Source organism: Solea senegalensis, linkage group LG16 (assembly GCF_019176455.1).
Source record: "Solea senegalensis isolate Sse05_10M linkage group LG16, IFAPA_SoseM_1, whole genome shotgun sequence".
Classification (NCBI taxonomy): domain Eukaryota; kingdom Metazoa; phylum Chordata; class Actinopteri; order Pleuronectiformes; family Soleidae; genus Solea; species Solea senegalensis.
Window position 1 is genome coordinate 4,149,532 of NC_058036.1, and position 142,594 is coordinate 4,292,125.

General features: G+C 41.0%; 9 protein-coding genes across 19 annotated transcripts in view; 4 read left to right on the top strand and 5 right to left on the bottom strand.

Moving 5' to 3' along the window:
* Positions 1–2,761, bottom strand: part of mboat2a (membrane bound O-acyltransferase domain containing 2a) — a 32,951-nt gene extending 30,190 nt beyond the window's left edge. The window contains exon 1 of the mRNA XM_044047759.1: positions 2,529–2,761. Coding sequence (XP_043903694.1) covers positions 2,529–2,612 — 84 coding nt within the window. The 5' untranslated portion in view covers positions 2,613–2,761. The remainder of the gene's footprint in view (positions 1–2,528) is intronic.
* Positions 2,762–17,674: 14,913 nt separating this feature from the next.
* On the top strand, positions 17,675–65,696 carry asap2a (ArfGAP with SH3 domain, ankyrin repeat and PH domain 2a). 7 transcript variants are annotated; one of them, XM_044046922.1, is made up of 31 exons: positions 17,675–18,040; positions 18,134–18,279; positions 35,215–35,287; positions 41,790–41,935; positions 43,410–43,484; positions 47,487–47,536; positions 47,878–47,904; positions 49,881–50,010; positions 50,283–50,368; positions 50,478–50,553; positions 50,644–50,730; positions 51,063–51,071; positions 51,834–51,937; positions 52,553–52,622; positions 53,391–53,478; positions 53,850–53,898; positions 54,209–54,375; positions 54,924–55,057; positions 55,527–55,621; positions 56,749–56,938; positions 57,030–57,115; positions 57,573–57,688; positions 58,045–58,112; positions 58,208–58,315; positions 58,546–58,750; positions 59,504–59,656; positions 59,981–60,083; positions 60,820–60,860; positions 61,040–61,119; positions 62,406–62,525; positions 63,752–65,696. In XM_044046922.1, exons 2-31 carry the CDS (start codon positions 18,154–18,156, stop codon positions 63,824–63,826), a joined length of 2,937 nt encoding a protein of 978 aa, XP_043902857.1. In that variant the 5' UTR covers positions 17,675–18,040; positions 18,134–18,153; the 3' UTR covers positions 63,827–65,696. The 7 variants fall into 7 exon arrangements, with proteins under 7 accessions (XP_043902857.1, XP_043902854.1, XP_043902858.1 ...); XM_044046919.1 differs by having other exon boundaries at positions 17,675–18,279; XM_044046923.1 differs by having other exon boundaries at positions 17,675–18,279; positions 60,823–60,860.
* A 204-nt stretch (positions 65,697–65,900) lies between these two features.
* Positions 65,901–69,025, bottom strand: itgb1bp1 (integrin beta 1 binding protein 1). 2 transcript variants are annotated; one of them, XM_044046929.1, is made up of 7 exons: positions 68,952–69,025; positions 67,651–67,785; positions 67,474–67,552; positions 67,216–67,346; positions 67,044–67,136; positions 66,716–66,865; positions 65,901–66,605 (listed from the first exon to the last, which is right to left on the bottom strand). In XM_044046929.1, exons 2-7 carry the CDS (start codon positions 67,720–67,722, stop codon positions 66,534–66,536), a joined length of 597 nt encoding a protein of 198 aa, XP_043902864.1. In that variant the 5' UTR covers positions 67,723–67,785; positions 68,952–69,025; the 3' UTR covers positions 65,901–66,533. The 2 variants fall into 2 exon arrangements, with proteins under 2 accessions (XP_043902864.1, XP_043902865.1); XM_044046930.1 differs by lacking the exon at positions 68,952–69,025 and adding an exon at positions 68,663–68,815.
* A 375-nt stretch (positions 69,026–69,400) lies between these two features.
* On the top strand, positions 69,401–76,615 carry LOC122782545 (cleavage and polyadenylation specificity factor subunit 3). Its single transcript, XM_044046928.1, has 18 exons — positions 69,401–69,583; positions 70,196–70,259; positions 70,583–70,680; positions 70,820–70,948; positions 71,054–71,231; positions 71,324–71,413; positions 71,504–71,654; positions 71,794–71,969; positions 72,369–72,527; positions 72,624–72,770; positions 72,861–73,013; positions 73,606–73,714; positions 73,793–73,891; positions 73,975–74,069; positions 75,293–75,380; positions 75,514–75,580; positions 75,691–75,787; positions 75,910–76,615. The coding sequence occupies exons 1-18, from the start codon at positions 69,513–69,515 to the stop codon at positions 76,009–76,011; spliced, it is 2,073 nt and encodes a 690-aa protein (XP_043902863.1). The 5' UTR covers positions 69,401–69,512; the 3' UTR covers positions 76,012–76,615.
* A 1,997-nt stretch (positions 76,616–78,612) lies between these two features.
* On the bottom strand, positions 78,613–79,788 carry LOC122782508 (dnaJ homolog subfamily C member 30, mitochondrial-like). The gene has a single exon (XM_044046845.1). It carries the CDS (start codon positions 79,774–79,776, stop codon positions 78,763–78,765), a length of 1,014 nt encoding a protein of 337 aa, XP_043902780.1. The 5' UTR covers positions 79,777–79,788; the 3' UTR covers positions 78,613–78,762.
* Positions 79,789–84,384: 4,596 nt separating this feature from the next.
* iah1 (isoamyl acetate hydrolyzing esterase 1 (putative)) lies at positions 84,385–88,522 on the top strand. The gene is made up of 6 exons (XM_044047393.1): positions 84,385–84,591; positions 84,675–84,727; positions 85,667–85,821; positions 86,773–86,934; positions 87,021–87,142; positions 87,590–88,522. Exons 1-6 carry the CDS (start codon positions 84,529–84,531, stop codon positions 87,764–87,766), a joined length of 732 nt encoding a protein of 243 aa, XP_043903328.1. The 5' UTR covers positions 84,385–84,528; the 3' UTR covers positions 87,767–88,522.
* A 253-nt stretch (positions 88,523–88,775) lies between these two features.
* Positions 88,776–101,423, bottom strand: adam17a (ADAM metallopeptidase domain 17a). 2 transcript variants are annotated; one of them, XM_044047391.1, is made up of 20 exons: positions 101,203–101,423; positions 100,803–100,935; positions 99,403–99,536; positions 99,176–99,264; positions 98,754–98,931; positions 97,106–97,236; positions 96,915–97,001; positions 96,335–96,460; positions 95,885–96,029; positions 95,363–95,454; positions 95,032–95,184; positions 93,263–93,462; positions 93,046–93,149; positions 92,828–92,962; positions 92,511–92,641; positions 92,315–92,393; positions 92,150–92,238; positions 92,000–92,056; positions 90,940–90,976; positions 88,776–89,987 (listed from the first exon to the last, which is right to left on the bottom strand). In XM_044047391.1, exons 1-20 carry the CDS (start codon positions 101,306–101,308, stop codon positions 89,593–89,595), a joined length of 2,601 nt encoding a protein of 866 aa, XP_043903326.1. In that variant the 5' UTR covers positions 101,309–101,423; the 3' UTR covers positions 88,776–89,592. The 2 variants fall into 2 exon arrangements, with proteins under 2 accessions (XP_043903326.1, XP_043903327.1); XM_044047392.1 differs by lacking the exon at positions 90,940–90,976.
* A 1,227-nt stretch (positions 101,424–102,650) lies between these two features.
* On the bottom strand, positions 102,651–111,857 carry LOC122782968 (14-3-3 protein zeta-like). 2 transcript variants are annotated; one of them, XM_044047584.1, is made up of 6 exons: positions 111,680–111,857; positions 110,775–111,177; positions 106,002–106,125; positions 104,543–104,706; positions 104,356–104,451; positions 102,651–103,298 (listed from the first exon to the last, which is right to left on the bottom strand). In XM_044047584.1, exons 2-6 carry the CDS (start codon positions 111,054–111,056, stop codon positions 103,203–103,205), a joined length of 762 nt encoding a protein of 253 aa, XP_043903519.1. In that variant the 5' UTR covers positions 111,057–111,177; positions 111,680–111,857; the 3' UTR covers positions 102,651–103,202. The 2 variants fall into 2 exon arrangements, with proteins under 2 accessions (XP_043903519.1, XP_043903520.1); XM_044047585.1 differs by lacking the exon at positions 111,680–111,857 and adding an exon at positions 111,308–111,572.
* A 24,815-nt stretch (positions 111,858–136,672) lies between these two features.
* Positions 136,673–142,594, top strand: part of grhl1 (grainyhead-like transcription factor 1) — a 20,937-nt gene continuing 15,015 nt past the window's right edge. The window contains exons 1-5 of one of the 2 annotated variants that reach the window (XM_044048099.1): positions 136,673–136,872; positions 140,066–140,255; positions 140,518–140,591; positions 142,060–142,193; positions 142,291–142,526. In XM_044048099.1, the coding sequence (XP_043904034.1) occupies positions 136,853–136,872; positions 140,066–140,255; positions 140,518–140,591; positions 142,060–142,193; positions 142,291–142,526 (654 nt within the window). In that variant the 5' untranslated portion in view covers positions 136,673–136,852. The remainder of the gene's footprint in view (positions 136,873–140,065; positions 140,256–140,517; positions 140,592–142,059; positions 142,194–142,290; positions 142,527–142,594) is intronic. The other variant, XM_044048100.1, reaches the window with a different exon arrangement.

Consider the following 142,594-nt stretch of genomic DNA (forward strand, 5'->3'; position numbering starts at 1 on the left):
GCAAAAAGGCATGGAAACTATAAAAATAGAAGCGGAAACTGTAAAAAAAAAAAAAAAATGGGTTATGATTAATGACTGCTGTCCCAGAGGCAAGCAAATGGTTAGATTTAGCAATGTAGATAATAACTAAACTGTAGCAATCTTAATAATGTAAGGGAATGGTGTAAACAAAAACCACAAGGCATATTCAGGTCCCAGTAGGGAATTGTTGCTTATTTGGAAACTAGATCAAAAGAGAGATCTTGCCATGCACCACTCCTACCACAGGTGTGAATGTTTTTAGTAGGACAGACATGATGGGACTCTCCAGTGTGGATATGCAGGTGGGGGTGGACCTAGTGTTGTGTTTGATTCACAATAAAAACTGCTATCACGTGGCGTGGTAGCAGTGGAAATGACCGCGACGACGAAACAAGATGTGAAACGGTTCTATTCTCTCAAACACAAAATCATTTCAACATCACAGCAGAGGATACAGGGTTGCCTCTTATGATGTAACCTTGTACAACCACAAGCAGGCTTTGCTTGGGCCTGATCAGAAAATAAATTGAGTCATGAGTGTGTGGCTTGCATGTAAATGTAGTTGGCTGTGGATAAGAAAAGAAAAATAACAACAAATAATTGCTAGAATGAAGAATGAAGATATTCTTTGACTCTTAACAAGAACAGGTTATTCAGACATATTTTAGACAGCAAGAGATTCAAGATAATAATAAACAAACAACAATAACAGCAACTAGGTTATGATTTGACCCGTAACTCCATGGAATTTCCGTGTGAAAACAACGCAATCACAATGTAGTTTGGAGAAAACCAATGTGGTTAGCAAGGGGTCTTTCACACTTTCGTCAGACAAGCCACAGCCTACTTCCACAAATCATACTTTCAACAGCTGAGGCGATGGCAGAAAAGTGAAGCAGCTGTTGTTGTGGCGGTGGTGTGGCTCTGAGGAAGTCTGTCCAACACACCCTGATTCACTCGGGCACGTCTTTATTGTTTTGCATGTTACTCGTGAAATTACACTTTGCGTGTGCATGTGTGCCGTGTTGGGCGTGGTTATACATTAGTGACCCAACACCTTTCATGCTGCTTCAAAACACAACAGGGAAGTTGTGGTGCTCTGTCATTACAGACAAACACGTGGTTTATTTGTCCTGACTTTGATTTCTACGTGTAAAACCTCAATCGGCTGTGACTTATAACAGAAATGACTTAAGAGTACCAGTGTGTTGAATCGATGTATATATTTATATCAGGAGCCAGGTCAGCTCTACAGGACCTGCCATTTTGGACCGTCATGTTTTTACAATAGCCCACAAGGGACAAACTTAACATAGTTTGAGTTTTGACCCTAACTGAAGGCTACACAGGTTCTCCAACACACTTAGAATGGAAGGGTGGGATAGCTGTAACATTGCCATAATAAAAGGCACACTTCCACTATTACTATTACTAGTACTAGCAAAGCAGCTGTTTTTGGTGTACTGAATCATTAGAATCAGTGAATTAAAAGGATTAGTTTTACCTGCTCTACAGTTCGCCATTGTTCAGTTCGATATCCGTGTCGGACGTCGTGCTCATAACTCTGACCAATCAGTGGCTGACAGTCACTGATTGGGTAAAAACATCAGGTAATATCCCTAATGGAAAAGCAAAAGTAGAGTCGAGCCATGCCAATACTGTATAGTGGAAAAGTGCCATAAATGTACACACTGTACCTTTAATAATAAGGGATTCTAGAAACTATTTCATGCCCAATATAGATACAGATATCCCAACCTTGAGTATCAAATTATACTGATTTCATTCTGATACAGACGATTAGACTACTAAAAATATATAAAGCTACAACTATCGAAATAAGACAAAATAATCCCATATAGGGTCATTTCCGTTAGTGGTTTTGACCAGTTTCAGGCCAATACTGACACTGGTTATCTTTCATATCTATTATAAACACATGGTTTGCTTGGCTTTCTCTAGAGTTGCAGTGGCTATGAATTTATAACCTGATAACCAGACATTTACCTGGAACTAGACCAATATAAAATGTCCCATTAAGCATGCTGCAACTAGATTCTCATCCTTGTCAACAATACAGCTTTTGTCATGGTAGCCCAGAAACACAGGTCTGGGGGGGCTAACTGGATGAAGTGAACGTTAAATTAAATTTAAGTGGTTAATCCAGATTAAACTGGCGGAGAGCAGATCTAATGATGTCACTGTTTGGTCACCTCTGGATGTGGCTTTGAGCTTTGATGAGACAAGAGCCATTAGCTGTGGTGTAGCATGCCAGGGTGCGAGACAACGACACTGATTGTGTGCACTCGTTTTCAGCGAATCCGCAACGTACACAGACGGAGATAGCGCAGAGGTGCGCATCATCATCATCATCGTCGTCGTCGTCGTCATGGGCCAATACTAACATGATGTGCTAGCTAACAGCGGTGGATGTGCTGTTTAAAGTGCATCTCCGGCTCGGGTGGGTCACGGATCAGTGTTATACATCCATCCAAAAAAAAACATACCTGATCGAGAGGGAGGTTGATAATGTCGCTGATGGGCTGCAGCAGAGTGGATCCAGTGCATGATGCTGTCGTTTGGGTAGCCATGCTGGGTCGGGATCCGTAAATCCTTTTCTCTCGCTCCTTCCTCCGTTTCACTTCAATACCCTTGGCTGCTGCGATAATAAATTCACTGCTGCTGCTGTTGCTGCTGCTGCTGCCTCTTCTTCTTCTTCTGCCGCCGCCACCGCTGCTGCCGCTGCCGCCGCCGCTGCTGCTGCTGATGCGACGCACTGAACGGTTGTAACACACAGTGCACAACCAAACAAAGAGTACAGAAAAAAAACCAGGGTGAGATGTCACTACGAAACACTTCCTCTTTCGTCTACCGCCCTGAGGGCCGCAAAACGTCCATTCTGGGAGTTAGCGAGAAGAATAACCTCACACATGTCACGGCACAGATACGTTTGAATTATTAGCTCAAAAATTAAAGATATGGAAAGGTATTAGGTGAAACATTAACAGCCTGGCCAACCTTGTATGTACCTACACGCCCGGTTGTATGCTAGAGAAGCTAAATGACTCAGCAAAACAAATTGGAAAAGGAAAATCAGAGTAATGGAAATTGTACTATAAATGCCTGATTAAAAAGTTGTACACATAATTCAGCCAGGTATGGTTATTCCAGTGAATTAATAATTAATTAAAAACAATAAAAAGACAAATAAATTAAGTACTTATTTTAAGTAAATTCCTTTACAATGTGAACAATTTATTGATGAACTAATTATTAGCGGGCTTTAGGCAAGACCTACCAACATGACTAACGACTGAGACAGTAGGCTAAATAAGTTGCTAGCTCATTGACTTTTATGCTAGTGCTCTCTACATTATTTTTTTATCTTATTTGTGAAGACATTTTATATCTTCATCTGATTATGATTATGAAAATAAACAAATGAAAATATGTTTAATTTGTGGCATCGTTTCATAATTGCTCTTTTAAAGGTCCAGTATGTAACATTTAGGAGGTTTATTTATTGGCAGAAATTGAATATATGTCCAATGAATATGTTTGAAATGCAATTTTTTTTTTTTGGAAAAATTAGCCAGAGTCTTCTGTTTGTTACAGTCTGGAGTCACAATTTCTTTCACACTAAGCCCTAAATTGTCCATTATGTATGTATTTTAGTTTTCAGTCTGTATACATGATTTTTGTGTGTGTATAGGTCTGTATAATATGTTGTTTGTGTTTTTTTTATATCTGGACCTTAAGTCTGTAAATAAAGTTCAATTAATAAATGAAATTATGGATTATTGAGTGTAATTTGTGTATGTGTCAGTCATCCAGTTTGTTTCCAGTGTATTAATAACTATTTGTATTTTATTGCAGGCTTCACTATTTACCCCTGGCCCTCTGTAATGCAGCCCCAATAGTTGTTCTGTTAGAGTAGGGGGGGTGAATTATCTTGGCAGCAGAGTCTCTTTGGCGACATTAAAAAATGGTGTTGGTGTGGGAGGAGAGATGGCGGCCCACCCCACTGTAACAACCATCTGTTTTTGGGCCTATCGTGTAGAGAAAGTGAAAGCTGTCAGACAGAAACGCCTTGGAAATGACAGTGTGTGGCACCAGTCTGACTTGGAGGTACTCTTAAGTCGAAACAGAGGAACGTGCGCTCCCTCACATACATCTGTAGCATTCCACACAAGAAAGAGAAAAGGGCTGTGACGTAAGAGGGGAGGCAGGGGAACAGACAGCCACGGCGGGGCCAGTGCAGCTGCACTTTCTGCACTGCTCCTTTTTCCTGCACAAAGGAGGAGAGGGAGAGCACATGAGCACACACACACATACACACACACTGTTCCTGTCACCTGCAATAAGGCTGAACAACACATCACAGAACACTCACATAAAATCCCTGCACCTCTGCACCTAACATGTCCATACACACACACACACACACACTGCAATCTTTGTCAATGTAACTAGCAGTGTTGCTAGATTATTCCTTATTCAAGTCATCCATTCATCTTCTACCCCATGGGGATCGATCCCAGCTGACATAGGGCAAAAGGCCGGGGTCACACCCTGGACACGTCATCAGTCCAAACAGGGTCACATATAGTGACAAACAACCATCAACTCTCACACCAAGGTTATAATAGTTTTTAGAGCGGGTTTGCTAGATTTTATTTTCTGTAAAAGCTTAGGTAAAAGATGCCATTTTAAAAATGCATTAGCATAAATGAAGAACCTACAAGAAAATGTGCATAATACTGCTGAGGTTGGATATAGTTAGTGTGCAGTTAGATAATAAAAAAATATAGCCAACACTACTAAAGACACACATGAACATAACAACATAAATAATAAGTTAATTTACAATTCGTGCAAATCGCAACGATGGACGCCAAATTCAAAATGGCTTACCTTTTGAGTTGAGGCCTTGGTGCAAGAAGTTTTGGTGCAATTTGGTGCAACTCAATATTGGCTTGCTCCACCCACGATTCACCATAGGAGGACCCTATAGAGATGTGGTGCAACACACGGGTCAGAGCCCTATGACAATATTGTATTTTTAAACAAATATTGTCATAGGGCAAAACTAAACAAAACAAAAAACCCAATGAAAGACTAGAGGTTTGATTCACTTAGATGAACCAACTCAACCCAATTAACTACGTAACAAATGTATAACTGACAAGTTTGTATTAGTACAATGTCATTTATACACACAGTAGCATAAATTGTTGAGAAAAGAAGTAAACTGATATCAATTGTAATCAGAGAATAATAATGATGGCTATACTGCTAGTGCTAAACATAAATATAAGGACGAAGAACAGCAGTTTAATCAAAGACGGTGATGGAAATGGTCGCATTTAAAGCCAGACATACTCTTGTTTTGTACTGAGAACATGAAGAACATTGTATAAAACACTGTAAATGTGTAAATATTTAGTGATGAGATAAAGTAGTATAAATTTAGTTTGAGTTGTGTGTAATAGGAATAGGGTAAGTACACATATGCTTATACTTCTGCCTACTCCTATATCTATCTATATCTAGCTAGCTACCCTAGCTGGCTTTCTAGCTACCCGGCTATCTTAGCTGGCTAGCTAGCTAGAGAAAGAGAGATAGCTGCGGTGTAGGGTGATATGTTTTGTTCTAATATTTATCTTGTAAATGACACATGTTTTCCCCTTTTTCTTGAATACCGAATAAACTTGTGTTTTCGTATTCAAACACCAATTAAATACTCAGAGAACGTCATGTGCAGTAATGTGACTCCTGATAACAATAATAGTAAAATGTCATGACACAGTGAGCTCTACAATGAAATAGACCTGAATTGTGGAATCAGTGAGGCAGATGGTGACGGTGTTGAGTTATGTAATAACTTCTGAAAGTGTAACTTCCTCTTTTCTTCTTGTCCACACTGTGTTTTAGCACCACCTACTGGTTCGAGCTATTTCACCACAGGCCATTTAAAAAATGGCCAATAGAAAGAGACAAAAAACCATTAGACACATAAGAATCACCAGTGACCAAACACAATCCATTGTGTTATATCGTCATACACATTAGCCGTGTACTCTCAATACATTAAAATACAAATATTCTGAGCAAAATAAATGATCTGCACCTACTCACTGTAGCCAGCAGAGGGCAGCCCATGTTAACCATCAGTATCTCATGTGGCTTGACTGTGCTGTGCTTTTTTTTTTTCTGTGGTCAGAAGACAGTTTGCTTCAGATTAGACTAGATTACATTGGATTAGATTAGATAAACTTTCCCATGGGGCAAATTTAAGTGTCCCATAGCTTTGTTGTGGTATTAAAAAGCCTGATGGGCGAGAGAGGGTGAGTAGGTGTCAATGAACAAGTGAAACACAGTTACAGATGCAATCTCTTTATTGGACTTAGTGCCTTGGACAGATGTCCCTACATTGTCCTCTTGGGGATTAATTATTGCCCTTTTTTATAGCTGCTTTTGTTTTACAGTGCTTAACAAATGTATTAGACCACCACCCAATGTAAGATTTATGCCACAGCTGCTCTAAATGAATGGCAATTGTAATCATCAAAATAATCTTTTTTACGTTTGTGTAATGGTTAATATACCAGTATGTAAAAGCTCTTTAATTGAAATGATGCTAAAATATGTTTTTATTATTGTTATCATGTTTTTCAAAAAAAACTGAAAAAAATAGTCAATGACATTATTATTTCTTGATTAAGACGTCAAATTATATAAGATATATAGTTACAATTGTTTTAGTGGTTGAATGTTTTCTCAGAGTCTTAAATCTTTGTATTTACTCTCTGTCGGTGTGTGTTTCTGTTCTTTCTACACTGTAGTTTTTCAGTATCTCTCGCCTGTTTTTGCCTCCTCCTGTTTATTTACTTGGTTTCTCTGTCCTCGTCATTGCTTTCCCTGTCGTGTTTGTCCTTGCCTGCTTCCGCCTGTCAAGCCTTCTTATTAAACTCTTGTGACGTGCTGTTGAGTCCATCTATACCCGAGTCATTTGACACATTTTAATTCAGTGTGATAATTAAAACTTCCACGGCAGTGTGGCGTCCTCTCTCAGTCCACAGACATGTAGATTAAGCTTCAGTTAATTGGTGACTCTTAATTGTCCGGAAGGCGTGAATGTGAGAGTGAATGCTTGTTTGTGTCTGTACAGTAAGTTGACCCTGCGATGGTTTGGCAGTCTGCCCGGGATGAACCCTGCCTCTCCACCAGTGTCAGCAGCTGGGATTGATGCCAACTTTACCCCCAACAGAAAAGATGGTTACAGAACCCTAAAGGGACATGGTCAGATTTTTCTTGAGGGGTGGGGTTACCTCGCAATATGTTTTGCGCTACCTTGTAGTAAGTTTTGTGTTACTTTGCAGTATTTTGCGTTGTATTTTGTGTTACCTCGCAATATGTTTTGTGTTACTTTGCGGTATTTTGCGTTATATTTTGTGTTACCTTGCAGTAAATTTTGTGTTACCTCACAATATTTTGTTTTACCTCACAATAAGTTTTGCAATACTTTGAAATGAGTTTTGCTTTCCCTCGCAATAAGTTTTGCGTTACCTCACAGTAAGTTTTGTGTTACCTTGCAATAAGTTTTGTGTTACCTTGCAATAACTTTAGCATTACCTCGCAATAAGTTTTGCGTTACCTCACAATATTTTGCCTTACCTCACAATATTTTGCGTTACCTCGCAATAAGTTTTGCGTTACTTCGCAATAAGTTTTGTGTTACCTTGCAATATTTTGCATTACCTCGCAACAGGTTTTGCGTTACCTTGTAACAAATTTTACGTTACCTCACAATAAGTTTTGCATTACCTCGCAACAAATTTTATGTTACCTCACAATAAGTTTTGCGTTACTTCGCAATAAGTTTTGTGTTATCTCACAATATGTTTTGCATTACCTTGCAATATTTTGCATTACCTCGCAATAGGTTTTGCGTTACCTCGCAACAAATTTTACGTTACCTCACAATAAATTTTGCGTTCCCTCGCAATAAGTTTTGTGTTACCTCGCAGTAAGTATTGTGTTACCTCACAATACTTTGCGTTATATTTTGCGTTACCTCGCAGTAAGTTTTGTGTGTCCTTGCAGTAAGTTTTGTGTTACCTCGCAATATTTTGCATTACCTTGCATTACCTTGTAATAGATTTTGCGTTACCTCGCAATATTTTGCATTACCTCGCTGGGTCGAAATAAAACTCAATCATCTCCATTGTTGTGTTTGTTGGGTTTCGTGAGCCGAACTGACGCAAAAATACTTCCCCTCCAAAGAAGAATTCTCACCATGTCCCTTTAGGGGCTCCGTAGTAAATGCATGGACGATTGGATGGTTTTAAATCCCGAGCGTGAGCCTGTATGTCACAGAATCACACGCAGTATAGTGTGTGTATCTACCTGTGAAGGCTGACAATATTATAGTGTTTAACCATTCTCGTATATATATATCGTAAAAAAGTAATGTTATACGTGTGTGTGTGTGCTGCTCTAAATGCACTTCACATACTACAGCTCGTATGTAATCCCCATTAATCATTCATGACCACACTTAGAAGTTACACAGTATGACATTTAGTCAGGGAGCCAGACAGAAACCCACTGCACTTATGTCCCTCTCTCTTATGTGTGTGGGGTTTTTTTTGTTCTAAGTTGGCGTTGCCATGGCAACACGTACCATGCACCATCTTTTTGAGTATGGATTTAAAGGACAGAGAAGAGACAGTGAGAAATGAAAGTGAACAAATGAATCTGGTCTGTGTAAATGGTGGCAGGGTTACTGGACGTTACTGGGAGCTTACAAGTGAACACATAATGTGTCATAATCTTAATTTTCTTTTCCTTTAGAAAGCAAAACCATGTGACTGACATTTGTTTACAAGCCCAGCTGTATCTGTGTTGTGGTGACAAAGTCCATAAGCTCCTTATATAGTCAGAAGTTCATGTATTGCACTCAGGCCTGCTCCTCCAGGGACGTGCAGCCTTAGACAGGAAGTGTCTTTGTGCTGACGGTCAGAGCAGAAACCCCCCAACTGGATGATGCTAGTACTCAGAGATGGAGACGAAGTCCAGTTTATGACCTCTCGTTGCACTCTGTGTTTCCTCATCTGCTCGTTCTCTTTTCCGTCTTGGCGCAGACTGTGCCCGCAGACAAAGAAAGACCCACTTAAAAATATCGTCTGTTTGTTCAACGGTGCTGTGATCCCAGGGGAAGTTGTCAGGGAGAACATTATCACATCACTGAAAAACATGCAGGAATGACTGGGAGCCATATTCTCCTGTCGATACGCTGTGTGAGCCCGATCAATAAGCTCTTGCTCAAAGACAAAATCCTTGCTTTGGGAGTCTGGGAACATGAGTGTTAAAGTATCATGTGAATAAGTGTAGTATTATATTCAAAACACCCAGAATAGGAAAGGAAATACACCATAAAAACTGTTTCTTCTTTCTGCTAATGTGAAACGACTAAACCGAATGACGGATAGCAGCTTTTCTGCAAGGTGACTTTTAGCAATACATCAATAATAGTCCAATAAGGCAGTGAGAGAACAGCTGATGTGAGTCATGTAGCTTAATCTCCCAGTTAACCTCATAAAATAAATGAAGCGATCCATCACGGATACTTTTAATAACCAAAATTGTGACACGTGAAAAATGAGTATTGATCTGATGCAGAAAAGAGAAGCGTCCAGTGTTTTCATTTACAGCCAAACTGTCTGTCTGTCTGTCTGTCTGTCTGTCTGCTGCAGGACAGATTCCTTTTTTCTCCAATCTCCGTCCTGTCAAGAGGACAGATGGACATGATGGATGAGATGACTCCGCTCTGTTCATTCAGGAGTGGGACAGATGCAATCATCAGGTTACACGGACGTCCTTAAGCATTCACTAGATTCTAGATTCACTACAAACACACACAAGGCTCACTCCATGTTCCTCTTTCCCTTGGCTCGTTGCTCTGAAACCTCATTTCCTTAGATTCAGAAAAATGTACAGTGTCCATCGTCCATTTCCTCCTCCCTCTGGATCCTCAGTCAAGATAGAGCTCAAATGTCTGGAAGGGATTCAACTGATTGGCTGTAGTGTCAGAGGAGCTGAAACACTACAGTCTAAGGTAGGGGTGCCAAACTGGCGGCCCGTGGGCCACATGCGGCCCTCCCACTTAATATTAGGTTGTAATAATATGTTGGCCCAATACCTCGTCTTCCTTAAATGCAGGGTTTCTCAATCCTGGTCCTGGGGATCCACTTCCTTACGTTAGTTTTAGATGTTTCCCTGTTTCTTCGTTATCAGGCTCCTGCAGTGTTTGCTGATGAGCTATTTATTTGAATCAGGTGTGACATGCAGGGCATCTGGAATCATGTGGAGGATAAAGTGGTAGAAGGAGATGGATGGATATGAACGTTTAAAAAGATGCCGCTGCTCTGAATAAGATGTCTAGTCACTTTATATCCACTTTATCTGGAGTGCGGTTTGACATTTCATGAGCAGATACTGACGTATTCTGCTCAAGGCTTTGAATTTTTACATTAGATCAAGCTGTTTGCTCTGGATAAAAGCATGGGCAAAATAAACACAAGGCTATATATTCTTTAATCGACCAAAACAGGCTTGAACAGCAATGTTATGGCCACCACTTATTTATTCATATCTGTGTGTTTGTACTGTGGCTTAACAATTAATATCCTGTGGTCTAACGCTGCTCGGGGACCAGAGGAGATAATAGGAAATATACACACACAGGGAAAATGCATATAGCCACTGACATTTTATTGGTCCAGGAGCCAGTGAGAGTGCACTGCAGGTGTCCTCATCCTCACACTTACCCTGGGCAACAACACAGAATAACATCATATATTCTGCTGCAGTATATGTAAGGTGAAAAGTACTCTCCTGCAGTCACATTATGTTATTCATTACTTGTACCATATTTGAGTCAACGTGTAGAGATGTGGGGAAACACGTACAAAAGCAAATATTCAACCTATATATATATACATATATATATGTATAGGGAGATGTAATTTGCAGTGTGCTAGGAGAACTTTAAGAAGTATGTGTGTTTCAATCTTAGGGGTTAAATTATAAAAACAGTCAGACAGCTGAGTAAAAACATAAATCAGTTTAAAAGACTATACAAAACCTACAAATCTTAAATGAATATGAAGAGTAGCAGTTTAATCCAGGACGGTGATGGAAATAGTCGTATTTAAAGTCAAATGTATTCTTGTGTTGTACTGAGGACATTTACCCTTCCATTACTATGTTTAAACGTACAGTATCTACAGTGGCTGTAAAAATGTGCAATATAGAGTGTCTTATAGCCCTTTTTTTAGCACAAACTAGGCAATCTGATAAAAAATATATATTTTCATCAACTATATAAACACACCTGAGCAAATATTACACAAAATGTTTAAAATCGAGATTGAATTAGTGAAATTTGCAAATACGTTGCAGCTTGGATTGTTATTATGAACAAAAATAAAAGAAAAAGACGCTGTAATTTTGTGACTTCTGCACAATTATTGCTACTTTATATCACTACAAAAATTTTTATGTAAAATTAATATCTATCTAGTTAGCTAGCTGGCTAGAGAAAGAGAGAAAGGGAGCGATAGAACAAGGTTAATGACATGTAATAAAGTCATCTATCTACCGAGAGCCTCTCGAGGGGCCGAGAAATGGATAAGTATGGAAAGGAAAATTCTTGATCAAAAACCTCTAATTATGATAAGGAGGAGACAAAAAATAATAATAATAAAGGATGGGACAGACTGACAAGCAACGTGTCAGGATATAATGAAGCACAGGGATACTCGATATGCTCGGGCTCCCAGGGCCAAATCCAAAGAGGAGGAATAATTACAGTAAAAGCCACTTGAACCTAATGATGATAGTCAAACAGCTGCAAACCCCCAGCTCTTAGCAATCACCACTTAGATATATATATGTGTGTCTGCGTGTGTGTGTGGTGGCCGGCTAAAAATGTCAGGCAATTATTTTAACGGACATTATTTCTTGGGCGTCCTTCAGTGTGGCAAGGTTAAAGGAAAACCCAGGATCCAAATCATTCCTGTGGTTGTCGTGTTAGGGTGTTAATGGAAAACCCTGTGACCAACAATGGGGCAAAAATGATAAAAATCAAATTACACATTGCCGTGTGTACAGATAATAAACTGTCATCAGGAGAATGTTTAAACTCCACCATGAGTGTCCTTTACGACTAGAGGTGGAAAGAGTTCTACTCAAGTAAAAGTACCACTATTTTAGATTTTACTTAAGTACAAGTAAAAGTACTGGTTCAAAAAATTTACTCAAGTTAAAGTAAAAAAAAGTAGCTTGTTTAAAAAGTACTCAGAGTAAAAGTTACTTACTTTTTTTAAAGGTTGGGGTTCTTTCTTGTGTCGTGCAAAAAGGACAAGGAAACACAAATCTCATATGTATTGTTTTTAATTAAAGGCAAAACTCGTCAAAGGTCAAAAATGGTTTAACTTCCTCACTCACTCAGGGACCCTAATTAACCTGTCCTCATCATTCACCTGTCCTCATCATTCATTCACCTGTCATCATTGTTCAGCGTTCTCATCGTTCACCTGTCCTCATCATTCATTCGCCTGTCCTCATCATTCATTCACCTGTCCACATCTTTCACCTGTCCTCAACATTCACCTGTCCTCAAATCTGGAAATCCAGATTGTTTTTGGAAAAATAACTAATATATTTAGAACAACAAAACCAAGCCAAAGGAAAAAAACACAACTCAGGGGGCAGAGGCTGGCTGGCTTGCAGGCAGAGCTCCGATTCCAAGGCACTGAAAAAAAGGGGGAAAAACCGGCAATTAGAAAAGTGTCAAAGGAACAAAAATACAAGAATCCCACCTGTTCCACAATCATGATGTCATGGCAGAGTCATTTGGAAAAAATGACATGTCGCTGGTTCCTGCTAACACTTTTTTTTGGCCGTTGGCGGCTCCTTCTGACCAAAGAATGGCTGGACAAACACACCCTGCGCCTTCCTCTCACACTGAAATAAAAAGAAAAATGACAAACAGCTTTTCCAGCCGGCTCTCCGTGTACAGTGCGACATCTGCTTTGGCCATTGTTCTGTCCGCAGCTGTCTGGTTTGGTTTTTGTTTTGTTTTTTCAGCTTTTCTTTAAAAGGAAAGTGACAAGAACACAATGTGCACTGAAGCACAGTTTCAGTTTTGCGGCTCCTAAGATGCTTGAGGGTTCAGTTTAAACACAGAAGCCATAAGCGACGCGGAGCCAACAGGTCTCCGACTCTGACTTGTTAGTGTGCAGTTTGCATGCAAACGAGGTCTGTAGTGAGGATGAGCTCACTGGTGAATGAGGCCTCTGTTCACTTTAATAAAGAAGCAAATAGAGAGCCTCCTTCCAAACTTGATATACACGTATATGATAATGTATATAGAATATACTGCCTTTAAAGGCGTGCGTTCCTCATACCGTACATGTAACTGTGACACTGTTTCTTTGTTATAATTCCTCATTGAAATGCATTTTCCAGATCCTGTACCTGATGCATGATCCCCATTCACCTTGCTTTACAGTGAAGCTCTTCACCGAGTGGAAAGTCTGGAGAGTTTCCTGTTTTTTCCTGTTTAAAACCCCCACTATAATCCAGTGTGAAAGTGAATGAATGAATGAGTGAATGAATGAATTTCTTTATTTCGGTTACATTCATGTAAAAAGTAAACATAGAGTGAGATCACTTAACACAATTATGCCTTTACCCGAAAAAGGAATAGGCTTATTTTTGCCTATCCTGTACAATACAAGAAACACAGCATAAAAGCCCTGGTATACCTGCTATACCAGATTTTGTATTTTGTGCATGGACAGACTATCTGATGCTCCGCCCCACTGGTAGGTGGAGTATTAAGCCCCGCTCACCAAGCAGAAAAACACTGTGACAACAGAAGAAGTAGCTGTCAAGGACAGTCATCCCTGCCTCGACCTGGCGACCCTTGACCCGGCTGACACCCCAACTCCCCTGCTGACGGGCCTTTCAGCTGTGAGCCGCTCAAAGCAGACGTGTCCGAGGGAGCTGTAGCATCATTCTTCTTCGTCTTTGGTAGGAATGCGTCCTATTCCTTGCGCCCAGACTTGTACCGCCGCCCGATGGTGAAGTGAGATACTACACGAGTATACCAGGGTCCGCGATATGCGACGCGCACTTCGCTGTGTGCAGCATGTGCAAGGAAGTATACCAGTATACCAAAACCAAAAAAAAATAATTCTTCATACTCTTATAGACACAACCTAAATCCTAAAACCCTCCTAAATCTTACATAGTAGACCTTTAAGGAACAGAGACAGTATGAAAGCATGACTCCATGTCAGTGATGGAGAGTGTGGCTGGTGTTGTTTGATCCCGCTGACCTCACTGACTGAGCTGCTGTTCCTCTGGGCAGCAGATGTTCACTGGAATTGTGTGTGTGTGTGTGTGTGTGTGTGTTCATTTCATATGGGAGATGAAGCCTGAGAAGCCAGTGAGGGTCAGTCTGGGTCTCATTCTCTTCATTTAGCAGCTTGCCAGGAGACGCTGCCGAGCTGAAAAAATGTGTGAACACTGCCCAGATTCTGATTTAAAGGCTGCCCATGGTTTTTTCGCCTTCCGCCGCTGCGATACTATTTATACTGGTCGCTGTGTTGCCAGAGCTGAAGAAGCTGGGAAACATCAGCGGATTTTTTTAATCCAAACCACCGGAAAAACACAAGAGTCTTGGGAGGAGAGGTTGCTTTTTATATAAAGAAAAAACTCCTATTGACAAAAATTCATGCATGGGAGAGTTTTCACAAGTTTCCTGCAGTGCCCAACAATAGAATGTTTTCATTCTCCTCCATTCCCCGTTCCATTCCTTTCCCCATGCAGCAGGACTTCAGGAGACGCTGTATGTTTTTGTTATTATATTTGTATTCTTGTTTCTGGCCTATATCAAATAACATTGACATTTGTAATCCACGAGCTACAGAGCACACAACGATTGGTATACTTAGACTTTTTATCTGGTATACTGTAATATCCAGAGGTGGAAAGTAATGAAATACATTTACTTGCGTAACTGTAATTGTAGGGTTTTGTGTACTTGTAGTTTTTTCAGTAATTTTTGAAAACCTGTAATTTTACTTTTACTAAATTAAAAAATAATTCTGTCAAACTTTGGCAGTGAATGATGAGGACAGGTAAATGATGAGGACAGAGGACAGGTGAATGATGAGGACAGGTAAATGATGAGGACAGAGGACAGGTGAATGATGACAACTGAGGACACAGGACAGGTGAATGATGAGGACAGAGGACAGATGAATGATGAGGACAGGTGAATGGTGAGGACAGGTGAATAATGAGGACAGGTGAATGAGGAGGACAGGTGAGTGATGAGGACAGGTAAATGAATGGTGATTACAGGTGAATTGGCGCTAATTAAGGTCCCTGAGTGAGTGAGAAAGTTAAAGCATTTGTGACCTTTGACCCATTTTGACTGATACATTATGTGTTTATTTTGTCAGCACTTTAATTTGTAAGGTTTGCCTTTAATGAAAAACAATTCATGTGAGATTTGTGTCCCCTACCCCAACCTTGTTAAAAAAGTTTTTTAGACCAGTACTTTTACCTGTACTTAAGTAAAATCTTATCAAAATAGTGGTATTTCTTTTTTTTTTGGTAATAGCACAGTGTCAGGTCTCATCACTGTCAGTGCTGCCTCTGTCTGGATCCCTCATCACATAGACGGCTACATAATGTGCCTATTTTTTATATCTCGATGAGGTAATCTGTTCCATCAAGGCCCTTTTAACTGATTAATTGAATTTCTATAAAATGAACTTTCAGGCAAATATAGCCCCGTGGCCTTACTGTCAGAGGTCCAGGAAGAGGATAATACATAATAAAGTACTTAAAGTATATGTAATTTCAGGGCATGCATGGATTTTTTTTCTCTCACAAACTTGTGACTGAAAATCCATATGAAAATGTTTGGTAATGTCAGAGGACAGCTGCCTTTAAACAAATGTCTTGCTACAATCAGACATAATAATAATACGAAAATCATTGCTTGATTCAAAACATAACATACTAGCCCACGACTGTATCTAAGCAACCTTCCTCCTATTCCTTCTGCTGCAATCAGTCGTTTGTCAAGTGCAGTTTTATTTTAGATTTCATTCATTAAAGTTAATTAAAGGGTTCTTGAGGTTAGAGGTATTATATACAGTACATTTAGCTAAATCTTACACATGGCATCTTTAATTAAATGCAAGTAAAATGGTTTGTTATTTCCTGTTGTTGCAGAATTGGTTGTGCCGTTACAGGGGGGTTTACAATTAATCCTCACAGCTCAGCAGCTCAGGCAAAGTACGTGTGAACATTAACTCTAGAAATCTGCACAGAAACATATATAGTTCAAAGTAACACTGCAACACCTTATAAACTGCTTTACCTTAAGAAACAAACTTCAGTTTAGTGGCGCTGTAGTCAAGGTGTTGCTTTCAGGTGCTGTAGGAAATATGTAGATCACACGCTACAGCCTGAACTGCAGCGATTCATAGTGACCAGTAAGTGAAAAATAATAGGTACAATATATTTTGACTCTTGGAAAATGCAGTGCTGTAATAACTGTGTCATACATGGTACTCTATTTATGAAAATGTTTTTATTATGTATATGTATTAGTTCTTTCTCTCAATTACCACAGAAAAAAGTTGAATCTTTCTGGTGCACATATACTTATTTTTGCACACAGACCAAATAGTGATAGTGAATTTGACCTCTGCGTTTAACCCCCGAGGTCAGGGGCATCCCAGCCCTTTACCTATTTGAACCGGCAACTTTCCGGTTACAAGCCTCACTTGTTTCCTAAATAACAATACAAATAGCAATACATACTAAATGCTACCATTAATACGGACTATATTTTGTTGTTAATTCCACCTGTAAGTGCTTAATTGTTCAGTGTATGTTTAGTGTGAATGTATGACTACCACTTGATGGTGAAGACATCTTACCTTACCTAACACAGCTAAGATGAATTTAAAATTAGAGGTCAACCAATCGAATGACCAGTCAACTAATGGGTACAATATTAAAATAATATTTAAAGGTCCATTGTGCATGAATTAGACTACAGATAGTAATGAATGAAGGATTCCTGAAGGATTCCTCTGTTCACCCATTCCTTTCCCAAGCATGTCAAGGAACTAATGTGGCCTTAACTTAAATATAAATAAATAAAAAATTATAAAACTCTTTTACAACTCTCTCCTACTCTCTGCTGTTTCCTCCTGCTTCTTCGTTGGCTCATGTCTCAGGTTTCTGTGGGCGAAGCTGTTCTTTATTTTATTATTTATTTATTTTTTTAATTCACGCCAACATTTTTTTTTACTCAGTAACGGATGTGATCTAAAATAATGCCTGTAATCTATTCTAAAAAAGATAGAAACACGTTTATAGTGTCAATGCCACATGGAACTGGCCTTTACGAGGAGCAAGTGAAGGCAACATGAGCTCACGCCTTCCGCGAATCCTGATTGGCTGCCAATTACCAGCCGGCGCCTCTGATTGGCTGCTGCGGGTCCATTGAATCCCCTCCTCTACCTTTGTCAATTTCTTGCGCTCCCGTTGAAACGCCTGTTTGTTGTTTCTCCTCGGGCTCGGGAGGAAGAAGTTACTCGTCCTCGGCTCTGTCGTGTCTCCGTCTCTCGGGCGTTAAGGGAAACGGAGAGAGTTACAGAGAAACCTCCGCTGTCCCCCCCCTGACCACAGGACGAGACAAGTGTGGACCTGAAAGACGGAACGGATAAAGAAACGTGAACATCACCTTGTGAGCACCGCGCGGTGCTGCTGCTGCTGCTGCTGCTCCTCCTCGAGCCAACGTGCGACACTGGGAGTGAGTGTGGAGCAAAACCGGGGAATGACTTAAACATACCCGGAGATGGTTGACTACACGCGGGGGCCTTCACAGACACTACTACCGCTGCTACTGTGAACTGTATGTCCTAAAACTGAACATACCAGAGAGAGAGAGAGAGAGAGAGAGAGAGAGAGAGAGAGATTAAACAAAGTGCTCCTTCTTCTTCTTCAGCAGCAGCAAACGGATTAATCATGCCGGACCAAATCACAGTTTCAGAGTTTGTGGCGGAGACGAATGAAGACTATAAATCACCCACTGCTTCCAACTTCACCACCAGAATGTCCCATTGCAGGAACACAGTGGCTTCTCTGGAGGAGGTGAGTGACAATAACTCTTTTAAGCTGTTTAAAATGCATCAAAAACGTCTTGCAGATGAAGAATATTTATATGCAAAGTGGGAATTGACATTTAAGTCCTAACGTTGTCCTATCTTCACAAGTGGCATTAATGGGTCACCTCAAAGTGTCCTCCACTAACACTTCAACCCCATCCCTTATGCTCCATCCTCCATGTATATTATTCCAATAAGATCAGCTCATCATTCATCAGAGGGTTTGTATTGCCTTGTGCAGCCAGCCAGAACACTCTATTCACTAGATGTAAATCCACATTTGCCTTAAAGGATTTTTAAAGAGTTTATATGACCTTGAATCTGGACAAAGGAAAACTGTCAAAGCAAATGCAAAGGATAATTTTTTTATAGGATGCTGGATAGGGTTGCAACTGATATCAATTTCATAAACATCATCTATCGATTATTTCTTATTATTGTAATAGTTAAATGTAGGAAATAGTGAAAAGCATAGAAAAGTCTAGAAAGTAGTTTGTCCACAAACCAGATTTTCAGTTTACTCTCATAGAGACAACAATAAACCAGAAGTTCTTACTCAAAAAGATCAGCTGAAAAATCAACTAATAAACGATATTTGATTAAATCAAATGCCGCTAATGATGTAATTATACAAAAAAACAACAACAGGCGAAGCCCGGAGCACATTTCTATTTAATATATGCACTGGACACAGTCGTCTACATACAGTAAACACAACTTTCCACCAGTAATCAGTGAGTTAATCTTAAGTAAACAATTTTTTATGTTGCATTGCATGAGGATAGATGATATGCGTTTGCTTCAGTGTACTTCAGCAGTGCACTGTGTGCCCACAGAGAGCACTTTGTGTTCCTCCTTTAACTTGCAGGTCATCAGGAGGAAGGACACTTCCGCTTTGTTCCCTGACAGCGCTGCCTCCCTCCCTTGTTGTAGTTTCCCCACTTTGTGTAGCAGTGCCTCGCCCTTGCTTGATAGTAAAAATAGAATTTCCCACATGAGCCACACACGGTGTTTTTAAGTGTGTTAGTGTGCCCCTGCTCTCCTGAGTTAGTGAGTAAGGTGACAAGTGAGGAAAGTGTCCTTCTTGTTCCCTAGGAGGAAAAGTTTTGAGTCATCGTTTTGTGGCTTTTATGGTAAAAACAGATGCCCGCCTCTGAAGGCTTGATGCTACGTGCAGAGACGAGATAAGTTGTTGCCATCTAATGTCAGTTTGGCCCAGTTAATCCACATCTGGGCTCAGTGACAACTTCACCTTAAGCTTCTCTGATCCTCTGCATCGAGGCGAGGGAAGTGGCGTCATATTTAAACTGTATTTGTGGCAGACTGAGCCAGGAAGCTACAACCTACACCTGCTCCGGCTGACAGGTGCTACTAGGTGTAACTTCTGCGTCGCTGCTTTGTGATTCATTAAAATCTCTGCTGTCGCTGGTTGTTCTTCAAATAGAGTGTCATCTGCCAACTCTAATCCAACTTTATTTATTTATGAAGCACTTTAAACAGTGGAAACAAAATGCTGTACATCAGAGATAAATAAAATATAAAAAAATACTACCTAAAAGACCAAAAAAAACAAACAACATACAATAAAAACAGGTAAAATCAACATCTCACACTGGGTCGAAAGCCAAAGAGTAAGGGACAGAGGGGAGGGAAATGTGCTTTTCTGTGGAAGTAAACAAATAAGTGTGTGGATTTTACTCCCTTTTTAAATAGTAGCTCAGCAGTAATTGGCGGTCTTTGTGGATGAATTGTTGGGCTGAGGATCCAATTCAGTGGCTTTGTTGTAGTTTTCCTGCTGCTGCTGCTGCTGCTGCTGAATTGTAGTTGTGCAGACGTGGATCAGTGTGTTGTTGTTGTTGTTGTTTCACATTGACCTACCCACGTTCAGGCTCGGGGAATACAGGCCCTCATTGTTCCTGACAACAAGACGGACACTTTGGTCTGTTTGACCAATTAAACAGTGCAGTGTGGCAGGAGAACACTTCCACGTATTGTCTGCCCGGTGCCTCGAATACGCAAAAACACATTTACATACGTACACACGGGCAGGATTTGACTAACTGCCGGGAGGTGAACTCTTTCACCCTTCACTTTTATGATGATATTGTGAATTTGTGAAGAGTAAATGGGGAAAAATAGAAATATCCAACTGCTGATTCTCCAAAAATTTGTACTCACTTGTTTTTTTTACCCTCGAGCTGTCGGTTAAGGACGGGCTGATTGGAGGAGCACACTGTTGTGTGTGTGTGTGCTACGGTGAGCTGGTGTATTATTTTTGAGGATGCTCTGTGTTTTGGGAATTGGCACCTTTGCATCTCTAAAATAGTCTGTCTGTCTTTTTGCTGACTCAAAGCTTCGTTGATTTGAGGTGTCGATTTGTGGTCATGTTTGCCTTGTGAGAATATACTTGATTACTGAAGCTTGGTGGCTACAATTCATGCGTGGCAAAATATTTGACAGTCACTGTTATGAAGGCAAACACTGAGCATAACTGGTTTCCACTCCATATTGCGGTTTTAATCTTGCAAAGCAATTATTTTCTATGTTGAAACTTCCCTAAAAAGGGAAGAATTTCCTGTCACATTATTTCTGCCCTGTGTTATAACACAATATGATCACTTCAAATTTGCCTTTAAAGTTATAGTGTAACTTAGCATCTGCAGCTTTTCTCTTAACTCAAATGTAATGCAATGAGCTGCATTGAATGGGTGTTTTCCATGACACACATGTTGGTCCCATGAGGAAAAGCACAGGTGTTAATAATCAAGGGACTGATTGCTACGCTCCATTTAGCGTAGTAATGTTTCGAGAATTAGTTATTTTTGCACACGTGCAACTTTGACCTCTGCATTTAACCCATATTAGTAACACCTGTCCATGTTATGCTAAACAACATGACAACATGGTGGAAAATGTCCAGTTTCTGTTGTTTTTTAAGTAGCTGGTGCAATAACAGTCTCACCTACTCTCAGGACTTTTTAAATGGACCTCTGGGTCTGGTTGTTTATTGGAAGGCTTTAAACACATTAACAGGAGAGGGGACTGGAGCACTCACTCAGCGAGAAGGGTGCACAATGCAGTGCAATTATTTCTTTCTAAATTTTACTGCATCTGACATGATCTTAATTAGGCTAGTAGTTTTAAACTGCTGGCTATTAAGAAGCTATTCACAGAGCACACGTGTGTGTGTGTGTGTTGGTAAAACCACACCAATAAAAACCTGTTTATCCAGTAAGAGGATGTTGGGCTTTGCGTCATGATGCAACAACTCCTTTTTTTTTTTTTTCTCCTTTTTTAGAGCGAAGAATCAGGGTGTCCGGTTTCTCCCCTAAGTGTCCAATATGACCTAAATGGTAAATAGAGAGTGTAGCAGGTCACCAAGAATGCTATGACCTTATCTCAATAGCAACAACAAATTAGTCTGTTTCTGTTTGATTGACCCATTGTTTGTAAAGAGCAATTTCCTTACAGCTCTTACTTCACTGACTTATGATTCAGCTGGTTGTTGTCGTTGAAAATGTGGTGGCTTGTTAAATCCATTGGCATTTATTGTTGTCACATTTGTAGAGCTGCCACTTGTTTGACAGCAGCTAGTACAGGTATATAACACATTTAAAATACACATTAACACGTTGGTCTGACTGAATTTGTACTAATTCAGTGTCTGTGAGTTGGACTAATGCATTCAGAAAACGTGACTGGGAGGTCAGCTATTACTGCATGTATATCGGGGCTATTTAATTACTCAGCTGGGCCACATTTTCAAACAGTACAGAATCTGAGGTAGTAATAGTAATGTTTTTCACTTTGAAATAAAAATATTTAGCTCATTCTGTCCGCATAAAAACAAAAAATGTGCACTGTAGTAGCTGTCACGAGTTTGTCGTATTTAACCAAGGTGCAAACACGTGCACAAAATTAGCAACAGCATTAGTTTTCCTGAATTAATATAAACATTTGTCACACATGACTCACGCATGGTCAGTGCTACAGTAGGAATTCATGTAGGAATATTTGAGGGACAGTTAAAAGTGGTTGTGTAGTTTTCATCATTGTTTCTGCACATGTGGCCCACGGACCACCATTTCAATAGGCTGGATGTATACCATTGGTCTGAGTTGGCCTGGACACAAGATTAAGACAGTCCCGACCAAAACATAGTGAAATTCAGTCATTTTTATGCTCTGTCATCTTAAATAATTTGATATTTTTTGGTTGTTTGATGTAGGAAGGCGGCATTTTGAACCAAAATCTGCCTAATACAACAAGTGGAGCGGAGGTGGACACACTTTATTCCCCTCTTGAGCTTGTATACTGGGACAAGAGCAGTAGTCCGGTTGAATAGCGTCAAGCTACGACTTGACTGTGCATGGAAACGTACTGTTATCATGAGCAAAATCCCTTTTTTTCACACAAAGCTAATTGTCTGCTCAACTATACGTGTCCAAAACCTCACCTTAGTGACCCCACAGGTTTGATTGAAAGGCAGCATTAGCCCTGAGGGCAGAGCTGACCTCAGGGTTAAGCACTGATGTTGGTTAAAATTCCCTTGTGCTTTTGTTTCAGCCAAGCAAAATCTCATGCGTATGTCTACACGCTGTCTGACTGAGAGCAGAAACTGGCACACATTGCAGTCGTCAGGTCTATTTTTGCACCTTTTTTAATGCCCCAGTTACTGGCTCTAGCCAGCCAAAGAGAAACCTCTGAACGACACAATCAATAAAGTTGTCTCCTTGAACAAATCTCGAGTGCATCCACTTCTCGCTCAGGTATGAATGTCTGTCTAAAACTCTGTTGCAATTTAAACATCACGGAGCGGCTGTGACAGTGCTTTAATGGTGTGGCTATTCTCTGCTAGAGTGGGTCAGTTATCGGTGTCACCGTGTTTTACATCAAATGCAAAGTGTCAAAGTGTCGACTGACTGAATACAATGGGCATGAAAACGGATCTGACTCATACAGCCGGCTGCAGAAGACTGCCGAGTGTTAAAGCCCGTGGCTGCACATCAGCCACCACGACTTGACATTCAAGACAAGCTTTTGAATTGTCAGCAGTGCAGCCCTTTGATCAGACTGTCAGTTGCATGTTGTTGCACAGACGGACACACAATACGCTTCATGACACAACAGCCGCTTTGTAATTAAAGGGGTTTGATGGATAGAGCCTTTGATGGCAATAAACTCTTGAACATTACTTGGTATTGTTGCTTAAATACGAGTATCCACACGAAGTTCTGTATCTTGCGGTTTTTTGAATCCAATAATATTTGGGTTTATAACTGGGATTTGTGAACGCAGGTTAACCCACTAAAAAAGGCGACGGATAGCATTCCAGGTTCAAGACCCGCTCGGATGGATGTTGCATGTTCTCCCTGTGTGTGCATGGGTTTCCTCTGGGTTTGCTCCCACAGTCCAAAAGATTTGGGGATTAGGCAAATTGGGCACTCTAAATTGAGTGTGAGAGCGTGAGTGGATGGTTATTTGTCACTATGTGGCCCTGTGATGGGTGTACCCCGCCTATCACCCTATGTCAGCTTGGCACAGCACCCCCTCATGTGGAAGACGGTAGAAAATGGTTGGATGGATCTAATTGTGATTGTTTTGGCTTTGGGAGGTAATGATAATTAGAGCTGAAATATTATTAATATAAACTATTTTGATAATCGATTAATCGGTTTGATTAAAACAAGATTTTTCGATTGCTTAAGCTTGTTAAATGTGAGTATTTTCTTCATTTCTTTGCTCTGGATAATAAATCATTATGTGAATCATTTTTGTTTGTGGACAAAACAAGAGTTTTAAGAACAACCTTTTGTAAGGTTTTTTGATATTTTATGGACCAAACAATTAATTGAGAAAAGAATCAACAGATTTCCATTATGAAAATAATCGTTAATTGCAGCTCTAATGGTAATCTTTACATCATTATTCTCATTTTCATCTGTGATATTTGTGCAGATCCACACATTTTGGCTTGAAGACATATTGCACCTCCTGAAAATTGCAGTAGACCGTATTGCGATTTTGATAAAATTTCAATTAATTGTTCACCCAGGTTTTGCATTCTGACCAAAACTGATGTATATCTGCAAAGTCATTATAGCTGGGAGTGAACGCTGACTACACACATTCCCACTGGTCAAAAACCACTTGGGTTTAAATAGGAGCAACATTTGTAACTTAAGTACGCTCGTCAGTTTGTAACACAACACAAGGTACCATGAAATCTTCTTGAAAGTCAACAGATTACCTGTGCTTAAAAATGGTTTAAGATTATGTTTCAAATGGCCCTGGTCATGGCTTCCTTTGAGTTCCCTGACCTTTTGAGATCAAACAGGGAGCGATGTGTCTCCAAAGGGTGTTTTCTTTTAGATAAAGCTCCTAAAGGTGTAAAGTTATTTATTCAAGGTGTAGTTCAACAATACTTTAAAGTCAAACAATTTTATCTGAAAACCACAACAAAGATTTTAGTAAAATTTTAGAGATACAACTGTTCAATCTTTTTCTTGATGCAAACAAATTTGAAGCATTGTAGTCTTTACCTTTTTGTTGTTTATCAGTTTAAGTTTTAAACCCTTTCACCCTTTCGCCTCTGGCTAATCTACCTCTTCAACTTGGCTTTTAATCAGAATGTTTTACAATTATTATTTAGAGTTTCATGTGCCTGTACAAATAGTACTATACAAATAATAAAGTCATTATTATTGGAAAAATTAAGTTTTTGTACCGTTTCCTTTTATTATTGTGTGAGCTAAATCTTTACACTAAATACTTGCCTAAAACCCCACAGAGGACATAGAGCTGCTGCACAGTTAAGGACTATCTCAGTAGCAGAAACTCATCCACACACGAGGCCGCTCCCACGATCACACATCCCTTTTGTCCAGTTTATTCATTTTTGGCCCATGAATAATGGCTATTTATAGTCACGTCTGCTTTTCATGGGCCAGTGCTGGTGTCTTGGGGAGTTTGGGGCGGCTGAGTCAGTCCTGAAGGCTTGCATCATTACTCTTCCATCTGGCTATTATTTAATCTAACAGAGGTCCATCACACTGGTATGCCAGCTATGCACGGGTAAGGCAGGTTGCCTGGTTTGCGTGACGTTGTTGAGAGACTATTGGGGAGTACCTCTGGGAACGGCAATGGCATTTACAGCATGCACAGGTGGTTTCCACAGTCTGGTTCTTACAGACTGTCGTGGGGCCTCCTGATGTCGGTGTCTAACAAAGTAATGTGGCTTGTGAAACATTAAGTAGATTTTCATTGAGCTAATGAGTGTTAAAACTTGATAACTGCCCGCTGTGAGAGGCTTTATAGCTCCTTTATCTCAAGCCACTCGTCGTTAGCGTTATGTTGTCTTTTGTTGACACAAAATAAATACTCCTCCAGTATCTTCACTGCTATGTAGTTGTTGCGTAACTAAACACTTGTTCTTCTCTACTACCGCCTTGTGTTGGCCCATTTCATTTATAGCTTATTGGTTTACGGCCGATATGTTAACATCTGAAGGCAAGTGGGCTCTCATAACTCTTCTCCAAGTGTTGGTCTGTCGGCTTGTGTTGATGCTGGAGTTGTTCCCGGGGCCAGCGGAAGGCCTCCTCCTGTGCTGATTCCTCGGCCGAGGCCTGGCTGAGAACGGCAGCTGCCCCTGGTGGAACAGGTGGCCTGAGGGAAAGTTTTGACATGACTTGAGACAGTTGGATTATCAATGCTGGGGGCAATCCACGTCCTAATGGCTTTAGAGGCACACAGATGGATCTATGAACTCTCATACACGTATGACACAAATGTGCAGTCCAGCTCAAGTGAGTAGCCACTCTGGCTAGTCTTGAATGTACCACCTAATGCCTCTTACAAATGAAATGTGAATTTCTGGCAGACTGAATTCCTGTCACCTTCACTCTACATCTGCTGCCAACACTGTTCGTTGGCTTTGCCATAGTGTATTTAATGCAGGCCACGTATATTCAAGCAAAGCCAAATACGTTAAGTATTAAAAAACCTTCTTGTTGTCGTTATTTTGGTCATTTTGGGCGAGCACCAAAGCATTACTGCACCAACAAGCAGTTTAAATCCATGTTTTAATGTTGAGTATTCAACAGGAGTGTAATTTCAGTAACTGTATTGATTCCTTTTAGGAGACATGAGAGCTCACACACTTGTTTTTCCTTTGCGCCGGTAATGCAGACTGTTATGATCCGGGCTAGTGTGAGATTTATTGGCGCAATAATACTAACTTAAGTAAAAGGAGATCTAATTTTCATAATTTGTGTCCGACTTCTTCCTCGGTTTGGAAAGAGAGAGAGTTTGTCTGTATCCTCTAGGGCCTGGTATTTCTGTGTTTGTGTTATAATTCAGAAACAGACTCCGACGGGCCTTCATTATGATGCAGCAGACGTCCCAATGGATCATCTCGGGGCAAAGGTCATGGGTCCGTTATGTGAAATGATTTTACTTCCTTTTTCACACATTTTTTCCCGTGTTAATAAGCATGTGTTGGGACCCGATGATTCTGTTTTGTTTGAAGATCTTTCACCAGAATGAAAATGTTGAAGGTTCGATCCAGTGCGGTGAAGGGGATCGAGGTGAAAGGGGAGACTGCCGCTCTCTGTCCTACACAGAGGTTGGGGGGGGGGCTGGACACTGGGGACACTTAGGATAAATGGGAACATAAAGCTCATCTCATCCATCAGAGTGTTCGCGCCCAGACTGCCTGAGACGGCTCATGTTGATGGCCATTGTTCGCTCTCTTCATTAATGAACTCTCACTATCACTGATTTGTAGTCCCAGCCACTCACCTCTGTTGAGTCCACAGTGGGAGAATTCTCACATACTTTCACTCTGAAAACAGACTGCATGCCTTCTCTATTTAGAATTTAACTCCTCTGAGTTTCTTTGTCATTTTAGTCTGATTGTTTTTAACTCTGTTGCGCACCATACACATTAGTTGCATGAAAACTGCTGGAGATCTCCTAAAGATTTAGCTTGTCCTTCAGTTTGAAGGCAAACTTTCTTCATTCTACAAGTTTCCAACAGAGATCAAACAAAACCTTCTGCTCTCAAGCCCCCAATGGCACACACACACACACACACACACACACACACACACACACACGTTTATGCTCTCTGAAGTGTTTTATTGCAGTCTTTTCCAGGAGAGAGCAAATCATCTCCTTGCTGCCTCTCTTAGGCATCATTGTACTCCTTTTTGAATTTTAGGAAAACGTTTTGGCACATTGCCTCTGGCACTACTGCTTTGACGGCACATGTTTACGTGTAAACGGGCAAAGAGAAACCCCAAATCTGTCCAGAGTTCTCTCTCAAATTGCAGCACATTTGTTCCTTATTTCCCTGCCACCCCTTCAAACATGTTTTTTATCAGCCTCCTGCTAGTTTATTAACTTTACTGAAGGCTCTCCTTATAGTGCCGTTAAAATTTGCATCCTTATCGTCTGACACGTTAGAAGTTTGAAGGAGAACAGTGACAAACAATGCAGTAAATTTCCAAGTCAGATTGGGATTCTTCCAATGACGCACAACAAACATCGCCACTGAAGTATTATGACCATGAGGCACTGCGGCTGTCTGGGAGAACCAAATGCCCAGGTCTGTCACATTGTAAAATGTGAATAAAAAAAGCCCAAGCGGTCAACATGAAAGTTTGTTTTCTCTAACACATAAATTATTGCAGTTGATGTTGTCATTGCAGTGTGATTTTTGGCAGCTGGCAGTCAAGGCTCTGTTCCAACAGTGGTCTTTGTTGTGCTCCCTGTGGAGCTGTAAAGTGTCCCGGTGCTAAACCAGACGGCTTGCTGGGAGATGAAACGTTTGAATAACTCAAATCGTCTCTAGCATTGAAGAATGGTCTACGTCTCCACTTTTTCTTTAGTTTTAGTGTGCAGTGTCAACTCTGTGACCGCAGTGCTTGTGTAAAAATTAGCCATTCATTTTCTCCGTGTTCCACACTTCCAGTGAACTTTCAGGCTGGAGTTTTCCATGCTGCCTTCGGGCAGACTGACTACACACATCTCAGCTGTGTGAGTGCACAGAGAAACCCTGCAACCGTGGCCTGTTAGTGGTGGCCTGAATGCAACCCACTTCTATCCAAATATTGACTTTACTCACTCAGCATGGAGAGAAGTTGTGAATGAAACACTTGAAACCCTTGAGAAGATTATTTTTAGGCCAATTTTTTTTTTTGCACTTTTGGCTCCTTTTCACTGCATTTTAACATAAATGACAGCTTGATTTCATATCCTCAGGGATTTATCTTCTCTCTCATGCCTGCAGAGCTGAACTGACAGGAGTTTTGACATATATTTTGAATGAATCACAGCTTTTTTCTTCATGGATGTTGAGGCAAAGTGCTGCTTGTGTTGACCATGACTCTGCCACATGTCGGCAGAGACTCTGTGTCTGGTGCAGCAGTCGGCTACGCTGATGCTACACCTGCAAGAAAGGCTGACGTGTCTCATTCTGCAATGTAGCTTCCTACTATACTAATACTGTGATGTTTATTTTATTCTCCTTCAGGGACAGTCTCCACAGATTGCTTACAGGTGACCTAACATTACAGTTGGCAGTCATGTAGGAGGGAAAAAAAAAAACTGTGGTCCATTATATCAACATTTCCCACTGGGCACGTCATTACACAATTTTATGCGGGTAATCTGTGTCCAACCTGTTAACACCTTCAAATGATGCCATGTGCTGATGTGTTGAGGGGGAGGCAGGAATAGAACGGGGAAACAAATCCGGTGTGCCCCAGAAATACCGTCATTATGGCCCGCACGTTGATCGCGAGGGCTTCAAAAGTTGCTGCACCCCTGAATTTTTATAACTAGGTGCGTGCCAAAAGTGGTAGAACAGATTCGTGTTTTATGAGCAGCTGCATGAATCTTGGAGACGATCAGGTGCTTCTGGATTCTTGGTGAGGAGTTTTTATGGAAGAAAACAAAGTAAAACGGGGGAAGAAATAACATGTAAGCTGTATCAAACCCTCTTTTTGCTTTTTTGTAGCCAGTTATAAGTCAAAAACAGTTCTAGTGTTTGAAAAAAGTGATTCACTCTATGTATTTTAATGTAAATGCTATACTATCGGCAGGGATCTACCGATTGTGCGCAGACAATGTGTCAGAGGAGCTGTTTTGACATCGTGGGAAAGGTGTTGAAGGATGGGAATTAAGGCCACATCAGATGTGTAGTGTGGATAGGAGGTACATTACTGGTTTAGTCTTTTCGAGCAATGAAGTGGTATGAAAACACTGCTTGCTCCATTTCGAGTCTGGACTGGTAATAAACCTGAGACCTGGGACCTTTGGAAACAAAGACACAGTTACCTGCGTTCACTCGCTTGTGAACATAACATTCTAATAACACTTGCAGTCTAATTAAAGAAATCTTGCTCTCACGTTTTACCAGTGTTGTTTTCCATTAGCAGTACTCTCTTAAACTAAATAAGCAACTGCTGAGGAGCGACTCCTTTTTCCTGTTTTCAGTGATTAGTGGACAGAGTAGAGTGGATGCAATGACCCCACAAACACTAGTGATGCCTCCACAGTACCCTAACCATTGTTGAAAATAACCCTCACCATGTAACGATACACTGCCAGTTGTCATTTAGTTATCTTTCCCATGATGTGTCCTTAAAAACAGGGCTTTTTATTCATAATATTTGTGTGAGTCAAGTCTTAGTCGCTAGCTATCGTTTGTAACACCGTGTAACATCTGGTGCCCCAATTAAACATGGACTACACCAGCACAGATACCGAACCCACACATGGATCAAATAAACGGGGTTGATTACATCCACGCCTGCTGCCGTTGTATGTGGCAGACTTGTTTGCTCCCATGACTGTCGCAGACAGAGGACGTGATGTCAGACCACGTTAGTAGTATGTTGTATGTGTTTATGTGTGGGGGGGGGGCTTCAAAGAAGTTGTGTGGTGATGACATTAACGCTGCTGCTGCAGAGAGTTTATTGGATCTTCTTTGTAAAAAATGTGTAATTGTGTGTAGATGGGGCGCCTCTGAGAAAAGCAGGAAAGCTTCTTGCTCGGCAGACATGCTGTCATCAGCAGATAGTTTGTCAGCAGGGACAATGGGGCTGGGTCTCTGTCTTGTCTGTCAGTCATTCCAGCGTGCAATCATTCAGGAATGTCTTTCTTCTTCACGCAGCAGAGGAAGATGTGGAGAGTGTTAGCTGGATTTACTTTTGTTGTCCTCCCTCCCTGGTGTCTCGCTGTCCCCCCGCCGTCCCTCTCTCGCCACATGTCTGTGAAGTGAGCTATTTTCTGCCCTCGCACCAGCACTGTAACGTTTGGTCTTTTCGTCATGTGTCATTTTAATGGACAAATAACAAAAGTTACACTCTCACTTTCGCCAGAATGAGTTGTATATTTTCAGAATGAAATGGGCGCTCGCTAGTCTCAAAACTTCAGTTCATGCCGTAATCTCCTTGACCACCTTTAACATCGGCAAGGCTTAGCGTATCTGCTCTCCCTCTGTCCGTTCTGGCACACATACTTAAGATATTATCTGTCCACCGAGTTCAGTAACCTGACACACGCTACTCTCATTTTTTGTTTTAAAAGTGAATGGATCGCCTTGGCAACAAAGTCTCTGAAGACTTGCTGCAGCAGATGGTGACCGATTGTAATCACCATGATGGTGAAGATGATGATGTCATGCATTAAGAGGACTAATTCAATATAGTTTGTGGGTTTTTGTGCCCCCCCGTTTAGGCGACTATGATCAGCAGCAGAGAGAGAGCGAGCAGCCACTGTGGCTCTGGGAAATTGGGAGCTCCTGTTTGGAGCAGAAGAAAAATGCTGACATTGCAATAATATCGCATGTGGGTTTTTGAAGCAGCTCCAAGCTCAGAGACTGAGGCTGCGTCTATTGTCTGAGGATTCAGCTCTGATCGTGCGACCGCTGGAAAACGCGGCACAGCAGTGGAACTGCCCCCCCCTCTTGCTGTGAAGAAATTTTTTTTTGGGTTAAAAGTGTCCATACTTAAAGAGGGCGCACACAATAGGTGGCCTGGCGCTGAGTGAAGAGTCGTTCTGCCCGCGCTTTGAGAGCACGTCACAGTGGAAATGTGTTAAAGTGATTGAAGAGTCCTGTGTGCGCGTGAGAGTGATTTAGGGCTTGGAGTTTGTTGTGTTCATCTGGTTTATTACCTCGTCTGGCTGTTCCCCTCACTTGTCTTCCTCTTTCCCCATCACACTGCCCTCTGCAGATTGAAAGGGTCTGCTGGAGCGTGATACTGCCAGATTGTGTGTGTGTGTGTGTGTGTGTCGTCGGTGAGAGCAAGACTTGGGTTTTGGTCGGAGCCGTGATGTCCAGTGTGTTTGGCTCGTAGCCACACAAGCTTGTTGCAGATAAACGTGTTTGGTCCTCTGATGAATCAAAAGAAATGTTTCCTGTAGTGTGTCCACCACAGACGTGACTAATGTTTTCCAACTTTAAGGTTAACCTGTTGGCTGCAGTTGTTATTTGCATTTTATGGCGAAACAACTAAGCTGTGTGAGCGGTGCGAGTGAAGTCTGCTCTCGAAGTTGAAATCTGCTCGCTCCAGTCGACCACATTTTTGACAGTTTGGGGGTGGAGACCGGGGAAGGGCACCGGCCCTGTTATGATTGGTCACTTTCAGTGCGATCACACCCACAAGGAACGTCGAAAGTGACCTAACGCGATGGTAATATTATTTGCTCGTCAGCACGCTTTACTGCTCTCACTACTTTTGACATAAATGTACATAGTACATGTAAAAGTCTTATTATTCAAAGGCTGCAAAAACCAAACAATATATCATTATTATTTTATTAAAATACCCTTAAGTGTCGAAAAAATCCATCAGTTTCATATTTCTTGACATCCCTCTGATTGTGATATTCACACGTTAACTTAGAACCAAGCATATGTAAGTATATATACTTAGAATCTAAATATTAGTGCCAAAAAGTAAAGCTGTTGTTGATACTGTTAATTCTACAGCATGGACACATACGGTAACTGCCAGTGCCATCTGACAGAATTCTAAAAGCTCTTATCTGTTTGGCTTCTCTTCCTCCACAGTCGCTCTCTCAGGCCACTGCCAAGGAGCTCAGCTGCGATGTCAGAATGTTTTCTATTTTTTCAGTGTTGTTGAAAGAAATAAGGTAATTATTATAATCATCTAATCAAAAAGAAATATTGGTTCTGCTTTGCGGTAGTGGGCAAATGTAGTAGATGACTCATGAGTTGAAGGATTAAATCCAAAAGCATTGAAAGGAACAAGTCTGGTCGCCATTTAATGATGAATAATACCAGATTTTTGTAATAAAAAAATCCACTTGTGAATCTACATAAAGGGACTAATTATGATCAACTATTTTGATACTTGATTTGGTTTGAGTTTGTTGTTTTCAGATTTTCCAGCTTCTTAAAATGTGACTATTTGCTGGTTTCTTTGCTCGATATAACAAAACAGTTAATCAGTAGAATAATGCAGGTGCTGCTGGCTGTCTCACATAGGTCACTGTGAGGTCATTGCAGCGTTGTTAGCGTGACTGCACTTTACTCTGCCTTCATTTTTCAGTTCAACAAAGTGTGCCGTCGTTGTCAAGTCAGAGGTACTCACATTTTACAAGTACTTATGTATGCTGTGCCAGTGGGTAGTGGAGTATCATGCATTGATGATGTAACAGCCTTGAAACCTCACTCCCTCCATGTGAATGTGGTTTTAGCTCAACCTAAAGTATGCATCATTTCATTTGGATGAGTTTTTTTCCCCCTCACTGCATCTGGTCAGTCAGTGCGACAGTTTGTGCCACAACAAGCTTTTTGCGATTCATGAGTGGCTCCCATGAGCCACCGCTGATGGTGGGAGTTTCCTCCGTGTTTTCTTTTGCCGCTTTGACAATAAAATTAGTGAGTGGGACTGGGATTTTTTTAAACCCAAATGAAGCTGCCAAAAAAAGGGCGATAAACGCCAGCATTCCTGTGTTTGGTCTGCGCTGTGGTGTGAATTGTGACGTCGCGGCTTTGTTCAGACTATTTACACCACTGCATTTTACCGTTGGTGGTAATGGTGTTACTGTGAGAGCTCAGTATTTTCTCAGCCGTTGATATAAAAAGTTTGAGAACCACTGATTTTAAACGGTCCGATTGATGAAATATAAGACTCCCGAGTTTTATGTAGGTGAATGCACAGTGCACCGTAAATGGGGCATCTGTGGCAAAAGTGGAACAGAAGAAGAAGAAATTAGCTTTGTCTTGTGTTCCCTCTGATGATGAACTGATAAAAAAACCTGCATGCAGAGCCATTTGACCTGGGAGTGAATGCTTATAAAATAATCCTATTCCTAACAAAAAAAAACCCCAGGATTAAGTGAGTTTATTGACAAGTGGGAACGGTGTATTTAATTCTGGCTGTCCCTTCACCAGTGTCAATTTATTTGTCACTCTCACCTCAAATTGTGTGTGTGAGAGAGAAATATAACCCTGGGGAGAGGTAAGTGCTGAGCAGCAGTTCCTACCTCTCAAAGTCTGGATGTGAATGCAGCACCGATTTATGGATTTAATAAGTTTTGTCATTGCGTTGAGTATTATAGCAGAGAGACCAAGAGACTATGAGTGTGTCCTTGTGTGTGTATGTTGTAGCTGAATGGCAGCCATTGTGTGTTTTTGTTTCCAGAGGGGTCTTGGTGATCTGATATGTGTCAGTGAGATGGCGAGCAGGGAAACATGGCGCCGCCGACTCTGACCCGGTTTGGGACGGACATACTTAACATAGTCCCTAGAAGCTAATATCCTACAAAATCCCCCCTCTCTTCTCCTGACATTCCCTCCCTCATCACTGATACAGTGGTGCATTGTCTGTGCTGGACTTTTTGTGTTTGTTCTGGTTACTGTGAGAGTCTGACATTCATAGGTGTGTGTGTATGTGTTTGCAAGTGTACGTATATACAACTCGGCTAAATTGTCCTTTGCATAATTGACCTCAGATGGTTACTGCCCTCGACTCGTCCTACAGGCGTTTACTGTGGGACACACACACACACACACGCATACATTTGTGTCAATGGAGATGCCCAAAAACACTAACACAATAATTGACAGGGGAGCTGTGGTCTATTCTTAGATTTGTGTTGAATAATGCATTACTTGCAGACAGCGTGGTGATGTCCTAGAGAAAAACATCCACAGACTTCCCTCCACGTGCATCCACATGTTCAAGGCTTGAATAAAACCTTTATATTTAAATGAAATTCAGCAACAACGGGTCAGTTCACGGACAATTCAATGGGCCACTGCAGAGCTCGTGTCGAGGCCTGTTGTGTTTTGTTTCCTCTGTTGTTCAAAGCTCTCAGTTTTGATTGATTCATAACTACAGCCAAAAATGCCTCCATTGTGATTTCAAACAAGAAACAACAGAATATAAAACTGAATTAGTGGAAAATAAATGAAGAATAATTGAATGGGAAAAGAAAAACAAAACAAAACAAATATGCTTACTCACTGGCCCAGGTTGATATAAACCACTGCTGTATTATACAAAACACATTCATCATGATGTACTTTATTATTTAGGGCTGAACAATTAATCATTTCCCAATCGAAAAATTACAATTAGCAAATTGCAAAGGCTGCAATTTAGTCTAGTTTATGTAGTACAGCTGACCTGGGGTTTATACTTAACTCTTAATGGTTTCAGTAATGGCAATTCATGTATTTACATTCTTTCATCCCTATGTGGACTGTTTTATCCTCCACATGAGGGTCACGGGGAGCTGGAGCCAATCCCAGCGGACACCTCTAAATTCCTCACTAGTAATAAATATGTTAAGTTTTTTTTTTTTTTTTACCTGTTACTGTCATTTAACTTGAAGTGTTACTTGAACGGTTTCACATTGTATGCACTGTCTCGTTGATCAGGCTCTGGACGTGGACCGCAGCGTTCTGTACAAGATGAAGAAGTCTGTGAAATCCATCTACACCTCGGGTCTGGGTGAGTCGTCAGGATTTAACATTTCCTCGTCTTAACAAAAATGTCTTTAAAGGTTAAAAGTGAGAATGTTGAGAATGTGAGAGTGTTTGGTGAGTTCTGCTTTTAGATATCTACAAACAATACAAGTGTACGAACATTTTCTGATCTTTCAAACACTCTTTAAAGCCATAGAGGCGTAATAAAGGCGTATTTCTGTTTTAAGGTAATTGGCTGTTTTCATTTTGGTTGCTGATGTCACCGACTTTACCCATTAAATCTATAAATGCTCTAACTTTTTATGAAACATCAGAGTGAGGAAGGAAATATTCTATAGCTACTGCTGTTGTCTTTTGTTCATTTTATAGTGTGTATATGGCATTAATAGATCATTGTTGATTCATTATTATTTGCTCTGTGTTCTGTGTCAACAAAACAATATTTCCCATGATCCTAAGCTTCTTTCCAACATTTAATACTAAACTGTTATGTATTTCTCTCTTTAGTGTTTAACGATTAAAGATTTGTATGCGTAAGTGTTTGTTGTTGATAGTTTGATGCACAATTGATTTGAAAGCATTAATTGCATCTGCAGGGCCTTTGTTCCTTTGTCTTTGAGGCGGGAATAAAGGGAGAAGTTTTTCCCTCTGTGTGTGTGTGTGTGTGTTATTACCATGCTCATTGCTCATTGTTGCTGGCTCTGCCAGTGTTGGCTGTTTCCAGTGTCTTTTGTTTGGCCTGCCTGACAGAACCCCACTGAGAGGCAGAGAGCGAGAGAGGGAGAGCGGGAGACCTCTGACAATGTGCTGAGCATGTCTTTTTCAGAACAGTGTGGGCTCTGTTCAGGCCGGAGAGACAGCTGTCTGATCCAGACCCTCGGAGCAACAGCTGGGGAGGGGGCACTCACCGTGTTTGTGGTGCCGCTGTATGTTTTGCCGCTCAGCGGCCCCGAGTCCATGGACACTAAAGTTTGACACTTGTTTGTGTGTCAGGTGGAGACATAGTGGACCAACCAGTTTGGTTTTCTCACACTGTTCAGCCGCCATAATGAATGCCCCCATTGTCGTCAAATAGCCATCATTTGAATGTGTGTGTTTATCGCAGCAGGTTACACATGCCTGAGAGATAAGGAGGCAGCTGAATTTTGTTTTCATTATGAACAAGGTGATCTGTTGGCGGAAAGAACTACAGCATGAAGCCTTGTTGAAACGTGCTTGTGCTTGATTTCTGTCAATGTTAACAGTATAAACAGTTTTGTCTGTGGTAATGTCACTGGAAAAAGCAACAATGAAATGTTTAACCCTAACTAAAAAGTTTGTAGCTTTTTAATACTCCTCATCATTTTCAGCCTCATTGTTTGACTTGTTCTTTCACTGTAATCATATTTCATTGTTTCATACAGTTGTCGAGCACACAAGTGCTACACAGTCAAAGTAAACAACTTAGGTGAAATTCGTCACATCTAAAAATGTATTTCAAACAGGAAATGGTGGCGACCAAAACAGGGCTACACGATACAGTTAACATACCTATGGCCTGGTAGAAACCAAACAATTAATTTATGTATTATCAGAGTTGCAAGTATTCTGTACATCAATTTGCAGGCTTCAACTTAAATGAATTAAATCAGCACTAAATACCTGTATTAAATATGTAGATGCTGATTGCGGGAGTTGTACTGCCTTTTTTCGAGAGTAAATCTCTCATCTGTGTGAGAGGATGCTGAGGTGAAGCCTGAATAATGAGGCTCACAACGGGGAGCTGTGTTGAGAATACGCTTGTGGTGACACTGGCTGTCATTCTTCAAACCCCACTGGGTATTTTCGGATATGACACCAGGAAATGATGACGAGGAGGAAGAAGATAGGGAGGGAGAGGGTGATATTGGAGGTTTCATTACAAGGGTGAGGATGATTATGGGGAACCTGAGATGAAAGCAATGAAAGCTTGTTCCTGTTTCTTTATGTACAGTCTGTGGCCATAACGGTGTAAACCACAGAGAAAGACAAAGACAGGTTAGTGAGAGAGAAGCAGGTGAGAAACGGTAGACAGACACAGGGCAAAGCTTACAGATGAGTAGGAAAGTCACTGCAGGGACTTGTCAGGTTGTCAGCTTAAAGGGTTTTGATGAATAAACCAGCAGCAGAATCTCAAACCCCCTGAAGAGGCGGGAGCTGATCAAGCAGAGCTGCTCGGGCAGACCTGCCAAAGTTGACGACTCAGCACAGGAGGCAACCTTACTGTTTCTGCTATTGCAAACATGCGGCAATTCTTCGGGGGCTTTCTGTTGGCTGTCAGAGAACCAAGAAAGTAAGTGTTAATGTAATAAAGCTGGATGGGTGTCTCAGGGAAAAACAACCCCAGTACAGTGAGATAAATAAGTTATATACCTCGATTCATTCAAGTTAGAAATTAAAAGGAATGCTTCGCATTTACAGTTATTGTGTAGTCTCATCCTATGTGAGGAAGTGGGACATTGACACTTACTTTCAGAGATGATACCTAGTTACATATGAATCTACCACCTAGAGACGATCAGCTTAGCATAAAGCAGGTGGAAATGGTGAACTGATATGTCTCCATCTTGGATAATATAAAATCTGGCTGGTGCAGTGCCTTCCCACTGAGCTTAAGTGTGCCGACAGAATTATGAGAGAGTCGGGCACCGGTTTCCCCCTGTTGAAGTGGCTTCACTTCTATGTGTCATTGATACTGTGTTCCCTGTGTGTTAGTAGCCGTATTGTCGGGAGTTCAGCGTTGTTTTCGTAGAGTGTGTACAGAGTTACGAAACTGAACTGAGGTCAGCTGCGTATTGTTGGTGAGTGTCAGCTGACCAGGGCTGATGGAGCTGCGCGTGAGGGAATGAATGTGAGAAAGGCACTGAGAGGAAGCAGAGGTTGGCCTGCTACCTGGTGATTAAAACTCTGTGAGTGTGTGTGTGTGTGTGCTTGTATATGTTGCCTCTTTGGCAGCTTTTCAGGCATAAACACTGACCTTGTCAGGGCCAGTAGTCCTCATGGGGACCAAAACCTGGTCCTCATTTCTGAGGTTTAGTTTAGGGCTAATATTTGAGAATTGTGGTTCGGTTTTGATTAGGTTCAAGCATTATTGGTTATGGTTAAGGGTCGGGATAAGGGCTTGTAGGATGTTAAATTGTCCTCAGCAGACACTTGGAAGTTCTATTTTAAATGTTGTTCTTTACATGTGTGTTTGAGAAACGTGGTGCAGTAAATGTCATACACAACTATAGTATATTAGTATTGGCAGATGGCATCATGACTGTGGTCAAGAATCCTTTTTTTTTCTTTCTGTTAAAAGTGAAACTATGATGTTTCTCCCTGCTATATGACCTAAAGTGGTCAATTGTAACACCAGTTAAATACAAATAATAAATACTGGCATTGGTGTGTTTGGAGTGACTTGATTCAAATGCTGCAGGTTAAGAAATAAAAGTACAATATGTGTGTATATGTATATATATGTGTGTGTGTGTGTATGTATATATATATATATATATATACACACGTGTGTGTATGTGTATATATATATATATGTGTATGTATATATATATAGTGTATATATATATATACTGTGTGTGTGTATATATATATGTGTGTGTGTGTGTGTGTGTGTGTATATATGTATATGTATATACATATTGTACTTTTAGTTCTTTTTTTATATACAGGTAAAGCCTGTCAGAAAGTATTGAAATGTTAAAAATGTCAGTGTTTTTATTTTGAGAGTTGGCCATGCTCTGCTGTTGGCTGTTGGCTGGATGTTGGTGCGTCTGTTTCTTGCATTTAAAGGCCACATAGACCGGAAGCTCCAATTAACGCTGCGTTTGTGTGTGTGTATCTGCGTCATTACCTCGTTTATGAAACCCACAGTCCACGTTCTGGGGGTGTGGTTTTGGTCTGAAACAGCGCGGCTGAGGAGAGCGTCAGTGAGGAGATATTTTGATCGGCTCGTTTGCAGCGATTAGGAGGTTTTCAACCATGAAAACAAGTTAATATATGTAAGTAGACCTGTGTGATACAAGCACTCGATGTCACCTTTAAGCACCAGTTAACTTGAAAAGCATGGCTCACTGAGCAGTTAAAGTAACGACATTTGTAAAATGATCTGTTTCATGTTTTATGCTCTGGGTTAGGGTTATCTGAGATCATGGCTTTGCTTCAAGGTTATCAGAATTGTAACAGAGGATGTTGTGTGTTAATAAAAGCCATGTTTGAACAATGTAATGTTGCTCTAACAATGTCCATGAACGCATATTGTAAATATTTAGACAACATGTGATATGGGACAGACTTGAGTTGGCTGATAATATGACCTCAGTTCTCCTTGGGACTCACTTTTTAAGTTCCTTGACCCCTTAATGTGCAGCACAGCCCTTTGAGGTTCAAAGCTGCTCTTAACTGTAGACGTGCACGTGAGGATGCGTTTCAGTCATGTTGCAACAAATACACATGTACTCACTCGGCAGCCCTGAGGGGGGATTGGGCCTCTGGAAAGTCCTGAAAAGTAGTGTTCTCATGTGCCACTTCAAAAACAACAGCAGGCTCCGAGCCGGGCACAGCCACAACCAAACAGCCGGAGCTGATGTGTAAACAGTCGACTGTGGGTGTACTGTATGTGTGGTGAGGGTCAGCGACTGACACTTGAAAGTGATTCAGGCTTATTATATCTCTCACAGCAAATCTCACTGCTTTGAGCCAGAAACAGGTTGGACAGAGCTGTATTTTATTTGTAAATTATGGAATATTAAGGTCAGAAAAAGTCTATTTGCTCTCTCAAAAGTCTCTATTTTTGATGTTTAATATAATATAATGTCAGTGTGTTATCTGTTTTGGGGCTGATGGTTAATTGTTCATTTGTTGACAGATTTATTCACCAACCCAAGGCTCTGTCAAGCAATACTATCACAAGTGATGGTTGTTTGTGGGTACACACGGGCAGCACTGCCCCTATGCTGCCCGTGTGTACCCACAAACACTCGGCAAGAAGTAAAGCAAGAAGCCTTTTTCCAGTCAAACTGCCAAATTACCAGGATTTTACAGCAGCAGAATTCCCCTCTGAAACTTCCCGCAGGAGAGTTGAGTGGAGATGATTCACTTAATTGTATGAACTAATTTGACAGTGGTTTGTATTTAAAAGTTAAGTACTATTTTACTGAACTGAAAAAATGGCTTGGTTTTAAATGTCATTTGTCTCCTTGGCGGTGAGAAAATAAAAACAACTCTGCCCTCCTTACCAGAATCTGTCCGACCATCTCACCCTGCTCAGGCCGTTTCATAGGAGCCTTATCCATTCAGCTCCCACTATCGCATCAGTTCATATTTCAGGGTTTAAATTAGATTTGTCTGATGCGAGGAGGTCCACAGGTACTCACTCAGGCGCTCAGGCTTTCCATTTTAATAACATGATGGATATCTGTGCTGCTGAGACGTGAGCTTATCCAGCTTTGTAAAAAAATCTGTGAACCAGTGTTTGCCGGTGTTCTATCTGCACCTCAATGCATGCACGTGTGTGTGTGTGGCAGGAAAAGAGCTGACTCATGATGTGGCAGTGAGTGTACATCCTCACATTTTTACACCCCCCTCCCTCTCTTTTTCCTTTTCTTCCCTCATGTCCCTCACCATATGACAAGCCCCCCCCCTCCGCCTTGGTCACGTTCGTCAGTGTCGTCATAGCAACAGTCCCCGAGTTGGGTCCCTCGCTCCACTACCGTCCCAGTGGCATTAGCTGTTATCAGCTGCCTAGTCTGGCGTGAAGTGTATTAAGTGGAATCATCTTGGTTCGAACCCTTTAGACACGCTGTGAGACTTCAGTCACGGTTGGTTTATGGGTGTCCCCCGTGCGGCGCTCTCGACTTGCAGTGTGTTTAGTTTTGGGGTCAACCCGGTGTGTTTTTTTTTTTTACTTCCTGTTTATATTTGATGGAACGGTTCCTCTGGTGTCCCTCCGTTGTTCACAATGTTAATTTATAACTTGTTTTTTAAATAGGGTTTCCATTGAATAATTACAGTGTCAATCATTTTTAATTATGGAGTTATTTTCCAGGAGTAATGGTGATGTCACCTTCTTGGCTTCTATAATCTGTCCACTTTCCCCATTTTTCATTAAATAGCTCTTTTTTGTCACGTCTTGTGATAAGTTTCCCCAAGTAGAGTGTCTTACACATCATACATTTAGGTATCTCATATCCAAATATTAATTTAAATGTAAATATGAAGGTAATAGAGGTTATTATACCTTTTTACAGGAGCATTTTCTATCAATTTTGTTCATTCATTTTCTATAAAACTGCTTCCGCAAAGCACATTACATTAGGATCGATCAAAAGAGGATTGATCAGACTAAAAGGTGGATCTTTGTTCACTTGGGAGGCTTCCATTTATTATTCATTTACAGTGATTGATTTTTGACCTGTAATGATCGGAGAGTGCGAGACCTTGGTTTGATTCATATTTAGTGTCCAGTCTGAGCTGACCTGTGTGTGTGTGTGTGTGTGTGTTTTTTCCAGCTCATGTGGAGAACGAGGAGCAGTACACTCAGTCCCTGGAGAAGTTTGGAGAAAACTGTGTGTACAGAGATGACCCTGATCTCGGCTCAGCCTTCCTCAAGTTTTCTGTATTTACCAAGGAACTCACTGCACTTTTTAAAAACCTGGTGAGTGCACCGTGTGTTTGCACATCGATAGTCGGAAAAAAGGGAGGTATGAAATCCAGGGGGACATCCTGTTCCATCCTGTCTGTAATTGTCCCAGTCCCCCTGAGTCGCTGCTTGTGTTCTCTAACAAACACATACCGCGATCAGACCTCAGGAGGAAGCTCCACGTTTCCATAGAGGTAGTCAGACCCTCTGAAACATCAAATATCCCCCTGGACCACATTCAGCCTCATCCAGCCAAAGCTTTATTAGAAGAATTTGACACCATCGTGTGAGGTCCCTTATTCCCAGTGGATGCTGTTCACTTCAGCCCAGGAGCTCCGTATTAGTTTTATCTCAACATCTTAATATTAAAGAAATATGATCAGCCAGGTAAAAAATATTTACAGTTTGTAAAATCGGGTTAAAAACAATATACAATATACTCTTTCTTCATTTCTGATGATGGTTAGAGTCTGCGGTGCCTGACCTAATTACCTAGACTTTATTAGATAAACCAAACCTCTGTAGCCACTGCAACTTTTCACCACAATGGCTGTCATTTCATTAAAGAAAAACTACTTATGCCGCAATAATTACAGCCCACTATTTATGTTACATAAACTTCACATTAAGCCACAACACACGTGCGTCACAGGTGCACTCTGGTACTTAATCGAACAGCAATGAACCTCTGGATGTAATCTCTAACAGTCTTAGCAAGGCTTTAATATCGGCAGCTTTGCTCACAGAGGCCGGGCTCAACAGAAACTTACACTGGGGACCTGTGCAAGTCTCATAATAGATCTTCTGTTACATTTGTGCTCATTGATGTGAATTAAATTCTCTCTGTGATGCAGATGGTGGAAGAAGAGTTATAGAGTGTAATAAACATTGTTTTATTAGTGTGGCTTTTCCAGACATTGTTTTTTGTTGTCAGTGCCTCATTTCCTTCACACTGATGCTACATCGCCGTGCTATGTTTTTGTTTAAGAGAGATTTGCATCCAGATGAGTGTTTCTGCTGTGGATCAGCATCCATATTAACACACTTAATAATCTGTGTCATGTGACCATACACTGGGTATGTACTGCTGTACAGTACAGACCAAGCCACTTAACTTATTGTCCGTTTATTATTGTTGTCGTGTGTAGTGTAATTACACAGTGAGTGAAAAAAAAACAGTCAAATTCCCTGTATGTGCACTCTTATTTGTAAACAGCTTAGTTTCTGAATGTATTACGGACAATTAACGATAATTGTCAAAAGTAAGAACAGGGATTTGTGTAACGAGATGAAACTTAAATTGAAAGCAAGCGTTAACGGAGCTGTTGTTCTTTCTCAGCTGATTGTCAATTTGTTGCCGAAAAACAACCAACGAGGAAGTAAATTACAAGTAATTACATCATTGTCATTGTTTTAAAAGGTTTCGTTTTCAATGTGAAGAATGTGCACAATTGTTGAGAAACAACTATTAAAAGGAACTCTCCTCTAGTTCCAGAACATGAACAACATCATCACCTTCCCTCTGGACAGTCTGCTGAAAGGAGATCTGAAGGGAGTCAAGGGGGTAAGGGAAAAAAACAAAAAACACCCAGCAACACATCTTCAACTGAAAGAGACACGTTTTATGGATTCATGGCCTTGTGCTGACTCATCAATGACTTTAAAGAAATACTACTACACAGTCAGTGGACTGTATGTTAATTTAGTTAGTGCAAGCATGGAAGATATTGGGCCGTATTTAAACATATTTCTTCATTATTAATTGCTCTGTTTTCTATGCAAAGATAATGCATTGCATATACAGGACATGGTGGACATGATTAATATCGTTATGTTCTCACATTTGCATTGGACTATTGAGGAGGTCATATTTTTTTTCATTGTGAATAAACCGGAAACTTTACTTTTGTGATATTACTTATTTATATTACCATTTTTTTAGGAGTCTTTGTCTCAGTGTTTGAAAACCGGGCTTCGTGCAACAGCTCGAGTGAAATTACCATAATAACCACACATTGACTTTGACTTGCAACTTCTCAGCTTTCAGAAACCGTTGTGTAATTACGGTAATGCAAAGTGCACTCGCGCAAACGTGCCGTCTTCGATACGCTCGGTTTTAAAGGGTTAAAATGTAGGTGATTTGAGCGCAGCGCCACAACGCATGAGTGGCAACAGCAGGGATAACATTAGGTTTATTGGTGGAGACGATGACAAATGTTTCTGTCTGTATTTTACTATTATTTGGTGACTTATTTCAGGAGCCTCATTGAGCAGAAAGTCAAAGGCTCAAAGTAGTTTCAGGGGAGCTTGTGTCCGAGCTGCCCTCCGCTCCCCCAGAATTCAAACCATGACCAAGCGATCATATGTATTGACCGACTGGACTAAACCCAGACAGACACTCATCAACAGTCTGTGCCAGTGTGTAATATAATCAGTACTCATTACAGTCTGTGGCGGCCTGTGACCTCTCGCTCTCCAGGCTCTAGAATTGCCCGTTGTTTTCCCTGAGGTATGATGCGATTAAGTTGGCCGTCTAATGAGGCTGCATGCCGTAGAAAAGGCGAGTTGTCCCGATGACCTTTGGCCACTTGGCTGCGTCTCGACCTCTGAACTGTTGATCCTCTTTTGTCCTTTTCTCGTCTCCTCTGTTGCTCTTTTGTTAATCGCTCGTGTGCAGTGTTTTCTTTTCAGCCTTTTGGTTGGGTTTTTTTCTCTTCCGTGACTTCCTGTCTTTGTCTTCTTCACGCCACGACTATCTGTTTCCCACTTTCCCATGCATATTTCCGTCTATACTCTGTCTGCAGCCTGTAATACTCTCCCACTCACTGCTCATTACCCCTTGGATGATTCTCATTACCCCATTGACATGGGTCTAATGAGCTGTTTGGTGTTTTGTACCTCAGGACGCGTACACATTTGCACACTCCCATAAATGTCACCCCACTTACACTGTCCATAAACCTCAGCATCAGGAATAGTGAGTACAATTAGGACAGATTAGGTTAAGTGATTGATTGTTGTTGATCTCATGTAGCAGCTGCCCAACTTGTTGCTCATCTCCGCTGCCCAAGGCGTTTTCCCTCGTCCCTCCCTTGCCCTTGATCATTTTCCTCCTCCTCTATTATTATCCTCCTCCTTCTCTCAGGGAAGTACCTGTTAAGAGGGAGGGAAAGCAGGAAGAATCCCAGACCTTCACAACTGCACTGTTTAGACTGCGAGAAGAGGAGGAAGGAGACTGGGATGAAGTTATAATTTGAAATATGAACGTCAACATCTAAGAGAGAGAGAAAAAGTGTATAACATTGGTTTAAATTAATACTATATAATTCACATTATCCTAACATGCAGGAATTTAGCCATAAGGAAAACCCACATGACCTGACAATATTTCATGCATGATATGAATTAAAAATGAATTAAATGAATTGTACATTTTTTGTAAAGATTCCACATAAATGTGCTTAAAAGCTTATGTCAGAGTTGTTCACTAAACCACAACAGAGACAAATCTAAATGTGACAGATTTAGAGGGTGGTTAGAGGGCTACTAGCAAGCAACCTGTCACCGCTGTTAATAGCACAATTTTCCACCTCACCTACCTCCATTTCACTGCAGAGCCTGACTGGGTATTCATGTGTGCACAGAAAGTGGTTGTGCCATTTTTAATTCGCCATCCCCCGTTGCCTTTTAATTTCCTTACTTAGAACAGTGTTGATGCAGTGCGGGACACATTTTTTTGAGAGGGAGAGAAATACTTGTTCCCTAGTTCAGGATACGGCTACACTCACTCCTCTGGGAGCTGCTGTGCGGTTCATTGAAGACACAGGAGTTATTATTGTTGAAGATAAACATTTGCTTTCAGTGGGAAAATGGAAAGTGCTGAGTCCACGAGACGTTGTGCTAACAGGATTTTCATAGCGGACCCTGGCATGATGTCATGCCTGCAGCGGACCGTCCCATTCGCTGCTTATTGACCAGTCTTGTGTGTCATGAGTCACTTATCTGTCCCGCCTGTTTGTGGTTCAGCCGCTGGGTCGTGAGCATTCAAACCTACAGTAGCCATGTGTTTTCTCCGTTTTGAGGATGGATCGCGGAGGTTTTTCATCATGTGGTTCAATACGATCGACCGAAACATCTGCAGCATCTGTGCTTGTTGAACTTCAGAAACAGCAGGAGTTATAGATTAAAGACTTGGTTGGTTTGCCCATTTTTTTTACATATGTCTGGTGTTTTATCAATGCAGATGCACATACACTTACAGCTATGCAGTGTCTTTTCACTTTTATTGAGCTTTCGATGCATCCATTGTGCAAGAGAACGGGCCGGGTGAAGTGGTCGTCTTCCTGCTATAGAACAAAAAAAACGACATTCAAAGAAACTAGAGGACTTCTGGTCCAAACTTGTAGTAGAGTGGGAGAAGGTGTGAGGTATGTGTAACAGGAAACTGCTGTTCCTGGACATGTGTGGTCGTTAATAGTAAGAAGTGATAAGTTTGCGAACGGAGGCTGTTGTCAAGGGCATGCCGTTCCTCCTTCGTCCTTTAGATTTTATCCAGACAGGACGCTGGAGTGTTTTGCCCCGTGCTTTGGCTCATTCTGCTCTGCCCTTCCCTGCCCAGCGATGCCTGTGTCAGGTATTTTTAGCCATTGTTACCATTTTTCGCCTCTTTCCTCTTCCGCTCCCTGTCTCTTTTCTTTTCTGGCCCTCTGTTGACCTGCAGCACACTTTTTAAGCCCTTTCTTCCATTTTTTTCACTTATGTTTTCATTTTTTTGCGGTCTTGACTTTCCTCTGACAGTTTTTTTTTTGTCCTTGAGCCGGCTGAGTGAAAGGCCGAGAGCTCCTTGACTCGGGCCTAATGAACCAGTAATGCTGAGGGCTCACAGGCTGAGCTTGCCACTCGTCTGCTCTTCAAGTGGAGGTCAACAATAGGATCACAGTCCTCTCTGCAGCTCCAACAATGGCATTAGAGTTTCTATCATGGCTCTCCATTTAGTGTTACAACTTATTTCAACAACAACTATTTCCCCAGCTTCTTTGCTCTGTTAGTAGGCAACATTTATTGTCACTGAATCGAGCCCTTACGGATTGACGCAGTAATGCCTGCTTTGTTTGTCCTAATCACGGTTTAATCAACACAGTAGAAGCAGGGATGTTGTCTAATCAAGCGTTGTACTCGAGCAGCTGTTGAAAGCACCCGTCGACTGTGACGAGAGGATTTTGTGTGTAAAGAAAAAAAAAGAAAAAAGAAATGCCCCAAATTACCTCGCCCAGGTCTCAGCTGAGACAGCTGACGGTGATTCAGCGTAATGATTCATACTGTGGTGAAACACACACCTGCAAACACACACAGATGGCAAATTTGTTCACTCGTGAAGGAGAAATTAAAGTAGCGACGTCTTTGGGATTCTCTTATGTCTGTAAGCGATACCAATAGCAGCCACGGCTCGTTTAGTTTTTTGCCCCGTCTAACTACTGTAAGCCAAGATCCATGTATTTGATGTTGTGGAGCTGCTCTTCTTTGTACAACTCAAAAATGATTTCTGTTTGTTTTTTCTTTTCTGCAGGATCTTAAAAAGCCCTTTGACAAAGCCTGGAAGGACTACGAAACAAAAGTGTAAGAAGCTGTACTGTGTCTAATCAGCAGCTCTTTCATGTAGGCACCCTAGACATTTGTTTTGTCTCACTAGATTGTGTTTTGGTTTTCGATTATTCTTAGTTTTCTAAAGCTAACCTTTTATGTGTTAAATTGAAACGTGTGTCATGTCTCTGTCCTGCTCGTCTCGACTAACTCTCCCTCTCTAACCGCCACCTGTGAGAATCTGTCAGCACCACCCCTGATAACGTGAATAACCCGCCCTCACTGTCACCTCTCCGCCTCCACCCTGACTCACCACGGTGATTGTGCATGGAACGAACACATGAATCTTTATAGCACTTTTTCGTATATTTTACAAGCTGCAAAGGACATTCTTTACTGAAAGGGTAATGCTTCTTCCCTCCAGACTGTTTTGATCAGACAGTGCAGACTTTGTACTGACATCACAAATCCAGCCGTGACTGCTCCTCTCTGCCCTGAATTTTTCTTATGATTTGACTCTATTGATGCCAAACTGACGGCATCAATAGAGTCTAGTTGTCTGCCTGATTTGCGGGGGAAACCATGCAAACCTTCCTCGCTGCTCTACTTTGTCATTGATCCTCTGATCTCTCTGCTGTCGGCGGTCACAACAACAGTCTCTTTTTCACATCACAGACACAGAGAGATGAAATTGTCTAGTTTTGACGCAGCATCGATTTCTCATTGCCTATTTTGGTTTGTGAGCTGTTTGCATCCAATATTCAAGTCTGATTTTAGCCTCCAGATTGGAGACCATCTCACGTTGAATGCTGTTAAATCAGGGAGGGAGTCTCTTAAGGTTTATTCTGAAGTCTAAAACAAGACCATATTTACTCTATCCAAACAAATCAAGAAAAAAAAAAAGAGGAAAGTTTAATCCCTTCCTGAAGTAACGGCACTGAAAGTAAAACTTCAGTTCTTCGGCGTCTTCATTGGCCAAACAACTGTCACATTGGCAGGCAGCCATTCAGCCTGGCTAACACGTGTCTCTCTGTTAGCCGCAGCCCTGATGATGCTGTAAACGCTGTCAGCGCTGAAGATTCACGCGCTGACAAAGGTCAAAGTGTCCTCTCAGCAAAATCTAATTTAACACACATAACAGTTTGAAATATATTGTTGCCGTTTGTCAGTTTTGGGGATATTTTGTGTGGACAAAAAAGAACTTAGGTTTTCTTAACGCAAAGCTCCAAAGTTTGAGAAATTTGAGAAAGTGCAGAGCTCTATTCTTTAGTTTATTGTAGACTGCCGTACATAATGAACATTAACGGTAAAACTGCACCTAAACTGGTGGTTTAGGTTTGAACCTCAGATGAGTCAAATCACAGCACATAGAGTGAATTGGGGATTTCCTGAAGGATTAACTCTCTGAATCCTTTATTGTTGTCACCACTGAGGTTAAGCCAGGCACACAACTGGCAAGAATCTGACAAAGCCAACTAAAGGTATTTATTGAGCTTCCTCCAAGTTCCTCCAGGAATAGTTTTACACTCTTGCAGTTACAACACTTAATTGAAATGATGGCCAGTGGATAAAGTCTCGCGTAGATGCACGTGAATCAGGCTGAAGAGAGCTCTCAAACAGTTAGTCATCATCGGCACCAACGCCAACACACTCCTCCCATCTTTGTTGGAGAGAACGGAATGCTGCATTCATTCTGCAGGTGATGAAAAAGGAATGCCCTTTTGCATGGACTGGTGCTTCCCCTCCTCTGTGTGGTCTGATTGCCCCGTAGGAGATCTTTGTGAAATATCAGCCCTGACCACTGACCTGAACATGACCTTATACCTACATTCATTTAAGGTTTCCATTCTCGGATTTGCATTTAAAATTACAGCAGATTTATACTAATGAGAGAAAACATATTTTTATTTTTTCTTATTTGTATTCATTGAATTTCCTTGAAAAATGTAACATTTTTTATTTATAACTTGTTTATCACTTTATTTATTCTCCAGTAGTTGTTATTTCATTTCAGGGCACAGTTGCTGTTGACGTGCAGGTGATTTAATGGCAGAAAACAAACGGTGTTTTTTCTTTTTTATGTCTTAAATGACATTCCTTGTGTCGCAACAGAACTAAAAAAGAAAAACTGTAAAACGTCTTTACTTTACCATCATAATGACAATTATACACTGACATAACCATAACATTAACCAACAGTCCCCGTTATTTTATCCTTATTGAAAGTTTAACCTTCTCCAACCATTTGACTTATGAAAATTTCATTGCCAGACAATAAATGGGGCTGATTTTACACAAAAACGGCACTTTTTGTGCGTTGGTGTTGCTGTCGTGCATGTGCACAGTGAGCTCTGACTGATGTGATGTCATTTCCTGGCAGCACCAAGATAGAGAAGGAGAAGAAGGAGCACGCGAGGCAGCACGGGATGATCAGGACGGAAATTAGCGGGGCGGAAATCGCAGAAGAGATGGAGAAAGAGAGGAGATTCTTCCAGCTGCAGATGTGTGAGGTCGGTTTGAATGATGGGTGTTTGTTTTTCCATGTAAACGGTTAATGGAAAATGATTGCACAGTTTAAGGTTGATGAGATGCAGAGAACAAAAACATTTCATGAATATCGGGATTTACAAAAGACTTAATAATGGGAAGTTGAAGTTTCTCTTTGATGAAGACTTTGACGTGTTGAAGATATGAGATGAAAGGGGTTGTATATGTTTTAACATGAAGCCCGAACTCCTGTTCCCTCTGAGTGAACCTGGATCTGTATTCACTGTGTTCACAGTATCTCCTCAAAGTGAACGAGATCAAAATCAAGAAGGGGGTGGACCTGCTGCAGAACCTCATCAAGTACTTCCACGCACAGTGCAAGTGAGACGTAGAACATTTCTCACTTTTGTTTTACACAAACCTGGAAACTGTGGTTTTAGTTTAGTGCTCGTAAGAAGTGACATCAAACATCGTCGTCTTTGTTGTTCAGTTTCTTTCAGGATGGTCTGAAAGCTGTGGACAACCTGAAGCCTTCCATTGAGAAACTGGCCACGGATCTGCACACGGTGAGAACCAACACAGCAGCCGTCATTTCATCACTCTCACGTTAATACTCTTTGATTTCCACGTCTCATTCGTCTGCTCTGTTGTTCCAGATAAAACAGGTGCAGGATGAGGAGAGAAAGCAGCTCACACAGTTGCGAGAGGTCCTCAAGTCGGCGCTGCAGGTGGAGCAGAAAGAGGTAACCGCTGCACAGACGCAAAGTCTTTTTTTAACCTTTCATTGTCAAAGATTACACCAGTGGGTTATATGAGATTATATGTGATACCAACAACCTAGTTTTTCAGGGATAACGTTGTCACTGAGCATCATAAACCGTCACCACTGTACATTTAATGTGGGACTCACTCCACATTAGCTCCAAGAGTGCTGTTGTTGTTTTCCCATTTTAATTAATGAAACATATTTTTAACTCAGCCCAGACTTGTGTTAAATGAGCTGCAGCAGCTCCTTGTCTTACCTGAAGATTGTTTTCTTTCTCTTCTCTGCTGCCTCCATCTTTTGTGAAACAAGTCTAGGAGAGTAAGTAGATATCTGTGGTTGTTTTTTCTTTTTTTTTTAATACATATATGTATGTTGTTTTCTTTCACACTAGCAGAATATTCTACATTTTGCTATACCGTGACTGTGCCGTGTTTCGTGGCTTTTCTGAGCGTATGTTGGGCTGTTTTTCTGATTTTAAATGACTTTTTCCTGCTCCTGCTCCTCCACGATTATGGAGACACAGACTCTGTGTGTCTGTGTGTTTGCTGATAACGGCACACGCCAGTAAAATCATTAAAGCCATGTCAACGGCGACCTTCAGAAGTCATCCTTTCTGTTTTCCGCAGTGTTTCCAAACAGGAAATGACATATTTTGTACAAAAACAGTCCTGACCCATTTGTTTGGTCCTTTTTGTGAGGTAGTAGTTTCAATTCACTGCAGTTAAATGTGTTCAGGCCTTTTGATTAAAATGTTCACTTTTATCTCTTCAGAATTACTAATGAGACTAAGATACTAATTGTAGCTTTCAGCTGCCTCCTTTTTGCAGACGCTTATTTCAGAGTCATTAAAGCTTCTTATTTTGTCCTCGTGTTGAAAATCACTCAGGCTCACAGCAGCAATTTTCCCATTGTTGAAATTCTCAGAGGAGCACAGGAAGCGGAGCGTAAATCAGCCATTAAACACTTCACCGACTCCCATATGTGAATTTATGAATCCTATGTACAGCAACTGCTTTTTTTAATTTGTGTAACAGCCCTAATTTGTGTTGTCTATTCATGCGCGTGTGTGTGTTTTCCCAGGATTCACAGGTGCGGCAGAGCACCACCTACAGCCTGCATCAGCCACAGGGCAACAAGGAGCATGGCACAGAGCGCAGCGGATACCTCTACAAGAAAAGTGACGGGTGGGTGGTTTTTAAATACACGAACATCAGAGCATATCAGTTTTAAATGGGTAATGAATGTATTGAGATAAAGACTCAAATTAGGCTGCCACTGATGATTCTTTTAATCACTAATTAGTAAATGAATGTCACAAATTAGTGAGAGAGTCTTATTTTCTCTGAGCTGAAAATAACAAATTCAATCAAATTTGTTTTTACAACAGACTTAAAATACAATATTCATGCATGAAGTTTTTGGTTAAAAACTATTGAAAAGAAATTAGCAATAATATAATAAAATCAACAGCCACTGTGTCGACAGCGTGTGAACGGGTATTTTAGAGGAAGTCCTGCACATGCATTGTGTGAATGTGTGAGTGAATGGGTGTGATTGGACTAATGGCAAAACTATAGTGTAAAGCGGTTTGAGTGTGGAACCAGTGGGTTATATTATGTACTGAATGCATCTCCAGACTGTATATCATAACTAATGCATGTGAATACGACTCATAACACGATCATTTTAAATATTTAATAAAATGTGTCTGTTCAGAGTTCACTGTGCCCACTGTGTGTGTAAGGTATTAATATGTGACCGACTGATGACTGGACTGTGTGTGTGTGTGTGTGTTGCAGTTTGAGGAAAGTTTGGCAGAAGAGAAAGTGCACGGCGAAGAACGGATACCTCACCATCTCACACGGCACTGTAAGCAAAAAGACAACCTCTCATTCCCTTGTCTCTATGAATACGTAGCTGAGTAGAAAGAAGTCGTCAGTCAGTGCGTTTACATGCATGTTAAAATCAGATTTTAGTCGGACTAAGACAGTAATTCAGTTCTCTTAATGTATTGTTAACATGTTAGTCTGACTAAAATAGAGCTAGTCTTAGTCGGACTAAGGTCATTTTCACACCTAATAGTCCGCTAGACTCTGTACGGTTGTGTTTACCCAACCAAAACTGCTTCCTGCATTTGGTTCATAAAACGATTTTCTCCTCCGCACTTACACTCGGCAGGTTGTCTGATTAAACTGTGCATGTAAACGTACTGAGTGATGTCATTTGCTGGGATTTAACTTGTACGCACTCTTCGCCACCTTACCCGCATTAGTTTCAGTGCCCTGGACACAGGCCAAGTCGCCCCGCTGGTAATTATAAGCTTGATAAACAGCGAGCAGCAGAGATCACTGGAGTTCACAAGTTAACATTCTTCTCACGTCGCTGCCTCAGCGGAGTCTCACGAGCTCTTGTTCGTTCCCATATAAAGATTTAACTCCGGCCCAGTTGACTCCTTCTGCCAGCGCAGCTCATCTCTCACAGTGCAGCTTATCAAATGTTTCATTTGGCGCCGGCTTCAGTCAGATACGGTTAAACACAACACTCTCACTCATTCATGTTATTGTTTTCCTATACTCTCTTTTCCCCTCTCTCTCTCTCCCTCTGTGTGTGTGTGCGTCATCTATTTGTCTCTGGCAGGCTAACAGACCACCAGCTAAACTCAACCTGCTCACCTGCCAGGTAAAACACAACCCTGAAGAGAAGAGGAGCTTTGACCTCATATCGCGTAAGTTCATCCTCGTCCTCGTCTCGCTGGTTATCTTCTTTTTATATTATTGTTACAATTCTGTGTTGATATTCTAATACAGTTACTGGATGTGGCGGTTCTGTTCATATATCTCAAGAGCAAGAGTGATTCCTGATGGAATTCAAACACTTTTAGAAAGCAGGAAATGCATGTACAAGTCAGGTCGGACTATGAGATGTAACTAAATAACCTTTACTTTAAGGAAGCTTGTTTTTAAGATGGAGAGATGAGTCTTTGAGACACCGAGATTTGTTTTTATCTGGGAGTAGTTTCTTACCTGAACTGAACAGCTGACTCTCAGGCAGAAGGACACTTTCACCCCTTTCCCACTTCTCTCTTCTCGTTTTTAGACGACAGAACATATCACTTTCAGGCCGAAGACGACCAGGACTGTCAGATGTAAGTGCGCGGTCCTTCCTCCCTTCCCTTCTTTTTGCGTGTGTGCATCCTGTTTACCACCTCCACCACTTTCCACACACTTCCTACCTCACACCCGGCCAGATGTGCGGCCTTGCCTTTACCTTGCCCCTCCTGCCCATTAACTGCCTTCTACTCCGGTCTCACTTATCTCTCCTTCTAGTCCAACTCATCTCAAATCATTTCTGCTTGAGCTCCTTCTGACTCCCACCTCGCCGTCTGCTTTTCCTCCTTCTCTTTCATTATGGTCATTTTCATGGTCATCTCCTGTCTCCTCCCTCGCCTCCTCCAGTTGGATCTCAGTGCTGCAGAACAGTAAGGAGGAGGCGTTGAATCAGGCCTTCAAAGGAGACCAGCATGTTGGCGAGAACAACATCGTGCAGGAGCTGACCAAGGCGATCCTCGCAGAAGTGAAGCGGATGACGGGGAACGACGTGTGCTGTGACTGCGGCGCGCCCAGTGAGTGGAGACACTGTCGACTGGGGGGGAAAAAACCATCATCTCACACAAAACAGACTCAATGTACAGAATCCAAACTAATGACTTTTAAATGATTCTTGCAACCAAAAGTTAGACTGTGGTTTGAGAGTCTAATTGCACACACATAATATTGTTTTAAATGTATAATCATTAAAGCGACCACTTCATTATAGCCACTGCTTTGTTATTAGCGCCATAATTCCACAGTTTCATACAGTGGTCTCTTATTTGGGAAAACTGTTACAAACTCACATCTGCTGTTCCCAAATCCATGAAGCTCCCAGTATTGTGTATGCTAGTGTGTATATGCCCAGACCAGAAAGCGTATCAAGGCCAGATGTAGTTAGACATTGGCAGACTTTCCTCTGACATCATTTGCCATGAGATATCAACAGCGTTCCTCCAGGACACAGCACATTTGGCTCAGGACAGCGTGTCCCTTACATTGCTCTGCTTCTCCTGGTTTTTTCACATTTTGATTTATTGATTTATTTTTCTGTCAATTTCTCTCCTCCTCCATGTCTTAGACCCAACTTGGCTCTCAACCAACCTGGGCATCCTCACCTGTATTGAATGCTCGGGAATCCACAGGGAGCTGGGCGTCCATTACTCCAGGATCCAGTCACTCACTTTGGACGTGCTCAGCACCTCAGAGCTCTTGGTACGTCGTGTTTGGCATCAGTCTTCTCTCTGAAGTTCCTCGCTCCTCTCGCCGCAGTTTGAGTCATTTAATTGTAGTGTGTGTGTGTGTGTGGAGAAGGAAGGTGTATCGCATCACCCTCGGCCTCGCTCTCGTCCTCTCCGAGACCTCTGGAAGTCTCCGTGCCCAGAATAGCTGAGATTGCGTTTGGCTTTTCTAATCACAGTTTGGTGAAGAGATTTACTGTCTGTGGGGTGGCCAGGATTAAATGCTTCTCGGCTTGATTGCTTGGTGTTAAGACGCCAGTCATGTTGTCCCCACTCGGAAATGGGTGTAGTGCGCCGTGTATAAGGCTCTCCACATACACAGCGCAGAGTTGTGACAGAGGTGTCCAATAAGTGGATGTCTTTCAAATGAGATGTGGTGTGAGAAAATGTTTGGTTTTTTTTTCTTTTTTAATTTGCGCCTGTGCGTCTTATGTGTTCCACAGCTGGCCAAGAATGTGGGGAACGCTGGCTTTAATGAAATCATGGAGGCTTGTTTAAGTGCTGAAAATGTGGTGAAACCCAACCCAGCCAGTGACATGTAAGTCACCCCATCAACTCCCTCTTCCACACTCTTCCACATCTTTCCCCATCTCCTCTCCTCTCCACGCCGTCTCACAAAACACTCAGTCAACAACTGGTGACACTTTAACTCCACTCTCATGACACGATAAGCCTGCTGGGCATATGTTTGCAGTCAAAACACAATGATTACGTGTTTGTACTTGAAATAAATGGAATGAAATAATGTACAGTCTTATTTTAGGTTTACATTTGCAGAGATTACGTTACATTTTTTTTTTCAGAGATTACAGGTTTTTTTTGTACAATTCACATTTCATTTCCATGTGTCACGTCTCAAAGTGAGGCAGACGAAACACATTTAGCAGTTGTCCCACGCGCAGCTCTGAGTAGGACAATATTGACACACAAGAACAACTTTAAGAGGATTTTTGAAACAATTGCTCGACGACTTAGTTATTAAGCGACACTTCAACATTTTGTGGACCAAACAATTACTCCGATTAATCGATTATGAAAATAATCGCTAGTTGCAGCTCTAGTCATAGCTCCACCTTTTTTAACCTAACCACACTAGACATCACATGCACATCACGCAAGCTGTAGGCGCATGTCTTCTCCATTTTACATGTGTATGAAGACATGTTTTGAAACGATGCCGTGTTTAAATCTTTTAAGGTCTTTTTTCTATGCATTATATGATTTTATATATATATATATATATATATATATATATATATATATATATATATATATATATATATATATATATATGTGTGTGTGTGTGTGTGTGTATATATGTATATATGTGTGTGTGTGTGTATATGTATATATATATAAATATGTGTATTATATATATGTATGTGTATTATATATATATATACACATATATATATATATATATATATGTGTGTGTATATATATATATGTGTGTGTGTATGTGTATATACAAAGCATATGTCGCCATTATCTACCTTATAAAGTTAAAGATATGATATTTTGTGTTGCCATGTTATTCACTTTAAAAACAATCTACGCTTTATGCCCATAAAACTTTTAAATGTAACTCGTGTAGGTCTCAAATCATGAACCCTTGTTTGCATTATTGCACGGTCTGAGGCCTCCCTCTATGTTCTCCTCCACCAGGCTGGTGAGGAAAGACTTCATCACAGCCAAATACACCGAGAAGCGCTTTGCCAGGAAGAAGTGTCCCGACGCGACGTCCCGGCTCCACACGCTATGCGACGCGGTGAAGGCGCGCGACATTTTCTCCCTCGTCCAGATGTATGCCGAGGGCGTCGACCTCATGGAGCCCATACCTCTGGCCAACGGACACGTCAGTACACAAAATGCTTTGTCTGCGTTTGAAACACCGAGCGTCTCGTATCCTGGGGGCTTCCATGGACTAATATTTATCTTTCTTTCAGGAACATGGGGAGACGGCCCTGCACCTTGCAGTGAGACTAGTGGATAGAACGTCTCTGCACATCGTCGATTTCCTCACTCAGAACAGGTAAATGACAAGAAAACCATGGCAACCATGCATTTCAGAGTCTGACTGTGAAAAGTCAGCTGTAAAAAGTGTATTTTTTTTGTCCAATTTTGATATAAACTGGACAAAAATGTAAGTTGAATGTAAATTCAGTTATTATTTTAATTTTGACACTTGGAACTCTTTGAAATCACCCTTCTCTGTTTCTTTATGGAAAAACGTTTACCTAAGCCGTGCTTTGTTGTATGTTTTCCTCAAAATAAGATGAGAATTTACAAAAATGTATGTCAAATGTGAAGTATAGAAGCTCATTTTCTAATTCCATTCAAATTTTCAAATTTTACACAGTCTGTGGTAGATTTTCCATATTAGTGTATCATCAGTGTATCATAGGCGCTGCATAGGAAGGTTTTTTTTTTTTTATGCCTGGAGGTTTACGATTCAAACTTCACCTGTCTGTGTTTGTGTCTCCTGACAGCTTGAATTTAGATAAACAGACAGCCAAAGGCAGCACGGCACTGCACTACTGCTGCCTGACCGACAACAGCGAGTGTCTGAAGCTGCTGCTGCGAGGGAAGGCCTCCATAGAGATTGGTGAGGGGAAGCACACCAGCATCCACCTCCCTCCACAAATGTTTTTCCCTCATATTCCCTGATCCACATCCTTCACATGCGTTCCCCGGAGATACGAGCGTTGCCAAAAGACCTTGGCAACTTTCTCCTCACAACACCAATTTATCTGCTGTGCTCTGACACCCAACAACACGACCAGATAATAGATACACGGAGTAGGAGGACGGAAAGTTTGTGCCGCGTGGGAAACGTCGTAATTGCACATTTCTCATGTCACAGTGGAAAAGGGAGGAAAGAAAAATGGGGCGTTGTCTTTGTGCTAATGTAGCATGTGGATACAACAGTGATTACATGTCTCTGCTGTTTTCTGCTTCCAGCTAACGAGGCCGGCGAGACGCCGCTGGATATCGCCCGTCGGCTCAAACACGTACAGTGTGAGGAGCTGGTGAGTTTACGGTGTTTGGATTCTCCTTCTTCCAGCGAACACTTCTGTTACCCGTGTCATTTATCTGTACGTGTTGATATGATTCGTGTATGTAGTTGCACCAAGCGCTGTCGGGGAAGTTCAACGCTCACGTCCACGTTGAGTACGAGTGGTGTTTGCAGCATGAGGACCTGGATGAGAGTGATGAAGATCTGGATGAAAAGGTAAGGGACATTTCTTCAAGTGTTGGTAATAAAAGAAGAATTTGACATCAAACTTTTCTCAATGTTTTGATTGACAACAAGTTTTTACCTACATTGTTTGCAACTAAATTATCAAAATGTTGATAGAACCTGAAAACCTGAAAAAACACCCCTTCTTTTAAATGATACAGTGAAGGATTGCAGTAATTTGACAGTAAACATCAATTCTGATACCGTGTGCATTCTTCCAGCCCAGCCCTCACCGCCGTGACGAGCGCCCGGTCAGCTGTTACACCCCCAACACGACGAACTCCAACCACGGCCACGGCGGCCGCGACAAGCAGCGCGCTTACATGCCCAACCTGGTGAACAACGAGACTTACGGCACCATCCTCAACGCCAACGCGCCGCAGCCCGTCAACAACTCTGCGCCGCCCCTGCCGCCGAGAAACCTGGGTACAGTTTCTCATTGCACATCAGATTTCACAACAAGTCTGAACAAATCTGATTGAGAAATGCTTTTGCGTTTTTAGTCATTCGGCAGATACACATGCGCCATCAACAATATAAAATGTGATCTTTAGTGAAACCACTTTGATTTAAAGTGGACAGATGGGTAAGATGAGATATACATTTATTGATCCACCGCAGGGGGAAATTCAGGAGGAAACTATCGCAGTGAATTTGTGCCACGCCTCTATGAGCCACATGGATTCGTTCATGCTCCATGGCCACATGTCAGATAGATATCTGATCTTAGACTACTAAAGTGATACAGATCATCATCTTCTTTTAGGGGTGGCCACAGCAGATCGTCTTCCTCCATCTTGTCCTATCGCTGTGTCCTTGAAGTGACACAGGAATGATTTTTTTTTTTACAGCCCTGACGAAAACAGGGCAGGAATTCTGGGATTCCAAAGACGTGTGCTTTAAAAAGGTCTGATAAAGCCTTGTTCGCGTGCGTCTAAAATATACATCGTTGCACTTCTGAAGACTTGTGACACAGTCCCACACAGTCCAACACAGTCCGTCTTTAATAACATTAGTGTTTGACTGGAGTGCTGCCAGGAGAACAGAGAAGAAACGGCCACCGCACCTCGTCACAGCACCCAGCCTGGACATCGTTGCTCTTAATTACACTCAAGTGTAGATGGTGTTTCTTTGACCTTCTAAATAACCTTCTCTTGTTTCTTTCTCTCTCACTCTCAGTCCAGTTACCTGGTCTGGGAGGGATCGGTCAGTCCTCCATGTCCAGCAGCTGGAAGCCCGGTTCTTTGGATCTGGTCGGGCGACAAAGATCGTCGTCGGATCCCCCCAACATGCACCCTCCCGTTCCCCCCCTGAGACTCACTTCTACTGGAGGTATGGGGGTTATTCTTCCCTCTCAAACTAAAGTGGAACAGGGATTCAAAGTTGTTCCTCTTGTTAATGTCATGTACACTTGCACACTCTCAGGAAGTATGTAAATGTGTGTAAAAAAATATACACTTAAACTTAATATATTATATTACATGTCTGTTATTAAATATTACACACTAAACATTCAAGTCCTTGAAAAGCAAATAAAAAATCTTGTTTATGTTGTTTTTACACTCTTTAGATGTAAATGTGTGTTTATTTGTACAGGATCATATACATGACGCACAAATGACTTCCAAAACAGTGATGAAGTTTCATTGATTCCAGGTCTTGGTCCTCCCATGGCAAAGATGGAAGCTATGAACATACAGTCCAAGTCCGGCCAGGGATCAGTGGGGTCCAGAGCAGCACCACCTAAATCTCCTGCAGGGTAAGAGAATTAAACACAACACAACACAAACACAGCCAGAATGAGTTAAGTGGTTTTTCCCCCTCGTCCCTCGCTTCATTAGCTCACACAGCAGGAGGAAGGTTTCATGCACAGTCGGGATCATAATGCATTCCTCTCACGGTTGTGTATCTCGTTTGTTTCTCCCCTCCTGCCTCCTGTCTCCTGTTCAGCCTCTTCATCAGCCGTCACAGTTGTTGTGTCTGAGCCAGACGACGAGTAACTCTCCTCCGCAGATGCCTTTGTATGTGCTCACAGGGCTGATAGCGCTGCAGTTATTCTGCCGTGATGTGTTCATGTGCATCTTTTTCATGCTCAAAACATTAGACAAAATGTCACATCCGCAGTTGTGAAAGTCTAAATTCTCAAACGCGGGTAGTCGAACTTACTCCAGGAGATTTTTAAACACTGAAAAGCATCCAAGCAAAACCCATCAAAATAAGTATTTAATAAATAATAATCGAATAATTGTTTCAGCTCTTTATTCAAAATTTAGTGGAGGATTAATTGTGAACAAACCTTTTTTTTCTCTGAAAAGGGCACTTTAAACTGATAATTATTTTGTTTTTAATTTATTTTTATTTCCAAATTGTTCAAGGGAGATTAAGATAGAAATAAGTGACCTCCAACCTCCACTTCAGCCACTTCAGTCATAGATGTGTGTCTTCATTTGATATACGTCTGTTGCTTTTGTTTAAAAACATGCTTTTATTTTCAGCAGAGGACCGCTGCATCGGACGCATTCTATCGAAAGACCAGGTGAGAAACGAGTCAAACGTCTTATCTGTGTGTGTGTGTGTGTCTGCGTGTGTGTGTGTGTGTCCGCTGTGGAAGGAAGCCGAGCACAAGTTGTCTCGCCGTCTCTTAAACCCTGCGTCTTCTATGGAAAGTCTCTTAGTTTGTTGCTGTTGTGATGTCATTTCCTCTTCCTGTTCCAGCTAAGGAAGTGCCAGGATGCCCCCAGAACTCCATAGGTCAGTCTCTGCCTCCAGCCCCCATGCCCAGGAAGGCCTATCCAGTGAGTTCCTCTCATTATCGTCCAGATAGTGAAGAAGTCTAAAGTGCTTATTCATTGATGGAGTTTCACATGCTGTTATTCTCGCGGTGCCGTTCCCTCCTGTGTGGCGTCGACCCCATTGTCTCAGTGTTTCCAGAGTCGACTTTGGCAGTGAATTCCCTTCCCGTTACTCTCACTCACTCTGTGCTCGTGCAAAGAGCCTCGCTCACAGGGTTTTAGGTGGAATCGGAGATTAATGTGTGAGAAAACCAGTGTCTTAAGAATGTGGCAGCTTTTGTCTGTCTTCGACTCTTTTCTTTTCCTCAATTGAGAACTTTCAAAGTTGCAGCATCTGTAGAACAGAGTGATCATAGGTTACCAAGTTTTTATGGTTTTATTGCGTGTTAACAAATGTCTTTTTTTTGTTGTTATTAAACTTTTTATTTGAAGATAAATTAGATTATTCACGTTGCGCTTAGTTTTCTCTACATGTCTTTTTCATCAGACCCGGTGAGGAGAAAAAAGAAAGAAAGAAAGAATTTACAAAAGCACCTTCACTTTTCAGGATTTAGTAATAATAATTAGTAACATAAGGTAACGTGAAAAAAAACAACATAGTAAAAATGTAGTTGTAGATGAATTCAAATAATACATTTTAAAGTTTAAATTGTGGGTAGAATTTGCAGCTATAAAGTAAACTGTGTTTTCAAACTGTTGTCTGTCATACATAATGAATGAGTCACTGTTCTTTTTAACAATGTTGCCGAATGATGACACTCCACAAGAAGAAGTTACTTTATTGACACATATACAATCTGTCCAGGTGGTGGCGCACTCGAGCACCAAACAAGCTTGTCTTCTTTCAGTGAAATTTGTCCTGAACCATTAGTGCTCACACGTGAAAGGCCGTGGTAATAATAATACACAACTCCGTATATGGACATCCTGGGGGTGTGTGTGTTTGTAGGTCACACATTCAGGCTTTAAAAGAAAAAGTGTTATCATGTAGTAATAATTGTGCAGACGTTTATTTCTTTTATTTTTGTGCATAAAAACGAGCCAAGCGAACTTTTAACTGTGACATTTCACTAATTCAATATGATTTTAAACACTTTTTTGGTACTTTTTTGGTTATATCCTCTGTATAAACTGTATGTTTAAACCTAGTGATGGGGAAAAAAGCAGCTTAATGCGTTACAATACAATACAAAACAATATATAAATGTTAGAGGGAGACAGAATGCACCAAGCCTGTGTTGTTGATAGTTTCACACACGCGACTAAAAGCCTTTTGCATCGTCTCTCAGAAACAGCGGCCGAAGCGAGTGAAGGCCATCTACAACTGCGTCGCCGACAACCCAGACGAGCTGACCTTCTCTGAGGGCGAGGTGATCGTGGTGGACGGCGAGGAGGACCAGGAGTGGTGGGTCGGTATCTCGCTCTCTCTCACTCTCTTTCTTTTGTGCCAGTGAAACGTGTTTGCTCTGCATTCTGGGATTCTTAGCGTGCGATCCGAGATTGAAGCACAAAGCGGCCACAGTTCAGACCCCCGCGTCCCGCTGCGGCCCATGTGGATGTGCTCGGTAACCATGGTGACTAAAAACAAACAAAAAAAAAGCCATGATCTCATTCAGACCGTTATTCTCCCCCCCTCACCCTCATGCCGCCTCCTGGCCCTCCCTGCTCCCCCTGCCTGCTGTCGCTTCCTCTGTGGAGCCCTTGTGTGAACGTGGACCAGCTGCGATGTGTTGTCCTCGCAGCCGCTCGTGCAGATATGACCGTATCTAGTCAACATCTCCGTCTCCGTCTGTCCCCCCGCGTGGACTCGATGTCCCCTCCTCTCAATCCTTTTTGTGCCTTTTTGTGTCTCGTGTGCTGAAATGGAAACGCACAGCAATGAGGCTGCACAAACACTTTTTTTTGTCCTCAGGTATAGAAGATGTTTAAGATTCAATTCAAAGTGTTTATTGTCATATGCACAGTAAAGAAACACGTTTCCCTGTACAATGAAATTCTTACTTTGCTGTCCACTCACAAAACACCAGCATAAAGTAGAAAAAGAGATGCTTTTGTAGAAAAAAAAAGTATAAATATACATAAGAAAAATATAAATATTACAAATAACTAAAATAACATATATGCATAAAATAAGTGTAAACATATGCATATATACAAGGAATAAGAGTATTACAAAAAAAAACTAACATAACATATATGCATAAAATAAGTGTAGACATATGCATATAAACAAGAAATAAGAACTGTACATAAAGTGAACACTGGTTGTGCAATTTAACAGATTTAAAGTGACATGTTTCAGGGTTTAAAGTGACGGTAACAGATTAAAGTGACACCAAATTGTCTTCTTCTTCTTTAAGACAATTGTCTTAAATTGTCTTCTTTTAAGGTTATATAATAATATAGGGACAGTTTTAAATGTAACAAGGTGGTGGTCATGATATAGATTTACATGTTTTGGTGAAAACATCCTCATACATGTGTAATATACGGAGCCCCAGACATGACGTAATATTCATAAAAATCCGCTGCGCAAGTAAAGGGAGCTTGATAATCCAGTGTTTGGGGTTGTAGCCACCGCCTGACCTCTCATGACCTCTCATGACCTCTCGGCTCTGTCGTCTTTTCTCCACAGCTGGGCCACATCGAAGGCGACCCAGTGCGACGAGGAGCGTTCCCGGTGACGTTTGTGCACTTCATCGCCGACTGAGAGGTCGTCCGGGTGCTTCCGAGTCCCCACCTTCACTCGCCCATGTCCCGTCAGCCCTCCATCGTCCCAGCCACTTTTGTCGCTGACATCATCATCATCATCATCCTCAGCACGGTCATCGTCGGCGCGCTCGTGGAAGCGTGTTGTGGTTGTCGTCGTCAAGGCAACCGGCGGATGCCTAGCTGCCATCGATGACTCTTGGGGGACTTGTATGTGATTTTGAATGCTTGCTGTTAATGTCTCTGACACAGACGACACTTTGAGATTTAAAAAAAAAACCAACAACTATGTTTGTAGTGAGCATCCTCTTGCAATAAATACACTGTCTTTGTCTTATCCTTGTTACAACGTTAGGGCGACGTGACATCATGAAGGTTCAGTGTCTCTCGACATTCTTACACTCCACCGCTGTGCATGGTCAACTTTTCATTGTTGTAATACCTTCCATTATAGTACAGTAACAACATGGTAATAGTAATATTATGGTCATAGCTCATATAATTTCCTTGGTAATAACAATGTAACAGTGTGATAATGAGAGTAATACTGTGTTATTTCCAGAAAAGTAACAAGACTTACTGTAGCTACCATCACTGTAACACTTCCACACTCATTTCCATTGTTATTATTGGTGATTACTTCACAAATAAGATGGCTGTAATATTACTTCCTTATTACAAATTATCCACCATATTGTCACTGTACTGTATCGTTTTGAGCTTCTAGGTGCGACTCTTCAGACTGTGGCCCTCCTGTGGGGAGAGGTTTCTCACGGTGCTAATTTAACCACCAGAATATGCTCCAAGCTGCACCTAAGCGAGCAATTCTCTGTCCTCTGTCCTCGTCTCAAGGACAAGACTAGCTCTGACAGGAGGGGGGGGCGACGCTGCATGTGAACACAGCCTTCCCCTCTGCTCACCTGGAAGAAAACCTTCTTCTTTCTGCCTGTAGCTAATGTGTTGGGATCAACACTCAGCAGTTCTTCTTCCTCTTCTTCCTCTTCTTCCTCCTCCTCCTCCTGCACCGTTTTAGGTCAAATGACGACACAGCCTGGAACAGCAGCAGCAGCAGCCAGTTATTACTTTAGCGTCGAGTCTTGACACCTCAGCCACTTTTCACCTGTCATCTGCCTTATTAGTGGGAAAACGAAGAGACTCTTCTGCACAGTAAAAGCTGAGAATGATAAAAGTTAAAGAAAAAGCAGGAGTCGTGTTTTCCCTTCTTTTCGTCTCCATCGAGTGAAACTAAGTCTCTAACTGGAGACGGCGAGAAATGAATGTCCTTCCTCCAGCTCTTACGTTCTTGTTTGTACATTTCTGGGATCCTGTTCATGTTGAAGGATTAGTTTATCTAGAGTGTGACGAGATGAATATAAAACGTACAATGTTGGTTGCAGAGCAACTTTCTTTCTCTTCATAATGTCATATAAATATATATGTAAGGCATTTAGCCAGAGACCGCAGGCTCCCATGGGTTTGTGAACGAGGAGATAAAGCATGTGACTCACAGCTGACGCTCTTCTTCTTCATCATTGTGTTTAATATTATTTCACTGGAAAACAGGAAAAACCTAATAACCTATTCATGTAAATACATTTGTTTTCTGTTTTTGTTGATATTTAAATGTGTAAAAAAAATCGAGAGTAAAAAAAAAGCTGGGAAGTAAATGTGACAGTGACAGATTTGACCTCAGCTTGACCTGTGTGTGTGTGTGTGTGTGTGTGTGTGTATTCAACACATGCACTCGCTACTGGGAAGTTACACTGGGTTCATTCTCATTAACTGTTTGTGGATCACTGCGGTAGCTCTCGACTCTCTGTTGTGCAAGAAAATGGGGAAATTAAACTGGAATAATAAAATATGAAATAATGCAACGTGTCAGGCAGTTTTTTATTTTTAAGGCTAGTGAGTGAATTAATGGTGCATCTATGCAAATAAAGCACATTTTCATAATGCACAAAACTACTATTTTAACTGTATACCTACATTTAACATAAATCCACAGCTCCCCCTAGTGGTTTTTATGTCTTTTCCTCAAAATGACAATAATTAAAGGAGAAAAACATGGTCAAATGTAGGTGAAATGACATTTTAATCATCAGTAAAATACTTGTTTATCAAACTCACACATTGTTGTACCGGTTTCATGACTCAAGCTTAACTGGAACAAGGTGATGAGGACATGGTGAGTAATGCAGCAATTCAGTTAGTACCACAAATGTAAACAAACAGTGGAATAGGATTTTTCTTGTCTAAATACACTTACTACGTATCTACTCTTTGTGACCTTTGTACCTTCTTGTCAGATAGTGACCGCTACTGTACCAATACTTTTGTTCACAAAAACACACAAAGATCTGAGTGGTTTCCACGTGAAGAGAGAACAAAATTGTGAACCACTGAGCATGTTAATGTCTCCCATGAGTTTGCACAGGCTGACGTATACCTGTACCATTTTACCATGTATAATAAATAGGATTTCATTGACTTTAAAAAGCTCTTAAAAACAAAAATCTTGTGTTTTCTCGCCTGTCTACGATTTACTTTTGGCTCCTAAATTTATTTTGAGAGGTGACGAGACTTTGACTAAAAAAAAAAACAACACTCAGATTTGCACTGCACTTAAAACTTGGGTAAAAAAACAGAAATGGTTACATTTTTTATCAGCTGTTACTGACTCTGCAGTTCTCCTGACAGGATCTCTGTCCTCAGGGCTTGTCTGATGTCAGCACGCAGTCAAAAGAGGTCGACAGCACCTTGCAGATGGACTGAGCCTGCTCCTGTTCACAAACGGAAGGAAAGGGGGGGGAATATACAAATGAAACAGCCCAAATCTTAATCATTTTTAACATTTTATACCCCCCCAAAAGAACCACTGTGTCATACTCACTGAGCTGCTACACTGGTAAACCCAAATACTGCATTCTCTTTGACTTGGTTCAGTGGTTTTGAGAGCCAGCAGGTTCTTCCCCGCGCCGAGTCCGTCGTCGTAACACAGCATACGCACGATCAGGTACAGAGGGTGACGATGCAGCACGTCCTGGTCGAGCGGAAACAAACACTTTATTACTCAGTCGTCAGATGAAGCAAAGGTTTGGGAAAGTGCCAAGGGTTTTTTGTCAGCAGTTTAGTACACAATAGAGACAACAATATCAATTCATACTTGATGAAATGTCAGAATTTCATGCCAATCCTACAGTTTTTAATCCACTACTCACACACTGGTCCACTGAGGCCACTTTGACGCCGTACTTGGACACGCCCAGGACCATGTCCTCGTCTCCGGGGACGAAGGGCAGCTTTCCATCTTGCTGAGAAAAGCAGCGAAGAGCGTTTATAGATTGTTGACATCACTAACATTAACACTCGCGCGTCTCTCCAGCCTCTCACCTGAGCAGCGTCGATGTAATTGATGAGGTCCAGCGGCTCCTGGAGGATCCTGCTCATGTCGAACTGGAGCTTCTCGATGGCTCCCACATACTTCACCCGGAACTCGGCACACGTGTCAGATGCACTGTTACCTGGGGGGGGGGGCATGAAATAAACGGACCGAGTCTGATTATATAAAGCTCCTTTTATGAAGAAAAGGAAATAAAGAAAGAAAGAAAGGAGAAGAAACGATGCAGGTTCATGTGTTTGTTGACCGACCTGAGCTCTTAGTGGAGTCGGTGTCGAGGCTGGCGACCGTGCTCGATCTGGAGAGGCCTCCCAAACTGGAGTCCACAGACTGACGGAGCCGACACAAAAACAGTATGAGCTCATTTCAATATGCACACACAGAATATCTGTCTCTGCGTGCGTGTGTGTGTGTGTGTGTGACAGTACCTTGCTTTTGGTGCTGATCTCACTGCTCTGCGAGCTGCTGCTGCTGTGGCGCTTTTTGACTTTCCGGAACATCGTTCACCATGACGACAGCATCAGGAGCCCTGCAGTCCCCCCACCACCACCACCATCACCGATCTGCATCATCATGTTAAACAATGTTAAACACAGGACGGGAAGACTGCCTTCTCAGGTCACATGGATGAATAATTCAACACAGAGCACAGAGGTTAAATTTTTAATAACGTGCTAAATGACTGTGGGTAGACCAGGGTTTTCCCAATCCTGGTCCAGGGTTTACCCACTGTCCTGCATGTTTTACATGTTTCCCTGCACACCTGTCAGCAAGCCTGATAACGACCCATTTATTTGAATCAGGTGTGTGAGAGGAAGGACATTTCTAAACCATGCAGAGCAGAGGGTCCCCAGGACCAGGATTGAGAAACACTGGTGTAGACTGTAGTCCATGTCAAGTTTAAAAGAGAGAAATAGAGAAAGAGATCCTTAAGTATCAAAGCATAAATGATGAGGATGAGGACAGGTGAGTTGGCATCTGACCTCTGACCCCTGACCCATTTTGACTTGACACATTATGTGTTTCCATATTTTATTTTGTCAGCACTTTAATTTGTAAAGGTTTGCCTTTTAATTGGAAAACAATTAATGTGAGATCTGTGTCCCCTTAAGCTACTTTTTATGTTTACTGTAACTTGAGTACATTTTTAGAACAGTACTTTTACTTGTACTTGAGTAAAATGTTATATAAATAGTGGTACTTTTAGTTGAGTAGAACATTTCAGTACTCTTGAGTGATTCACCAAACACCACAAATTCACACTTGCTCAAAAGCTCATCGGAAAATCCATTTACTGGATATGCTTTTCTGTAACACTCACACACACACGAGTCCAACTCCACCTTAAATGTGTCACTTTCATTTCCACTCAAATGTAATGGCGAAGACTTTCACTTCTTCTCAAACACAAACACGGAGCACGCTAAATTGTCGACTCACAGCAGAGCACAAATGTGTTTGGACCGAAGTCTCAATGTCCCATTCACAGTTTGTCTCCTTCAAAGTTTCCCGTCTGTTTTAATATCTTCAGTTTTAGTTTCACAGCCTACACCCAACACCACTTAAAGGCGACGCAGCCGAACAACAAGAGGCGATAAAACCTTACTACCTTAAACCATAGCCCAGTAACGTGTTACATTCATATATATATGTAGTTTCATATATAAATGTAATCAAGTTGTTGAGAATAACATGTATTATTATTGTGTGTCAGTGACAGCCACATTACCTTCTAAATGCAGTTGATTTATTCGTGTGTGCTCGTTACCACAAAAGCAGACAGACCACCGCTATGAAGCTCGTTTCAGGTTGGTACACATTCATTCCAAAGTAAGGGCTTGCGGCCCTCTGGTGGTCTATAAAGTTATTGCAGGTGGACCTCAGACATGGATATAAACATTATTCCATTTATTTACCACAGTCACTGAAACTAACATCCTTTTTTTCTCTCCCCCGTGGAAAATACATAAAATAAAATAAAAATATGTCCTGTTTGCTTGAATGTTGGTTATTTAACCGTAGCATTTTCTAACAATAACATGCCAAAGTATGCCTCTTATTGGCGTTTTGATATCACTGTATGTCCAACATGAAACTAGCTTCACTGCAGTAAACACGGAACGATGTCGGGTCGGATTGTTTTGTGTCCTCACACTCGATTCCCGTCGGCGATGTTTTGGTGCGCCACCGGAAGTGTTCCCGTTTTCGCTCTCATTCATTCACCAGACAGATTAATCGTGGATGCATTTATGCGTCTTATTTTCACAATACGCCGCTAAAATTAGCGCACATGGCTACAAAACGCAAAGTAGAGGTGGTTGTCCCCGCGGAGGAGAGCGACCAGCTTATAATTCGTCCTCTGTGAGTTCTAACGTTTATAACGGTTCTATTCTGTTACAAAACTCAGTTGGGCCGTATTTTTCAAACTGAGAAATTTAGCTGGTCCAGACATTTTCTGCAGCCAATAAGAAGCAGGTGATGCCATATTTAAAACCAGCACTAATGGATGTAAAGCACAGTAAAAAGTGCAGAAAAAAATTTAATTAAACTAAAGAACTATGCCTCAAGAGAATCTGAGGTACTAGCAATAACGCTTTCCACTTTAAAATAAAAAAACAAAACATTGTTCAAACGAGTCCTTCAGTATTAACTGTAACTATTGTTTTTTTTTTTTAAAGTCAAACAAATTATTTTTGCCATATTTGACCCAGGTGTAATTCAAAGGGCATGAAATCAAAAAGGTGCACAATATTAGCAGCAGCTTTTGTTTCTCTTTGAAATAAGATAAATATTTGTTATATACAAAAGAAATATTGCCAGTTCTACTGTAGGTGAAGCTGGAGCGACTACTGGCTGGTTCTCTAAGACCTTTGGGCCACCATTTGAATAAGCTGGGTTGATAATGTGTTAGCATATTATTCATGTGTTTTTATAGTTAATGAGTAGAATACAAGCTTTCTTTCTTATGTGCAGAGGTGCTGGTCAGGAGGTCGGGAGGTCATGCATCATCCTGGAGTTTAAAGGAAGGAAAATTATGGTAATTATGTTTTATTATTGACTCTTTATTATTGATTAGTCAAAAACACTTCCAAAGACATAATTTTCCAACTGCATATCAAATATTGTTCTCCCAAAACGAAGAAATAAACAGCCCCCAAACAGCGACATCTATGATTTTTTGGATTTCGCTATTGACCAATACCGATTCTCATCCCTTATTGTTGTCTAGTACTGACTGTAGAAATGGAGGACACAGTTGTTATAGTTTCCTTATGTTACATGTTGATTTCTTGAGCACAACACAGGAGGATTTTCTAAGTAAAATAAAGTGATATTTGTGTGTTCTTTTTGTTTTCATAGCTGGACTGTGGCATCCATCCTGGTCTGGAGGGAATGGATGCTCTTCCCTACATTGACTTGATCGACCCCGCTGAGATAGATCTGCTTCTCATCAGCCAGTGAGTCTTTCTCTTCACCTCTTCTGCGCATTGTCACACAAACACATCCTTGTGCCTTCACCACTGTGTGCTAGTAAACTATCCATACTGTAATTAATGTCATAATATTTTTACCTTCTTCTATGTGATATGTTTTTAGTTTCCATCTGGATCATTGTGGAGCTCTGCCCTGGTTCCTCCAGAAGACCAGCTTTAAAGGCAGAACATTCATGACCCACGCCACCAAAGCCATTTACCGATGGCTGCTGTCGGACTACGTCAAAGTCAGGTCAGAGCAGAAATGTTCATCTCTTCAGGAAAAACACTCCCGTTGGCTGCTGTATTGTTGAGTAACTTCTTTGTTTTTGTTGTTTTGTTTTTTTTTGTACTGCAGCAACATCTCTGCAGACGACATGCTGTACACCGAGTCTGACCTGGAGGAGAGCATGGATAAAATTGAGACCATTAACTTCCACGAGGTCAAAGAGGTTGCTGGAATTAAGTTCTGGTGTTACCACGCCGGTCATGTGCTGGGAGCTGCCATGTTCATGATCGAAATAGCCGGGGTCAAGGTAAAAACCTCAACAGTCACAGGTTTCTGCATTCTCTCCAGTGTTGTTGTAAAAATACTGTAGATTGTTGACTCTAATGTTTGCCTCTAAAGCTGCTGTACACGGGTGATTTCTCCCGACAAGAAGACAGGCATCTGATGGCAGCTGAGATCCCCAGTGTCAAACCTGACATCTTAATCATAGTATGTATTAAATGCATTTTATTTCACATTTACTTTTTAATGTGTCTTTAGGTAATCAACTGCTAAGTCCTGTATTTTTTCTGTCTGCAGGAATCAACTTATGGCACCCACATCCATGAAAAGAGGGAAGAGCGTGAAGCTCGGTTCTGTAACACAGTCCATGACATTGTCAACAGAGAGGGTCGCTGTTTAATTCCCGTGTTTGCACTGGGACGGGCCCAAGAACTGCTGCTCATCCTGGGTGAGAAACCATGCTCAGAGCCACACAAGCCTTTATGTAGTTGACTTATTTATAAAGTTGAGTTTTGCATCTTTATGATTTATCTGTCAGCTTGAAAGTTTGTGTGTTTTTTTTGTTTATTTTTTTGTTCCCCTCCTAGATGAATATTGGCAGAACCATCCAGAACTCCATGACATTCCCATATACTACGCTTCATCCCTGGCCAAGAAGTGCATGGCCGTGTACCAGACCTACGTCAATGCGATGAACGACAAGATCCGCAAGGCCATAAACATCAACAACCCTTTTGTTTTCAAGCACATCAGCAACCTGAAGGTAGAGTGCTCCACAGACAGGACGTGTCTTTTTAGCGACAGTGTATACAGTGTACAGCATTTAGCATTTGTCTGAAAGGCCAAAATCAGAGGTGGAAAGAGTACTGAAATATTTTACTCTAGTGCCACTATTTTGATAACATTTTATAAGTAAAAAGTATTGATCTAAAAATGTACTCAAGTTAAAGTAAAAAAAAAAAAAAAGTGTTTAATATGTTCTCAGAGTAAAAGTTACTTTGTTGGGGTTCTTTCTTGTGTCGTGCAAAAAGAACAAAATACCTACTCAATTACAGTAATGCAGGTAAATGTAAGTCATTACTAACCAAAATGTACAGATAAAGCTAAGTTTTCCAAAGTACTAGTTATGTGTTTACTGGACCTGTAACTGTGTTTTTTACAGAGCATGGATCATTTCGATGACATCGGTCCGAGCGTGGTGATGGCGTCTCCAGGTATGATGCAGAGCGGCCTCTCCAGAGAGCTCTTTGAAAGCTGGTGCACTGACAAGAGGAACGGCGTCATCATCGCTGGATACTGTGTGGAGGGAACTCTGGCCAAGGTCAGAGCAGAGCAGTCGCCTGTGCGCTACTGTACGACAGACAAATTCATCTTGGTCCTCGGAGAAACATTTCATTCTGTTGTGTCTCTTCTGCAGCACATCATGTCCGAGCCCGAGGAGATCACCACCATGTCGGGACAGAAGCTGCAGCTGAAGATGTCGGTGGACTACATTTCCTTCTCGGCGCACACGGACTACCAGCAGACCAGCGAGTTCATCAGGGCTCTCAAGCCACCACATGTGGTAGGAGGAGGAGGAGGAGGAGGAGGAGGAAAAGAAAAATCTATTTTTTTAAGCTGCCCATTTACAAAAACTCTGCGTGTGTGTCCTCAGATCCTTGTTCACGGGGAGCAGAATGAAATGGCCCGTCTGAAGGCTGCACTGATCAGGGAGTACGAGGATAACGACCAGGTTCACATCGAAGTCCACAACCCTCGCAACACGGAGGCTGTCACCCTCAACTTCAGAGGAGAGAAACTGGCCAAGGTCGACAAACTTCTTGTCCTGTTTTTTTTTTCTCTCTATTAAGGTTGTTTTTAATAATAGGTCGAAGTCACTTTGTGCACATTCTGTGTCCAATGTGCTTTAGATCGTTGTTTCCCAAACGTTTTAAATGGGGACCCTCTATTTAAAGGTCAACATTTTGGAGGTTTTACAGGCAGATATTAAACATACTACCCATAAATCTGTTTATAAATGATAAAAGCTTTTAAAAGTTTACATAGCCTTAGAATGAGCCTTTTTAATGTACCTTTGTGAGGAGGCCACCGTCTTACACCACCGTGTTTCTACAGCAGCCTGAATGGACAAACCCACACTAGACCTTTTAAGGATGACAAACCATGATGGGACTTGATTCACAATATGAATAGTGAACTGCCATTTCATTCATTCATTGATTCATTCTGAATAGGTAAAGCAACTACTTCATTTCATACACAATGTTCCTGAAAACAAATATTCAATCTTTAAGAAGCCTCCCATGTGTGGCTCAGTCTCTGGGGATGACATGACACACACTTGCAGTGAATCCAGCTCTGAAAATGACACGGATGTTAATCTTTGCCTCTTCCCTCAGGTGATGGGCTCCCTGGCGGATAACAAATGCGCTCAGGGCCAGAGGGTGTCGGGGATCCTGGTGAAGAAGAACTTCAACTATCACATCCTCAATCCCTCTGACCTGTCCAGTGAGTAGCACATGAGAAGCAGCAGCCTTAATGATGGTTGTGTGCCTTCTTGTTACACTTACTGGGTGTTTTTTACAGTGTACACCGAGCTGTCCATGAGCACAGTGAAACAGACGCAGGCGATCCCGTTCACTGGGCCGTACTCGCTGCTCGTCTGCCATCTGAGGAACCTCACGAGTAAGAGCAGCCATATAAGGATAAGATATTCTATTTTTTGTTAGCCATGTTTTCCTGTGTAAGGCTTTGTTTCCTGGTCTCAGGTGACGTAGAGGAGCTGGACGGCACGGAGAAGAACACTTTGAAGCTTTTTAAAAACGTCATTCTGACCCATGAAGTTGGCATGGTGCTGCTGGAGGTGAGGGAAGTTTTGGTTCAGTTCACGTCATTGTGTCAAGAAGCAAACAGCAACACACTGTTTGACTGAGATCTAACATTGAGCGGGGCAGGAAGTTACGACCACAGACACACCTCGGTAACGTGTGTGTGGTGGAGACGTAACTCTGTTTACACAGTCACATATATAACATAAATGACTACGTTTTAAGGTGAAAACATGTTTTAATGTTACGCTGATGTCAGGGTTAGGATTAGGCCACTAGTAATAATGGTTAAGGTCTCCAGGAAATGAATGTAAGTCAATACAACGTTCTCTGAAGTCATGGAAACCAGCACGTGTATGTGTTATAAGAGGTTGGTGCTTAAATAAGTGATGACACATTTAATTTAACACTTGATAGAATATGGATCACATGTGACATCAGTTGGTTAACTGATGAGGAATGAGCTCGTTTCCATCTAGAGATGAGGATTATTTTCTTTGCTGCAGTTAAGCCAGCAAAGACAACTGAAGACAAAGACTTCCAGTCCTGATCAGATAGTATGTCAATCACTGAGGTACATTCATGAACATATGCTCCATGTTTGACTGTGGGCCGACTTACATTGATACCATATTGACCCTTTTTATTCAATATTCAGCCTCACATTTACCAGAGTTTAGAAGGCCTCAATTGCTGCTTTTCCACTACACGGTCCTGGCACGACTCGATTCACCTCGGCACGGCACAGCACATTTTTTTTGCTTTTCCATTAGGGATATAGTACCTGGTACCTGTAGGGGTTCCAAGCGAGCTGCGCCGATTCTATGCCTGACGTCATCAGACTGCCGGCCACTGATTGGTCACTGAGTGTCGTCACCGGAAGAGTCATGAATGAGCAAGAATCAAAGTTAAAAAGACTTAAAAATCCTGAAAACTTTACGTTAATCTCCAACATTTAGCAAAGGAAATATCATTTAACAGAGGAGTCTGGTGTGTTTAGCGACAGCACTCACAAACCTGTGACCTCCTCCGGTCATTGAGGAAGTACTGAACGATTCTTTTTAATTGATTCTAATGATTCAGTTACACTGAAAACACCTGATTTACAAGTTGCTAGTTCGTGTGTCGCCTGTAAAACGTGCTGTGATGACTCGTTGACGAGGTGCTATATTGTTATGGAAAAACCAACCAAGCTGTGTAGCATGGAGGCGTGACCGTGTCGTGGAAAAGCGGCTAAACACTCTGTCTCCTGTTGAAGTGGACCGCAAACCCTCTGAACGACATGTACGCCGACGTCGTCACCACCGTGATACTGGAGGTCCAGTCAAACCCAAAGGCTCAGAAAGGTTACTTCATGACATTTACCAATTGACTGTAACCGCAGCAAGTTTTATAAACTCTCCAGATTATATATAACTCTCCAGTTTTTTTCAAATGATTTTAATAAATGTATTGGCTCACTTAGTTTTTCTTTATCAGTCATGGAGACGCAGGGTGTCACCATGGACATGGACGTCTTCCAAACCCGGCTTGCAGTCATGCTGCAGTGAGTGCTACAGTACACATGATGTTCATGTACTGCATAGACAGTTAAAGAGAAATTGAAATACTGTATCTCGGGTATTAATGTCCTTTTTTTCTGTCCTCTGTCTTCAGGGACATGTTTGGAGAGGAGTGTGTGGATTTCAGTGACGGTAAAACCATCTCAGTGACGATAGATGAGAAAACGGTTCACATTTGCTTGGAAACGAGGGTGAGTTGCATTAAAGGGATGATTTTCTTGATTTATTTTGATGTATTTAAGTGTGGTTGTACAGTATGTGGTGCAGCATCCATACAGCTCGCTCACTTTTCAGCTTACTTTTGCCTCCTCAGGCGGTTTGCTATGAGGACGAAGGCACTGAGGATGATTCCCTGAGAGAGATGGTGGAGCTTGCGGTGCAGCGACTCTATGACGCTCTCAACCCCGTCATCTGAGGACAGAAGACTGACGTAAGACCGTTTCTAACTCTGTTGAAAGCGAACAAGCAGCTTGTATGCGTTTCCTCAACAATGTGATTTCCTGCTGATCAGTGACTTGTCCGTGTGATCGTTATGTCTGACGTCCATGTTTCCTCACGCGAACTACGCGCTCCAGTAACACTTCCACCTTTTGAATTCAAACAGAAGAGACTCAAATTGGGCTTTTCTTTATGGAGCACTTATGGAAGTAATGGAGCATTTACAAACTGTGAACATAGAGCTACTACCTTAGTGCAGAAACGGAATAAGCTACTGTATACTGTCTTTATTTTGTTTGATTTTTTATTATTTATTTAATACGTAAGATGTATTTGGACGTAGATCCACTGCAGCAATGTGCAATTTCTTTGTAACTTGAGTTTCCTCATGCACAGAGGTGAAAAGTAATGAATTACACTTACTTAGATTACTGTGATTAAGTAGGATTTTTTGTGTACTTCTATTTTTTAGTGTCATTTATGTCATGTTTGTAATGTAATTTTACCTTTACTTAAGTTATGTTGACATGTGGAAAGAGTACTGACATTATTAATGTCAGTACTCTTTCCACATCTGCTCATGTCATGTGATTTGAATTTGAAATTTCCTAATGCACTAAATTTCATGTGTTCACTGTTATTTATGTTTTAACAAAAATGTTTTACCACAAATGTGATTTCTGAGTCTGAATTTTTTTGTCAGTTTGAATAAGTGTTGGTCTCAGTGACAGGATGGTGGATGGTGACAGCAATAATGACCCAAGCGACACAATTTAACTGTGGTCAGAATCCATTTATTTGTTGAATATCTGCACAGTAAAACCAACATTTACAATAAATATGATCGTATACTATACTTTAATTTGGACGACATACTTTACTATGACGTTTTTGTCTCATTTTGGACGACATACTATACTATGATTTTTGATTTTTGACATACTATACTACATCATACTATTGACTTTTTGAGATTTTGGACATACTATACATACATACTATACTGTTTTGTCTCATTTTGGACGGACTCTACTATACTGTGACTTTTGTCTTTTTTGACGTATACATACTATACTGTGACTTTTTGTCTCATTTTGGACGACATACTATACTGTGACTTTTATGACTGATTTTGACATACTACTATTATACTATACTGTGACTTTTGTCTCATTTTGGGCGACATACTATACTGTGACTTTTGTCTCATTTTGGGCGACATACTATACTTTTACTGATTTTTTACTATACTGTGACCTCATTTTGGACGACATACTATACTGTGACGTTTTTGTCTCATTTTGGACGACATACTATACTGTGACGTTTTTGTCTCATTTTGGACGACATACTATACTATGACTTATGTTTTACCACAAATGTGAGTTCTGAGTTATTTAGTCAGCCTGAATCAGTGTTGGTCACAGTGATAGGTGGATGGTGATAGTGTCAGCAATAATGAAAGACCCAAGCGACACAGTTAACTGTGATCATAATCCATTTATTTGTTAAATATCTGCACAATAAAACCAACAGTATTTACAATAAATATGATCCAAGGCACATTCTTCACTTCACTTTCTGAGAATGAACGTACAGTCCCTCATTTAATCGCCTCTCCCTGACACTGCTATGAATATTTAAACAGCAGTAAACCCAAGTGAATACTTAAATTACATAAAACCATTGTCATGACGGATAACTTAACATAGGTTAGTTGGATAAGTTGAATTATAATCATAACGGGTTGCAAATCAACCATTTAAAAGCTTTTAATCACATTGACAGCGTGAAGGAGGAAAACAGAAAGAAACAGATGATGGTGTGTTTGCTTCTATGCCCATTTTAGTTCCGCAATTTAGATGATTTCTTTCAATCAACAAATCGTATCCCAACAATATCCACTTTAATGACGTCACTTTTTCTATTCATGTGTGAGGTTTGACATGGCAGATTACTTTAATTCAGTTATACTTAATGACTATCCACAGTTTGCGAGATCAACAATTTAATTCTGACCAGTCAGTATTAAGTTGTAGATATCTCAATTTGGATCTATGAATAGTCAATTAGTATTTTGAGTGGGCCCTTTACACATCAGCCATTTTGACATGTTTTAGCAGGAAAAGCACAGTTGTTGGTGATCACATAATCAATGGCCATGCTCACTTCATGTGAACCCACATTACCCCAAAAAAACTGAGGAAACTAAATGGAACTCAACCATCAGTGATTTGATGGCTGCTGTGCAAACGGGCCAAAGTGACGCCATTGCAGATCTGAGTCACAGCTCTCTATAAAATAGGGGTGGATTTTGGTGATATATGGTCGTCCTTCCTCGTTCAATACGGCAGGGCAAACATCATTTTTTAAATTTTAAGTCATAAATTAAGGTGCTCTAAAGTGAACAGTCCCTCTCGGTTTCACTCGCCAGGCGTCGCTACGTCATGTCTCCTCACGATGGCGCTGCTCAAATGAATGAGTGAAACTTGGGTGGAAGCTCCCTGGCCGAAGAAGAGTGAGTTTACAGCAGGATAATGATGGATAAAGCCACGTTAAGAGATGCTCCATCCAAGTTCAATACATAGACTTTATGCACTTTGTTCCCTATGGTGTGAATAAATAGAGAAATTTGAAGTTTTGTTTTCTTCAGTTGTTGTATCGCTATATTTATGTCTTGTGAACCATGTATTGATTCCCACCCCGACTAGAACTACACACTTTCTCCTCATTTCAAGCAGAATATAAACAGAGCGGCCATCGCCAGCATCAGCCCGGCCCACACCTCCATCTTATCAAACGTATTCTCGCTCGCCTCGCTTTTCTCCTTCAGTCGCTTCTCTCTGCGGGCTTGCAGTTCTCTCTCTCTCTGCAGCTGCTCGCTGTAGTACGACTTGAAGAACTTGTCGAAGTCGAAGACGCTTTCGCGTGTGTCCGTGCCCACCACAGACCGCCGTGTCACGGTGTGCTCTTTGGCGGAGCTCCCGGCGCCGCCGTCCCGGGAGGAGGAGCGCTTGCCTGGTGCGACGAGGTCTGCCAGGCCGAGCAGTCCCCGATCATACTTCCTCCTCAGCGCCTTGTTGCCCAGCACAGTGTAAGCCTCGTTTATCTCAGAGAAGCGCACGGTGGCCCCCTCGCTCCCGGCGTTTCTATCCGGGTGGTAGGCGAAGGACTGTTTGTAGTAGGCGGTTTTGATCTGGGTTTGAGTTGCGGACGGTAAAACCTCCAGGATGTCATAATAGCCCGTTTTGGTTTTATGCAGCGGCTCAGCTCGGGTGTTGTTGTTACTGTATTCTCTGATAAACACACAATGCCTGTGTCCATAACTCACACGTTGACGGTAGGGACTGAAGGTGCGCCAAGTCCTCCGACACTTTGCGGTACGCCAGCACTGAGGCGGGTTTACTCCTGCAGTCGGAACCCTGGTGTTTTTATCAAGTGAGTACACTTTAAGTCCCCGATAAACGTCATAGTTGGCGATATTTTCCTTGTCCCATGCATCGTCACCAGCGTCAGGAACCGGTGTTACACTTACGTAACCGGGGGTCACTCTGTGCGCAGCATTTGCGACTTCACTCCGTTCGCAGTTTTTAGAATAACCCGTCAGAAGGCCGACTGAGAGAGGCGAATTGTTTATTGCACTTTTACCGTGTTCGTTCACACGTCTTAGGAGGTCGCGCTTGAATAATTTATGTGCAAATCCGTGCGCTCCCCTTCCAAAACAGAACCTGACCTCCGCCATGTTTGCCAGGGAGCGCAGGAGAAACGTCACATCCGTGTAGCTGTGTAGTTGTACCGCCCTACAGCGCTCCTAGTGGTGAAACTGTATTTCTACGGTTTCTTCTTCTAATAAATAATAATAAATAAACATTTTTTGTTGACTCCCTAAGTTCAAAAACAGTGTACAACATTTTACAGATGCGATTGAGCATATTTTTGTAAGATATTTTCTTGTTGTAAAGAGGTTTGGACCCGAAGTTGTTGTGGCCGAAGCCAAGGGCTCTTATTTTTAAGGCCAGAGAGAAGGGAAGTGAGGTATGTTAGGGCAAAAAGTTGCTTGACTGAATAAAAAGTCAACCAACTTTCTGCCCAAAATAAGAGCCCTTGGTTTAGGCCACAACAACATCCGGTCCGGTCCAAACCTCTTAACAACACAGCTTACATCACATAAATGAAGGGGCAAATAACCACCACAAATAATAGGAAGAAACACCAATAAATAACAAAACACCACCACAAAAGCAGAAAACAACGAGTAAAATTGGACTCCTCCTGGTTTAGTTCGGTCCGCGCCCTCCCCTCTCGATAAATCTAATTGGAATCATCCACTCCCTGTTTGCCAGTCGGACATTCCATACACACGGAGCCAGCAGGAGGAGGAGATACCTAGGAGGACGAGGAGCATCGGTGGTGTTGTTTTCTGATTGTTACAGACATCCACGAAATGTTATTTTCTCCATTAATCGAGTATTTGTTTGGGCCAGAAAATGTTTGAAAAATGTTGATCAGTATTTCTCAAACCTGGAAATGATTCCGTTTTAATTATTTCTTTGTTATCATAATAATAATAATAATAATAATATGCCCATATATCAGAGTGCAGTCGTTAGTCATAGTCGGCAGACCTCGCACATATCCCATAATACTTTTCAAAGCCAATATCTGCCCATAACGATAATATCGTGCATCCCAACATGTTTCTATGTCAGGTGTAAACTAACAACAAACTGTTGTTTTTTTAAATAATTAAATCAAGCTTTCTGATTTTACAGTTTCTTAAATTTTATTTTGTGGACAAAAACAACACATTTGACAACATCATCGTTTCCGCCTTTCAAAAACACTCAACATTTTAGCACATTTTATGGAGCAAACCATCACTCTTTCACCTGTGATTTCATCCCCTCACACGGACATTAACAGCACTTGTCAACAGAGCCCCTCTGTTTAATGTGTTCACATCATTTTTACATTGTCAACAGGTGAAAACTGTGGACGAGTCAAAGTGGCAACATTCAATCAATAAATACACCATTAAATAAAGATTCAAATGTCTTTATAAATAAAAGACAAGATCCTAAACCTTACTGAGTTGAAGAACCATGAGGAAGTGAGTCTGACACCTTGAGGACTTGAACAACACAACTTCATGTGATGATGATTCTAATATTTGAAAGACTCAGAGAATGTTAAAAACTCAAGAACACCAAGAAATGCCCTCTGATCATCTGCAGAAATAGCTCTGTCCATCAGAACATGACTTCAGTGTCTGAGGTTGTGAGTTCAACTCTTGCAATCAACTGAACTTCTTCCAACTTCAGACCAACATAAGAGTTTAAAAATACCAGCAATGTATTGTTCTGCAGCTCAGCAAGAAAAGCTCCTGCTGGAAGAACTAGACTTGTATGTCTGAGGTTATGAGTTCAAGTCTTATGGTCAACTGTTTGAGTGCGATGTTCAAAGTGTTCAAACAGTCAAAAGCTCTAAGAGAACCTGAAGATGAGAAGCTGCAGGTAGCTCAGTGGACAAGAATGCTGCTGTGAAGTCCAGAGCTCATGGGTTCAATTCTTGTGAGGAGCAGGATATTTTAAAGGTCAACATCCAAAGTGAAGATTGAAAGGAGACCAAAAGTCCCAAGTAGGGAGTAGGAATTGGTGGTGCACTGGTTTTGTTCACAACCATGAGAATGTGTGAGTTATGAGGTGACTGGTTCAATCCCAGAGCCTTGCAGGTTACATTCCGCAGCCTTGCAGGGATAGGGCAGGGCAGGTTGCGAGAGGTGAGGTTGGAGCAGGGGCAGGTCAGGTAGTGAGGCAGGTAGTGTGAGGAGAGGAGGGGCAGGTAGTGAGAGGAGGGGGGGCAGGGCAGGGAAGGGTCAAAGGTCAAATACTTTATATTACACTGTGCAGCAAAAGGTAACCGCATTAAGACACTTAGGTGGTGGAGGCCGCCTCCACCACCCAAGTGTCTTAATGGATTTAAGACAGTTGGGGCCTCGCCCCCCACCACACTTCTAGTTGTTTTGCTTGCTGGACTCTACCAGGTGCGGCCGTTTGCTGTGCTTGGGACAGTCCAGGGCGCTTGACACTTCACGACTCACTCGTGCTCTGCTGGCCACCGGGGGGTACGACGCACTCATCCAGGCTGCTGGCCACTGGGGGGTACGACGCACTCGGGGTTGGTCAGGTGGTGTCAGTCAGCAAGAGGTTAGGTTTGGTTCTGTTCCAGGGAACAACTGCCAGGTTGGGAACTGAACCTGCCACCTCACTGTTGAGACACAAGCTTATGGTGTGGAACAAAGCCACCACACCACAAAGGCCGCCTTCGTCTATGATTTTTGCCTGCTTTTAATCTTGAGTTTGGATGTGGAGCTTTAAAAGCACCTGCTCCTCACAAGAACTGAACCTATGACTTAAGGACTTCTAAGCAGCGTTCTTGTCCACTGAGCTATCTGCTCTTCACAGTTCTTCAGGTTCTCTTAGAGCTTTTGACTGTTTACTTTGAACACTGAACTCAAACACTTGAGTTCTTCATAAGACTTGAACTGACAACCTCAGTCATACAAGTCCTGTCCTTCCAGCAGGAGCTATTCTTACTGAGCTGCAGAATAATACGTTGCTGGTATTTTTAACTTCTTATTTTGGTCTGAAGTTTGAAAGTAGTGCAGAAGTTCAGTTGACCTCACAACCTCAGAGACACAAGCCATCTTCTGATGATCTTGAAGTTAATTTCTTGGTGTTTCTTAAGTTTCTCATCCATTATTATTTTAAATTCGGGAATTGTTAGAACCTGCAAGATGGCAAGGTAGGTTCCACAACAGCGGGGTTAATTTCAGGTGGAGCTGCTCCTGCACAAAGCGACACTGATGTGAAGGCCATTGTATGCTTTCCGTGACTGGTACATTACACTGTTCCGCTCTGTTTCGATATATTTGGAATGTTCCACTTTGTGTTTATCAGTCGGAGCTTCTTCTTCCACAGAAGCAGGACAAGGACAGCGGAGACAAACATGTGGTCACTGCTGCCTAAATGATCCGCACATTTCTTAGATGTTCTGTGGACGCTCTGTTCACACCTGCTGTTAACATCCGACCTGAGGGATCCGATCACAGGTGTTCAGATTACACCTGCTAATGCTCATGTGACATCACTGCTCTACATGTAAACACACACACCTTTCTTTTCTCTTCACATACAAATGATGTTGTTTTCTGTTTGTTACGTTATTGTTATGTTTCTCCATGTTGAAATGTTTGAAAAATGTTGATCAGTGTTTCTCAAACCTGGAAATGAAGATTCTCAAATGTCTTTTTTTTATCCACAAACCAAAAAAGACAGACAGACGACTTTATTGAAAAATATTCAGTTTTAATTATTTCTTTATATAATAATAATGATACGCCCATATATCAGTCATATCGGCAGACCTCGCACATATCCCATCAAACTTTTCAAAGCCAATATCTGCCCATAACAATAATAAAACAATAAAAACAATATTTTCTGTTTTCTTTGCTCCATAAAAACAAAGAAATCATTCAAACTCAAATCATTTTTGCTTTGTGAACAAAAACAACACGGTTTGGACCGGACTGGACGTTGTTGTGGGCTCTTATTTTGGTTTAATATGTTTCGCTTAGTGCTGTCTCTATGTGATCTGATCACATGGGACAGACATTTATAAATATTTCATCAGTCGCAGGCCGTATTATAAAGTGTTACCAAAAGGTCTTTGTCATTGTACAGAGACAATATGATTTGCTTGTACAGCACAGCACCTAATTTAAACAGTTTATTTTGTTTAAATTGATAAAGGTTAATAAAGATGTGCAATCTGTCAGAAATTAAAGGCTAGCCTAGGCAGCTTTTATAAGATGAGGGGGAAAGGAAATCCAGTCCAGCAGATGGCAGCATTTCCTACAGTTGGTGTTTTTTTTTCTCTGTTTTATCAAAAATGTTTTTAAATAACAACAATTTCAGCTGCCATTTTTCTTTTATTTGTCCAGCGAAGACTTGAACATTGAACAGGTGGAGCTGCCCCTGCACAAAGGCACACGGATTTAAACCTCTTGACAACAAGAAAATACCTATATATGCACATATATTTATATACATATATACATATGTACATATATGTATATATATATGTATAACAACTACGAACAGTCAATCAAGGCTTGCTTACTTTTAACAGTATACTGTTAACAGTAACAGTATACGCAATACATTTTTATACATCAATAAACTATCGGCTTTATGTTATAATAATAAAGATTTGCAGGGTGACATTTAATATCTCTTATTTCCTATATTTGATTTAACAAAACATCTCCAAATTAAATATCACTATATTCTAAATTTGCAAATGGTCCAATGAAATTAATCTTGTCAGAATATTAAGTCTTTTATTGTGAAGTACACCCACGTACAACAACCCGGAAGTTCGGTTTAAACTGCAGTCAGTCAACCACTCGGCGGCGTGTTGTAGCTTCGTGATGTCTAAGTTCAAAACAGTTATTTGGCCTACAGTCATTTTATTTGGCGACTCCATCACACAGGTTAGTTTTTTATTATCTGCCCAGAGCTGCTAGTTTGTTTAGCTTCAGACCGGAAATGACTAACGAGCTGTCGTTTCTGTCAGTTTTCCTTTCAAGTGAATGGCTGGGGAGCAGATATTGCTGACAAGTTAGCAAGGTTAGTTTCTGTTTCTTATTAGTTGTTATCATAGCTTGTGCTTTATGTCAGCATAGTTGTTATAATCACAGTAGTTGCTGCCGTTCAAGTTGCTAAAAACGGCTTGTTTTGGACAAATATCTGCTGCGAATAGGGTATATTATGCCAGGTTTACTTACATACTACAAAATAAAAACCCTCGGAAATAACATAATTAAAATACATCACACCTAAATCCAGACGGTTATACCAGTTTCCACAAGCAAATTCCACTTCATACTGTTAGTAGACCACCTCAGTGTGGTCCTCACGAAATATCAGACCGTTCTGATGTGGCATTTCAAAATAAAAGCCTTCTGAAATAGCATAATTGAACTTTTTCCCACCAAAGGAAACTAGCAGTTTTTTATTTTGAAATGCCAAATTGCCATACATTATTTAAATTTGACAATAAGGCCTTAGTGTGGTACACTGCAAACACATGATGGACATTATATCAGTCATTGACACCATGTAGACAAAATGTGAAATGGGAATTTCAAAAATAAATTTTTGAAATTTTTGAAAAGAGTTATCATGACTTAAAACCAATGATCCTAGACTTAACTAGACAAGTCAAAGAAATTGCACACACATCTAATAATAATACATCACATTTAGAGAGAAAAAAAGATTGAATCGAATTGTGACCTTAAAATTGAAAATCAAATCAATCTCGAACTGAAGAAAACTAAACATTAATGTGAAAACTTCAGCGTTGTCTATTTTTCACAACATGGAGAACAAAATGCATAAAGTCTATGTATTGAATGTGGATGAAACATCTCTAAAGTCCCTGAGTGCCTTCATTTATTAATTAAAATATTGATATTTGCCCCGGTGTGCGAGGAAAGACGACAATATATCACCAAATCGATATTTTGACCCACTCCTACTGTGTGTGTGTGATTTCCTCTTCAGAAAGTGTGATGTTGTGAACAGAGGACTGTCTGGCTACAACTCCAGATGGGCCAAGATTGTTCTTCCTCGCCTCATCAGCAGCCAGAGTTCAGCAGAAAACAACAACATAGCGGCTGTCACCGTCTTCTTTGGAGCCAATGACTGCGCACTCGAAGGTAAAGCCCCACTAGCAAGAGTCTATGGCAAAGCGGTTTTACAACCCTAATAGTCAAACAATGAAATGTTAAAAAGGCTTGTCATGAGAGCCTGCACTGTGTATATAGACGTGTGTAAATAATTCAACTGCAGCCCTTCTTAAAGCACACACATCTCCAGGGCTGTTTCTTGTGCATGGTGGCAGATCTGCACAGGAAGATCAGGTTACATGTCACTGGAGGTTGTGAACCAAAACAAAGTGTTTGTTGTCATTGCACCAAATAGTGCAACGCCAAAAAACCCTACTCTAATTACATTACAGATGCCTCATAAAGTATTGCACATAATGTCCCGAGGTGATTGCATATATAAGATAAACAGATGTTTGGTTTAGTTTAGTGTTAATTCATGTGAGATCTTTGTGGAGCAATCTCACCTGTCTCGTGTTGTTTGTGCTTTGCCTTGTGGGTAAATGCAAATTAAAAAAGAACCCAAAAACAAATATAAGTCACTTATATTGACTTTTCTATTAGGGTGGACTCTTAAAACCAGCCGTAGTTCAAAAGATGGCCATTAGGACATCCGTTCAACCCGTCTACAGAGACATGCAGGAGTCATCTTCAGAAGGGCTGCAAAATTCTGGGGATTTTCAATGTTGGAAAATTTTCATGGGAATAAACTGGACATTTTTAAAGTTAAAGGTGTGGAACATAAATATAGTTGGCCTCATGCAGACTGAACCATTCGAGCACGGCCAAACAAACAGAGAAATTGTGTCTTTCCCTGGGCAGATGTTGACTGCCTGCAGAAGCTTAAGCTCTAGCACCTTTCATGGATTTAAATAATGGACTTCCCCCTCATGTATTCTTATTTGTAATTGCATTTGAGTGATTTTAAATTAGTGTTGAAGGGTTTTTAAGCTACTGTCTGGATTTTTTTTTACCTCCCTCCATCTGTTTCCTGTCATGCAGATAAAAACCCACAGCAGCATGTACCTCTGCACGAGTATTCAGAGAACCTGAAGGAGATCACCGGGCTTCTGGCCGCGGCCGGAGTGTCGGCAGACAGAGTCATCTTCATCACCCCACCGCCTATTTATGAGCCGGCCTGGGAGAAGGAGTGCATTTTGAAAGGTGACATCTCTGCCATCACAAAATACTTTTTATTCCTTTACTGTAACATGGTAAAGTTTAGTTTCTTACCTGTATGTCTCTTTCAGGATGTCCTCTCAACCGCCACAACTCTGTAGTGGGACAATATGCTCAGGCCTGTGTCCAGGCAGCTGCTCAGTGCAGTACAGACGTCCTGGACCTTTGGACACTCATGCAGAAAGATGGACAGGTGAGCACCTCAGTGTTTGCTGCCTCTGCTTCTTCAATTACAGGCCATTCAGTTTCATGAAGGCATCAGAATCAGCAAATATTTTAACTTTGATGATTGTTTTTATTCATTTTTGTAGACTTAATATTTCAGATAGTTAACCCTTAGAACACAGAGCATTTGGGCTGCTTTCCCCCCTCATTACTATTTTTTTGAACCAACTATAGAAACACATCCGAGCATAAGGTACTTGTGAAATTTGAAAATATGACACAGTTCAAAGTTCGCTTGGCTCGTTTTTATGAACAAAAATAAACAAAAAAATTGTCTTTTTTTCCAAAATAACATTAGTTTCAGTTGGAAACAAATATTTTATAAATAGTATATATAGTATTTTTGACTGGAACAAAAGAAATTAACAATATGCGGAAGAAATAAAGGGAGATCTTAATTTCGTGTGATCCACAGGATTACTCGGTCTACTTGTCTGATGGTCTGCACCTCTCTGAGAAGGGAAACCAGTTTGTGGCCCAGCACCTGTGGAGGCTGCTCCAGAGCAGAGTGGCCGACCTGCCCTTCATCCTGCCGTACTGGGGAGACGTGGACGCCAAGAGCCCCGAGAGCAGTCTGCTCTGTGACCAGTGAACGAGTGAATGTCGGGGACAGTAGTCGAAGGGAAAATGATCTGGACTGTCTGCTCTGTTCTGCCAATCCTGCAACCAAACACTTGATCATTTGTTAATGTTAAAACATTAAAAGGGTTTTATTTAGAGAAGTGCGTAGGTGATACAAGCAAGATACTTAAAAAAAAAGAACATTGTGAGTGAAGAAACATTACATATAAACATGACTTAAACAGGAAACGGCAAGACGGCGCTAAACAAGAGAAGAAGATGCTATAATTCACATTGGCACGAGAACAGTTCAAATTCGACGTTGCCTCAGTTCTGTTCCGTCAACCTTCTTGTTTATTTTTCACAGAAACACTGTAATAGGCCAGAAACAGCAATAGTAAGAGGCACTATGTTCTTTCATACAGGAATCAATCAATCACAATAAAATAACAAGCAACAGTAACATTTGCTTTACGTGTTCATGCTAAACAGACTACGACTTTGTAGTAGAAAGCGGTCAAATAGACAAAAATAATACACATACACGTTTAAAACTTAAAAAGCCAACTTTCTGGTAATGTGAAAAAACAAACAAAAAAACTTCAAGTGCTGTTGTGACTCAGATTTCATTATTAAAAAAAAGGAGAAAAAGATTTTTGAGTCAAGTATCCATTTGCTTAACATCCCTCTGAAATGTGTCCCTTTATGGGGGAAAATAACCACGACGACAACATTATTAATATCATAACATGTTTGACCTGTTAGAAGTGTTAGTAGAGCAAAGCTGTGAAGAGACATCATGTTAAGACAGTACTTTGTGCACATTTTCTCCTTGTGGTCCACAATGAAGGCTCACTTTATTTAGGGCCCGTCCACACCGAAACAGGTTTAGGTGAACGCACATACTTTAGTCAGAGATGGCGTTTCAGTGGACCTGAAATGGTATTTTTGTTTCTGTGTAGACGGTGAATACGCTCCTATAGGAAAATGATGACGTTATATTCCCAGCTCTCTCTTGCACTGTCATTCATTGTCTGTCAATCAAAAGTAACTAAAGTCAGCCTGACACACGGACGGTGGTGAATTGTAAAATGAAGAGAGGGGAAAACAAACTAGTTTTAAACACAGTCTGCTGCACTGAACATCCACAACTGGATCTCACTCGTTTTGAGTCGTTTTGTGTGCCGTCTTCACGGGGGAACCTTTTTGAAAACGGCAAAGAAAAAGACCGTTCACGTTTCTGTATGGACGTGGCCTTAAACACCACACTAGTGAAAGCGGGTTGATCAGTGTTATCAGTTTGATCGTTTTTGATCTTTGGGGAATAAAAAAAAAACAACAACTTTTCAGAAACTCACTTAGCCAATGGGTTATATGACACAAACACAATTAAACTAGTTATGTGATGTAGTCAAGGAACCAGCCCAGTGTGGATTTTTCCCCAAAAACCTTCTCAGACCTTCCTCTGGTCGAGGATATCATTATCATCATCATCATCATGTGGTTAACTGAAAAAGGCACATCATTATTTTACACAGGCACACAAAAACATTTAGTCATCCAATAACTGCTTTTAATGCAGTCTGTGATTGGGGACGACTCGTGCATTATTTGTACAGTGATTGACTAAGACTGAGGAATATCCAGTGTCTGAAATCTTATCCTTTGCTCCGTTAAACACCAAGTCTGACCTAAAGAAAACCTGCGTCTATGATGTGTGATGAGGAAAAACAAAAAGCCTATTAGCGCTGCATTGACCTGCATGTTCCCTAAACCACTCATCAGGTTGTGTTTAATTGTCGTTGCTTTAGCACAAAACAGTGTTGTTTATTTACTCAGCACTCAGTCTCTTTAGTGTCAATGCAGTCCTGCCTCTGGAGGCGCCACCGCTCCCTGACCGGCTGGCTCTGCTCTGTCAGATCCTCGTAGGAGGATTTCGTAGCCGACGAGCAGGCTCCTGCGGTTGTGAAATCTTCCGTTGCCCCCTCCTCTCCCGGGTGAGAGTCGCTGCTGGTGTCCTCCTGGATGGTGGCCATCCGCAGCCCCCCTGCGCTGTCCGGGGTGGGGCCGCAACTCGGCCCTGGGGCCGGGATACTGCAGCTGGCCGCGGGAGGGGCCGCCACTTGGCTTACCTGATGAGGCTGCTGGGGCAGGGAGGAGGGCGCGGTCCGGCCGCCGAAGGAGGAGGGATGCTGAGGATGCTTGACGATGTGCACGGACGCCGACTCGAGGTTGCTCAGCATTTCTTGACTCTGGAAAGGTAAAAACAACCGGTGAGTCCGAGGAACGTCAAAGCTGAGGTGGACTTCATTCCCTTTTTACCACGTTCTGTTGAAATGACAACTTCTGATATTTCTAATGATCATACATAGTGTCACTTTCATTTAGAAAGTAGCCAGTCTACTAAAGAGAAATCAAATAACAATTTGGTATCTCTACCCTCAGTAAAAGTGGGAAAAACTTTTCTCACACTGGACAGTTTGTGCCTTCAAACATGGGTATTAACTAATACTAATCATGGCTGCAATCCACTTCAGGGCAACAGGGCCCCAGTTGTGCCAACTGGTTCATGTACAGGATTAACTAGCACACCAACAATAAGCCATTAAAGATATTTGCAGTTGTGCCTTTTCATTTTCAACCATTACAATCCAAACTGTCTGCTGTGAGAAAAACATCTGGAGGAATCTGTTTCCTCAGTCTCCAACATTTCCTTATCAACAGCCAGTACAAAAAGGGTGATTTACAAAAATCAAAATAGACAATCACCTAAAGGACAGTACCCTCGTCTCGCTGCAGCTCTGAACGACAGCAGATGCAAACGTAAAACGATGACAAACACTGAATCCAAATTTCACAAATGACAACAAGGTGCAACCTTGCGGGTCCTCTCTCTGTTTGAATACTCCTGAACTGCAATCTTGCTTTCTTGGGGTAATTTCTGATCAGACGATGACCCTGCACTGATGTCGGACATCTTGCAGAGATCTCGCAAGTCACTGACTTTGGATTCTCAAGTGTCCACAATCGAAAGACAATAGATGGATTTTGGCTGATGGAAATGCGCAGCCTGATCAGTGATTACACCAAGGAGTAAGTGACCGCAGGAGTATCCCAAACGTAGGCCACTGACCGTCGTGCATCATCATGGAATTCACTGGCAACGCATCGCAACACCAAGCCATGGCACACACACACACTCACCTATAGGGGGAGCTCTACTACAGACCTCCACCATCTGCTGCAGTCCAAATGAGAATGGAAAGAGCCAAGGCAAAGAGTGATGGAACAGGTCATTTGCAGCCCTGAACTCAGCAGAGACAGCGTGAGGCCATTACACACGGACAACCTGACCATGGCATGACGCCACGTACGTCCCGCTGTACGTTTTCTGACTTGATTGTGTAGAAGAACTTACACATGTGCAGAGTTTGACACTCACTCTGTGTTTTAATATCTATCCACTACAGACAAAGATAGTTTACATTCATATCAGGACTGAAGAAGTGTGATTTTTTTGTTATTGAACTTTTCATGGGTTGGAAAGTTTTTAACAAGACGTCCTTGTATTATTTAGTTGACATTTGTCAATGAATAATGTATCAAGACTGTACAAAAAGACTAGAAACTACAAAGGACCTGGACACACGACGAGTCCCAACTGACATTTAGTCACAGTTTTCTGACAGAGCTCTGTCATTTCACAGGGTAAAAGAAGCATGGTTAAGAGATAACTGTTGTAGTAAGAAAATAAGAAAATATACATTTTACAGTCATTAAGTGTTTTAAGCCCCTTGATTTTCTACATTTCACATCATTTCCACATAACAATGGCCAAAAGGCAGAGTTAGTTTTACTGTTAATTCTTATTTTACTGATGGCAAATTTATCAAAAGTATTTTTCTAAAGCTGGGGGGACACTACTAAGATTTCTTAGCCTGATTTTTAGAGTCTGCACCAGTCAGCACTAGTTAGGGACGACAGGAAGTAGCGAGGACATCAAAACAACGATGGCAGTTTCAGCTTTGACAAATCATGCATCAGGAGAAGTTGTTATATGTGTGATCCCCAGCCATTCAGTCGACTCTAGTGTCTCCAGCTTTAGAAAGACTGTGGATGAACTAACACTTTGCATCACTCATTTTAATCGTCACTCATTGTAAACATGTGTAAAACTTCATTGTTAAGGATGTTAGTGTTTGTTTTGTTGTGCAAAAGCCGGTGCACAGGATCAAAAGGAGCATAATAGAGGTGAGGGACTTACATTTGGAGGGTAGTAGGACTTTGTATTCTCCTCGTACTGCTGGTCGAGTCGTTTGTCCTATAGCATGAAGCGCACATAGAAAAGCACGGTCAGCATGTGTGTACTAGGGAACAAGGTGCAAGTGGAAACTGATGTCCATCGGTTTCTTACCACACAGTGAACCAGGATACTCAGTGGAATCCAGAAGACGAGAGAAAACACCACCACTGAGCCCACTATGTTGTCAGCCAGGAATTTTCCTGATGGAAGACGGAAGGTTGGTGACAGTTGCACAGACCACCTGAATTCAAAACCAGTGTACTGCAACAGGTTTACCAAACGTGTTGATGTCCAGCTTGTCAATAAAATCCCACAACCTCTCGATGGCATCCTGCACCTGCTTCATGCACTTTCCCTGTTTGAACAGGAGAGAAGTTTTTTTCAGTATTCAGTATATTCAAAGCTGGACAGTGTGAAGATTTACAAAAAGCAACAACATAATAATGGGAATACTAAAGATTTGAGGACTCACACTCTCATCACAGAATCCCACGGTGCACGGTTTTCCCTTGCGAAGGAAAAGGAAACTGCCATTGGTCTGGACGAAGGGAGCGCAGATACCGTCCTTCCCCCTGCAGCACACTTTACAGGAGTGCTCGGTTTCTGGAAACAGGAGAAAACATTTTTATACATTTAAATAAAGATAGATAAACTTTAGATGCACACATAAAAACATATCTTCAGTGGTTAGCTGTAGACTGTAAATTTAATTACACTAAATTAAGTTCATCCTTTCTTTTTATTCATTTATTTCCCCCCCTGGTCTTGAGATAAATGAACTTATTTTACCATTGCAGGCACAGGACTGAAGGTTCTGCATAGCCTCACAGAAAGGGTTGCACTCTCCTTTGCGACAGCGGCCATTGTCGACACACACGGTTCCGTCCTCCGCGTTTGCAGGAGGTGGACAATCACTGCTGTTGCCTAAGATGTGAAGGAACAGTGATGTGACGCAGTTCAAGTGGTAAGTTGTGAGGTTTCGTGTTAGACCAGCAGGTGGTGCTCACCTGTGCAGGACGATGTGTCTTTACATGTCGCGCTTATGGGCTCCTGACACGTCACCTCTGCCTGCTCAAACTTGCAATTTCTACAACAAGGGCTGTTTCTGTCGCTGTGGAGAGAAACAGGAACACGTCAGTCTCTCATTAGACACAAATATTTTCTAAGAAAACCCTACATTTGAATATGTGTTTAAACTTGTGTGAGAGCTTTTGGGCCACATACCTGCACTGTGCACTGTGTTTAAACTTGCAGGTGGATGAGCAGCAGAGGTCATCCTTTAGGTGGAGTAGCCCGGGGTCACACTCCTCCCCTTCCTCCACTCTAGAGTTCCCGCATACCTTGCTGTTCCTCTCTTTGAAGCACATTGGAGCCTTGAAACGTAGGGTCTTTCCTACGGAAATCTTGCTGCAGTTGGAGAAACGCTTCAGGCGAGAAGGAGAGGTAGACAGATGTTAGATCCTCACTGGGAGTGATTGATCTCTGTTGAGCCAGTAAGGGGAATGGTGATGAAGGAGCACTAAAATAAAACTCACTTAAATAACTGTACGGATAAAATGTAAAACAATGGGCTGAAAGTGACGTTTTGTTGTTGTTTAGCCTTAATTTACAGCTACATCAACTGGTTAATTTGGACAAAGTCTTATTTATTTCTCAATGACATGACTTCAGATATTATTTAATCCCTTGCAGATATCTTCCAAGAGATTCCTGGTTGAGGTGCAGAACAAGTCACAACAGATAGTCAACAGAACCTTTGCAGAAGTAAAGTGCATATTTATGAACTGTTCAGGCCAATAACAGATGAGGTGCAGTATATTTACAGTCATGTTTCACAACAATCTCTGCAGACTCATTTAGGGGTGGTCTCTAGACTTCATATTTAACTTTGCATCTTTAACTCTTGTGTGTCCTCTTCACTGATTGACAGCACGGGCTGTTACAGAGTTATTTGTCTGTTGCAATGAACAGCTTGTTGAAGTTAAAACAGAAAATCAGTGTCACATGATTTTGTGATCGGTTGAAACTGTTTTTGGAAAAAGAAGCCGGTTATGTATTCACGTGAACGCCGCATGTTTAATCTGTTTCTATAGCCTACAGTGACGGGAGCAAAAAAAAAAGCTCCCCGCAGCATTTAAGCAGCCCTTTCCTGCAGGCTAAAGCCATTACTGACGCGATTGGGTTGTTTATAGCTGCAGATATGAGGCTATACGCCGTTGTGGAGAAAAAAGGCTTTAAAAATACGGTAAAAGTGCTTGAGCCATGGTACGAAAACCTTCGCACTCCCACTTCATTATGAAGATCGTACCAGAACTTTACGCAAAAGATAATAAAAAAAAACTTGTCGAGGAATTATCGGAGGCATCCTCTGTTGCCCTCACCTCACCTCAGTAAAAGCAACATCCTAGTCACCACAGATAATACGAGAAACCAAGTTATTGCAGTATTGAAGCTGGACTGGGGCCACAGATAGGGTGCTTTGCACAGTTAGCATCCATAATGATGTGGACATGTTTAAAATAAAATAACAAAGTTATATTTGTCTTGTTAGCTTTGCCTTTTTGTGTTGTTTTTGATTCGAAAAATGATCTGATCCGTGACTCAAAAACCGTGACACGATCCGAACTGTGAGTTTTGTGATCCGTTGCACCCCTACAAAATATGCTGATTCAGTCTATTGGCTCCACGCGACTCAGTTTAGATGTCGTCATCTGTGACATTACTGCACTGCACAAAGGAAGTGACTTGTTTTATGTCGAGACAGATTTAGGCAACAGCATCACTGCACAAAGGAAGTGATTTGTTTTAGGCAACAGCATCACTGCACTAGCAAAGCACGACAGCTGCAAACAGGTCTGAGTACGACTGAAAACATAAAGATGCACCAAAACCCAATCGTACAGCAATATGACGCACCCACAAGCACTCCCTCGCTGAGGTCTTGCAAGGTTATGAACTGCATGAACTTCAGACGCCGTATTTGATCTGAGTACCTTGTTGTTGACATGGTCTCCGCTCACAGCGATAGGGTACATGACAAATTTGCCCCCTTGGTCATCGCTGGGAGCACAGTAGGGGATGTTGTCTGGGTCGTGCTCTGCTCCAAAGTTGTGTCCCAGCTCGTGTGTGGTCACCAAATCTGCTTCCTGAGTGGATAAATGCACCAGGGTTGACACCATTTCACATGACACCCACAAGAAAAAGGTGTGGCTGCACTTCACTGAGTGACATGTTGCATTACGTCCTGAGTGAAAGTGGCAGCACAAAGCAGTGTCATGTGTTTTGCCAAAGACAATGGTAGTGGCAGGAAGTGGAAACGATTACCTTTGTGAGGATGGTTTTGCCATAGTTCTTGGTGCTGGTCAAGCCTGTGTTAAGGTAACTGGGATTCTTGACAGAGTGGTGTGGGTAGTAGGCTACAGAGGGACACAATCAAATAAAGAGTTCAGTGTTTTAAAAGCTTCATTCAGATTACCAGGCTGAAGTGACTCATGTCCAATTTTTTCAGTTGATATGACTCAGCATCATGTGCATTTTGAATTATATTCTTAAAAGGAACTTGGCTGAAACACAACAAACTTAATCTCACTCAGACATTTTCTGCCAAAGTTCCAGATTCTGAATTTCTCCCTGAATTGGGGGTCAATAAAAGGTCCATTTATCTTACTTTACTTATCTGCCGCTTGATAGATGGAGAGGACTCAGAAATATGATATTTTATGTTGTTGTTAATGATGAATGTTAACCAATATTTGTGCACTTGTGTGCCATTTGAGAGGGAAGTTAAAAGCATTCCAGTTAAATATGTCTCCGACACTGTAAAGTTGATGTTGCACGACACCTTACGTTTAGGGCAGAGGCCGCCCAGGGCCTGAGCTTTGGTGGGGGCCACATAGGCAAGTCCCAGTGTGCCCTCAGCAAAATCCTGGTAGGTGAATAGGTGAGCCAGACACACAGTAGAGGCGTTGCCAGCTATGTCCGAGCTGAATTGCTAAGGAACAGAAGCAAAACCCCTTTTAACCAACATTTGTATCTGGTGACAACAACTACTACTACTACTACTCTATTTAGCAACATGGTAAATGCAGTTACGGAAATATTTTTCATTTAAATGAGTCAGTCATTTTTTTCTTTACACTTGTATGTCTTATTATTTATTTTCATTAATTACTAATGGCAGCTCCAGGCTGCAAAGCACTTTACACAGTTCTCTTCATTTCATGCCAATTAAAACTGTTGAAACCAAATGAAACTTTTACATCTACATTTCTCAATCTCATTGACTCCTTTCCATACCTCCAGAAGTCTTTTCGCGTCCCACGCTTCTTTTTCATGAATGGGGCTGTCCTCCATGTTATAGTGGACCCAGTTGTCGGCAGTAAAGCCAGGGGGGGGCTGTGTAGGCTCCTTGTTGATGATGATCTGGTAAGCAAAGAGGTCATTTATGAACAATGTCCTGGACTTATTGCAACAGCTTTAGTTCAAAATGGATAATGGGACTTTGCATGGCTCCATACTTGGGTCAGTCAGAATCAGCTTTTAAAAGTTTGAATTCTAAACCATATAATTTCGTCACAGATACTGGGGTTAAAAAGCAGCATGTTACAAATTCTGTGTAGCACAATTAATGCATGGCTTATCACATGGAAGACTGTAAGCCTCCATTAATTCTTAAATTACCCCATGAGACACAAACAAAGGCTGCTCTCAAACTCCCCATATACTTCACAGCTTGACTTTTCAGATCAACTAGATCCACGTAAAACAAAGCCACTGTGCTGTTGAAAGCTTGTTTGTTTAAGTGCTACACATTGATCCACAAATAAGACTATCAAACTATCACAACGGAGTACAAAACTCAGACAGTCACACACACCTGATTGATCTGGACCCCATAGCCTTTAAACTCATCATCCCATGTTGTGTTTCTATAAATGTCATCAACTCGATCAATCAGCTCAATCTGAAACGACATAATAAAACAAAAAATATTACCACGTTACCCCAGTCCCATTCAATGTACGGTAATAGTGCATTAGCTTTGTAAACAGGAACATAAAGTCAGACCAGGTAGTTGAGAGTGACGCTTTCTTGTCCGCGGCCCATGTGTCTAAAGAAGCGGTAATCTGCAACCAGCAGCAGAGGGCAAGTATTCTTCTTGTGATCGTGGGCATATCTTTTCTCTCTGTGGTGGTACTCTATAAGAAAGATACAGATCATTTATAGGAGAAAAAATGATCACATTCAGAAAAACCAAGGGGGGAAAAAAGAATATACAATCATTCAGCTATTTTGTAACAGTCTAGGATAATCTGACATAAAGGTGGATAAATAAGGACAGCAAAATGTAAAAAAAAAAAAAAATGAGGCCACGCTCTAGTATCCCATTGTTAATTGCCCTCCTTTTCACATTTAGCAACACGTCTTCTTTTATATGCCTGTGAACTGATTAAGCTCTGCCTCTGTTCTTGGAGTTAAACAGCCATTTATCGTGGAAGTGGATGCCTGGGTGCATAAAAAGAGGTGTAAATGGAGGTGTTTAAGTGTTGTTTAGGTTCTTCTTTCCAGCTAAAGCAGCAGTTTTCAGGGTAAACTCAATGCTCTTCACTTCCATCAAATCTGTTACTCACATACAGAGTAATGCACACTAACAATACCAAGTTTTAACCATGTGGACGTTTTGTTTAGTGTTGCAAGCAATGTGTATCCTCATAGGTTATTAATCTATTGACTATAACAATTCAACTTTGAGATTATAACAATTGTTTCTGAAACTATTTAAAGGAGCCGAGTGAAATTTTATTGGAAGCATAATTACTAGGGTTTAAAGAAAGGCCGATATTAACTGTAAAAGCATTTTCTACACCGTCATCCGCGGACTTTCAGAGGATCAGTCAACTGCCACAGTAACGTTTAAGTACGACTGACCACTGACAAGCATTTAGTCTGTACAAGCAAGAGTTTCCATATAAGAAAATCTCCATATATTAAAAAAAAAAAAAGTACCTCGCTCATTTGGTTAAACCAATAAGCCAAAACCTGCAAGACATTCCGTTTATAAATCCAACAACAATTCTTAGCATTTTACAAACTGTTAGTCAACATCTGCTATATTACATGAATTCTAGAGATGTCTCAAAACTACATCCTTGGAGTAAACAGTTGAAGAATAAAAGGACATGAAGACATTAAACTGAAGCATTACATGCTTCTGTGGAAATTAATCCTTGTTCAGAAGTGTGGGTGGACAATGTGCATTTCTCTGGCAGTGGGAGACGGATGACAGTTCTAGTGTCATGTCGTTCGCAAACAATTCATTCTTTTAAAAGAATCGTTCAGGTGGACGAACTGAACTGAATCACTTCCTGAACGAACATGAGTCAATCCTGCATGAGTCAGTCACTGAATCAGCATATTCCTGTGTCCCCACCCACAAGCGAGGGAAGGAGAAATGGCGACAGCAGAGGCTGCAGGGAATTCAAGTGATTCATTCACTGAATATACTGTGAATGAAACAGTGAACGCAGCCTACCAGTACACTGAACATGTGCCCTGAGTGATATTCAGCGACTTAAACCATCAGAATCAGGCCCAGCAAATCCAAGAACAATGCTGAACTGTAGATCAATTAAAACGACTTAAAAATCCTGAAAACAATGCATTAACCTCCAACAAATCTTATAATTTAACAGAAGAATCGGACGGCAGCACTCACCTATTTTCTCCTCCACCTCCTGCCCACCCAAATCCCTGCTGGCAGCCTGGGGCATGTCCTCCGCATGGATGTAACCACACATTTTTGGGGAGGTGATGCGACTCAGATTCTTGATATCATCAGAGCGATAAACCAGCAACCTGCCATCCGTTGGGGAATCAACAAACCTCCATAGGGGCTAAATAAAAGACAGGAGTATTAGTGAGGAGGGTCATGAGATTGGAAGAAATCATGTCCATACAGTGTCTGAAATATTGAGATAAGGTGGAAAAATGTGGCTTGTCAAAAGTCTAACAGAATAAAAGACTTTCAAGATTTTCTTGTCATTCTTGACTTTGAATAGCCTGTAAGTTTAGCTCAGTTTGGCCTCTCAAGCATGGGTTCTGCCTTGAAATACAGAAAACACAGAAACAATGACTAACCTCTACATTGTATTCTGCCTCGTCGGTCAGAATATGAGCAGAAAACTCATCTCCGTCTATGTGTGCCTGCACACGAGAATTCTCCTCTCCTGCAAACACAAAACAAATAACATTACAATTATTGTAATACTTACTCGACATATTAAATCCCATCTATTTGTTTTTTACTGTTAACCTTATAACATAAAAAAACGGTTAATTCCTAAATGTGTAAAGTTTCCACTCACCAACCACATGTCCTGTGAAATAGTTCTGAAGCTGTACGTCAAAGTTCTCCTCCCTCCCGTGTTTGTCAAGAAACACAGCTTGGAAGTTGTTGGTGAAAATGTCTGTGTTGGTGGTCAAGTAAAGCTTAAAATTCCTGCAGTAGTAAAAGGAAAATGAAAACATTAATTAAAACATAAAGAATTATATTGGATTTTTTTTTTGGCTCACAATCAACAAAAGCAGTGACATGATACTCCCTACATTTCATCACATATTTACATCTGATCAAGATATTTTTTAGGTTTTTCCAAGTCGTATAAAAGCAAAGTTGACAGAGTTGTTCTATTCATACTGACAGAAAGGTGATGCCCACTTAGCATGAGTAAGGGATGGAGGATGAAGCTCCACAGTCACTGTTGAAATAATCACCCCAATGATCAACCAAGGCTAACATTGATCTTCAGCAGCTTGAGTCATTAAGATCAATTTGATATCTACCAGCAGTGATAACTTATAATTGTGCCTGGTACACTTAATTCGGGACAGCCCAGGAAGAAAAGAATTGACATGAAGGAAGGGCCCCTGAGCAGCAGGCACAGATAAGTGCTGCTCGCTGCTCCTGTGCTTGGCTTGTGGCGTCAGAGCCAGCATTGAGTTAATTTCGTTTAAAGTTAGTTGGTTAATGCAGGATTACTTTAATGCGTGATTAGTGTGATGTGTGATCAGAAAATATTCTTATAAGGAATGGAATATGTTACTGTACCTTTGACAGCTACACAATTTGATACCTTTGACAGCTATGATAGAGGCATCAGAAGATATGTAGTGGTCGTGCGGTGCTAGGTTTGGTGTAAAAAGGTTTATTAACCATTATATTACTGTTAAATCTATAAAGCATCATTCACAACCTGGAACATCAAGGGATATGCGTTGTTGATCGGAGAAAAGATTGAATATATGTGGATAGAAATGTAACCTGGATGTAGAACAAGTGGAAATAAAAGTGCAAACTTTATCTGCACTTTATCGTTTATATATATATATATATATATATTTAAAAATAAACCGGACCTCTGGTCACCTTTTTTATTCACTCTTGTCAAATGAATGTTAAGTTATGTTGATGTCTATGTTTCATGTACAGCGTGTGTTTGAAAAACCGGAGTCAAATTCCTTGTATGTGTTACATACTTGGCCAATAAAGCTGATTCTGATTCTGATTCTGAAACCGTTACATGAGTCCTCCTTGGCTTGTTGATTGGGGAATTGAAACAATACATACAGTCAAGCCCATAGGAACCTGCCTACAGCTAACGACTTTGGGTGGCTTTGGAAATAAGTTTACGATTGCCACTACAGATGGGTTAACATCACCATCCCTATTGGTGTGTGAACAAATAACGAATTCTACTTTTAGTACCTGTGCAGGGCTCTGAAGCTCACCAGGCGCTCCAGGTGGGACTGGGTGTGGACGTCCCTTTTTCTGACAGAGTGAAGCTGGAGGCCCGACAGTGGCAGAACCTCATAGTCTGACAGGACCGAGCTAAGATCATCTTGGGGGACAAACGAGTAGAAACAGCAGACGTTAACAAAAAAAGTGTCACCCCGACCTGGAGCTCCCCACATAATGTATGGATTTAATTAGCAGCTAGCAAATACGTGACAACTAACCATTTAATAATAATACATTCGACAACACACTACTGAAATAGACAGTCTAAACAAATAATATCCATATGTATACTTTGTTGTTTTGTTTCCTTAATCGGCACATTATTTCCGTTGAAGCTGATGTTAGCTTAGTGTGCTAAGTTACTTACCGAACTCCGGGTTTCCATCGTGACTATCGTCTCTGGTAACTCTTGGGTTAATGGCACAGTTAACCCAGCAAGGAGCCAGAAAAGTAACTAATATTATGGTCCTCATTTTCAGAATGCTCAGACAACTACTATAGCGCCGTCATTGTCCCAGCTTATTTAGGTTTGACAAGACCGCTAACGTTAGCTTAGCTACCCGGAAGTGCGCCGATTGTAAAACATCCGGTTTCAGGCAGCACAATGACCGTCAATCCGACACGTTTTAATACACTTTACTAAATTCATAGACATAGATAAACAAATGTAGCTTTTGTAAAACGGAACCAGAATCTCTTACACATGTATTATTTATTTACAAGTGTGGTCTCATCTGACAAACCATATATTGTGTAATACCCCACAAAAAGTTTGAAATTAGTTGCAAAAAAATATATATATATGTACATGTTTTAATTCTACTGAAAATAATTTAGATTTTGTTGTAAATCTGTTAATCTTGTATGGCAAGTTTCATATAAATATAGGGTGACAAAGGTCCATTGCCTTTCTTAACTCAGGGAGTGGGAGAAAAATCTGTGTAAATATCATAATTATTTTCTTTATGAAGGATTAATTCACATTGGTTTTTTTTTATCTATTCTTTATACATATATATGTATATTCAAATACACACATAAACACAACTCCATAATTTGCCCGTTCTTCTCTATTCCTTTGTGTGTGGTTTATTTTACATCCTCATTCTCTTGAATAAATATACATTTCAGGAGAGCTGAATGAAGAAATAAACATAAATAACAGCACTTAATTTATTGTATGTAGATGGAAAAAGTAGACAGAGCCCCAAATTTAAAACAAACAACCAATCACTTTATCAAATAAATCAGGCTCCATCTTAAAATATATATATATATGTATATATATATATATATACACATAAATATTCATTCGTAATATACAAAAATATATATTTTAATCTAGTAGTAATAATTAAGAAGCAACTTGTCCATGTTAGATTATATTGGATTGACATTTATTCTAAAGCCTAAATAATATGTAACAAAAATAACTGTAGCAGTTAAACAGAGTAACAATGTAATAAATTCTCCATAAGGGAACTTGATCTGGTTTTGTGGTCTAAATTCCATGATCTTGATCTATGGCTAAACTACTGGTAATTTATAATTCATTGTATGAAAAAAGGCTTTAGAATAATTGTATATTGTATTTGCAAAAGCCATGTTCTGTGAAAGTATGCCGTACATTTATTATATGGTCATTTCCATCCACATACATGACAGATTAGCAGTATCATATGGACCAACTGAGGAAATTCCTAAATTAATAAAACCTCATCTTTGTCTATAGCACATTTGAGAACAGATACAAGACATTTCAAAATATTGACACATCTATTATGCAAGTATAAAGAAACCAAAGACAATCTTAAACATGGTTTATAAAATGTTTTATTCATGTTAACATAGTTCTCCGACAGACAGATATGCTTCACTAATAGAATGGCATCATAACAAGGGCAGAATGCGAGGATTTCACAAATGGACACTACCTTAGGTCTACTATAGTATTGTCGCCAGCATGAAGTGCACTGGCATTCCCTGCAGTATGAAAATTATATTGATTATAGTTGGACTTCAGCTGCTGTGACTGTACCATGTAACTGTAGAGACAGACGCACTAAAAGAAAAAAGCGCTAAACATTTCTCATAGGGAGGAGTGAACAAACTTTCTCAATTGATGGGACTTAAATTTTCTTCAGTTCTAAATAGAGCTAGAGTGGAGCTAAAGAGTCCAACATCATTGGCAAGCCATCAATCATTTTCCTCCAACTGAAACAGCAAAAATGGGATGGCCAGAACAGGCACAAACCAGAGGAATGGAGTTTTGTGTTTTTTTTGAGTAGGACAATAGGGAATGACAGATGTGTAAAACTTTTTTTTTTCCTTAAATTTTGGAGATGACACCAACACAGGACTTGTTATTTAGTTCTCATTCTCGCCGCCCTCTCCACCTTCGCCAGCCTCTCCAGCCTCTCCGCCCTCGCTCTCCTCCTGATGAGTATGTTCTGATGTCCATAACTGGGGAGAAAAGAAACAAAGATATTTAGAACAGTCAACTATGCACCCTCTATCACCATCTGATGATGTATATACCTAGAGCTCTGGACGTTGCACGTTTCTATGAATTGCCACCATGGCAGCCTACGATGCGGCAAAAATGAACAAGACTGGCGCTGGATTCACCCTGTTAGAGTTCACTTAATATCGACGGAGATCGAACGATATATATTGCAAAACTTCCTGATTAACTTCCATTTATCTTACCAGAGCCTGGAGGGAGAAACAAATGGACTCAATCTGGCTTTGTGACGTTCAACCCTGGAGTCTACCGGCTTAAGTTAGTGTAGTGTTGTCGTCATTCGATAACATCAACATTAGCAACGAGCAGAGCAAAGCAAATAATTGCTGTCTTAACATTGCTGCACAGACTAGCTCTTGGTAAATCTCGTCCAAGACCGTGATTTTCCAAGAGTTAATCACAAAATTTGTTGCTTGTGTTTGTTCCCATCGCTAGGTATTCTTCTGCTTGCTGTGAACACATTTCATAACAGCACCCTCACCGTCTCCCTGGGGATCCAGTAAAATGCTCTCCAATTAGCCCATCTCTGACAGTTATGGCATCCCAGGGAACAACAGCCATCTATAATCTTTACTTTGATGATGAAAACAGCTGGTGAAGAGACAAGTTTTCCGACATATTGCCCGATTTTTGTGTCATTTATACTTGCTTGTAAATACTGGACTAGTTGTAACTCATTTTAGTCATTCAGACAAATCACTAGACAGATAAACAATTGAATTCCACTTTACGGTTAGCAGCCAATAATTGCATGCAACTGTTTATTTTAGTTATTTGACAACCATTACACTTTAGACAGTGTTGAGACAGCTTTGCCTTACATGTCTGCTTATGGAGGGGGAAGTACCTAAAGTATGCACTTTGACCCACGTTGTACCACTTAAAACACACTGAGCATTATCTTGTACAAGTCTGAAACAAAGACAGATGGTGACGAGCCAAATGTTGTTCCACAGTAATGATCATTTGCATGCCATAGTGAAGTAGAATACTTACAGTCAGGTTGTCTCGCAGGAGCTGCATGATAAGAGTGCTGTCTTTGTAGGACTCCTCACTTAATGTGTCAAGCTGTGCAATGGCGTCATCGAATGCCTATAAACAAAACAAAAAAGGATACTAATTGCACATTGCATGTACAGACAACTGAGCGTTTGAGGCATTTTTAAGAGAAAATGCTGCTGACCTCTTTAGCCAAACTGCAGGCTTCTTCTTGGCAGTCTTTGATCTCATAGTGGAAGACAGAGAAGTTGAGAGCCAAGCCCAAGCGGATGGGATTTGTGGCCGCCATCTCTTTCTTGCTTTTATCAAGTGCATCCTGGTATGCAGCCATTGACTTATCGGTATAGTCTGAAGTAGCAGGAAGGAATCAATGATTATAATAATTAGTTTCATTCAAGGTTAAAATCCAAATTTAGGGCCATCATATTTTAAATACAGTTTAATTTGAGTAGAATGTGTTTGAGTATGTCTTAACAGGTTTTCAATATTACATACATTTGTATTGAAAGTAACAGCAAATTATATCGTTTCATTGAGCCAACAAAATAACCCATGTGGCAGAGAAACCTATGAACATTTGCTTGCTACCAATAAATACTTCCCTTATCAGTGGCTCAAGCACAATAGTGACAACTAGAGATTAAACTATGAACCAATATCCCTGTTAACCATGGTTTAAAACCTCAGCTCGGCTCAAACCAAGTATTTTTCCCTGAACAACAACAACCGTTCAGCCAGATTGCATCTCAATCTCATTTGAGATTGGTACAGATCTGGAAAAGGTGTAGTCATCAAATCCCACCTCCAAGATACAAATGCCCCTGTACTCAAGTGGACAGACCTTCAACCAAACAGATCAATGATCCAGAGACCCGCTGCTCTGCGGTGGCTGCCATGTATCTAAACGTTGCAAGATGTTGCTTCTGTCATTATGTTAAGCCCACCTCTAGCACACGAGGAGGAAAAACCCCAAACACATTTGTGAGTGGTTCCCTTTTTCTGAGATTTCATAGTTGGCCAAAACAGCATCTTTCCCAGACATGTCTGCAGTGCATAACCAAATCCTTCACAGATTTGACTGGGTTCACACAGGGTAAACTGTCGCAGAGTGAGGAAAATTTTAAAAAGACACTGAAGGCACAACCGACGGACTGAAGGCAGAATTATCTGATGAGAGTATATTGCACACTGCAATAAAACAATTTAATTTTCTGCGGTCAAAGTTCCGTTACCACGGCGGCCCTCTCTGATACTCCAACTTTGTTCAAAACTTTGCACTGTTAATGCTTGTTGCCCCCTGACATTAAATAATGGCTACATCAGCTAAGCAATGGCAGAGAGACCAAGCACACCAGTCTTGCTTCTACCCAACAAAACAACTCACTGGTATCACTGGTATTCCAAGAATGATCAGTGGGTCATTTAAGAAGACTGGTATCCAAGAAAAACTAAAGCTAACAAGTCTCCAAGACCTCAAATTTATAGCCACATTTCTAAGATAATACAGCTGCGCTTTCATTTAGGTGCACCAGCACAAAATGATTCAACATAGTATACACAAAGAAACATATAAATGAGCAAAAACAAAAAAACAGCATAGCTTGAAATTTAAAATGTTGGGTAGAGTAGATATGTAAACTCACCGGCTCTGTCAGCATCAACGGCAACTTCAGCAAGGTATCTGTAGTAATCCCCCTTCATCTTTAGATAGAAGACTTTGCTCTCAGGAGTTTTGGAATGTGAAATTAAATAATCATCCAGGAGTTTCTGTGGAGACAAAAATATGATACATTGTAACCTTGTACTGTGGTAGCATTAGCAGTCTGTGTTTTTGCATAAAATATGATTCAGTAATATATTTAAATTCATGTTTAATCCACTACTGCTAGTAATAAGAATTATTAATAATGCAGTTACTTCACAATTGTAACAAATAACAGGGAAACACTTCACCACTGATATTACAGTTGGTGCACACATGCAAGGAGAATGAGTGGTCACACACACTACTTGGACTAAATTCCAAGATAATAGATAGTGTTAAATTGTATCTTTTTTGATTAATTTTCAAAACTTAGTTGAGGGGTGTCGCAATGTAAGCATGAGGCTAAAACATACCAAAATATAAAACCAAGTATCCTAATATATCCATAACACACTGTGGGTGAAGTTCACCAATTACACTTCGCTTGTTTTAATGCATACTTTTGATATGCACATAAAAACTCCAGAATGAAATCACAATATTAAAAAAAAAGGTCATAACATTTTTATGCTAGAGGGAGGCTAGCATATGGGAAGGTAAAAGGTAGATGTGAATGGGTTCAAAAGAAACTGTTTCAACTGATAAGATGTCTAGAAATGTCTAGACACTCCTGCTTCTACATTTTTATATAAGAGGACGAACCCTGACATTCCTCTACTTAACGAGAAGCAAGTATTACTACAATAATGCATTGAAGCAGCAACAAACAAAATCAACAGCTATTGGTGTCCTTTCACTCAGAAGGATCCTGAACTATCTAAAAGTACAAGCCCCCTGGAAACAAACCAGTTTGTAGACTAACTAAAACACAGTTGAGTCCGTCTTTCCTAGGACACCGTTTAAAAAAAGTCCCAGTTTTAGTCAAGTTACATAAGATAATGAGAGTGAAAAAGATGGATGGATGCTTAAGAATGCAGCCACATACATCTTCAAACCAAACTGAATGAGTCTTTGTGATCAGATCCAAATAGGCATACAGGATGGATTGGGAGTGTCCTGACTTGTACTCATTACTGTCCCCATGTGATTGGATCAGTCAGGACAGATGTCGATACCAAACCACCAAGGGAAATTCCTTCACTGATAGCCCTACACTCTGAAGCTCTGAACTAAATACAACATCTGTAAGATTAAATTACCAACATTTAACATTTGCTTTCCTACCAACAAAGGCCTTGTGCAAATTATAAATACTGGTCCCTGTAGAGATCATAATTGCTTGAAATATATACACACACACACACATATATATATATATATATATATATATATACATATATATATATATATATATATATATATATATATATATAAAAAAAACCTTTGTCAAATCAAGTATGCGCATCACTGAGTACTCTGCCATACCAGATGAGTCAAGGCCTTTGTTAACAACAAAACTGCTCCCCTGACAAAAAAAAAAGGAGGGAGAGGGAAGGTATGTTAAGAGGCAGTGAGACAAAAGGAAGGGTAGGAGTGTGGAGGCAAGAGTACAGACTTAACATGTAGGGAATACAACTAGTAAAGGGAGAGAGAGCTGGCTGATTTAATGTAGAGAAGGTGCATATAGTGTGTACAAGAGACAAAGTGAAAGGAAAGCAAGGCCAGGAACATCGGAGATGGATAGTGTTCTACCGTGTTTTCGACAAGACAACGAAAGAGGGTAGGGGTTAAAATTAAAGGTGTGATATTGAATGTTGTCCATGCTTAAGGATGGAGAGAAAAGGCTGTAGTCTATACATATTTCAGGAAGAGGGAGGAGCATAGGGTGCTCACAGGTAGACTTCACATAGTGCAAAAGATGCAATCTGAAGGAGACATGAGAGGCCAGGGGAGACTGTGGCTAGGCAGCATTGGATGGTAGGTAGTCTGTAGGATGACTTTGGAAACCAAGAAGGAGGAGAAAGTGAAGGTGGAGCTAAGGATTAAATGGCGGAAGCTGAAAAAGGAAGTGGTGTGCAGAGTTCAGGGAGGAGTTGTGACAGGTTATGAGAGTTGGTAAAGTGCTACCAGATACAGTCAAGGTGTTTGGTGTACCCCCTAAACAGAGGAAAGAGGATAAGGAAACTTGGTGGGGCAACAAGGAGTACAGGAGAGTATTTAAAGGAAGAGGATGACAAAGAAAAAAGTTGGAGGCACGCAGCAAAGAGAAGTGGCATAGGCTTATAACAAGCTGTATGAGAGGCTGGACACCAAGGAGAGAAGGACTTGTATCAATTGGCTAAATAGGGAGACGGCGCTGGAGAGGATATGCAGCAAGCTAAAGTGATTACGGACAGAGACGGAAATGTTCTAACAAGTGAACACAATGAAGATGGAAGGATTATTTTGAGGAGCTGATGAATGAGGAAAATGAGATAGAGTGAGGGGAGACGGTGCCTCAGGAAGTACAGCGGATTTGTAATAAGGAGGAAGTGAGGACAGCCATGAAGAGGATGAAGAGTGGGAAGGAAATCGGTCCAGGTGATATACATGTGGAGGTATGGAGAGGCACAGGAGAGTGAGAAAATGTCTGAGGATTGTAAGTGTAGCTGTTCTGATTTTCAAGGACAAAAAGGTTCAAATTGTACTAATTACAAAAGGTATTACTTGCTTTGAGAGCGCGGGTGGAGAAATATAGAGGGAGTTGCACTGTGTCTTTGTGGATCGAATGAAAGCCTATGTATTATTGGGTGCCAAGAGAGGAACAGTGGTATGGTAGGAGGAAGTCAGGAATCAAAGAAGTATGCGAGGGCGGTGCAGGATCTGTATGTGGACAGTGGGACAGTGGTGAGATGCTGCCACAGATGCTCAGAGGTTTCCTACTTGCCAATAAAAAAGCTAACAAGGCCCCATTTATAAATATGATTAAAACACTAGAAGTACAAAGTGGATACAGTATTATAGCAACAAAATAAAAATACAGGACAATGACTTATTTGACACTTAATTGATTTGTTATAAACCTTCAGGTGTCAGTTCTGTTAAATGAGGTGCATATACTAAATCCACTCACCGGACATCCTGTCTGGTTTGAGGAAACCAAACATGCCCATGCTTGTGCTGCCTTGCAACAAGACCTGCTTTTTCCTGAGATAAGTCTGGTTTCACAATCTGCTGTGCAGGAAACCAACCAAGATGGCCACATTAGCAGCTTACTTGTCGTCTAAAGTCCCTGCTCTTCTGCCTCTGAGTCAACAAGTTCAGGCATGAAGACCAACACACCCTGGTCTAGTGACAAACTTTCAGTCAACACTCAGACACTGAAAGCTGAGTTGCAGTCATGCAATAGCACCACCACGCCCATGGGAAAAAATGACTGGCCCAAGGATAAGGCTGTGTGATGCAGCCATAGAACACAATTACATTTATCTTATCAGTAGATGGATATCTAAAAAACAGTCAAATTAGTCTTTGACTAGAGACTTGTAACTTGATTGTGAACCATTATACCTTTCAACACATTTTGCAGCACTATTAATGATATCGATATATATAATTCAAGACTATTGCAACAATTACCATTATTGTTTCATCATGAATCAAGCAGGAGCAAAGCATTTAATGACAGCAGTATTGGGGGAAGCATTTTTGTGCTTTTGCATTAGAGGTAAAATCGTCTTCTCACTCCTGGTATGTCAGTGAAAGTTCGCTTTGAAATGCAGATAGTAATGTCTAACAAATTGAACCATCAAGCATGGTTTAAAGGACTACGCAGGTGGTGTCACTTTTGGTAAACTGCACAAATTGGGCGTTGGAGTCATCAATGCATATAAAATCTTGCTTGCATTACATTTCTATTACCCCAATGGGACTGCATAGACAAAGAGCATAATACAGCTTCACAGAAAACAGGGTGTACCGGTTATCGCTCCTGTGTGTGTGGCTTCAGTTCTTTCTCCGCCCATTCAGAGACACCTTGCTGTCAGTTAACACCCTAGCAGGGTTCCAAGCCTATTGTTCTACACACAGATTCCCATTAGGCAGGCATGGTGGGAGGACCACACAATACTTCCTTGTCCTTTTGGGTAAAGAGGCCTTTTTTAAACACCAGAGGGCCTCACAGAAAACAGGGAAGATGCCATTTTTAAAACATTCCTGACCCGTGCGTACATGTACATGAAAAGTGAAGACTTTTTAAAATGTCAGCACAGATGATAACACTTCAATTGTGTGAATAGGTTTTCTCCCCCTTTTACTAATATTCCCGAAGAAAGGCTATACAAGAAAACATTTTAACATGACAAATTCTTCTTTTCTTGACTAAAGACCTATAGTTGTAAATAAGTTGTTCTGCCCTGCCAGGGAGGTGGTTCTCGTTATACATTAAAAAAAAAAAGACATCCATCAGGCATCCATAAGACAATATGAAAAATTCTAACCATGCTTTCCCTGACCAAAATAGCTATTTACTATGTTATTGCAACAAGAATGGAATGACTGGCCAGATGAAAGCTCCTCCTTGTGGCACTTCAAAATAAATCACGCAGACTACATCTGGGCAAGCAAGCATTTTCAAGTCATTCCCGAGAAAGTTTAATGATTTTCTCAGTTAATGACAATCACCAGCTTTTTAACGTGGTGTACAATATCCTAGATCAATCCACCCCTGAAAGACATTCAGCAGATTAAAAAAACAAAAATAATTAAATAGTAAAAAAAAATTATACTTTACCAAAACGATTTCGCAGGTGCTTTTTAGTTCCTGTTCCACTGTCTCCTTATACTTAGCGACCAACTTCCCCTTCGAATCGTTCTTCCCTGCACTGGACAACACCCTCCATGCAGACCGCCTCGCCCCAACCACATTTTTATAGGCGACGGACAGCAGGTTCCTATCCTCGTCTGATAGAACTTGGCCCGACTCCGTATACTGCTTCATGTAACTCGCCATGTCCTCGTAGCGCTCGGTCTGCTCCGCCAGCTTGGCCATTTGAATAAGTTCGGATTTCTCCATAGTTTGCGGTTTTTTGGAGGGAGTGAGATGGCAGAGATCCGGGCTTCGTTAACAGTCGACGACTGCTCAGATAGGACAGTGTGCAGCAAGAGCTCGGTTCTTCAGGGCACCACCGTAAGAGCTGCGAAGAGAGGTTAAAATGATCAGATGTGGAACTCAACAGCAAAATAAAAATGTATAATAGAGGTAAAGAACACACGTCCGCGGGGTATTCGCTTTTAAGTGCGAGTCCTTGAGTAAAAGGCAATTACCTAAATACTTCAAAGAGAGAGAAAATCCGCGTTCAAACACTCGCATTGCCAATATTGCCAATATTGCCAACCCCGCTTTGACTACCTCTAGTGTAAAGAATGCCTCACACCATGTCGAGTCAAACAACGATCCGAGGTTTGCTACGAGCACTGAAGGGAGACATTTGATGGCACACCCGCCACAAAGCTGTCTGGTGGGTGCAGCTAGCGAGTTAGCTGTAGCCAGCAGGCTTTGGCCACTCCTTTCAGTAAAAAAATGTCTCGTTGCCGTTAGTCGCACTAAACCTTGGATTGACTGCAGTACGTGACCTTTAACGGTTGTCTTGTGACAACACACGACACAGACGACGAAGAAAACGAGAGTGTACTTACGGTTTGTGGTTAAATGAGGGACAAGTTTGCTCGTAATACTGGTCCGATTTGACAGACTCGTCAGAAAGGCGAGGGGAACGGCCGCAGCAGCAAGAGTCCTACTGTGCTTGCTAAAAAGGGGGTGGGTCATAAGGACGTCGACTCCCCAATCATAACGCGGTTCCGCACTTGATTGATAGAAGCTCGTCGCCGTGTGAACCAGTAGTTGTTTAGCGCGGGGGAGAGAGGCGGGCCTTCACGGGTAGTTTGATAGACCGGGACGCGGCAGCGGCTGAGGCCGCGGGGTTTCCTCCAATAAGAACAAGGAAAGAAGACGTCATCGCATCGCCATGGAGATGTTCCTCCAATCATTCTGCGCTTTCACACGTTGAAGGCTGTGTCGGCGGGTGTGGCACCCTTTACCTCCAACTTTTTTTTTAATCCCCCGATATTTTGGGTCAGTAAATCCCATTAAAACACAACACAACAGAACTGACTTGCTTACATGTAGTGACTGGCGGTGGACAATAGCTCAAACATGATGCAGCTATTTTGTCTCAGGAGTTAGGTTTCCATTGAAATACGCAAAACCTAGACATCCATCCATCCACCTTCTACTGCTTTATCCTCCATATGAAGGTTGCGGGGGCCCATCACAGGGCCACATATAGAGACAAACAACCATCCTCTCTAACACTCACCTACCGTCAATTTAGAGTGTCCAATTTACCTAATCCCAGGTTATATTATACCCAGGTCTTCTTGCTGCAAAGGCAAGAGTACAAAACTAAGCACCGCAATAAAAAATTGTAATGGAAACAAAGGTTTTTAAAAGAGATTTAACCCCTCTTTTTCCAAGACAACTTTCACTTTAGATGTCTGGCAGTTATTGGCAGTGTCCTGCAATACGCTGGTCGATGCCATCTGAGAGATTATAAAAACGTGGATTAATTTCTCCAGATCTTTTTGGGGGAGGATGTGTTAGATGTTAGATGTTAGAGGGAAAAGGGGCCAAGAAGACCAGAGGGACAACTGTAATGTCTTTGTTAGATTTCCAGTAGTACCTGTTTTTAAAGCAGTATAGTTACATTTCTTGAGCATTTCTGATGCTCAAACACAGCAGGTTTTCCCAGTGTTGGACAGTAATGTCATTGGAAAAAGTCGTGACATTCGTCATTGCGTGCAGAAATTGTTACGATCTCACCATGAGACGTCACTAATTCTTACACGCTGGACCTGTGGCGTGACTTCAATCTCTTTTACTGATCAATTAGTGCAGTGTTTCCCAACCCTGGTCCTCAGGGAACACTGCCCTGCGTGTTTTCGATGTTGCCCTGCTCCATCACACCTGATTCGAATGGTCAGCTCGTCATCAAACTCTGCAGAAGCCTGACAAAGAGCTGTTCATCGGAATCAGGTGTGTTGGAGCCGGGCAACATCTAAAACATGCAGGGCAGTGTTCCCTGTGGATCAGGGTTGGGAAACGCTGAACTAGTGCACTAGTGTCCACACAGGCTACATCTCTCTGAGCATTTGTGAGGCTCAAACACAGCAGCTCTTCATAATGCTTTGGTTTTGTTTTTAAGAATAAAACTAAACTATTCTATTTCATACTGGGGTCATTTCCTTGCAAACATGTGCATTGAACACATCAGTTGGTACATAGTTTCATAGTTTATAGTTGCTCGCCTCATACGTCAGACAGGGTAAAATATCAGCGGTTCTTTCTTACATAATCCTAAACTCTCTCGGTGACCTTTGAGCTCACTTGATACCCTCGATGCTTTAGCTCTGAGTCACAGAGGAGGACAGAGTGATTAGCTGTTGAGGTCATGAAAAGGCTTGGGGCTTACACAATGGTTTCAGCTATGTTTCGTAGCTGAAACCATCACACAGGGCCCATGTGTAATGTTTTTTGGACCTAACCATCAATCGTTCTGGTTGGTTGTCTCTCTGTTGTGTCACACAGCAGGCAGATGTTTCATTTACATGACGCTCTCAGGGGTGTGGTCTACATTTGCTCTACTCTCAGTCAGTCATCAGTCAGTCATCATCTAACCGCTTTATCCTCCAGCAGAGGGTCACGGGGGGTGCTGTGCCAATCTCAGCTACATTGGGCAATAGGCGGGGTACACCCTGGACAGTTCGCCAGTCCATCGCAGGACCACACACAGATAGAGACAAACAACCATTCACTCTCACACCTACGGTCAATTTAGAGTGTCCAATTCACCTATTCCCCACATTGCATGTTTTTGGACTGTGGGAGGAAGCCGGAGTACCCGGAGAGAACCCACGCACACACGGGGAGAACATGCAAACTCCATGCAGAAAGTGTTCTCTTGTTCCAACCGGGGCTCAAACCCGGGTCTTCTCGCTGCAAGGCGAGAGTGCTAACCACTACACCACCGTGTGGCCCTTGCTCTACTCTGATATAGCAAATTATTGGCGGCCTCTCCCCTGTGATGGACTGGTGACCTGTCCAGGGTGTGCTCTGCCTTTTGCCCTTGGTCAGCTGAGATTGGCATTGGCCCATATGAAGGATAAAGCGGTAGAAGGTTAATGAGTGAGCGTGGTGGCCTCTCTCTAGGTCGCTTTGGATAAAAGCATCTGCTAAATGACATGTAATGTAATGTAATGTAATGACAGATTTCCGTAATAATGTGGACAACAAACAGATCGCAACTGTGCACGAAGACCCTCTTTCACAGCGAGGCAGTTCAAAAACTACGACGTCTCTCAACAGGAAAAAAACATATAGTGTAACATCCTGTCTCTGTCCGACCCTGCCCACATGACAAGCCTTTTCTTGTTTTTACACACTCAGAGGAATTCAGACTGAGAGGCTCACTGGTGAACATCTTCCACTCATCTCATCTCACAGCACAGGAAGATGATATTTAAATAGCTCAAAGTATGATACAAAAGGGTTTCTGGACATGGTGCTTTGATCCCTGGCTCCTGCAGCCTGAGGTGTATGTGGTCTGGGGGGAAAAAAAAACACATGAATCCCCTCATTGATTGGGTGACTATGACCTGTCAAGCACTTGAAAGTTGCATTTCAAAACCTTAGCGTCTGTAATGAAAAAAGGTCCCGTCACTTCTCCCGTTTTCCAAACTACATTCGCCAGAAAAGGATGCTGTTCTTCTTCCTTTGTTCATAAATGCAAAAACACACGCTGTGCTTGGTTTGTGGAAACATGGTGGCACAAGATGGCAGCCTCTGTAAAGGCTACAAAAACCAAACAAATGTCATTTAAAAAGGAAAAAATAAATAAAAAATGATTCTACGCTTATGCAACAACACATTATCAATGTCTGCCCATAACCCCCATGAACCAAATCATCAGACATGGTGTTCTTAGATGAACAGTTTCTTGTCCAGTAGGTCACATGCTATAAATAGTAATGGTTAATAGGTTGGAAAATCCCATGGCATCGGCTCCAGTTCTGAGCTGCTTGTGTGGAAATGACAACAGCAAGGCGACATCTATGGCTCACTTCTCCTCCTACACCTGATCTAATACATTATTTTGCACAATTTGTGATGCATTCATTTTTTTTTATTCACTTGTCTCACTGATTGAATTTACTCAGGCTTTATATATTTCGTCGTCGCTGTGCTTTTGGTCTTCGTCGCGCAGCTTCCAGCCTCCCCAATTATCTGCCCTCATATTAGAAACCAGCGTCTTTGTCTGTCTGAGGCCACGAGGAATGTGTCTGTATGCAGGTTGCATTTACTCCCTCACTGATTGACTGCGCACATGAATAATACATCACCTGTGCTCGCTAAGTGCAAATCTCCGTGGAGATTCACAAAAACCGACCAGAGGCGGAAAATGTACAGTGAGGAGATGTGAGACTGCGCTGGCCTACTGCGGCTATCGCTCACGTCACTCATGCCTCTCCTCTCAACTGACTCAGCCTTTCCTTTTCAGACACTCTACACCATCACTGTGGCTCATCATTGGCACAAAGTCCTGCTCTTTTTTCCCCCTTGTCATGATCACTCTCCACGTCGTGTCTCACGTGGTGACCAAACCAAAATGAACCTCTCTGCTTATGCACATGTGCACGTACGCACGCGCACAACATGCTGCTGCGGCAGCTCTACCCTTGATGTGCATCATTCCACTTCACTGCAGAGCAGAGACGTAGTGTCTCTCTCTCTCTCGCTCTCTCACTCTGTTCCATCCATGCCTGCAAAACATGTTACAATAGCTGAGGCAAAGGAGGAATGAACTGGGGGAGTAAGAGGTGGATGCTGGTTAAGGTGAAATAACCGTTCTGATCCTGATGTAGAGCTGTTTTTTTCCTCCATTCATCTTGAACATGAAATGCAACGACAGAAACATGCAAAAACATCCAAAAACATGCAATATGGGGGATTAGGTAAATTGACCGTAGGTGAGAGTGAATGGTTGTTTTATCTCTATACGTGGCCCTGTGATGGACTGGCGAACTGTCCAGAGTGTACCCCTCCTATGTCGTCCTTTGTCCATGTGGAGGATAAAGTGGTAGAAAATGGATGGATGGACGGATGGAATTGTATTTGTCCCAATTTACAAATACAGTCAAGTCCAGGCTCCCAACGTTTTACTGTGCACTGGTGTCTCCTCTGACATCAGTGCATGGCGTCATATGAGTTGCATGTGAAGATGCCATCCAACTCACCCTCATACAGTTGTCCTTGTATGTCCAATCTAAAAAATAAAGAATATCGTGAATCGTTACTGTTTTGGTCAGGATAATCGAGACTGGACATTTTTATATTGTTCCATGCCTAGGAATAAGATTCCTAAAAGTTGTTGTAAGGAAAAATGATTGTTAGCTCCTTAAGTCTCCTTAACTCACACGACGCGTTTGCACAACTGCAACTTTGCATTACTGTAATTACGCAACAGTTCGGAAAAAAAATCCAAGAAGTTGCACGTGAAAGCCAACATGTGGTTATTACGGTAATTTCCAAAATCATGTACACCTACAGTGTTGTTTCTAAATTTTTCTTCATTTTAAATTGTTTATTGTAAACGACTGCCAGATATTGAAAGTTATTCTGGGAAAAAATTGGCAAAATAACTTAGTTACAGGACATTTTCTGTCCCCTTTATGGTTAAAATATGTCTGGATGGACATTTTGAGGCTTAGGTGTTTAACGGTTAAAAAAATATTATTATATTTTAAAATTGTACTTTGTAATTGGCTGCCTGTACCAGCTAATTATGCCATTCGATATAGCCCACTCCAGTAGATGACAGCTGATCTAATACAACCTCGTTGTAGTGGTGTTTGGCGATGGTGTGGGGGATGGGAAAAACTGTTACACAACAAGTGGGTTTCCAATACTCCCACTCACTTCAACAGCATCAAGGACTCAAACAAGGACGAGAGAGGCGGAGGTGCTTCTTCTTTTTCATATCTTTGTTTCATTTTTTTCCCCCTCCTCGTTTCCCCGCAGCGTGTGAGTGTGTGTGTGTGTGAGACGCCCTCTCTGTCTCCACAGAAACATACGCTGTGTCACCAAAACACTGCTTTGTCTGTGTTGTAAGCATTCTCGCCGTGTTTGCAAGGTACACACACACACACACACACACACACACACAGCCCCCGGTGTATAGTGCAGGAGATCCCACACCCAAGGCTGACACAGGCTCCTGTGTAAACCTGCAGAGATGAGACGCAGCCAGGAGTTCTGCACAGGAATGCAGCCAAGAATAAAATGAGAGTGAGTGCCTGATCCCCAGGAGATGCACATGATAAGGACATGTTTCTCCCGAGGGAAGAAGTGGGGAGAGAGAGCGAGAGAAAAAGCATATTCGAGAAGGGTTGGGAACCAAAACCTGTGCAGCATTTTCTGCTTTAACATATGCAAGGGTGATCAGGTTCCACAATTTGTTCCAGAACAACAAGCATCTAAATCAATGACTCACCCTCAGATATGACTTTGCTGCATGTTACTAAAGGACTGTACCAGTATATTTGCCAAATGTGTAACAACACAAATAATCCAGCTGCCCTTTTGATATTTATGTTGAGGCACAGATTTTTATTTTGCAAATGGCTTTCCTTGAATTCTTTCACAGCACTGATGTCACCTGAATATTTGCTGTCTCATGACTTCGGGACTGTGTGGGAAATAACTGTGCAGAAAATCAATCATTCAAATAGACTGTTAAAGGAGCCACAAATGAACACACGGAATAAAATCAAGCTCAAGCACCCGAGTCTGGCTTTTCACACAGGCCTCGCCCTTCCGCCTCCGTGGTGAGTAATGGAAAGTTACAAAGGCGGGTTTATGATACCCCTGCCCCTCCCAGAGGTTTACCCAAAAGGTGAAGTGAATGGCACGCTGCATGTTTCTGGTGTGCGGCTTTGGCGCAGAACAACAGTGCCTGATAAATGCAGGACAGACAGTCAAACATGAAGGCATAAATCATATTTGCAAAGTGCAGAGTTCTGTGTGAAGGCCCTTTTTTTTTTTTTGGGCTGTTTGGTATTTTATGAGTCATCACTTGCAAGCACTCAACCACTGGGCAAGGTTATAGTAATAGTTTGGGTTTAAAATGAGTTTTAATTAGTTTTCAGCGCGGGTTTGCTCTTTTATTCCATGTAAATGATTCGTTTTAGTTTAGTTTCTGTGCAAAAATGTCATAAGAAGTGTTGTGTGTCATAAAAACCCCAACAAAAGATGCCATTTTAAAAATGTATCAGGACAAATGAACAACCGATCTCTGAATCAAATACATAAGAAAGTAGCCTGAAGTGCAAAATGTGCATCATACTGCTGAGGTTGGATGTAATTAGTGTGCGAGGTAAAAATCAAATAGCCAACAGACTAAAGACACACATGAACGCAACATGAATGATAATAAATAACCCTCATGAGACACATCACATGAGTCTCGGGAGCTCAATCTCAACAATAAACTCAATAAAAGACGAGAGGTTTGATTCACTTAGATGAACCAACTCAACCCAATTAACTACATAATTCATTTGATGCGTAGCCTTATGTCCCACATCGTAAATATTTTTTTATTATGAGTGAAAATACAACATAATTGCTAACAAGGATAATGGCAAAGGCGCATTTATGGTGCAACTGTAAAGCTTTTAGAAAACAGTTTTTATCTAGGATGCCCTACATGTCCCTTTATTTAATTACGTCATAGGGTAAAAACAAGAGGGGGGGTTAGAGTGTGGCACACAGCTGCAGGTCAGTGTGACATCGTGTATAATAAGGCCTCTGCCAAAGGTCACCTAGCTGTATCACGTCCAGCCAATCACAGCGCGAGCACAGCCAAAATCTATGAGTCCTGGCCAGAGGGGCTTTTCCAGTGCAGAGGGCCATTTGGCTCCAGAGCCACAGCGATAATGACAGCCTCGTCACACAAGGTCACAAACTCAGTTGTTTGAAACCACGCCTCATCCTGTGTCAATATATCGGCGACAACCCACTGCACCAGTTTCAGCAGTGGCGCATTTGCTGCATTGTCGGTGCCCATAAACACTGTGGTTTCCTGGTGTTCACTGAAGGCGTTAACACACACGTGTGTGTGTGTGTGTGTGTGCTTGAGGTCATGTTTGGCCTCATGCGCATACCACAAGTCTTTAAACAGGTTTCACAACAGATAGCAAGACAGGGAACTCAGGAAAGACATAGTATATGTTTATAAGAACCTTAAAATACAATACAAGGTGCTCTGCAGCATGAGGTGCAGCTTAAAACACATCAACATTTTGTCACAATTAGCTTCAAACAACGTTTAAAATTGTTTTTTTTTTCACTTTTTCCACATTTAGACCAATATTTGCTAACTTATACATATATTAAATATTAAATCTACATTTTAAGTACGGAAGTACCAAAATACTATTTCACCTGACTGTTACCAAATTTACCTTCTCTTTTTTTGAAAAAACACCACATAATCACACGGTTGCATAACTGCTATCTCTCACATGACATTTTTGAAGGGTGAGAGTAGTGTTGGGCGATAATTCAATAACTATATCTCTTACATAATTAGTTTCAATCCAAACATACCAAAAGGCAGAAGTCATTCTTGCAAGATACGTGCTGTATGAATTATGAAGATGACTTTCCAGATATTCCACAAGAAGCTGAAATAATCAGAAATCTTGTTTCCTTCAAACCGATTAATCAATTATCCAAATAGTTCTTTCCAACAATAAAAATAACACATACTGATTTTAGACTCATTTGATAATCTGTTATTAGATTTTTGTCGGTGTTGGTTAAAATCAAGTGGCTTTTTATGTAATAATAAACGGAAATTCATTTCTAATGATCAAAGAGCACCCTGCTATTGTCCAAGGCTAATACACTGCTGTTACTGTATGTTATGTAAACAGAAACACACAAACACAAACATCAGCCGCTTCTTGTGTACACAGCAGGTTAAGTCAACAAGATAACTCTTGTTCTTTTCACCTATTGCATAATTTAATGGAAAGATGAAGGAGTTTTTTATATATACTGGACAGTATGTACTGTACTCACATTATCAGTTACAGGAACAGTAGAATGTGTTTATGCTTTTTCTTCCTAAGAATGATTGATGCATTGCTCATGTCCGTTTTGCCTCGAGGCAGTGCAAGGAACTTGAAATACTAGGGTATAAAAATACATGGATTTTCCCCTGATATTCCAGAGCTAAATGAGCACAACATGTGAGTCGCTGCGCTCTCGGTCAGATGCTTACCGAACGCTTGGCGCTCACAAAAAATGAAAATATATGTGTTTTCATTCATTTGTCCTTATTTTTAAGAGCAAAAGAGAAAAAGTTATGTGTAAGATTATACTGCACATGCTACAAATTCTTTGTTCAGAAAGAATGCATGGGCCGACCCTGGGTCTGATGGCTTCTGCTTCTATTGTGTGAGGAACTGTGACACACAGTGTAAACTCCGTGCCTGTCTTACCCTCCTCTTCTTAACCTCTCCTGTCGCTTGGTCTTTAGGCGTCTCATGTTTCAGTTGTAGTCCTCTGCTCTCTCTCTTTCCTCCTCCTGTCCACATCATAAATGGGAGGCAGTTAGCATATATCACAAATGTGTAGCAAACATCCTCATTTTCCAATGTGTAGATGTCTCTAAATTATTATTTTATTCATTATTTTATTTAATCACTAGCTTAACCAATGATTTGAACTCAACACTAGATAGCTAGCTAGCTAGCTCTCTAACTCACTAACTAACTAACTATCTGGGTAGCAAGCTAGCTAGCTTACTATCTGACTAGATAGATAGATAGATAGATAGATAGATAGATAGATAGATAGATAGTCCTTCCTCGTGCTGCACAAATGAATGAGTGAAACTTGAGTGGAAGTTACCTGGCTGAAGAAGAGGGATAATGGTGGAAAAAGCTACATTAAGAGGTGCCCCATCATCCACGTTCAATACATAGACTTTATGCACTTTGTTGTCTATGTTGTGAATAAATGTTGTTGTGTTTCCCTTCACTGAGACAGATATCGTGATGTATCGCTATATGATCTCACAGAATATATATATATTGTGGAATATGTATCGCGTATCGTATCGTATGGTCAGATACCCTGTGATTCCGACCGTTAATTTGCGCTCTTTTCTCGTCTCATTTCTGTGTCGTGGGTTTACTGATCTTCCCTTTGGTGTTAACAGGCGTCTGCTGTCTGTCTTTTGTGTCTTCCCTCTTGCCAATTTCTTTTTCACATTGACAAAAACAAAGGCTCCATTGAATACAATTGGAAGCAGACAAGAAACCCATTAATGCAACTTTCAAACACCACAATCTGTGATTGCTTTGCATGGACACAGACATTATCATTCATTATCGTTCACTATATCAACTAAAAACTATTTGTAACAGGAATGAAGCTGTAATTGTTGCAAACATCCTGTGACTACAAATGCACAAAGGGTATCTTTGGAGGAAGTACTCCTACACATGTCCTCCTGGAAACAGCACTTCAACAGGAAGTGATTTATGACCTAAATATGGAAAACATGCCAAGTCGTTTGGTTACTGTACTTTCAGCAGATTATAAATGTTTTCCAATCCAGTCCAACAAGATATTAACAGTAGTTTGTCTGTGATTATGTTAGAAGTGACTCGACAGTGTTGTTACATTTCACAGCACATGAAAGATCATTATGAAGAGTGAACATTAAATCATGAACTGTACATACAAACAAAGCTAGTGCTATTTCACTATGAAACACAGAAATATGGTATCTTCTGGTAGGCCCATATAGAGTTTTTCTCTGCTATTATTATTTTATAGTGTTTTGTATTTTGGACCCACACTGGAAACGTATCTGTGAGGGACTGCAGGGCTGTTAGCAGGTCAGTTACATCCATTGTGCTCACATACAGGCATTGTAATGACAGTAATCATGATGGATGTGGGGGTTTTGAACAATGCTTGTCACGTGGCTCCAGGGCTGGGTTTATAAAGATATTTACGTTCCCCTTGTTGCTCCTCTTGAGGTGCAATTTTGTCTCATGATTGGGTTTATTCTGTGCTATGTAATACTGTTTATATTCTGCATATTGGTACTTAGTTCTAAACATTTTTAGACTCTACCTTATACAAAAGAAACAAAAAAGTAAGTAAGAGGTATAACATATAAAGCTAATCTCAACTTTTACCTTATGAAATGGTTATAATGTAGACTATAATCTCTCTTTCACTCAGATTTAGAGAGAGACTGCAAGAGTCAGACATCAGACATAGTTTCTTTCAGAGCGAGGATGCCAGAAGAGTGTGTCATCATAGACTGGTCAGTAATAAAGTGGCCGACAACTGGCAACAACACAGATATAAAGGGTGAGTCTGTGTCTTACTTGTGGTGTCCATGACTAACTGTGAGGTCATAACTGAGCAGAGAACAGAAGACAGGAACCAGACACGAGCAAGGCAGGTGGATGTGCTTTCATTAACTATTTACAGAATAAAAATAGGATTGTTTTAATAACAGAAGGCATAGATTTGATTGAAAAGACATTGACGTGGTGGTCTGATAAATTTGTTAAACGCATTCATTGTTGCAGCGGTCGACAAGTGGATCCATGCAACTTTACCATGCACATTTCATTATTCGAGTCATCATTTCCCTTCAAACACGTCTTTGATCTTGTTTTATACACAGCACATCCATGTACGATGTGAGAAAAGACAAAAACACACACAACGCTCTGTTATGCTTGGACTTGGACTTGTGTTGTGTTGTGTTGTGTTGTGTACAGTAAAAAAAACAGCGACCGACGAGTTGACGACCGGGAGGAGGACTGGGCCCTGTCGAGTGGATGAATGCAGATGAGTGTGTAGATGTGTTTTCTCCCCGCAGTGAGTGGGATAGTCCTGTTTAGTCATGACGTGATGCCTTTCAAGCAGCCGGCAGCAGGTTTCCATGGTTACCAGCAGCAAGCCAGCTTTTCACAAGTGCAGAGGACTGGGCATGAGGGGGGGGGAATTAGAGACAAACATCTGTGTGTGTGTGTGTGTAGTTCGGTGAGGAGGAGGAGAAGGGGTGGAAGATGTTGCTGTACTTCTCCCTCCTGACGTCCTGTTTCCTGTTTCCTCCCCCGTGAGGAGTGTATTATCTGTCCATTCTCCCCTTTTCTCCTTTTGTCAACTGGTTTTTAAAATGAATCCGCCTGCTCCGTACTTTCACTTTAAAAACAGAGCTCTAATCACCAGGTTTCTCGGTTTTTTGGGGACGCAACAGCTCTATTACCCATCAAATCACTCTCGCCTTCTCTCACTTGCTCCCACATATTTATCAAAATTACGAGCGCGAAGAAAAGAGAAGGCGGTGAGGGCAGCAACAGGAGAATAAAAACTGAAATATTCATGAGTGTGTTTGTGTTTGCGTGCGAGAGATAGAGAGATTAGATCAGATTATTATCTTTATAAGAGGCTTCCAAACTGAAGCCTCATATCAAACTGTCTTTTATCCGCAGTGTCAGTTACAATCTGCCACTCATTTCCATAGACAAGAGTCTCTAAACTCTGTCCTACAGGAATACATTTGCATAAAAATAGAGAGGTCACTACACAGGATCAGAGTATAAAGCCCTCTTGTGTGAAGCTCTGTGTGTGTGTGTGTGTGTAAATGTCTTTAATAGGCCGTGTGGACCAATTGGAATGAAAGCAAACCTATCTTTGTGAGGACATGTTGGCTGGTCCACACAATTTTAACAGGCTTTTTGAGGATTAAGACCTGGTTTTAGGGTTAGTTTTAGGATTGGGTTTAGTTTAGGGTTAGGGTAAAGGTCCGGCATTAACTCTCTAATGTCCTTTATTGTCTTACTGTCATTTGGATGACTGACAGGCTGGGAGACAAAGAACCTAGATGTTGTAAGAAAGAAAAATGAAAATTCACCAAAAAAATGAACTCTTTTTTATTAAAAGCTACAAGGAGCTATAGGAGTAGACCCCTGGGCTAGGGAATGCATTATGTCTATGAGTGTCCACACAAAGAACGCAAAACCAACTTGTGTGTGTGTGTGTGTGCGCTCCGGGTATTGCTCATGTGGGGACAGAAATTAGGTTTCACACTCACATTACGGGGACTCGTCTTCATTACGGGGACAAAAAGCAAGTCCCCATAATGTAACTCTTCATTTTACATGTTATGTGGTTAAGGATGACGTTATGGTTAAGTTATGGTTAAGTTTTGGTTAAGGTTAGGGTTAGTGATAGGCCAGGTTAGAATATCAAAGGTCATGAAAAACAAACTGTGTGTGTGTGTGTGTGTGTATTTTGTTGTTTCCTGACTGCAGAACAGAGAAGAGAAGACGTGTTGGAACAAATATTTATTAGTGTTATACAACCTGTTCAAGTGGGAGTGGATTTGAGGCTGAATTCACATGTGTGATGAACGTTGTCCCACACTGCCCTCTGCTGGTTAATATCTAACACTGCTGCACAGAGACATGACATTTACTGTGATCACAGACAGAGAGAGGGAGTGGTCACTGACAGTGTGGTTATTAAAAAATAAAATGGAATAAATCCTAATTGTCAGGTATTTATCCGAGTTTTGTTTTTATATTTGTTTTCGAAATAGTTGAACACACCTTTTTTTGTTGATTTAGTTACAAGTCAACAGGTGTCGGAAAAGGTTGTGCTTTTGTATAGTTTCCTCTTGATTTTAGGTAATGCTGTGCTCTTGTTTAAACAAAGACACTGTTGCACAATTTGTTTAAAAAAATATGGGAGGCTCAATGTGAAAAAATGTGTGTGTGGGGGGGGTTTGTCTCTGTTTTTAGCTTGCAGTGTAGTTTGAATTTAAATAATGAAGTAATTTAAAAAAGTGACCAGATGTCAGATGTGCTTTTAATGCATTAAATGTTGGAACGAAAATAGATTTTATACTCACACACCATGTAGTAATAATAGGCATGTAGCAAGTTGTTTCTGTGCTTTTACTGTCCTGTTTTAAATCAAATTGGACATTAAACTAACAAAAATGACAAACAAAAAATAAGAATAGTAAGTAGAAAATAAGACTTAAAACCAGAATAAAAGCACATTCAACTAAAAATAACAGTAGATTTTAAAACAAGAGTTCAAAGTGAAAAGTAGAGCAGTAATAACTTAACTGATGTTCAATTTAAAGTGTATAGTGTCAACCAGGGTTATAATAGTTTTGGATTTTTCATTTGTTTTAGTTTTTATTTAGTTTAGACTATTTGTTTTTAAAATTAACTAATTGAATTAGTTTTTATTAGTTAATGCATTAACCGGTTTTGACGTTTCTTTTTTGTAATATGGAGTATTTGCCAGGTGCAAGATGCAAAAAAATATTGTGTCATGAAAATATTGTGTCATAAAAACCCCATTTTATTTCATTATTAGAACAGATGAACAACCATCCCTTCATATTGACCCAAAAGGATTACGTATGAAATAAACGTAAAGAGATGAAACTCAGCACATTTTTTGTGCAATTTTAGTTTTATAAACACACACAATTCAGTTTCAGTTCGTTATCGTTTATTTTGTCAGTTTTCATTAACTGTACTAACCCTGGTGTTAACGTGAACATTTCAATAAAGTGGGTTGAAAACAGTAATAATAGTCACAGCGAGTGAAAACCTGACCCACATAATTGCACCCAGAGGTGACGGTTGGCCAAATCCAGCTCGTCATCCGCAGTGATTTCTCTGCTCCACCCTGGGATTGACCAAGGACGGGAAGTGTTGCTGGTTTGACTGGTCTGAGGATCAGTGAACAAAAGATACTCAAAGTAAAGTCAAGTAAAAGTTGTTTTAGCAGCAGGTTTCACACTCCCACTGACCCTGCACTCACACATTAATGCCTGACACTTGATGTTGTGACTGATACTAGGAAGTGAAGATTGGAGCAGTTTGACCAGATTACAGATACAATCTGGCTGTTTCTCAGCGTTACACACTTTTAAAAGCAAAGGGTTGGTTTTTGTATTAACATCTTTTAGACGAAGATTTCACCAAGAACATCAGCCCAACACAACATCATTCTTTTTTATACTGAAGGGGGAAATGAATACTAATACTAATCCTTAGGAAGAGACAGCCATTCCTGATTTTATTTCAATTTTTATGTTTTCTTTGATTTTTAGTTCTCTTTTAACTGTTAAAAAAAAATAAAAAATTTGGTAAATTCTTCCAAATACGGGGTACGGAAAAAATTTCAATACTTTTTTAATTTTGCTGATTTTAATGGTTATATAATTATTATTGCTGTCATGGTGAAGCACTGTATTATACATTGTAGAACTCACTCACAACGCTTACTTAATTTTACTTCCTTGATACTTGACTGTGCGTAGGAGGCCTCTCACTCTCTTTCCTTTTGTCTTTATATATTAGGAACATTCATTTTTTGTAAAAAAAAATAAATTGTAATGTGTTATGAGAGTCATTCTTGTTGTTTCTTTGCCCCCCTCAGGGCTCAGAGTCTTGGCCCTGGTTCAAGTGAAACTCCTCTGTTTTCTCTTGCTCTCTGTCTGTTAGGCCTGACGCTAAACTTTCCTTTCCCTCCATTCTCTTGTCAGTCTCGTCACTTGCCGACAACACCAGTGCTGGAATCCTCTTTATTCATGGGAATGAAGCAGGAACGCAGCGTTCCGAGCATAACACTCACTCCCCTCACACGCGTGCACACACACACACACACAGAGGATTATTAGATTATAGGTCCAGTCAGCAGATCCTGTTCACCGTCGCTGTTCTGTATGTTACAGGTGTCGGAGGAGAGGACAAATATTGCAGCAGTTTCTTCGCAGCAACGGTTGGCTTGAAGACAACAGAAACTCGGGCAGGTTCATACATGTCCTGTGACAGCAACCACGGAGAAATCAAATCTGAGAGTCTGTCTGTGTTGTCCTGAATCAAATTGATAATCCCTCAGTGAAACTTCTCCAATATCACTTTGTCCATGTGCAGGGGTTTTTCTTCCGTTACGGTTGGTTTTGTACATTATTGTTTTATGTCTTTGTGGGTATAGTGTCAAAATAATTTCTGACTCACGTTACTCATAATAACATCTTTCACCCTAAATCCCTGAGCGCATGTATTGCACTAACCTCTCTAACATGACTTCTCTTCTCTTTGTTTGATGATGATGATGATGATGATGCTCACAGGTGGTTTGAGCCAAAAACAGCTTGTTCAAATCCTCATCGTTGGTAAAGGCGTCCAAAAAATAACAATATGAGTAAAAATGTACCAGTTCCTGTGATGGACAATCCATTTTAATTCATTCTGCATCCAAGTATCTTGCCTTGGTGTCTGTCAGTGAGGACATGGAACACAAATTGTGTGTTTACTTCACTCTATAACCATCAGCACACAGGCACAAAGACAGAATGGACTAACCTGAAGGACATGTTGGTCTACTATTTAGTTTTTTTTAGAACAGACAAACAGTTGCCGTCATGAGTAACAACAATCTGTACCTAATATTAATATTAATATTCTTAAATACTAATACCAATGATAATAAAAAGAATAATTCTATAAACACTAAACAGGTTTGCAGATTGCTTCCTTTCCTTTTTTTCAGCACAACCTAGACAATCTGATAAAAAAATAATAATATTTTTCACCAACAATATGAACACACTTGAGCAAAAAGTGCTCAAAATGTTTACAATTGTATTGAATTTGTGAAATTTGGAAATACGTCACAGTTCAAAGTTCACTTGGCTCGTTTTTAACAAAAAATATGAACAACAGTAAAAGAAAAAATTTCTTTTTTTGTGCGATATAAAATGAATCCTAACTTTGACTCAACAACGCGTAAGGAGGCGAATGATTGCACATGTCCATATAAGGCAACCAGCTTTTAAACCACCAAGATGTTCACTAGTGTCAAGGTAAAATACCAGCCAACTGACTTCCTGCTTTATCTTCCTTTGTTCGCTTCTAAGTGCCAAAATTAAATTTCACATTGTGGCGTTGGTGTCGCTCAGTTTTCAGGTTTGTGACGTTAACCCCCCAATATTCGAGGAAACGTAAATATTCCACAAGTCAAGTCATTTCCAGTCATTTTTTCTCAAGTCTAAGTTGAAGGAAGTCACGGGTGTCGAAGTAAAGTTGAGTCTTTAACCGGTCAGACAAGTCTCAAAGTCCTCAAATTTGCGACTCTAGTCAGACTCGAGTTGCGTGTCTCGCTTATGTGACTTCATGTCACATATATACATTTGTTTCAATGGAAAATATCATCTTTTACTTTATGAAAAGTTACTTTGAAGTGCAATAGTCACATTTAGTTCACATATTTTACAAAAGTAAATTGGTATTTTAATTTCAATGAATTTCCTTTGGATAGAAGGAATGCATGTATTTACATAAAACTCCCACCGATGAGTGAGGAGGTTGTGATTTCTGCCTGTGTCGCTGAGTTTAAATCAATCACGGCAAACACAAAACTGGACCGGGCGGAATGGGAGGCTGAACCAGGTGAGGAGTGGCAGAGCTGGTTTGACGGAGTCTCCCACGCTTCCTCCGACAATAACCGTCTTCAGGAAAAAAGTCACTTCACAGAGTCCTGACCATGAGACTCAGCCACTCTGTCAGTACACACATTGTTATTGTCATATCACACGGTCAACTGCTCTCGGACAATTTCCTTTAATTGTACCAGACACTCTGGAGTCTGGATTGAAAACAAGCATCGAGCCAGTTAAAGCCTGGTGAAATATCGTCTAATCACAATCATTTTGGGGTAGTTGAGGGATAGTGACCCTTTTTTAGATGAGTGTAAAGTTATCGATCTGCGGCCTTGATTGTGAATAAAAAGGTGACAGTGCTTTCCTCGTGATGTGAGTCGTGTTGGGTGTAGGTGCATCTAAAGTCATGCAGGAATGCCGCGTGCTGTGTTTGCCTGCATTCCTCAAACAGCCAGCACACAGTCACCCTGCTTAGAAAAATCAAACACCTGCAGCTGACTGTAAATACAGATCAGTTAGTATGGTGTCACTTTCTACGACATTTAACCTGAGTCCAAGCGGAGGCTAAAGAGCTGGGGCATTTTTCTTCTTACACACAGTAATGCGTCTGCGTATGGTGCCTGTAACTTAGCGATTCAAATTGTCTGGGATGTAATGAAGTGTCTGGATCCCAATCCACACGTCATCAAAAATGAAACCGCCTTCAATTAAACTGACACTTCCTGCATCCCGGCCACACGTTCAGTTCAAGTAAAGGTCATTGGATAGATAGATAGATAGATAGATAGATAGATAGATAGATAGATAGATAGATAGATAGATAGATAGATAGATAGATAGATAGATAGGTGGGTGGGTAAGTAGGTAGGTTGGTCAGTTGACTCTCGACAGCAAAGAGAGCTTCATTCCATCAGAGCAAGAACCAAACACACAGTAAACATGCGACGATAAACGTCCTCATCATCTGACAGTCGATCTGTTACCAAGATATTTCATTACACTGCCCCGACAACTTCAGCATCAGGAAATGTCATGACATTTATCTTCCTTAGTTAATTCCTTAGTCACTTTTGAAACATTTGTACCGTTTGACAGCCATTTGACAGTGTTAAATACTTACAGACAACTATGAAAGTAATAAATAATACCTTCACATGATCACAATTGATAATTACCATACTATATAAGGTTGAAATTCATCCCCGATTATGTCCTCAAACACACTTTTCATTGTCATTACGAGGCTGTTACTTTGTGATGACCATAGAAATAAAATACTACCTATATACAATATTGGTACTCTACATGTTGGATAATTTCGGTAGTTCATAGACTAGTTTGTTTATTATAGCTTATTTGGTTTACATTACAGTTAGTTTTTGATAATATTGCTTTGCTTATTTGCTTATTAGTTTATCTTTATTGCAATGAGAGTAGAGTGATAGCAGTCATTTGATTTGATTAAGTTTATTAAGACAACATCTTTTTTGTCGAACTGGGGGTAAAATAATGAAGTAGCGAGGAAAGTTGATGAGACAAATCATGAGAGCAGGGAACAATAACGGTCTCTTCAGACAGACTGACTGCTCAGTAATATCCACAGCTCAGGGCTAAAACATCAGCAGTGTTGTGAAGCAAAACATTCGCGTACACATAAACACAAACGAATCCCAGAATCACAAAACACCTGGAAAAAACACAGGCCTGTTTCCTTTTCACTTTGTCTGTGTGTGTGTGCGTGTGTGCGTGTGTGAGTGAGTGTCTTTAACATGAGTGTTTTAGGTGTTGCACAGTGGCATGCGGGTCTGCCGTGCCCTCAGTGACTGTGACCGTATTTACTGTCATCAGTGGGAAAAAGCATGATAACATCTAACACCAGCCTCAGCAAAAGAGAGAAAAACATCACAGTCATTAGGTTGTTAGGATTCATTTCTGCAAGTATATAAAATGACTACGAAAATTTACGAGTATGACGCAAGAAAGACTCATGTGATAAAGTAAAGGAAGATTTATCAATGTTTGGAGATCAAACTCAGTCATGTGCCTCAGGATATTTACATATAGTTATATATATACATATATATATACAGTATATATATGTATATGTATATCAGAGGTGGAAAGAGTAATATTCTACTCAAGTAAAAGTACCACTATTTTGATACATGTTTCACCTAAGTACAAGTAAAAGTAGTGGTCAATGTACTCAAGTTAAAGTAAAAATAAGTAGCTTGTTTAAAATGTACTCAGAGTTAAAGTTACTTAGTTACATTTTTTTAAAGGTTGGGGTTCTTTCTTGTGTCAGGAGACGCAAATTTCGCATGAATTGTTTTTAATTAAAGGCAAATCTTTACAAATTAAATATGTATCAGTCAACATGGGTCAAAGGTCACAAATGTTTTAACTTTTTCACTCACTCTGGGTCCTAAATTAGTGACAATTCACCTGTCCTCATCATTCATTCACCTATCCTCATCATTCACCTGTCCTCATCATTCACCTGTTCTCATCATTCACCTGTCCTCATCATTCATTCACCTGTCCTCATCATTCACTTATCCTCATCATTCACCTGTCCTCATCATTCACCTGTTCTCATCATTCACCTGTCCTCATCATTCATTCACCTGTCCTCATCATTCATTCACCTGTGCTCGTCATTCACCTGTCCTCATCATTCACCTGTTCTCATCATTCACCTGTCCTCATCATTCATCATTCACCTGTCCTCATCATTCACCTGTTCTCATCATTCACCTGTCCTCATCATTCTGTCTGTCCTCATCATTCATTCACTCCTTGTCATTCACCTGTCCTCATCATTCACCTGTTCTCATCATTCACCTGTCCTCATCATTCATTCACCTCTCTTAATCATTCACCTGTCCTCATCATTCACCTGTCCTCATCATTCATTCACCTGTCTTCATCACTCATTCACCTGTCCTCATCATTCACTGCCAAAGTTTCTGGTGTGTGAATTTTTTATTTTTCTATTTCCATTTTAAATTCAGGCCAACGTTTCTTTTAACTCAGTAACTGATCTGATTTTAAATGTAGAAGTACAGTACTTCCAAGACCCGCCCCTCCCCCATACTTTAGTTAAAGTAAAAAGACACATTTTAAATATTACTTTACAAAGTACACAAAAAACCAACTCGCTGACAGTAACCCAAGCAAATGTAAGTCATTACTCTGATATAGCACCTTTAAGACCCAGTGCACTCTTACAGTCGGTGATGTCAGTTAACATTTAGAAAGACAACAACCTACGACATGATAATGATCTTCAAAACCGATTCCCGCACTTTCATTGTGCATATAGGCTTCGTGTATTTACCCAACAACAAAGAGCTTCACTGTGTGCTCCCAAACTTCAGCTGCGCCCGAGCTGATGGTCCACTGCGACTATAAAACAGACCTCAGTACAGTTCTAATCACTTTAGGCTCAGACAAGTGCTTACATGCTTGAAGAGTGGAGACGGATTTGCATCTTATTTCCATCCCAGTTTGACGCCTGGAGTGAGTTGGGATAGCATTAAAAAAAACAGTTGCCTTCCAGGATAAGGGAGGGGACTGGGGAAGGGAGTTAGAAAACAGGGATGGGAAACACGGTGGGGGTGGGGTGGAGGTAGGTCAGCTTCCCACTAAGTAAATTGACAAAGATGACACAAAGCGTCCTGGAGGGTTAGAGTCGTTGGAAACTGTTAGAAGCCGCTCCACGTTCCTCCAAGGTGCACTGACTCATGTTTGGGTTTTTGCTTGTTCACTTGTCTGCTGGGGACTTTACAGTTTATCAGAGCAACACTTATCACATTGTGTCTGTTGTCTCGACTCAAATCATTGGTGAGATCATCTCTTGGCCTCTGGCCACTGAATGCCTATTATTACAGTAGACTGTAAAGGAGGGTACTCTCATCTTAATCTACGCACGTTAACCCCCTCAAAAGTGACAGCAAAGCCGTGGATATGATAACAATATTGATAATCTGAAGGATAACAATAGGTTGCTCGCACAAATTTGTGCCAGGAGCCATTCGGCCCCTAGCATTCGTGCCCAGGCCCTAATTAACTACATAAATATTGTATATTTGTTTTGGTAGCCTCTGGTTTTGGCCTGTTTTTTCTGCCTCTACACAAAGCAACGAAACAGAAAGATTGGCATCTGTATAAAATTCTCTACCCAAAAAAAAGCACATTTATACACAAAAAAATTGTGGAAAAACTGGTTTTGATGTTGTACTGTTCACCAAGCAGCATACAATCGCTACTGTGTCACATCTGAAAGAAGAGGCAAAACAATCCAGTACTCTTCTGTTCCCAAATGTAAAAAATAATGATCTCACTTTTCTGCAGACAGAGATAAGACAGAGATAAGATGTTTCTCACCTAATAATAAAAAGAATATGCGTATCCAGAACAGAGCCTTGCGGTACACCACGAGACAGAGAGGTGGATGACAACCCCTTTTTTCTGAAAGCAACTTAAAAACATAAATATCCCAAAGGTAGAAACCAATGCAGGGCTGACCAACATGTTCCCAGTCAGGATCGTTTGATCTACAGTGTTGGAAAATCATGGTGAGATCCTGAGTCCAAGTTTTGTCAATTGATAATACACGGCTGTGGCCACCACACCTGGAGGAATTTTATTCTTCTTCCTCAGGGTCAAGATACAACTCTATTCAGCTTATACTGGGGCCACATGGTTGGTGTAGTTGTTAGCACACTTGCCTTTGCAGCAAGAAGATCCAGGTTCCGGTCAGAACAGGTTTTCTCCGGGTTCTCCGGTTTCCTCCCACAGTCTAAAAACATGCAGATTTGGGAATTAGGCATATTGGACACTCCAAGTTGACCGAGTGTGTGAGCGTGAGAGTGGACGATTGTTTGTCTCTCTATGGGTACCTGTGATGGACTGGCGACCTGTCCAGGGTGTGACCCGGCCTTTCGCCCTATGCCAGCTGGGATTGGCACCAGCGACCCCTCATGTGGAGGATAAAGCGGTAGAAGACAGATGGACGGAATTCCTACGTGTAACAACATGGATCTCATGTTTTGGTTCTGGTGGACTAAGTTATGTCTGGGTGTGAATGTAGAGGACTCAAGATTTTAATTCAAGACTTGTCAAAACCAGATGCAATAAAATAATGGATTAAAGTTAGGTTCACGGGGACGGCCGCCTGAGGAGGACAATCAAACAAATAAGAAGCACACCCTCATTTGGGTAAGAGACCTGGCGATGTCACACAGCAACGAGTGGAGATGAATGAATTTACAATATTAATTCAATATTATCAACCCAGTTTTGGTCTCTAAAAGTCTTCATCTTGTCTCGGTCTTGGTCGTCTCTGTGGTTTTTCATGACACGACACTTACTCGGTTTTGTTGATCTGTCCATTTCGCCCAGACAACACTATCTACCAGCGAGAGTAACACAGCAGCTCTTTTCTCATGTTTGATCTAAAGCTTTGATCCACCCCACCATGGTTTGGTTTCTCTGCTGCTCTCTGTTGAGTCAGCAGCATCTGCCAGACTTGTCAGACCCACCACTCTACTCTCTGACCCCCTATTCCTAGCCTCTCCTCACACACACACACACACACATATGCATGCACATGCACACACACATCCTTCCTTTACAGTGCTATACAGTGTGTCCTCAGTGCAAACACAAACAAGCTCCAGTAGAGGCAGGTGTCCTTGCACTGAGATAAACAAACAGTAAACCAGGATCCAGGAGCAGGAGGGCGTGTGTGTGTGTGTGTGGTGGGTTACAGTTAGTTTCTGTGGGGAGGAACTTTGAATACGGCTGATAGGAACTTTGAATACGGCTGATAGCATCAGTTAATCTCCCTCTATCCTCAGATAAAGATGTTTGTTTTTGCTCGTGTTGTCTCTTTTAATCATGTGCTTCTTGCTGGATTATAGAGGTTTGTGATACATGTCGGTTTATTTATTTATTGACTTATTTTCAACTTTATCATAAGTGGCCCAAAGCTATGGTGATGGAGGATTACGATGGGAGGAAGAACACAGACGGATACAGATAGATGAATAGATGGATAGATGGACAGGTAGATAGATAGATAGATGATCAATGTAAGTTAAATGATCAATGTAAGTAAAAAAAAAAAAGATACACAACAAGAGAGACTGTTTATGATGTACACATTATATTGGATAATAATGGGATTTTATTTTGTTAGACACACAAAAACTCACAAGTTATGGAAAGTAAAGATGTCACAGTCCAAAAATCATGCACTTTTGAATTGACTGTGTGACTGAGAGAGTGGATGGTTCCAATCCAATCCAACTTTAATTAGAAAGCATTTAAAAGAAGAGTGAGTGAAAGTATACAAAATATAAAAGTAAAAAAAAAATACATACAACCATGTACACTCTATGAGTTCCAAGCTGTTGAGAACGATATGAAATCTGAATTAAAACTTAAAATTTGCACTTTAACCCCAAATCACAGCTGCTAAACCAAGCAAAGTCCTGCTTTGGTTTTTGTAATGTCTTATTTCTGGCCAGTGGGACAGAAAATCAGCCTTGGTCTCTTGTCGTCCCCGTTAGCTCAGCTCGTTAGGAGTTTCACTTTGCAACTCAGTTGTGACAGATAGGTTCATGCATTCATCTCCTATTATGATATCTGACTCCAGATGTGCAAGAAAGGGCAGAATTGTTTCATGTGTTCACTCCTGCGTAGCTTGGATTTGGTTACATTGTGAGAAGGGAAATACAATTATTATTATTATTGTTATTATTATTATTATTATTATTATTATTATTAATAAACAGTGCATTTGTATCTAACTTTAACTCAATTCACGTATCTGTACTTTACTGTGTTATTTATTTTTCTAGCAACATTTACTTTTACTCCATTACATTTCCTCTAACTATCTTTGTTACTCATCATGACCAAATAAAGTCAGAAGAAGAAGAGTTGATATTATGGTCTGTAGTCATATAGAGCTTTTCTAGTCTTGATGAGCTGCTTTACACACCAGTTTTCACCAATTCGCACGGTGCAACTTGGAGTTAAGTGTCTTGCTCAAGGATACATAGACTAGTAGTCAGGAATTTAACCCACAACCTTCCAGGTGTACGACATCTCACCCTACCACTGAGCCACTATTGCTCAATCCTAACGCTGCAGTTTTTTTATACTTTTACTTCTGAAACTTAAGTACATTTTATATCAGAACATTAATTTTTATATTTAAATACAGTAAATGTTGTATACTTTAAGACTTTTACTGAAGTAATATTATAAAAAAAGTAATTTTCTGGTAAGATACTTGTACTTTTACTCAAGTATCACCTTCTAGGTACTTATATGCAGAGGTGAAAAGTAATGAATTACATTACATTTACATTTACTAGTGTTACCGTAACTTGTGTATTTGTACTTTTTAAAGTAATTTTTAATACTTTTACATAAGTAAACGGTGCATGATGTAGACAGGTGAACTGGCGTTAATTAAGGTCCCTGAGTGAGTGAGAAAGTTTTGACTGATACATTTGTTTTGTCAGCATTTAATTTGTAAAGGTTTGCCTTTCATTAAAAACAATTCATGTGAGATGTGTGTCCCCTTAAGTAAAATGTTATCATGTGGTACTTTTACTTTCTGACTTTTACTTCTAGTACATTTTATATCAGAACATTACTTTTGACACTTGAATACACTAAATGTCATATACTTTAAGACTTTTACTTAAGTGACATTATTAAAAAAAAAGTGACTTCAACTTCTTCTAAAATCATATTCTGGTTAAGATACTTGTACTTTTACTCAAGTATCACCTTTTAAGTACTTTTTAGAAGACATGATCAAATCTGGCCCTCCTTAAAAAACACTTTCTTTGCAACACCCCCCTGTGTGTGTGTGTGTGTGTGTGTGTGTGTGAAACCCTGAGTCTCTGCAGCTGCAGGTATAGGAGCACACGGCGAGCCAATCACAGCGCGGGACATGGATAATTGACAGTGGGGCCCCGCCCACGCGTCCACCTGTAATCCAATCCGCGCGCCTGTCACAGGTAAAACCGGCCTCGATTTCTCCGCATTGCGCCCAAAAAGCGAGAAAAGCCGACAAAACCCGTTTGTCTCCCAGTGAGGGACACGTTGTTTGTTGCCGCGGCCCTCACCCTGTGGTAGCGGAGGAGTTTTTCCACGGCAAAGAAGACGGATCGGATTTTCAGTACCAACTAGAAAGTCCAGTTCGACCGACCGAGAGATGTCACAGGAGCATGACAAGTAAGTCGTCCTGACTCGCCACTTTTATTTACACTCTGCACACAGCCTTGCTACTATCAGCTTTTTATTCTTTTCTTTTTATGGATTGATTTTATTCTTTCTTTTTTATGTTTTTGCACCTTCACCTTTTTTGGAGTTGACACAGGTGTGTTCATCTCTGACCTGCAGGGTAAAAACGTGTAAAATTGGAATTTCTTATTTAGCTGAATGTTATTGTACGTGTGGCTGCTTCTCTCACAGGTTTTCCCAGGGTTTATTCCACCTGTCGTGTTCCAGCCTGTTACAGGTGTTTTCTCCTCCACCTGTCGTGCAAAAGCTCCGGCGCATGTTAGAATAAAAAAAAAAGTGTCCCGTGACGACGCTGGGGCGGTTTAGTGTTTGATTTTGCTTTAAGCTCTAACTGTTCGGTTATGTGTGTGTGTGTGTGTAGTCCTAATGGTGTTTGTTCAAGAAATAAACGTGGCAGAAAGAAAGAGAAGGGAAAAAGAAACGTTGCCTCTGCTCTGCTCTGCTGATGGTTTTTTGGACACAGGCTTATAATAAACAGTGAACAGTGATCATATTTGATTGTTCGTGTTGTGAGAGATGGTTCGACCACACTCTATATGAGTGTGTTGTTTGTGTTTTTTTTTTTTTGGAGGATAATAATGACAAGGAGACTTTTGAGGGGAGTGAAACTGTACACCTGTTAGGCGTTGGCCCGACTACTAACACAGACAATGTAAGCAAGCACAGGGCTATATGAGGTCCTTACTCTACATGAGTCAAATGTATCCACAGGTACACATTGTGGGGGCTTTGTGGCTGAATGTTGGCATAGAATATTTAGTTATTTTGTTGTTTCTTTTAATAGATTTGTGTAGATTACAATGTCAGATTCACGCTGCCTTCATTTCCCCACATTTGGAATTTATTATACAACCGCTTTTTCTTGAAACCCCCCCCAAAAAAAACCCAAATGTACAATTTTTGTACATGTAAGAGTTTTATTTGTCACACGCATCGTTACACTCACAGTGACATGTAACCCTGAGTGGCTCTAAGACTATAAACATACAATAATATAAAGAAAAATAACTATTAAGAAATGATGTTGAATACTCTAGTATGCACAGACTATAAATGTGTAAGTGTATACATATGTATATATGTATGTACATACTAAGTCATGGAGTGTAAACAACATCATAAACAACAAACAACAGCAAAAAAAAACAAAAGTGAGAGAAAGTGACAAATGATGCAGTTCCAGCAGCAGCAGTACTCAAAGTGACATTTTTTAAATGCTTCATGTACATTAAAATGCCTTTATTGCCGCACATGTAAAATTTCACATCTGCTTTTCCTTTGAAAAAACCCCCCCAAACACTTTATTTTTTGTGTGTTTTATGAATTTCTATGGAGTTTGACTGTGATTTTATTATTTTCTTTATTGATTTATCTTTTATTTTAGCCAGGAAGGACCCATGGAGGGACTTCCAGGGGGAGTCCTGGGCAAAACCATTTCACATCTAAAACTCACGAGAGAATATGAAAAGCTAAAAGGAAGTAATTAAAGGAGTTAATAGGGGATCTTATCAGATTGCAGTGTATGATGAGCACAATTAGATATAGGATTACTAATGATCACTTTGCTCTTGACCATTGAGAGGAAAAACAAAACAAAAACAACAAAAAAAGAAAACCTGTATTTGTTGTAGATACTCGGCGTGGAAGCTGAGCCGGTCCATTTACACTTTATCATAGCAACTATAGTGTTGTGGCAGAAAGTTTAGCAGGTGGACGACTGAAGCGAAGGTGAAGTGACAAAGGAAGGAAGCGGAATTGTTGTTCTCGCCGATGAAACTTCGCTGGGAACTTTACTTTGTTGATGTCGTGAGGTCAGACACCTTTTAAGTAAACAGGAGCTGAGCAAACATTTCGTTTGTTGTAAACAGGCAACGCCGTCACTGACTATCAGACGCACACAAATACAAACCAGAGCTCTTAAGATGGAAGAGGAAGAGCAGAGAGATGCAGGCCGTGACTGTGCCTTAAAAACAACGTCTTACAAACAGGTTCCCGTACAAAAACAGAGCGCAGGAATGCCGCGCGGTCACATACGTCACTCGCCGTCAACATCTCAGCCAATGAGCGGCGGCGAAAAAACCAGAGTCGTCGCACTGGACGAGCCTGTAGAGCGTCTTTCTGTCGCAGTCGTGGTTCGGTGACTGAGATTTGTTGCACAATCGTGTGGAAAATCCTGAACAACTGGTCGCCCTGTCACGTCTGTTTCTGAACGAAGCAGCAGTGATTGTGAGTCTCGGCACAAAAGTCGTTTGGTTCTTTTCTTTCTCTAACGCTTGAGAAAAAGCGTTGTGACAGGCTGTTTCCTAATACTCGACTCTCTCCCCCGTGTAGGTAGGAAGGAATAAAGCACGACGCCTTATATGGACATCCTGGGGGTGTTTATAGGTCACATATTCAGGCTTTACCGTCTCCTTGCGCGTTGTTTTTTTTTTTTTGCTTATTTTAACCATAAAAGGATCTGACAATATCCTTTAACTGAGTGCTTTTACCCATTTGCCAATAACTGGCAGTTATTTACAATGTACTGCATGTTAAAATACTGTTTCAACAATTTAAACGCCGCAGTTGTACACGAACGACAGATTTTGCGTGTTCAATTTGAAATGTGAGCAGTATAAAACATCATTTTTTTAGTCTCTCAGTGTTTCTTTGTCTCCCAATGTGCAAAAAACAGACCAAAAATTGAAATTGCCGTAATAACCACACGTTGGCTTTGATGTGCAACGTCTCAGCTTTCAGAAACCGATCGCGTAACTACGGTAATGCTCGGTCTCGGCCAATCTCAGCTGACATACGTCAGATAGTCAGTGTTTAAGGGCATTGCATTTTTTGGTATGCTGATATAAAGTCACAAAAATTGTGCAAAAGTCACAAAAGAGACTGTTTCTTTATATTATTTTTGTTCATAAAAATGCAATCTGATTGTTAAAGATTTTGAGTACTTTTTGCACAGGTGTGTTTATATAGTTGGTGAAAATTCTGATTTCTTTGTATCACATTATCATATCCTCTGTATACATTTGAACATAGTGATGGAAAAAAAGTAGGTGCTATGTGTTCTCATGATAAATCCGTGGTTTATCCGTGTATTAACGTGTAAAACCCTTTGTTTTCCCCCCCACAGTAAGCGTGCGGTCCTGGTTCTTCAGAACGAGCCGGGTTATGGCGGGCAGCGTCGCTCCTACACCACGGAGGACGAAGCCTGGAAATCGTTCCTGGAGAACCCACTGACGGCCGCCACCAAAGCCATGATGAGCATCAACGGAGACGAGGACAGCGCCGCAGCCCTCGGCCTCCTCTACGACTATTACAAGGTATCAGAAGCAAACGTTCAGAACATGTAGGAGAACGTATGACAGCTTTCAGGTTATCATAGACACTGGAAATGAGGGATAAGTTACAAATTCTTACACCCTTTCACTTATATGACCGTCATTCACCTGCGACGACACCTGCGAGGCACCGTGTGGGACATGTAACCGATCTCGCCGCCCGTACAGACAGCGCGGATGACCCGAGTTTGTTGGATGTGATGTGGTCAGATGCTGAGCGGCTGTGTTTGCTCTTCCCATACAGGTGCCCAGGGAAAAGAGAACAATAGCACAGAACAAGCCAGACACACTGGTCTCAGATGTGGATCCCAACAAAAGGTGAGCAGAAGCCCCCCACCCTTTAGGAAAATAAAGGCAGCAGAAGTGAAGCACGGCGCGAAGGGAATGGAGCGATTGAAGCTCTTAAACGTTCTCAGCATTTTGTTCTGTGGCGGGCATTTGCATGACTATCGGAGATGAATGCAAGAGACACCGCCCCTTATTGATTAAAAACATGCATGTAACGTCAGGTGATCACATGACGCAGAGGAAAAAACACACTAGTTAATAATTCCTAACGATAATAACAGCTACTATATACGGTATGTACTCATATAACCTTTTTTGTGGTTTTATACTTCTCGTTGATTTAATTCTATAGTTATTCTTTCATAATAATTTATTTTTATAGTGTGCCAGGACAACATTAAAAAGTAGCTATGTGTGTTTCAATCTCGGTGGGTTAAATTATAAAAAAAAACAGTCCAACAGATGAATTAAAACACAACAGAGTAACAGAGTGTAAATATAAATCACTTTAAAAGAATATACAAAATACACATTTTAAATAAATATAAGGATAAGGAACAGCAGTTGATGGAAATGGTCATGTTTAAGCCAGATGTATTCTTGTGTTGCACTGAGAACATTAAGAACATTGTATAAAACACTGTAATTATGTAAATATTTGGCGATGGGATAAAGTAGTGTATAAACTGAGTTGTGTGTGTAATAGGAATGAGGGTAGGTACATCAGTTTATACTTCTGCCAACTCCTTTTCAAACATAGGACAGGATGTAAATGTAAATGTGTTGTCATTGTAAATGTTGCATGTGTTTGAAATAATCTGGCTAGCTAGCTAGCAAGCTAACAGTCTATCTTTCTCGTTAGCTAGCTAATCTAGCTAGCTATCTGTCTAGCTAGCTACCTGGCTATCTATAGTGGATTTACATTACATTTATATAAATGTATATTTATTTATACATTTATATACATATTACATGTCATTTAGCAGTCACTTTTGTCCAAAGCGACTTACAATAAGTGCATTTAAACATTTGTAGTAAGTAAGTGCTTCAAGTAAGCCAAACTATAAAGTGCTATTCATAAGTGCCTTTTTTTTCTTCTTTTTTTTTGTCGCCGTCGTCGTTGTTGTTGTCTTAGTCGAGGTAGAGTCGAAAGAAATGTGTTTTTAGTCGGCGGGTGAAGATGTGGAGGCTTTCTACCAGTCTGAGTAGTGAATTTCATATTTTTACATGGCTGGAAGGGCTTGACAAACAGGGCTTCAACAAAATATACATATAAGACTTCCAGTACATGTAAGACGGGTAACAAAATGACTTAGGGTAGGCAAAATAAGCTTCAACCTCAGTCTACACCTTTTTAGGTCTATTTGTTCATGTGCAGAGTGTTGCTATTCAATTTACAAGCATATGCATCAACACAAATGTGTCTGCATGTATTTCTATAGCACCTGTGAATACCAAAACTAACTAACTAACAAACACATTTTTCTGGATGTGGCAGGCACCACATCCAGGCTGGACACTCCATAGCCCCACTCCAGGAAGCTGGTATGGAGAGCCGGATCCAGGTTCTGAAGGGGCCCTTCAATATTCTCCAGCTGGCCCAGGACAAGAGGAACCAGTTCCCTTCACCAGGTCAGTCCTGACACGGCAACACACAATAACAGACAGTAAGCTTCTTAAAAGCAGAAAGCGTGATCGTCAGTCTTGCTGATTGTGCTGTTCTATTCAGACACGACAGTCACAGTTTCCATTGCTGCAGTGCCAAACTACCCGCCCGTCAAGACGGAGGTGCCCACCCACGGCTTCTCTGTGACCGTGCCAAACAACTGCGCCGAAAACGACGGCCACGTGAGCGTCTTCGACCGCCAGCTCACCCACAACGGGGTCCAGTTCAGCCCCAGCACTCACTCCCGCACTCCGCCCGACTCCACCTTCTCCGAGAGTTTCAAGGACGGTTCCCAGGAGGTGAGTGTTTCGATTCCCGTACTCTCCCAGCCGCCTCCCCCCTCCGCTCCTCCACTTTCCTCTCTCAG

Bases quoted from the DNA above. Each gene is read 5' to 3' on its own strand.
- itgb1bp1 (XM_044046929.1), bottom strand. From the start codon at position 67,722: ATGTTCCGGAAAGTCAAAAAGCGCCACAGCAGCAGCAGCTCGCAGAGC. The intron at 67,137-67,215 runs GTGAGAGGCTGG...TGCTTTTCTCAG, and splicing joins ATTACATCGACGCTGCTCAG to CAAGATGGAAAGCTGCCCTT. The intron at 66,606-66,715 runs GTGAGTATGACA...GTTTGTGAACAG, and splicing joins TTTACCAGTGTAGCAGCTCA to GAGCAGGCTCAGTCCATCTG.
- iah1 (XM_044047393.1), top strand. From the start codon at position 84,529: ATGTCTAAGTTCAAAACAGTTATTTGGCCTACAGTCATTTTATTTGGC. The intron at 86,935-87,020 runs GTGACATCTCTG...TGTCTCTTTCAG, and splicing joins GAAGGAGTGCATTTTGAAAG to GATGTCCTCTCAACCGCCAC. The intron at 87,143-87,589 runs GTGAGCACCTCA...TGTGATCCACAG, and splicing joins TCATGCAGAAAGATGGACAG to GATTACTCGGTCTACTTGTC.
- LOC122782545 (XM_044046928.1), top strand. From the start codon at position 69,513: ATGGCTACAAAACGCAAAGTAGAGGTGGTTGTCCCCGCGGAGGAGAGC. The intron at 69,584-70,195 runs GTGAGTTCTAAC...TCTTATGTGCAG, and splicing joins CAGCTTATAATTCGTCCTCT to AGGTGCTGGTCAGGAGGTCG. The intron at 75,581-75,690 runs GTGAGTGCTACA...CTCTGTCTTCAG, and splicing joins CGGCTTGCAGTCATGCTGCA to GGACATGTTTGGAGAGGAGT.
- asap2a (XM_044046919.1), top strand. From the start codon at position 18,154: ATGCCGGACCAAATCACAGTTTCAGAGTTTGTGGCGGAGACGAATGAA. The intron at 50,369-50,477 runs GTGAGACGTAGA...TTTGTTGTTCAG, and splicing joins TACTTCCACGCACAGTGCAA to TTTCTTTCAGGATGGTCTGA. The intron at 56,939-57,029 runs GTCAGTACACAA...TCTTTCTTTCAG, and splicing joins TACCTCTGGCCAACGGACAC to GAACATGGGGAGACGGCCCT.
- LOC122782968 (XM_044047584.1), bottom strand. From the start codon at position 111,056: ATGGAGAAATCCGAACTTATTCAAATGGCCAAGCTGGCGGAGCAGACC. The intron at 104,707-106,001 runs GTGAGTTTACAT...CTGCTACTTCAG, and splicing joins CGTTGATGCTGACAGAGCCG to ACTATACCGATAAGTCAATG. The intron at 103,299-104,355 runs GTAAGTATTCTA...TTTTCTCCCCAG, and splicing joins TCCTGCGAGACAACCTGACT to TTATGGACATCAGAACATAC.
- LOC122782508 (XM_044046845.1), bottom strand. From the start codon at position 79,776: ATGGCGGAGGTCAGGTTCTGTTTTGGAAGGGGAGCGCACGGATTTGCA.
- adam17a (XM_044047391.1), bottom strand. From the start codon at position 101,308: ATGAGGACCATAATATTAGTTACTTTTCTGGCTCCTTGCTGGGTTAAC. The intron at 98,932-99,175 runs GTTAGTCATTGT...TCTTTTATTTAG, and splicing joins AGGCAGAATACAATGTAGAG to CCCCTATGGAGGTTTGTTGA. The intron at 92,642-92,827 runs GTAAAATAAGTT...TCCTGTTTCCAG, and splicing joins TCAGTCCTGTGCCTGCAATG to AAACCGAGCACTCCTGTAAA.